Consider the following 144,179-nt stretch of genomic DNA (forward strand, 5'->3'; position numbering starts at 1 on the left):
GTTCACTCGGAAGACAGTGTTTAGTCTGGTTTGTCCACACTGGGAGTACAGTGTCCTATTCACTCCGAAGACAGTGTTTAGTCTGGATTGTCCACACTGGGATTACAGTGTCCTATTCACTCGGAACACCGTGTTTAGTCTGGATTGTCCACACTGGGAGTACAGTGTCCTATTCACTCGGAAGACAGTGTTTAGTCTGGATTGTCCACACTGGGAGTACAGTGTCCTATTCACTCGGAAGACAGTGTTTAGTCTGTATTGTCCACACTGGGTGTACAGTGTCCTATTCACTGGGAAGACGGTGTTTACTCTGGTTTGTCCACACTGGGAGTACAGTGTCCTATTCACTCGGAAGACAGTGTTTAGTCTGGATTGTCCACACTGGGAGTACAGTGTCCTATTCACTCGGAAGACAGCGTTTACTCTGGTTTGTCCACACTGGGAGTACAGTGTCCTATTCACTCGGAAGACAGTGTTTAGTCTGGTTTGTCCACACAGGGAGTACAGTGTCCTATTCACTGGGAAGTCAGCGTTTAGTCTGTATTGTCCACACTGGGTGTACAGTGTCCTATTAACTCGGAGGACAGTGTTTAGTCTGGATTGTCCACACTGGGAGTACAGTGTCCTATTCACTCGGAAGACAGCGTTTACTCTGGTTTGTCCACACTGGGAGTACAGTGTCCTATTCACTCGGAAGACGGTGTTTAGTCTGGTTTGTCCACACAGGCAGTACAGTGTCCTATTCACTCGGAAGACGGTGTTTAGTCTGGTTTGTCCACACTGGGAGTACAGTGTCCTATTCACTCGGAAGACAGCGTTTAGTCTGGATTGTCCACACTGGGAGTACAGTGTCCTATTCACTCGGAAGACAGTGTTTAGTCTGGTTTGTCCACACTGGGAGTACAGTGTCCTATTCTCTCGGAAGACAGCGTTTAGTCTGGATTGTCCACACTGGGAGTACAGTGTCCTATTCACTCAGAAGACAGTGTTTAGTCTGCTTTGTCCACTCTTGGAATACAGTGTCCTATTCACTCGGAAGACAGTGTTTAGTCTGGTTTGTCCACACTGGGAGTACAGTGTCCTATTCACTCGGAAGACAGTGTTTAGTCTGGTTTGTCCACACTGGGTGTACAGTGTCCTATTCACTCGGAAGACAGTGTTTAGTCTGGTTTGTCCACACTGGGACTACAGTGCCCTACTCACTCGGAAGACAGTGTTTAGTCTGGTTTGTCCACACTGGGAGTACAGTGTCCTATTCAGTCGGAAGACAGTGTTTAGTCTGCATTGTCCACACTGGGAGTACAGTGTCGTCTTCACTCGGAAGACAGTGTTTAGTCTGGTTTGTCCACACTGGGAGTACAGTGTCCTATTCACTCGGAAGAGAGTGTTTAGTCTGCATTGTCCACACTGGGAGTACAGTGTCCTATTCACTCGGAACACCGTGTTTAATCTGTATTGTCCACACTGGGAGTACAGTCCTATTCACTCGGAAGACAGTGTTTAGTCTGGATTGTCCACACTGGGAGTACAGCGTCCTATTCACTCGGAAGACAGTGTTTAGTCTGGTTTGTCCACACTGGGAGTACAGTGTCCTATTCACTCGGAAGACGGTGTTTAGTCTAGTTTGTCCACAATGGGAGTACAGTGTCCTATTCACTAGGAAGTCAGTGTTTAGTCTGGATTATCCACACTGGGAGTACAGTGTCCTATTCACTCGGAAGACAGTGTTTAGTCTGGTTTGTCCACACTGGGAGTACAGTGTCCTATTCACTCGGAAGACAGTGTTTAGTCTGGTTTGTCCACACTGGGAGTACAGTGTCCTATTCACTCGGAAGACAGTGTTTAGTCTGCATTGTCCACACTGGGAGTACAGTGTCCTATTCACTCGGAAGACAGTGTTTAGTCTGGTTTGTCCACACTGGGAGTACAGTGTCCTATTCACTCGGAAGAGAGTGTTTAGTCTGCATTGTCCACACTGGGAGTACAGTGTCCTATTCACTCGGAACACCGTGTTTAGTCTGGATTGTCCACACTGGGAGTACAGTGTCCTATTCACTAGGAAGTCAGTGTTTAGTCTGGATTATCCACACTGGGAGTACAGTGTCCTATTCACTCGGAAGACAGTGTTTAGTCTGGTTTGTCCACACTGGGAGTACAGTGTCCTATTCACTCGGAAGAGAGTGTTTAGTCTGCATTGTCCACACTGGGAGTACAGTGTCCTATTCACTCGGAACACCGTGTTTAGTCTGGATTGTCCACACTGGGACTACAGTGTCCTATTCACTCGGAAGACAGTGTTTAGTCTGGATTTTCCACACTGGGAGTACAGTGTCCTATTCACTCGGAAGACAGTGTTTAGTCTGGATTGTCCACACTAGGAGTACAGTGTCCTATTCACTCGGAAGACAGTGTTTAGTCTGGATTGTCCACACTGGGACTACAGTGTCCTATTCACTCGGAACACCGTGTTTAGTCTGGATTGTCCACACTGGGACTACAGTGTCCTATTCACTCGGAAGACAGTGTTTAGTCTGGATTTTCCACACTGGGAGTACAGTGTCCTATTCACTCGGAAGACAGTGTTTAGTCTGGATTGTCCACACTAGGAGTACAGTGTCCTATTCACTCGGAAGACAGTGTTTAGTCTGGATTGTCCACACTGGGACTACAGTGTCCTATTCACTCGGAACACCGTGTTTAGTCTGGATTGTCCACACTGGGACTACAGTGTCCTATTCACTCGGAAGACAGTGTTTAGTCTGGATTGTCCACACTGGGACTACAGTGTCCTATTCACTCGGAACACCGTGTTTAGTCTGGATTGTCCACACTGGGACTACAGTGTCCTATTCACTCGGAAGACAGTGTTTAGTCTGGATTTTCCACACTGGGAGTACAGTGTCCTATTCACTCGGAACACCGTGTTTAGTCTGGATTGTCCACACTGGGACTACAGTGTCCTATTCACTCGGAAGACAGTGTTTAGTCTGGATTTTCCACACTGGGAGTACAGTGTCCTATTCACTCGGAAGACAGTGTTTAGTCTGGATTGTCCACACTAGGAGTACAGTGTCCTATTCACATGGATCACCGTGTTTAGTCTGGATTGTCTACACTGGGAGTACAGTGTCCTATTGACTCGGAACACCGTGCTTAGTCTGGATTGTCCACACTGGGAGTACAGTGTCCTATTCACTCGGAAGACAGTGTTTAGTCTGATTTGTGCACACTGGGAGTACAGTGTCCTATTCACTCGGAACACCGTGTTTTGTCTGGTTTGACCACATTGGGAGTACAGTGTCCTATTCACTCGGAAGAGGGTGTTTAGTCTGGTTTGTCCACACTGGGAGTAATGTGTCATACTCACTCGGAAGAGAGTGTTTAGTCTGGTTTGTCCACACTGGGAGTACAGTGTCCTATTCACTCGGAAGACAGTGTTTAGTCTGGTTTGTCCACACTGGGAGTACAGTGTCCTATTCACTCGGAAGACGGTGTTTAGTCTGATTTGTCCACCCTGGGAGTACAGCGTCCTATTCACTCGGAAGACAGTGTTTAGTCTACTTTGTCCACACTGGGAGTACAGTCTCCTATTCACTCGGAAGACAGTGTTTAGTCTGGTTTGTCCACGCTGAGAGTACAGTGTCCTATTCACTGGGAAGACAGCGTTTAGTCTGGATTATCCACACTGGGTGTACAGTGTCCTATTCACTCGGAAGTCAGCGTTTAGTCTGGTTTGTCCACACTGGGAGTACAGTGTCCTATTCACTCGGAAGACGGTGTTTAGTCTGGTTTGTCCACACTGGGTGAATAGTGTCCTATTCACTCGGAAGACAGTGTTTAGTCTGGTTTGTCCACACTGGGAGTACAGTGTCCTATTCACTCGGAAGACAGTGTTTAGTCTGGTTTGTCCACACTGGGAGTGCAGTGTCCTATTGACTCGGAAGTCAGCGTTTAGTATGGATTGTCCACACTGGGAATACAGTGCCCTACTCACTCGGAAGACAGTGTTTAGTCTGGTTTGTCCACACTGGGAGTACAGTTTCCTATTCACTCGGAAGAGAGTGTTTAGTCTGCATTGTCCACACTGGGAGTACAGTGTCCTATTCATTCGGAACACCGTGTTTAGTCTGGATTGTCCACACTGGGAGTACAGTCCTATTCACTCGGAAGACAGTGTTTAGTCTGGATTGTCCACACTGGGAGTACAGCGTCCTATTCACTCGGAAGACAGAGTTTAGTCTGGATTGTCCACACTGGGAGTACAGTGTCCTATTCACTCGGAAGACGGTGTTTAGTCTAGTTTGTCCACAATGGGAGTACAGTGTCCTATTCACTAGGAAGTCAGTGTTTAGTCTGGATTATCCACACTGGGAGTACAGTGTCCTGTTCACTCGGAAGACAGTGTTTAGTCTGGTTTGTCCACACTGGGAGTACAGTGTCCTATTCACTCGGAAGACAGTGTTTAGTCTGGATTGTCCACACTGGGATTACAGTGTCCTATTCACTCGGAACACCGTGTTTAGTCTGGATTGTCCACACTGGGAGTACAGTGTCCTATTCACTCGGAAGACAGTGTTTAGTCTGGATTGTCCACACTGGGAGTACAGTGTCCTATTCACTCGGAAGACAGTGTTTAGTCTGTATTGTCCACACTGGGTGTACAGTGTCCTATTCACTGGGAAGACGGTGTTTACTCTGGTTTGTCCACACTGGGAGTACAGTGTCCTATTCACTCGGAAGACAGTGTTTAGTCTGGATTGTCCACACTGGGAGTACAGTGTCCTATTCACTCGGAAGACAGCGTTTACTCTGGTTTGTCCACACTGGGAGTACAGTGTCCTATTCACTCGGAAGACAGTGTTTAGTCTGGTTTGTCCACACAGGGAGTACAGTGTCCTATTCACTCTGAAGACGGTGTTTAGTCTGGTTTGTCCACACTGGGAGTACTTTGTCCTATTCACTCGGAGGACAGAGTTTAGTCTGGATTGTCCACACTGGGAGTACAGTGTCCTATTCACTCGGAAGACGGTGTTTAGTCTGGTTTGTCCACACTGGGAGTACAGTGTCCTATTCACTCGGAAGACAGCGTTTACTCTGGTTTGTCCACACTGGGAGTACAGTGTCCTATTCACTCGGAAGACAGTGTTTAGTCTGGTTTGTCCACACAGGGAGTACAGTGTCCTATTCACTCGGAAGACGGTGTTTAGTCTGGTTGTCCACACTGGGAGTACAGTGTCCTATTCACTCGGAAGACAGTGTTTAGTCTGGATTGTCCACACTGGGAGTACAGCGTCCTATTCACTCGGAAGACAGAGTTTAGTCTGGTTTGTCCACACTGGGAGTACAGTGTCCTATTCACTCGGAAGACGGTGTTTAGTCTAGTTTGTCCACAATGGGAGTACAGTGTCCTATTCACTAGGAAGTCAGTGTTTAGTCTGGATTATCCACACTGGGAGTACAGTGTCCTGTTCACTCGGAAGACAGTGTTTAGTCTGGTTTGTCCACACTGGGAGTACAGTGTCCTATTCACTCGGAAGACAGTGTTTAGTCTGGATTGTCCACACTGGGATTACAGTGTCCTATTCACTCGGAACACCGTGTTTAGTCTGGATTGTCCACACTGGGAGTACAGTGTCCTATTCACTCGGAAGACAGTGTTTAGTCTGGATTGTCCACACTGGGAGTACAGTGTCCTATTCACTCGGAAGACAGTGTTTAGTCTGTATTGTCCACACTGGGTGTACAGTGTCCTATTCACTGGGAAGACGGTGTTTACTCTGGTTTGTCCACACTGGGAGTACAGTGTCCTATTCACTCGGAAGACAGTGTTTAGTCTGGATTGTCCACACTGGGAGTACAGTGTCCTATTCACTCGGAAGACAGCGTTTACTCTGGTTTGTCCACACTGGGAGTACAGTGTCCTATTCACTCGGAAGACAGTGTTTAGTCTGGTTTGTCCACACAGGGAGTACAGTGTCCTATTCACTCGGAAGACGGTGTTTAGTCTGGTTTGTCCACACTGGGAGTACTTTGTCCTATTCACTCGGAGGACAGTGTTTAGTCTGGATTGTCCACACTGGGAGTACAGTGTCCTATTCACTCGGAAGACAGCGTTTACTCTGGTTTGTCCACACTGGGAGTAAAGTGTCCTATTCACTCGGAAGACAGTGTTTAGTCTGGTTTGTCCACACAGGGAGTACAGTGTCCTATTCACTCGGAAGACAGTGTTTAGTCTGGTTTGTCCACACTGGGAGTACAGTGTCCTATTCTCTCGGAAGACAGCGTTTAGTCTGTATTGTCCACACTGGGAGTACAGTGTCCTATTCACTCAGAAGACAGTGTTTAGTCTGCTTTGTCCACTCTTGGAATACAGTGTCCTATTCACTCGGAAGACAGTGTTTAGTCTGGTTTGTCCACACTGGGAGTACAGTGTCCTATTCACTCGGAAGACAGTGTTTAGTCTGGTTTGTCCACACTGGGTGTACAGTGTCCTATTCACTCGGAAGACAGTGTTTAGTCTGGTTTGTCCACACTGGGACTACAGTGCCCTACTCACTCGGAAGACAGTGTTTAGTCTGGTTTGTCCACACTGGGAGTACAGTGTCCTATTCAGTCGGAAGACAGTGTTTAGTCTGCATTGTCCACACTGGGAGTACAGTGTCGTATTCACTCGGAAGACAGTGTTTAGTCTGGTTTGTCCACACTGGGAGTACAGTGTCCTATTCACTCGGAACACCGTGTTTAATCTGTATTGTCCACACTGGGAGTACAGTCCTATTCACTCGGAAGACAGTGTTTAGTCTGGATTGTCCACACTGGGAGTACAGCGTCCTATTCACTCGGAAGACAGTGTTTAGTCTGGTTTGTCCACACTGGGAGTACAGTGTCCTATTCACTCGGAAGACGGTGTTTAGTCTAGTTTGTCCACAATGGGAGTACAGTGTCCTATTCACTAGGAAGTCAGTGTTTAGTCTGGATTATCCACACTGGGAGTACAGTGTCCTATTCACTCGGAAGACAGTGTTTAGTCTGGTTTGTCCACACTGGGAGTACAGTGTCCTATTCACTCGGAAGACAGTGTTTAGTCTGGTTTGTCCACACTGGGAGTACAGTGTCCTATTCACTCGGAAGACAGTGTTTAGTCTGCATTGTCCACACTGGGAGTACAGTGTCCTATTCACTCGGAAGACAGTGTTTAGTCTGGTTTGTCCACACTGGGAGTACAGTGTCCTATTCACTCGGAAGAGAGTGTTTAGTCTGCATTGTCCACACTGGGAGTACAGTGTCCTATTCACTCGGAACACCGTGTTTAGTCTGGATTGTCCACACTGGGAGTACAGTGTCCTATTCACTAGGAAGTCAGTGTTTAGTCTGGATTGTCCACACTGGGAGTACAGCGTCCTATTCACTCGGAAGACAGTGTTTAGTCTGGATTGTCCACACTGGGAGTACAGCGTCCTATTCACTCGGAAGACAGTGTTTAGTCTGGTTTGTCCACACTGGGAGTACAGTGTCCTATTCACTCGGAAGACAGTGTTTAGTCTGGTTTGTCCACACTGGGAGTACAGTGTCCTATTCACTCGGAAGAGAGTGTTTAGTCTGCATTGTCCACACTGGGAGTACAGTGTCCTATTCACTCGGAACACCGTGTTTAGTCTGGATTGTCCATACTGGGAGTACAGTGTCCTATTCACTCGGAAGACAGTGTTTAGTCTGGATTTTCCACACTGGGAGTACAGTGTCCTATTCACTCGGAAGACAGTGTTTAGTCTGGATTGTCCACACTAGGAGTACAGTGTCCTATTCACATGGATCACCGTGTTTAGTCTGGATTGTCTACACTGGGAGTACAGTGTCCTATTCACTCGGAACACCGTGCTTAGTCTGTATTGTCCACACTGGGAGTACAGTGTCCTATTCACTCGGAAGAGGGTGTTTAGTCTGGTTTGTCCACACTGGGAGTAATGTGTCATACTCACTCGGAAGAGAGTGTTTAGTCTGGTTTGTCCACACTGGGAGTACAGTGTCCTATTCACTCGGAAGACAGTGTTTAGTCTGGTTTGTCCACACTGGGAGTACAGTGTCCTATTCACTCGGAAGACGGTGTTTAGTCTGATTTGTCCACCCTGGGAGTACAGCGTCCTATTCACTCGGAAGACAGTGTTTAGTCTACTTTGTCCACACTGGGAGTACAGTCTCCTATTCACTCGGAAGACAGTGTTTAGTCTGGTTTGTCCACGCTGAGAGTACAGTGTCCTATTCACTGGGAAGACAGCGTTTAGTCTGGATTATCCACACTGGGTGTACAGTGTCCTATTCACTCGGAAGTCAGCGTTTAGTCTGGTTTGTCCACACTGGGAGTACAGTGTCCTATTCACTCGGAAGACGGTGTTTAGTCTGGTTTGTCCACACTGGGTGAATAGTGTCCTATTCACTCGGAAGACAGTGTTTAGTCTGGTTTGTCCACACTGGGAGTACAGTGTCCTATTCACTCGGAAGACGGTGTTTAGTCTGATTTGTCCACCCTGGGAGTACAGCGTCCTATTCACTCGGAAGACAGTGTTTAGTCTGGTTTGTCCACACTGGGAGTACAGTCTCCTATTCACTCGGAAGACAGTGTTTAGTCTGGTTTGTCCACGCTGGGAGTACAGTGTCCTATTCACTGGGAAGACAGCGTTTAGTCTGGATTATCCACTCTGGGTGTACAGTGTCCTATTCACTCGGAAGTCAGCGTTTAGTCTGGTTTGTCCACACTGGGAGTACAGTGTCCTATTCACTCTGAAGACGGTGTTTAGTCTGGTTTGTCCACACTGGGTGTACAGTGTCCTATTCACTCGGAACACCGTGTTTAGTCTTGTTTGTCCACAGTAGGAGTACAGAGTCCTTTTCACTCGGAAGACAGTGTTTAGTCTGGTTTGTCCACACTCGGAGTACAGTGTCCTTTTCACTCGGAAGACAGTGTTTAGTCTGGTTTGTCCACACTCGGAGTACAGTGTCCTATTCACTCGGAAGACAGTGTTTAGTCTGGTTTGTCCACACTGGGAGTACAGTGTCCTATTCACTCGGATCACCGTGTTTAGTCTGGTTTGACCACACTGGGAGTACAGTGTCCCATTCACTCGGAAGACGGTGTTTAGTCTGGTTTGTCCACACTGGGATTAAAGTGTCCTATTCACTCGGAAGACAGTGTTTAGTCTGGTTTGTCCACACTGGGAGTACAGTGTCCTATTCACTCGGAAGACAGTGTTTAGTCTAGTTTGTCCACACTGGGAGTACAGTCTCCTATTCACTCGGAAGACAGTGTTTAGTCTGTATTGTCCACACTGGTAGTACAGTGTCCTATTCACTCGGAAGACAGTGTTTAGTCTGGTTTGTCCACACTGGGAGTACAGTGTCCTATTCAGTCGGAAGACAGCGTTTAATCTGGATTGACCACACTGGGTGTACAGTGTCCTATTCACTCAGAAGACAGTGTTTAGTCTGGTTTGTCCACACTGGGAGTACAGTGTCCTATTCAGTCGGAAGACAGTGTTTAGTCTGGTTTGTCCACACTGGGTGTACAGTGTCCTATTCACTCGGAAGACGGTGTTTACTCTGGTTTGTCCACACGGGGGGTACAGTGTCCTATTCACTCGGAAGACAGCGTTTAGTCTGGATTGTCCACACTGGGAGTACAGTGTCCTATTCACTCGGAAGACAGTGTTTAGTCTGGTTTGTCCACACTGGGAGTACAGTGTCCTATTCACTCGGATGACGGTGTTTAGTCTGGTTTGTCCACACAGGGAGTACAGTGTCCTATTCACTCGGAAGACAGCGTTTAGTCTGGATTGTCCACACTGGGAGTACAGTGTCCTATTCACTCGGAAGACAGTGTTTAGTCTGGTTTGTCCACACTGGGAGTACAGTGTCCTATTCTCTCGGAAGACAGCGTTTAGTCTGGATTGTCCACACTGGGAGTACAGTGTCCTATTCACTCAGAAGACAGTGTTTAGTCTGCTTTGTCCACTCTTGGAATACAGTGTCCTATTCACTCGGAAGACAGTGTTTAGTCTGGTTTGTCCACACTGGGAGTACAGTGTCCTATTCACTCGGAAGACAGTGTTTAGTCTGGTTTGTCCACACTGGGTGTACAGTGTCCTATTCACTCGGAAGACAGTGTTTAGTCTGGTTTGTCCACACTGGGACTACAGTGCCCTACTCACTCGGAAGACAGTGTTTAGTCTGGTTTGTCCACACTGGGAGTACAGTGTCCTATTCAGTCGGAAGACAGTGTTTAGTCTGCATTGTCCACACTGGGAGTACAGTGTCGTATTCACTCGGAAGACAGTGTTTAGTCTGGTTTGTCCACACTGGGAGTACAGTGTCCTATTCACTCGGAAGAGAGTGTTTAGTCTGCATTGTCCACACTGGGAGTACAGTGTCCTATTCACTCGGAACACCGTGTTTAATCTGTATTGTCCACACTGGGAGTACAGTCCTATTCACTCGGAAGACAGTGTTTAGTCTGGATTGTCCACACTGGGAGTACAGCGTCCTATTCACTCGGAAGACAGTGTTTAGTCTGGTTTGTCCACACTGGGAGTACAGTGTCCTATTCACTCGGAAGACGGTGTTTAGTCTAGTTTGTCCACAATGGGAGTACAGTGTCCTATTCACTAGGAAGTCAGTGTTTAGTCTGGATTATCCACACTGGGAGTACAGTGTCCTATTCACTCGGAAGACAGTGTTTAGTCTGGTTTGTCCACACTGGGAGTACAGTGTCCTATTCACTCGGAAGACAGTGTTTAGTCTGGTTTGTCCACACTGGGAGTACAGTGTCCTATTCACTCGGAAGACAGTGTTTAGTCTGCATTGTCCACACTGGGAGTACAGTGTCCTATTCACTCGGAAGACAGTGTTTAGTCTGGTTTGTCCACACTGGGAGTACAGTGTCCTATTCACTCGGAAGAGAGTGTTTAGTCTGCATTGTCCACACTGGGAGTACAGTGTCCTATTCACTCGGAACACCGTGTTTAGTCTGGATTGTCCACACTGGGAGTACAGTGTCCTATTCACTAGGAAGTCAGTGTTTAGTCTGGATTATCCACACTGGGAGTACAGTGTCCTATTCACTCGGAAGACAGTGTTTAGTCTGGATTGTCCACACTGGGATTACAGTGTCCTATTCACTCGGAACACCGTGTTTAGTCTGGATTGTCCACACTGGGAGTACAGTGTCCTATTCACTCGGAAGACAGTGTTTAGTCTGGATTTTCCACACTGGGAGTACAGTGTCCTATTCACTCGGAAGACAGTGTTTGGTCTGGATTGTCCACACTAGGAGTACAGTGTCCTATTCACATGGATCACCGTGTTTAGTCTGGATTGTCTACACTGGGAGTACAGTGTCCTATTCACTCGGAAGAGGGTGTTTAGTCTGGTTTGTCCACACTGGGAGTAATGTGTCATACTCACTCGGAAGAGAGTGTTTAGTCTGGTTTGTCCACACTGGGAGTACAGTGTCCTATTCACTCGGAAGACAGTGTTTAGTCTGGTTTGTCCACACTGGGAGTACAGTGTCCTATTCACTCGGAAGACGGTGTTTAGTCTGATTTGTCCACCCTGGGAGTACAGCGTCCTATTCACTCGGATGACAGTGTTTAGTCTACTTTGTCCACACTGGGAGTACAGTCTCCTATTCACTCGGAAGACAGTGTTTAGTCTGGTTTGTCCACGCTGAGAGTACAGTGTCCTATTCACTGGGAAGACAGCGTTTAGTCTGGATTATCCACACTGGGTGTACAGTGTCCTATTCACTCGGAAGTCAGCGTTTAGTCTGGTTTGTCCACACTGGGAGTACAGTGTCCTATTCACTCGGAAGACGGTGTTTAGTCTGGTTTGTCCACACTGGGTGAATAGTGTCCTATTCACTCGGAAGACAGTGTTTAGTCTGGTTTGTCCACACTGGGAGTACAGTGTCCTATTCACTCGGAAGACGGTGTTTAGTCTGGTTTGTCCACACTGGGAGTACAGTGTCCTATTCACTCGGAAGACGGTGTTTAGTCTGATTTGTCCACCCTGGGAGTACAGCGTCCTATTCACTCGGAAGACAGTGTTTAGTCTGGTTTGTCCACACTGGGAGTACAGTCTCCTATTCACTCGGAAGACAGTGTTTAGTCTGGTTTGTCCACGCTGGGAGTACAGTGTCCTATTCACTGGGAAGACAGCGTTTAGTCTGGATTATCCACTCTGGGTGTACAGTGTCCTATTCACTCGGAAGTCAGTGTTTAGTCTGGTTTGTCCACACTGGGAGTACAGTGTCCTATTCACTCGGAAGACGGTGTTTAGTCTGGTTTGTCCACACTGGGATTAAAGTGTCCTATTCACTCGGAAGACAGTGTTTAGTCTGGTTTGTCCACACTGGGAGTACAGTGTCCTATTCACTCGGAAGACAGTGTTTAGTCTAGTTTGTCCACACTGGGAGTACAGTGTCCTATTCACTCGGAAGACAGTGTTTAGTCTGGTTTGTCCACACTGGGAGTACAGTGTCCTATTCAGTCGGATGACAGCGTTTAATCTGGATTGACCACACTGGGTGTACAGTGTCCTATTCACTCAGAAGACAGTGTTTGGTCTGGTTTGTCCACACTGGGAGTACAGTGTCCTATTCAGTCGGAAGACAGTGTTTAGTCTGGTTTGTCCACACTGGGTGTACAGTGTCCTATTCACTCGGAAGACGGTGTTTACTCTGGTTTGTCCACACTGGGGGTACAGTGTCCTATTCACTCGGAAGACAGCGTTTAGTCTGGATTGTCCACACTGGGAGTACAGTGTCCTATTCACTCGGAAGACAGTGTTTAGTCTGGTTTGTCCACACTGGGAGTACAGTGTCCTATTCACTCGGAAGACAGTGTTTAGTCTGGTTTGTCCACACTGGGAGTACAGTGTCCTATTCACTCGGAAGACGGTGTTTAGTCTGGATTGTCCACACTGGGAGTACAGTGTCCTATTCACTCGGAAGACAGTGTTTAGTCTGGTTTGTCCACACTGGGAGTACAGTGTCCTATTCACTCGGATGACGGTGTTTAGTCTGGTTTGTCCACACTGGGAGTACAGTGTCCTATTCACTCGGAAGACTGTGTTTAGTCTGGTTTGTCAACTCTCGGAATACAGTGTCCTATTCACTCGGATGACGGTGTTTAGTCTGGTTTGTCCACACTGGGAGTACAGTGTCCTATTCACTCGGAAGACAGTGTTTAGTCTGGTTTGCCAAACACTGGGAGTACAGTGTCCTATTCACTGGGAAGACTGTGTTTAGTCTAGTTTGTCCACACTGGGAGTACAGTGTCCTATTCACTCGGAGGACAGTGTTTAGTCTGGTTTGTCAACTCTCGGAATACAGTGTCCTATTCACTCGGATGACGGTGTTTAGTCTGGTTTGTCCACACTGGGAATACAGTGTCCTATTCACTCGGAAGACAGTGTTTAGTCTGGTTTGCCAAACACTGGGAGTACAGTGTCCTATTCACTGGGAAGACTGTGTTTAGTCTAGTTTGTCCACACTGGGAGTACAGTGTCCTATTCACTCGGAGGACAGTGTTTAGTCTGGATTGTCCACACTGGGAGTACAGTGTCCTATTCACTCGGAAGACAGTGTTTAGTCTGGTTTGTCCACAATAGGAGTACAGTGTCCTATTCACTCGGAAGACGGTGTTTACTCTGGTTTGTCCACACTGGGAGTACAGTGTCCTATTCACTCGGAAGACGGTGTTTAGTCTGGTTTGTTCACACTGGGTGAATAGTGTCCTATTCACTCAGAAGACAGTGTTTAGTCTGCATTGTCCACACTGGGAGTACAGTGTCCTATTCACTCGGAAGACGGTGTTTAGTCTGGTTTGTCCACAATAGGAGTACAGAGTCCTATTCACTCGGAAGACGGTGTTTAGTCTGATTTGTCCACACTAGGAGTACAGTGTCCTATTCACTCGGAAGACAGTGTTTAGTCTGGTTTGTCCACACTGGGAGTACAGTGTCCTATTCAGTCGGAAGAGAGTGTTTAGTCTGTATTGTCCACACTGGGTGTACAGTGTCCTATTCACTGGGAAGACAGTGTTTAGTCTGGTTTGTCCACACTGGGAGGACAGTGTCCTATTCACTCGGAAGACAGTGTTTAGTCTGTATTGTCCACACTGGGAGTACAGTGTCCTATTCACTCGGAAGACAGTGTTTAGTGTTACGTATTCAGGCAACAATAAATATATGAGTTCGGCAAGGGGTTCTTATAACAAACAACACGTTTATTAAACACAGAAAACAAACCCCCCAAAAGTAAACAAACACTACCGTAACCGGAAACAGCTGCTGAGCGGCTGTTCAAACAGTTCGTAAAGTGATATTCCAAAACAGTTCTTTGAAGTGATATTCCAAAACAGTTCTTAAAGTGATATTGCCAAAAGTTCGATATGCTCACAGTCCATTTAAAAGGAGAGACTTTACAGGACGATTTAAGTTCTCTTTCACGTCGCTTGCTTCGATTCCCGACGTCGAAATTCCCACGAAGAATTTACGAAACAGAACGGCTTAAAGGCACTGACCTTTCCTTCTCCACTACCTTCAATCCTTTCTAGGTAAACCTAGGGATTAACACGAAGATAGTCAACGAAATCCTTCCAAATAAGGATCAAACAAAGGTCGCCCCCGTTTCACCGTAGAAAGCGATTCTCCTCGATCTTTAACTTCCAACCTTGAATCTTCACTCTCCTTTAATTCTCAAACTAACAGAATCATAAAGAACCTGTTGGCATTAACCTTTTAAACTTTAGGCATTAAATAAAAACTTCATCCTTCAACTAAACTGCGTCATCACTTCAAACACGCAGTGGCATGAAGTCAACTTGGCAAATCCAGCCACGAACTGCCCCTCCTCACAAGGTGGGGTCTACCTTTTATAACCTGTAAAAAACCCATCACATGATCTCTACTGGCGGGAAAATGACGTCATTCCACCATCACAAGACCATCACCTCAAGTCCAGTACAGCTTCAACCCCAGTCACATGACAAGGGCACCACTGTCATGTGTCACGAGTACGTAACACCTCCCTCCAAAAAAAACATTTTTGGTCTGACAAGAACAAAAATTTTTAACAATTGCTTACAAGAAAAACAAAGGTATAAATTTTATAACATACACAATACACAACACCATCATATAACAGCTTATAACTCACAATACAGTAGGAGTGTTACAATTGAAAAAAAAACCACTCCATAAAAAAAATTACAGTGTACATTCAACATCGAGATAGACAATCAGCAACCACATTATCTTTACCTTTAATATGAGTTATCACAATATTGTACTCTTGTAACATCAAACTCCAATTTAATAACCTTCTGTTTTTGTTTTTCATCTTACTCAGAAAAACTAACGGATTATGATCAGTGTAAACAATAAGTGGTTTCTGAGTTGTACTAACATATACCTCAAAATATTCTAAAGCTAAAACAAGAGATAACAATTCTTTCTCTATTGTCGAATAATTTCTTTGATGCTTATTAAATTTCTTAGAAAAGTAAGCTACTGGATGATCAAGCTCATTCCCCTCATTCCTTTGCATTAATACTGCTCCTGCAGCCTCATCACTAGCATCCACAGCCAATGAAAAAGGTTTTCCAAAGTCAGGTGCCTTAAGCACAGATTGTTGACATATCATTGTTTTCAATTTTTCAAATGCTTCTTGACAAGGCACCGTCCATACAAACTTCTCATTTTTCCGCAGAAGGTTAGTTAATGGAAGGGCAACATTAGCAAAATTCTTACAAAATTTCCGATAATATCCTACCATTCCCAAAAACCTTCTGAGAGTTTTTTTCCCCGTTGGAGTGGGAATCTCTAAAATTGCCTGAACTTTTGCCTGAACAGGAGCTACCTTACCTTGACCCACAACATAACCAAGGTAAGTCACAGTGGCATGTCCAAATTCACTCTTAGCTAAATTAATAGTTAAGTTAGCTTTTGAAAGCCTTTCAAACAATTTCTCCATCGCAATAATGTGTGCTTCCCAAGTATCATTTCCTGTCACTAAATCATCAATATAAGCATCAGTATCTTTCAATCCCTGAATCACAAAGTTAATCATCCTCTGGAAAGTACCTGGGGCATTCTTCATCCCAAATGGAAGAACATTATACTCATATAACCCAGATGGAGTTACAAATGCAGAAATCTCTCTACCTCTGTCCGTTAATGGAACACACCAATACCCTTTCAATAAATCAATCTTTGTAAGGAACTTTGCCTTTCCAACTTTATCTACACAATCATCTACTCTAGGAATTGGATATGCATCTGTTTTCGTTACAGCATTCACCTTCCTATAATCCGTACAAAACCTAATACTACCATCTGGCTTTGGCACCATAACACATGGCGAACTCCAATTCGAGTTAGAATGTCTAATGATATTATTCTCTAACATGTATTCAATTTCTTTCTCAGCAAGTTCACATTTTTCCATGTTCATCCTATATGGATGTTGTTTAATAGGTTTGGCATCGCCAACATCTACATCATGTGAAGCTATAGTAGTCCTTCTCGGAACATCTGGAAACAACTCCCTATATTTAAAAATCAACTCCTTCATCTGTTGTCTCTGCTCTAACTGTAAATGTGCTAATTTTTCATCAATATTTTCCAGAATGGTTGAATTTGGTAACCTAACAGAAACAATGTTGGATTTAGAATGAAAGTCAGATGAATCATCTATCATGTTCCTAGTTAAATCAAACTCATTCTCACTAACCACAACAGTCACAGTATCAGATTGTTTCTCAAAATATGGTTTCAACATATTTATATGGCAAAGTTGTGTTGACCTTCTACGATCTGGAGTTTTTACCACGTAATCCACATCATTAATTTTAGACACAATTTCATAAGGACCATGAAATCTAGCTTGTAAAGGATTTGTCTGCACTGGGAAAAGAACCAACACCTTATCTCCAGGCTTAAACATCCTCATCCTAGCGTCTTTATTAATTTCACTATCTAGTAAAACCTGCTCTTTTAATTTTATAATCTCAGTGTCTCTATTCTGCTCTGCTATCATCTCCTTCCGAGACAAAGATAAATCTTTATAGTCAGACTTACTCCCAGAATCTTGTTCAAACAACGAAGATAAGAAAGTCTCTGACACATCCTCAAAACTCGAATCCTGAGTTGAACAGTCCTGAATAACAACTTCATTCTGCGCATCAATCTTTTTAGCCATAGCTCTAGTCACAACACAGGAAGAATCTGTGTTAGAATTCAACTCTGGTTCCTCTGACTCCATTGTCAAATGCACTTCAGGAAAAACTTGTCCACCTGCCAAGTCATTACCTAACAATAAAGAAATACCCTTCACAGGTAAGCTATGCTGTAATCCTATTTTAACAAATCCAGTAACTAACCCTGATTTTAAATTTACTTTATGTAAATGTACAGGCATAAAATCACTTCCAACACCTCTTATGTAATTTACCTCACCAGTATCAGACTCTTCATTAAACTTCAACACACTGTCTAACATCAGTGATTGAGAAGCTCCAGTATCCCTAAGGATTTTTATTGGCACTAGAGTAGATCCTTCCTTCAAGGATACAAACCCTTCAGTTACAAAATGATCATATCCCTTTCTAACTTGGTCAGACTCTAACAAAGCCTCATTTGTTTTTATCAAACCCTGTAACTTTACATGTGCTTCAGTATGTTGCACACAAGCATCTGGAACTGCTTCCTTCTCTTTCTTTCTCAATTTGAAACAGTTAGCTATTACATGGCCAGGCTTCTTACAATAGTTACAAGTAAGACCAAACTGTCTTTCCTTCACTGGCTTTCCTTTCTCATCAACTTTCTCATTAACCCCCGATTTAATTTCAAATTTATCTGGAGTCTCCATGTTATTTTTCCTCTTAAAAATTCTGCCCTGAGGAAATTTGTTCTTGTGGATCAAAACATACTCATCAGCTAATCTAGCACAGTCCTGCAATTTATCAGTATCCTTCTCATTTAAGTAGGTCCTTACTTCAACAGGAATGCTTCTTTTAAATTCCTCCATTAAAATCAGCTCTCTCAATGTATCATAGTCCCCATTTACATTTTTAGAAGAAACCCATCTCTCAAAACACATAGCTTTATCATAGGCAAATTCCACATAAGTTTTTTCCACAGACTTTTTCAAACTTCTGAATCTTTCCCTATATGCTTCTGGGACTAACTCATATGCGTTTAAAATATGACTCTTTACAATATCATAATCAAGAGCTTGTGCAGCTGTTAAAGCTGTGTAAACTTGTTGTGCTTTGCCTTTAATTACACTTTGTAACAACACTGACCATTTATCTTTCGGCCACTCTGACATCAGAGCAATAGTTTCAAAATGTTGAAAATACCTTTCCACTTCTGTTTCACTAAATGGAGGGACCAATTTAATTTCTTGACTAGCAACAAACGTTTTTTTAGAACCAGAAGACTGATTTCCAGTCCTTAATTCCTCCATTGCATATGCAAATTCTCTCTTCTTTTGTTCTGCCTCCAATTTACACCTCTCCAAATCAGCTTTACTTTGTTCCAATTTCATTTGTTCGATTTGCAACTGCATCTCCAGATTACTTATTTGAAACGACTCTAAAATCGATTCATCAAAAACACCCGAATCCACATAGTGTGACGCGATTTTCCTCTGTATTACAGCCTTAGAAGTCGTCTGCAAAATACCTTTAAGTTGCAATCTACTAGCTATCTCAAACACCTCAGTTTTTTTCGCCTTCGCCAACACCTCTGCAGCTGGCGAAGCCAGAAACTCATCAATATTCATTGCTGCCGAATACCACCACAAGCCAAACAAAAGAACCGAGTAATCCCCGTTTCCAAAACACCGATTTAAAAGTTAGCAAGCATTTAAACTCAAAAAATTCAATCCCGGACGAGCCCCCATATTTAATGTTACGTATTCAGGCAACAATAAATATATGAGTTCGGCAAGGGGTTCTTATAACAAACAACACGTTTATTAAACACAGAAAACAAACCCCCCAAAAGTAAACAAACACTACCGTAACCGGAAACAGCTGCTGAGCGGCTGTTCAAACAGTTCGTAAAGTGATATTCCAAAACAGTTCTTTGAAGTGATATTCCAAAACAGTTCTTAAAGTGATATTGCCAAAAGTTCGATATGCTCACAGTCCATTTAAAAGGAGAGACTTTACAGGACGATTTAAGTTCTCTTTCACGTCGCTTGCTTCGATTCCCGACGTCGAAATTCCCACGAAGAATTTACGAAACAGAACGGCTTAAAGGCACTGACCTTTCCTTCTCCACTACCTTCAATCCTTTCTAGGTAAACCTAGGGATTAACACGAAGATAGTCAACGAAATCCTTCCAAATAAGGATCAAACAAAGGTCGCCCCCGTTTCACCGTAGAAAGCGATTCTCCTCGATCTTTAACTTCCAACCTTGAATCTTCACTCTCCTTTAATTCTCAAACTAACAGAATCATAAAGAACCTGTTGGCATTAACCTTTTAAACTTTAGGCATTAAATAAAAACTTCATCCTTCAACTAAACTGCGTCATCACTTCAAACACGCAGTGGCATGAAGTCAACTTGGCAAATCCAGCCACGAACTGCCCCTCCTCACAGGGTGGGGTCTACCTTTTATAACCTGTAAAAAACCCATCACATGATCTCTACTGGCGGGAAAATGACGTCATTCCACCATCACAAGACCATCACCTCAAGTCCAGTACAGCTTCAACCCCAGTCACATGACAAGGGCACCACTGTCATGTGTCACGAGTACGTAACATTAGTCTGGTTTGTCCACACTGGGAGTACAGTGTCCTATTCACTCGGAAGACGGTGTTTAGTCTGGTTTGTCCACACTGGGAGTACAGTGTCCTATTCACTCGGAAGACAGCGTTTAGTCTGGATTGTCCACACTGGGAGTACAGTGTCCTATTCACTCGGAAGACAGTGTTTAGTCTGGTTTGTCCACACTGGGAGTACAGTGTCCTATTCTCTCGGAAGACAGCGTTTAGTCTGGATTGTCCACACTGGGAGTACAGTGTCCTATTCACTCAGAAGACAGTGTTTAGTCTGCTTTGTCCACTCTTGGAATACAGTGTCCTATTCACTCGGAAGACAGTGTTTAGTCTGGTTTGTCCACACTGGGAGTACAGTGTCCTATTCACTCGGAAGACAGTGTTTAGTCTGGTTTGTCCACACTGGGTGTACATTGTCCTATTCACTCGGAAGACAGTGTTTAGTCTGGTTTGTCCACAATAGGAGTACAGAGTCCTATTCACTCGGAAGACAGTGTTTAGTCTGGATTGTCCACACTGGGACTACAGTGCCCTACTCACTCGGAAGTCAGTGTTTAGTCTGGTTTGTCCACACTGGGAGTACAGTGTCCTATTCTCTCGGAAGACAGTGTTTAGTCTGGTTTGTCCACACTGGGAGTACAGTGTCCTATTCACTCGGAAGACGGTGTTTAGTCTGGTTTGTCCACACTGGGAGTACAGTGTCCTATTCACTCGGAAGAGAGCGTTTAGTCTGGATTGTCCACACTGGGAGTACAGTGTCCTATTCACTCGGAAGACAGTGTTTAGTCTGGTTTGTCCACACTGGGAGTACAGTGTCCTATTCTCTCGGAAGACAGCGTTTAGTCTGGATTGTCCACACTGGGAGTACAGTGTCCTATTCACTCAGAAGACAGTGTTTAGTCTGCTTTGTCCACTCTTGGAATACAGTGTCCTATTCACTCGGAAGACAGTGTTTAGTCTGGTTTGTCCACACTGGGAGTACAGTGTCCTATTCACTCGGAAGACAGTGTTTAGTCTGGTTTGTCCACACTGGGTGTACATTGTCCTATTCACTCGGAAGACAGTGTTTAGTCTGGTTTGTCCACACTGGGAGTACAGAGTCCTATTCACTCGGAAGACAGTGTTTAGTCTGGATTGTCCACACTGGGACTACAGTGCCCTACTCACTCGGAAGTCAGTGTTTAGTCTGGTTTGTCCACACTGGGAGTACAGTGTCCTATTCTCTCGGAAGACAGTGTTTAGTCTGGTTTGTCCACACTGGGAGTACAGTGTCCTATTCACTCAGAAGACAGTGTTTAGTCTGCTTTGTCCACTGTTGGAATACAGTGTCCTATTCACTCGGAAGACAGTGTTTAGTCTGCTTTGTCCACTCTTGGAATACAGTGTCCTATTCACTCGGAAGACAGTGTTTAGTCTGGTTTGTCCACACTGGGAGTACAGTGTCCTATTCACTCGGAAGACAGTGTTTAGTCTGGTTTGTCCACACTGGGTGTACATTGTCCTATTCACTCGGAAGACAGTGTTTAGTCTGGTTTGTCTACACTGGGTGTACAGTGTCCTATTCACTCGGAACACCGTGTTTAGTCTGGTTTGTCCACAATAGGAGTACAGTGTCCTATTCACTCGGAAGACAGCGTTTAGTCTGGATTGTCCACACTGGGAGTACAGTGTCCTATTCACTGGGATGACGGTGTTTAGTGTGGTTTGTCCAAACTGGGAGTACAGTGTCCTATTCACTCGGAAGACAGTGTTTAGTCTGGTTTGCCAAACACTGGGAGTACAGTGTCCTATTCACTGGGAAGACTGTGTTTAGTCTGGTTTGTCCACACTGGGAGTACAGTGTTGTATTCAATCGGATGACGCTGTTTAGTCTGGTTTGTCCACACTGGGAGTACAGTGCCCTATTGACTCGGAAGACAGGGTTTAGTCTGGATTGTCCACACTGGGAGTACAGTGCCCTATTCACTCGGAAGACAGTGTTTAGTCTGGTTTGTCCACTCTCGGAATGCAGTGTCCTATTCACTCGGAAGACAGTGTTTACTCTGGATTGTCCACAATGGGAGTACAGTGCCCTATTCACTCGGAAGACAGTGTTTAGTCTGGTTTGTCCACTCTCGGAATACAGTGTCTATTCACTCGGAAGACAGTGTTTACTCTGGTTTGTCCACACTGGGTGTACAGTGTCCTATTCACTCGGAAGGCAGTGTTTAGTCTGGTTTGTCCACACTGGGAGTAAAGTGTCCTATTCACTCGGAAGACAGTGTTTAGTCTGGTTTGTCCACACTGGGAGTACAGTGTCCGATTCACTCGGATGACGGTGTTTAGTCTGGTTTGTCCACACTGGGAGTACAGTGTCCTGTTCACTCGGAAAACTGTGTTTAGTCTAGTTTGTCCAGACTGGGAGTACAGTGTCCTATTCACTCAGAAGACAGTGTTTAGTTTGCTTTGTCCACTGTTGGAATACAGTGTCCTATTCACTCGGAAGACAGTGTTTAGTCTGCTTTGTCCACTCTTGGAATACAGTGTCCTATTCACTCGGAAGACAGTGTTTAGTCTGGTTTGTCCACACAGGGAGTACAGTGTCCTATTCACTCGGAAGACAGTGTTTAGTCTGGTTTGTCCACACTGGGTGTACATTGTCCTATTCACTCGGAAGACAGTGTTTAGTCTGGTTTGTCTACACTGGGTGTACAGTGTCCTATTCACTCGGAACACCGTGTTTAGTCTGGTTTGTCCACAATAGGAGTGCAGTGTCCTATTCACTCGGAAGACAGCGTTTAGTCTGGATTGTCCACACTGGGAGTACAGTGTCCTATTCACTCGGAAGACAGTGTTTAGTCTGGTTTGTCCACACTGGGAGTACAGTGTCCTATTCACTCGGAAGACGGTGTTTAGTCTGATTTGTCCACCCTGGGAGTACAGCGTCCTATTCACTCGGAAGACAGTGTTTAGTCTACTTTGTCCACACTGGGAGTACAGTCTCCTATTCACTCGGAAGACAGTGTTTAGTCTGGTTTGTCCACGCTGGGAGTACAGTGTCCTATTCACTGGGAAGACAGCGTTTAGTCTGGATTATCCACACTGGGTGTACAGTGTCCTATTCACTCGGAAGTCAGCGTTTAGTCTGGTTTGTCCACACTGGGAGTACAGTGTCCTATTCACTCGGAAGACGGTGTTTAGTCTGGTTTGTCCACACTGGGTGTACAGTGTCCTATTCACTCGGAACACCGTGTTTAGTCTTGTTTGTCCACAATAGGAGTACAGAGTCCTTTTCACTCGGAAGACAGTGTTTAGTCTGGTTTGTCCACACTCGGAGTACAGTGTCCTATTCACTCGGAAGACAGTGTTTAGTCTGGATTGTCCACACTGGGAGTACAGTGTCCTATTCACTCGGATCACCGTGTTTAGTCTGGTTTGACCACACTGGGAGTACAGTGTCCTATTCACTCGGAAGACGGTGTTTAGTCTGGTTTGTCCACACTGGGATTAAAGTGTCCTATTCACTCGGAAGACAGTGTTTAGTCTGGTTTGTCCACACTGGGAGTACAGTGTCCTATTCACTCGGAAGACGGTGTTTTGTCTGATTTGTCCACACTGGGAGTACAGTGTCCTATTCACTCGGAAGACAGTGTTTAGTCTAGTTTGTCCACACTGGGTGTACAGTGTCCTATTCACTCGGAAGACGGTGTTTACTCTGGTTTGTCCACACTGGGGGTACAGTGTCCTATTCACTCGGAAGACAGTGTTTAGTCTGGTTTGTCCACAATAGGAGTACAGAGTCCTTTTCACTCGGAAGACAGTGTTTAGTCTGGTTTGTCCACACTCGGAGTACAGTGTCCTATTCACTCGGAAGACAGTGTTTAGTCTGGATTGTCCACACTGGGAGTACAGTGTCCTATTCACTCGGATCACCGTGTTTAGTCTGGTTTGACCACACTGGGAGTACAGTGTCCTATTCACTCGGAAGACGGTGTTTAGTCTGGTTTGTCCACACTGGGATTAAAGTGTCCTATTCACTCGGAAGACAGTGTTTAGTCTGGTTTGTCCACACTGGGAGTACAGTGTCCTATTCACTCGGAAGACGGTGTTTTGTCTGATTTGTCCACACTGGGAGTACAGTGTCCTATTCACTCGGAAGACAGTGTTTAGTCTAGTTTGTCCACACTGGGTGTACAGTGTCCTATTCACTCGGAAGACGGTGTTTACTCTGGTTTGTCCACACTGGGGGTACAGTGTCCTATTCACTCGGAAGACAGCGTTTAGTCTGGATTGTCCACACTGGGAGTACAGTGTCCTATTCACTCGGAAGAGAGTGTTTAGTCTGGTTTGTCCACACTGGGAGTACAGTGTCCTATTCACTCGGATGACGGTGTTTAGTCTGGTTTGTCCACACAGGGAGTACAGTGTCCTATTCACTCGGAAGACTGTGTTTAGTCTGGTTTGTCAACTCTCGGAATACAGTGTCCTATTCACTCGGATGACGGTGTTTAGTGTGGTTTGTCCACACTGGGAGTACAGTGTCCTATTCACTCGGAAGACAGTGTTTAGTCTGGTTTGCCAAACACTGGGAGTACAGTGTCCTATTCACTGGGAAGACTGTGTTTAGTCTAGTTTGTCCACACTGGGAGTACAGTGTCCTATTCACTCGGAGGACAGTGTTTAGTCTGGATTGTCCACACTGGGAGTACAGTGTCCTATTCACTCGGAAGACAGTGTTTAGTCTGGTTTGTCCACAATAGGAGTACAGTGTCCTATTCACTCGGAAGACGGTGTTTACTCTGGTTTGTCCACACTGGGAGTACAGTGTCCTATTCACTCGGAAGACGGTGTTTAGTCTGGTTTGTCCACACTGGGTGAATAGTGTCCTATTCACTCAGAAGACGGTGTTTAGTCTGGTTTGTCCACACTGGGAGTACAGTGTCCTATTCACTCGGAAGACGGTGTTTAGTCTGGTTTGTCCACAATAGGAGTACAGAGTCCTATTCACTCGGAAGACGGTGTTTAGTCTGGTTTGTCCACACTGGGTGTAAAGTGTCCTATTCACTCGGAAGACGGTGTTTAGTCTGATTTGTCCACACTAGGAGTACAGTGTCCTATTCACTCGGAAGACAGCGTTTAGTCTGGTTTGTCCACATTGGGAGTACAGTGTCCTATTCAGTCGGAAGACAGTGTTTAGTCTGGTTTGTCCACACTAGGAGTACAGTGTCCTATTCACTCGGAAGACAGCGTTTAGTCTGATTTGTCCACACTAGGAGTACAGTGTCCTATTCACTCGGAAGACAGTGTTTAGTCTGGTTTGTCCACACTGGGAGTACAGTGTCCTATTCAGTCGGAAGACAGTGTTTAGTCTGTATTGTCCACACTGGGAGTACAGTGTCCTATTCACTCGGAAGACAGTGTTTAGTCTGGTTTGTCCACACTGGGAGTACAGTGTCCTATTCACTCGGAGGACAGTGTTTAGTCTGGATTGTCCACACTGGGAGTACAGTGTCCTATTCACTCGGAAGACAGTGTTTAGTCTGGTTTGTCCACACTGGGAGTACAGTGTCCTATTCACTCGGAAGACGGTGTTTAGTCTGGTTTGTCCACACTGGGAGTACAGTGTCCTATTCACTCTGAAGACAGCGTTTAGTCTAGATTGTCCACACTGGGAGTACAGTGTCCTATTCACTCGGAAGACAGTGTTTAGTCTGGTTTGTCCACACTGGGAGTACAGTGTCCTATTCTCTCGGAAGACAGCGTTTAGTCTGGATTGTCCACACTGGGAGTACAGTGTCCTATTCACTCAGAAGACAGTGTTTAGTCTGCTTTGTCCACTCTTGGAATACAGTGTCCTATTCACTCGGAAGACAGTGTTTAGTCTGGTTTGTCCACACTGGGAGTACAGTGTCCTATTCACTCGGAAGACAGTGTTTAGTCTGGTTTGTCCACACTGGGAGGACAGTGTCCTATTCACTGGGAAGACAGTGTTTAGTCTGGTTTGTCCACAATAGGAGTACAGAGTCCTATTCACTCGGAAGACAGTGTTTAGTCTGGATTGTCCACACTGGGACTACAGTGCCCTACTCACTCGGAAGTCAGTGTTTAGTCTGGTTTGTCCACACTGGGAGTACAGTGTCCTATTCTCTCGGAAGACAGTGTTTAGTCTGGTTTGTGAACACTGGGAGTACAGTGTCATATTCACGCAGAAGACAGTGTTTAGTCTGCTTTGTCCACTGTTGGAATACAGTGTCCTATTCACTCGGAAGACAGTGTTTAGTCTGCTTTGTCCACTCTTGGAATACAGTGTCAGATTCACTCGGAAGACAGTGTTTAGTCTGGTTTGTCCACACTGGGAGTACAGTGTCCTATTCACTCGGAAGACAGTGTTTAGTCTGGTTTGTCCACACTGGGTGTACATTGTCCTATTCACTCGGAAGACAGTGTTTAGTCTGGTTTGTCCACACTGGGAGTACAGTGTCCTATTCACTCGGAACACCGTGTTTAGTCTGGTTTGTCCACAATAGGAGTACAGTGTCCTATTCACTCGGAAGACAGCGTTTAGTCTGGATTGTCCACACTGGGAGTACAGTGTCCTATTCACTCGGAAGACAGTGTTTAGTCTGGTTTGTCCACACTGGGAGTAGAGTGTCCTATTCACTCGGATGACGGTGTTTAGTCTGGTTTGTCCACACTGGGAGTACAGTGTCCTATTCACTCGGATGACGGTGTTTAGTGTGGTTTGTCCACACTGGGAGTACAGTGTCCTATTCACTCGGAAGACAGTGTTTAGTCTGGTTTGCCAAACACTGGGAGTACAGTGTCCTATTCACTGGGAAGACTGTGTTTAGTCTGGTTTGTCCACACTGGGAGTACAGTGTTGCATTCACTCGGATAACGCTGTTTAGTCTGGTTTGTCCACACTGGGAGTACAGTGCCCTATTGACTCGGAAGACAGCGTTTAGTCTGGATTGTCCACACTGGGAGTACAGTGTCCTATTCACTCGGAAGACAGTGTTTAGTCTGGTTTGTCCACTGTCGGAATACAGTGTCCTATTCACTCGGAAGACAGTGTTTACTCTGGATTGTCCACACTGGGAGTACAGTGCCCTATTCACTCGGAAGACAGTGTTTAGTCTGGTTTGTCCACTCTCGGAATACAGTGTTTATTCACTCGGAAGACAGTGTTTACTCTGGTTTGTCCACACTGGGTGTACAGTGTCCTATTCACTCGGAAGGCAGTGTTTAGTCTGGTTTGTCCACACTGGGAGTAAAGTGTCCTATTCACTCGGAAGACAGTGTTTAGTCTGGTTTGTCCACACTGGGAGTACAGTGTCCTAATCACTCGGAAGACGGTGTTTAGTCTGGTTTGTCCACATTGGGAGTACAGTGTCCTATTCACTCGGAAGACAGTGTTTAGTCTGGTTGGTCCACACTGGGAGTACAGTGTCCTATTCACTCGGAAGACAGTGTTTAGTTTGGTTTGTCCACACTGGGAGTACAGTGTCCTATTCACTCGGAAGACTGTGTTTAGTCTGGTTTGTCAACTCTCGGAATACAGTGTCCTATTCACTCGGATGACGGTGTTTAGTGTGGTTTGTCCACACTGGGAGTACAGTGTCCTATTCACTCGGAAGACAGTGTTTAGTCTGGTTTGCCAAACACTGGGAGTACAGTGTCCTATTCACTGGGAAGACTGTGTTTAGTCTAGTTTGTCCACACTGGGAGTACAGTGTCCTATTCACTCGGAGGACAGTGTTTAGTCTGGATTGTCCACACTGGGAGTACAGTGTCCTATTCACTCGGAAGACAGTGTTTAGTCTGGTTTGTCCACAATAGGAGTACAGTGTCCTATTCACTCGGAAGACGGTGTTTACTCTGGTTTGTCCACACTGGGAGTACAGTGTCCTATTCACTCGGAAGACGGTGTTTAGTCTGGTTTGTCCACACTGGGTGAATAGTGTCCTATTCACTCAGAAGACGGTGTTTAGTCTGGTTTGTCCACACTGGGAGTACAGTGTCCTATTCACTCGGAAGACGGTGTTTAGTCTGGTTTGTCCACAATAGGAGTACAGAGTCCTATTCACTCGGAAGACGGTGTTTAGTCTGGTTTGTCCACACTGGGTGTAAAGTGTCCTATTCACTCGGAAGACGGTGTTTAGTCTGATTTGTCCACACTAGGAGTACAGTGTCCTATTCACTCGGAAGACAGCGTTTAGTCTGGTTTGTCCACACTGGGAGTACAGTGTCCTATTCAGTCGGAAGACAGTGTTTAGTCTGGTTTGTCCACACTAGGAGTACAGTGTCCTATTCACTCGGAAGACAGCGTTTAGTCTGATTTGTCCACACTAGGAGTACAGTGTCCTATTCACTCGGAAGACAGTGTTTAGTCTGGTTTGTCCACACTGGGAGTACAGTGTCCTATTCAGTCGGAAGACAGTGTTTCGTCTGTATTGTCCACACTGGCAGTACAGTGTCCTATTCACTCGGAAGACAGTGTTTAGTCTGGTTTGTCCACACTGGGAGTACAGTGTCCTATTCACTCGGAGGACAGTGTTTAGTCTGGATTGTCCACACTGGGAGTACAGTGTCCTATTCACTCTGAAGACAGCGTTTAGTCTAGATTGTCCACACTGGGAGTACAGTGTCCTATTCACTCGGAAGACAGTGTTTAGTCTGGTTTGTCCACACTGGGAGTTCAGTGTCCTATTCTCTCGGAAGACAGCGTTTAGTCTGGATTGTCCACACTGGGAGTACAGTGTCCTATTCACTCAGAAGACAGTGTTTAGTCTGCTTTGCCCACTCTTGGAATACAGTGTCCTATTCACTCGGAAGACAGTGTTTAGTCTGGTTTGTCCACACTGGGAGTACAGTGTCCTATTCACTCGGAAGACAGTGTTTAGTCTGGTTTGTCCACACTGGGAGGACAGTGTCCTATTCACTGGGAAGACAGTGTTTAGTCTGGTTTGTCCACAATAGGAGTACAGAGTCCTATTCACTCGGAAGACAGTGTTTAGTCTGGATTGTCCACACTGGGACTACAGTGCCCTACTCACTCGGAAGTCAGTGTTTAGTCTGGTTTGTCCACACTGGGAGTACAGTGTCCTATTCTCTCGGAAGACAGTGTTTAGTCTGGTTTGTGAACACTGGGAGTACAGTGTCATATTTACGCAGAAGACAGTGTTTAGTCTGCTTTGTCCACTGTTGGAATACAGTGTCCTATTCACTCGGAAGACAGTGTTTAGTCTGCTTTGTCCACTCTTGGAATACAGTGTCCTATTCACTCGGAAGACAGTGTTTAGTCTGGTTTGTCCACACTGGGAGTACAGTGTCCTATTCACTCGGAAGACGGTGTTTAGTCTGGATTGTCCACACTGGGAGTACAGTGTCCTATTCACTCGGAAGACAGTGTTTAGTCTGGTTTGTCTACACTGGGTGTACAGTGTCCTATTCACTCGGAACACCGTGTTTAGTCTGGTTTGTCCACAATAGGAGTACAGTGTCCTATTCACTCGGAAGACAGCGTTTAGTCTGGATTGTCCACACTGGGAGTACAGTGTCCTATTCACTCGGAAGACAGTGTTTAGTCTGGTTTGTCCACACTGGGAGTAGAGTGTCCTATTCACTCGGATGACGGTGTTTAGTCTGGTTTGTCCACACTGGGAGTACAGTGTCCTATTCACTCGGATGACGGTGTTTAGTGTGGTTTCTCCACACTGGGAGTACAGTGTCCTATTCACTCGGAAGACAGTGTTTAGTCTGGTTTGCCAAACACTGGGAGTACAGTGTCCTATTCACTGGGAAGACTGTGTTTAGTCTGGTTTGTCCAGACTGGGAGTACAGTGTTGCATTCACTCGGATAACGCTGTTTAGTCTGGTTTGTCCACACTGGGAGTACAGTGCCCTATTGACTCGGAAGACAGCGTTTAGTCTGGATTGTCCACACTGGGAGTACAGTGCCCTATTCACTCGGAAGACAGTGTTTAGTCTGGTTTGTCCACTGTCGGAATACAGTGTCCTATTCACTCGGAAGACAGTGTTTACTCTGGATTGTCCACACTGGGAGTACAGTGCCCTATTCACTCGGAAGACAGTGTTTAGTCTGGTTTGTCCACTCTCGGAATACAGTGTTTATTCACTCGGAAGACAGTGTTTACTCTGGTTTGTCCACACTGGGTGTACAGTGTCCTATTCACTCGGAAGGCAGTGTTTAGTCTGGTTTGTCCACACTGGGAGTAAAGTGTCCTATTCACTCGGAAGACAGTGTTTAGTCTGGTTTGTCCACACTGGGAGTACAGTGTCCTAATCACTCGGAAGACGGTGTTTAGTCTGGTTTGTCCACATTGGGAGTACAGTGTCCTATTCACTCGGAAGACAGTGTTTAGTCTGGTTGGTCCACACTGGGAGTACAGTGTCCTATTCACTCGGAAGACAGTGTTTAGTTTGGTTTGTCCACACTGGGAGTACAGTGTCCTATTCACTCGGAAGACAGTGTTTAGTCTGGTTTGTCCACACTGGGAGTACAGTGTCCTATTCACTCGGAAGACGGTGTTTAGTCTGGTTTGTCCACACTGGGAGTACAGAGTCCTATTCACTCGGAAGACAGTGTTTAGTCTGTATTGTCCACACTGGGAGTACAGTGTCCTATTCACTCGGAAGACAGTGTTTAGTCTGGTTTGTCCACACTGGGAGTATAGTGTCCTATTCACTGGGAAGACAGTGTTTAGTCTGGATTGTCCACACTGGGAGTACAGTGTCCTATTTACTCAGAAGACAGTGTTTAGTCTGGTTTGTCCACACTGGGAGTACAGTGTCCTATTCACTCGGAAGACTGTGTTTAGTCTAGTTTGTCCAGACTGGGAGTACAGTGTCCTATTCTCTCGGAAGACAGTGTTTAGTCTGGATTGTCCACACTGGGAGTACAGTGTCCTATTCACTCGGAAGACAGTGTTTAATCTGGTTTGTCCACACTGGGAGTACAGTAACCTATTCACTCGGAAGACAGTGTTTAGTCTGGGTTGTCCACACTGGGAGTACAGTGTCCTATTCACTCGGAAGACTGTGTTTAGTCTGGTTTGTCCACATTGGGAGTAAAGTGTCCTATTCACTCAGAAGACGGTGTTTAGTCTGGTTTGTCCACACTGGGAGTACAGTGTCCTATTCACTCGGAAGACGGTGTTTAGTCTGGTTTGTCCACATTGGGAGTACTGTGTCCTATTCACTCGGAAGACGGTGTTTAGTCTAGTTTGTCCACACTGGGAGTACAGTGTCCTATTCACTCGGAAGACGGTGTTTAGTCTGGTTTGTCCACATTGGGAGTACTGTGTCCTATTCACTCGGAAGACGGTGTTTAGTCTGGTTTGTCCACACTGGGTGGACAGTGTCCTATTCACTCGGAACACCGTGTTTAGTCTGGTTGGTCCACACTGGGAGTACGGTGTCCTATTCACTCGGAAGACAGTGTTTAGTCTAGTTTGTCCACACTGGCAGTACAGTGTCCTATTCACTCGGAAGACAGTGTTTAGTCTGGATTGTCCACACTGGGAGTACGGTGTCCTATTCACGCGGAAGACAGTGTTTAGTCTGGTTTGTCCACACTGGGAGTACAGGGTCCTATTCACTCGGAAGACAGTGTTTAGTCTGGTTTGTCAACACTGGGAGTACAGTGTCCTATTCACTCGGAAGACGGAGTTTACTCTGGTTTGTCCACACTGGGAGTACAGTGTCCTATTCACTCGGAAGACAGTGTTTAGTCTGGATTGTCCACACTGGGAGTACAGTGTCCTATTCACTCGGAACACCGTGTTGAGTCTGGATTGTCCACACTGGGAGTACTGTGTCCTATTCACTCGGAAGACAGCGTTTATTCTGGTTTGTCCACACTGGGAGTACAGTGTCCTATTCACTCGGAAGACAGCGTTTACACTGGTTTGTCAACACTGGGAGTACAGTGTCCTATTCACTCGGAAGACGGCGTTTAGTCTGGTTTGTCCACAATAGGAGTACAGAGTCCTATTCACTCGGAAGACAGTGTTTACTCTGGTTTGTCCACACTGGGAGTACAGTGTCCTATTCACTCGGAAGACGGTGTTTAGTCTGGTTTGTCCACACTGGGAGTACAGTGTGCTATTCACTCGGAAGACAGTGTTTAGTCTGGATTGTCCACACTGGGAGTACAGTGTCCTATTCACTCGGAAGACAGCGTTTACTCTGGTTTGTCCACACTGGGAGTACAGTCTCCTATTCACTCGGAAGACAGTGTTTAGTCTGGTTTGTCCACACTAGGAGTACAGTGTCCTATTCACTCGGGAGACAGCGTTTACTCTGGTTTGCCCACACTGGGAGTACAGTGTCCTATTCACTGGGAAGACGGCGTTTAGTCTGGTTTGTCCACAATAGGCGTACAGAGTCCTATTCAATCGGAAGACAGTGTGTAGTCTGGTTTGTCCACACTGGGAGTACAGTGTCCTATTCACTCGGAAGACGGTTTTTACTCTGGTTTGTCCAGACTGGGAGTACAGTGTCCTATTCACTCGGAAGACAGTGTTTAGTCTGGTTTGTCCACAATAGGAGTACAGAGTCCTATTCACTCGGAAGACAGTGTTTAGTCTGGTTTGTCCACACTGGGAGTACAGTGTCCTATGCACTCGGAAGACAGTGTTTAGTCTGGATTGTCCACACTGGGAGTACAGTGTCCTATTCACTCGGAAGACGGTGTTTAGTCTAGTTTGCCCACACTGGGAGTACAGTGTCCTATTCACTCGGAAGTCAGTGTTTAGTCTGGATTGTCCACACTGGGAGTACAGTGTCCTGTACACACGGAAGACAGTGTTCAGTCTGATTTGTACATACTGGGAGTACAGTGTCCTATTCACTCGGAACACCGTGTTTTGTCTGGTTTGACCACACTGGGAGTACAGTGTCCTATTCACTCGGAAGAGGGTGTTTAGTCTGGTTTGTCCACACTGGGAGTACAGTGTCCTATTCACTCGGAAGACGGTTTTTACTCTGGTTTGTCCACACTGGGAGTACAGTGTCCTATTCACTCGTATGACAGCGTTTACACTGGTTTGTCAACACTGGGAGTACAGTGTCCTATTCACTCGGAAGACGGCGTTTAGTCTGGTTTGTCCACAATAGGAGTACAGAGTCCTATTCACTCGGAAGACAGTGTTTAGTCTCGTTTGTCCACACTGGGAGTACAGTGTCCTATTCACTCGGAAGACGGTGTTTAGTCTGGTTTGTCCACACTGGGAGTACAGTGTCCTATTCACTCGGAAGACAGTGTTTAGTCTGGATTGTCCACACTGGGAGTACAGTGTCCTATTCACTCGGAAGACAGCGTTTACTCTGGTTTGTCCACACTGGGAGTACAGTCTCCTATTCACTCGGAAGACAGTGTTTAGTCTGGTTTGTCCACACTAGGAGTACAGTGTCCTATTCACTCGGGAGACAGCGTTTACTCTGGTTTGTCCACACTGGGAGTACAGTGCCCTATTCACTGGGAAGACGGCGTTTAGTCCGGTTTGTCCACAATAGGCGTACAGAGTCCTATTCAATCGGAAGACAGTGTTTAGTCTGGTTTGTCCACACTGGGAGTACAGTGTCCTATTCACTCGGAAGACGGTTTTTACTCTGGTTTGTCCACACTGGGAGTACAGTGTCCTATTCACTCGGAAGACAGTGTTTAGTCTGGTTTGTCCACACTGGGAGTACAGTGTCCTATTCACTCGGATGACGGTGTTTAGTCTGGATTGTCCACACTGGGAGTACAGTGCCCTATTCACTGGGAAGACGGCGTTTAGTCCGGTTTGTCCACAATAGGCGTACAGAGTCCTATTCAATCGGAAGACAGTGTTTAGTCTGGTTTGTCCACACTGGGAGTACAGTGTCCTATTCACTCGGAAGACGGTTTTTACTCTGGTTTGTCCACACTGGGAGTACAGTGTCCTATTCACTCGGAAGACAGTGTTTAGTCTGGTTTGTCCACACTGGGAGTACAGTGTCCTATTCACTCGGATGACGGTGTTTAGTCTGGATTGTCCACACTGGGAGTACAGTGTCCTATTCACTCGGAAGACTGTGTTTAGTCTAGTTTGTCCAGACTGGGTGTACAGTGTCCTATTCTCTAGGAAGACAGTGTTTAGTCTGGATTGTCCACACTGGGAGTACAGTGTCCTATGCACTCGGAAGACAGTGTTTAGTCTGGATTGTCCACACTGGGAGTACAGTGTCCTATTCACTCGGAAGACGGTGTTTAGTCTAGTTTGTCCACACTGGGAGTACAGTGTCCTATTCACTCGGAAGTCAGTGTTTAGTCTGGATTGTCCACACTGGGAGTACAGTGTCCTGTACACTCGGAAGACAGTGTTCAGTCTGATTTGTGCACACTGGGAGTACAGTGTCCTATTCACTCGGAACACCGTGTTTTGTCTGGTTTGACCACACTGGGAGTACAGTGTCCTATTCACTCGGAAGAGGGTGTTTAGTTTGGTTTGTCCACATAGGGAGTAAAGTGTCCTATTCACTCGGAAGAGAGTGTTTAGTCTGGTTTGTCCACACTGGGAGTACAGTGTCCTATTCACTCGGAAGACAGTGTTTAGTCTGGTTTGTCCACACTTGGAGTACAGTGTCCTATTCACTCGGAAGACGGTGTTTAGTCTGGATTGTCCACACTGGGAGTACAGTCCTATTCACTCGGAAGACAGGGTTTAGTCTGGTTTGTCCAGACTGGGAGTACAGTGTCCTATTCACTAGGAAGTCAGTGTTTAGTCTGGATTGTCCACACTGGGAGTACAGTCCTATTCACTCGGAAGACAGGGTTTAGTCTGGTTTGTCCAGACTGGGAGTACAGTGTCCTATTCACTAGGAAGTCAGTGTTTAGTCTGGATTATCCACACTGGGAGTACAGTGTCCTATTCACTCGGAAGACAGTGTTTAGTCTGGATTGTCCACACTGGGATTACAGTGTCCTGTTCACTCGGAACACAGTGTTTAGTCTGGATAGTCCACACTGGGAGTACAGTGTCCTATTCACTCGGAATACAGTGTTTAGTCTGGATTGTCCACACTGGGAGTACAGTGTCCTATTCACTCGGAAGACAGTGTTTAGTCTGGATTGTCCACACTAGGAGTACAGTGTCCTATTCACTTGGAACACCGTGTTTAGTCTGGATTGTCTACACTGGGAGTACAGTGTCCTATTCACTCGGAAGACAGTGTTTAGTCTGAATTGTGCTCAGTGGGAGTACAGTGTCCTATTCCCTCGGAACACCGTGTTTTGTCTGGTTTGACCACATTGGGAGTACAGTGTCCTATTCACTCGGAAGAGGGTGTTTAGTCTGGTTTGTCCACACTGGGAGTAATGTGTCATACTCACTCGGAAGAGAGTGTTTAGTCTGGTTTGTCCACACTGGGAGTACAGTGTCCTATTCACTCGGAAGACAGTGTTTAGTCTGGTTTGTCCACACTGGGAGTACAGTGTCCTATTCACTCGGAAGACGGTGTTTAGTCTGATTTGTCCACACTGGGAGTACAGCGTCCTATTCACTCGGAAGACAGTGTTTAGTCTACTTTGTCCACACTGGGAGTACAGTGTCCTATTCACTCGGAAGACAGTGTTTAGTCTGGTTTGTCCACGCTGGGAGTACAGTGTCCTATTCACTGGGAAGACAGCGTTTAGTCTGGATTGTCCACACTGGGTGTACAGTGTCCTATTCACTCGGAAGTCAGCGTTTAGTCTGGTTTGTCCACACTGGGAGTACAGTGTCCTATTCCCTCGGAAGACGGTGTTTAGTCTGGTTTGTCCACACTGGGTGTACAGTGTCCTATTCACTCGGAACACCGTGTTTAGTCTGGTTTGTCCACAATAGGAGTACAGAGTCCTATTCACTCGGAAGACAGTGTTTAGTCTGGTTTGTCCACACTCGGAGTACAGTGTCCTATTCACTCGGAAGACAGTGTTTAGTCTGGATTGTCCACACTGGGAGTACAGTGTCCTATTCACTCGGATCACCGTGTTTAGTCTGGTTTGACCACACTGGGAATACAGTGTCCTATTCACTCGGAAGACGGTGTTTAGTCTGGTTTGTCCACACTGGGATTAAAGTGTCCTATTCACTCGGAAGACGGTGTTTAGTCTGATTTGTCCACACTGGGAGTACAGTGTCCTATTCACTCGGAAGACAGTGTTTAGTCTAGTTTGTCCACACTGGGAGTACAGTGTCCTATTCACTCGGAAGACAGTGTTTAGTCTGTATTGTCCACACTGATAGTACAGTGTCCTATTCACTCGGAAGACAGTGTTTAGTCTGGTTTGTCCACACTGGGAGTATAGTGTCCTATTCACTGGGAAGACAGCGTTTAGTCTGGATTGACCACACTGGGTGTACAGTCTCCTATTCACTCAGAAGACAGTGTTTAGTCTGGTTTGTCCACACTGGGAGTACAGTGTCCTATTCAGTCGGAAGACAGTGTTTAATCTGGTTTGTCCACACTGGGAGTACAGTGTCCTATTCACTCGGAAGACAGCGTTTAGTCTGGATTGTCCACACTGGGAGTACAGTGTCCTATTCACTCGGATGACGGTGTTTAGTCTGGTTTGTCCACACTGGGAGTACAGTGTCCTATTCACTCGGAAGACTGTGTTTAGTCTGTTTTGTCCAATCTCGGAATACAGTGTCCTATTCACTCGGAAGACAGTGTTTAGTCTGGTTTGCCAAACACTGGGAGTACAGTGTCCTATTCACTGGGAAGACTGTGTTTAGTCTGGTTTGTCCACACTGGGAGTACAGTGTTGTATTCACTCGGATGACGGTGTTTAGTCTGGTTTGTCCACACTGGGAGTACAGTGCCCTATTGACTCGGAAGACAGCGTTTAGTCTGGATTGTCCACACTGGGAGTACAGTGTCCTATTCACTCGGAAGACAGTGTTTAGTCTGGTTTGTCCACTCTCGGAATACAGTGTCCCATTCACTCTTAAGACAATGTTTACTCTGGATTGTCCGCACTGGGAGTACAGTGCCCTATTCACTCGGAAGACAGTGTTTAGTCTGGTTTGTCCACTCTCGGAATACAGTGTCCTATTCACTCGGAAGACAGTGTTTACTCTGGTTTGTCCACACTGGGTGTACAGTGTCCTATTCACTCGGAAGGCAGTGTTTAGTCTGGTTTGTCCACACTGGGAGTACAGTGTCCTATTCACTCGGATGACGGTGTTTAGTCTGGATTGTCCACACTGGGAGTACAGTGTCCTATTCACTCGGAAGACTGTGTTTAGTCTAGTTGGTCCAGACTGGGAGTACAGTGTCCTATTCTCTAGGAAGACAGTGTTTAGTCTGGATTGTCCACACTGGGAGTACAGTGTCCTATTCACTCGGACGACGGTGTTTAGTCTGGTTTGTCCACACTGGGAGTACAGTGCCCTATTCACTCGGAAGACAGTGTTTAGTCTGGTTTGTCCACTCTCGGAATACAGTGTCCCATTCACTCTTAAGACAATGTTTACTCTGGATTGTCCGCACTGGGAGTACAGTGCCCTATTCACTCGGAAGACAGTGTTTAGTCTGGTTTGTCCACTCTCGGAATACAGTGTCCTATTCACTCGGAAGACAGTGTTTACTCTGGTTTGTCCACACTGGGTGTACAGTGTCCTATTCACTCGGAAGGCAGTGTTTAGTCTGGTTTGTCCACACTGGGAGTACAGTGTCCTATTCACTCGGATGACGGTGTTTAGTCTGGATTGTCCACACTGGGAGTACAGTGTCCTATTCACTCGGAAGACTGTGTTTAGTCTAGTTGGTCCAGACTGGGAGTACAGTGTCCTATTCTCTAGGAAGACAGTGTTTAGTCTGGATTGTCCACACTGGGAGTACAGTGTCCTATTCACTCGGAAGACAGTGTTTAGTCTGGTTGGTCCACACTGGGAGTACAGTGTCCTATTCACTCGGAAGACTGTGTTTAGTTTGGTTTGTCCACACTGGGAGTACAGTGTCCTATTCACTCGGAAGACAGTGTTTAGTCTGGTTTGTCCACACTGGGAGTACAGTGTCCTATTCAGTCGGAAGACAGTGTTTAATCTGGTTTGTCCACACTGGGAGTACAGTGTCCTATTCACTCGGAAGACAGCGTTTACTCTGGTTTGTCCACACTGGGAGTACAGTCTCCTATTCACTCGGAAGACAGTGTTTAGTCTGGTTTGTCCACACTAGGAGTACAGTGTCCTATTCACTCGGGAGACAGCGTTTACTCTGGTTTGTCCACACTGGGAGTACAGTGCCCTATTCACTGGGAAGACGGCGTTTAGTCTGGTTTGTCCACAATAGGCGTACAGAGTCCTATTCAATCGGAAGACAGTGTTTAGTCTGGTTTGTCCACACTGGGAGTACAGAGTCCTATTCACTCGGAAGACAGTGTTTAGTCTGTATTGTCCACACTGGGAGTACAGTGTCCTATTCACTCGGAACACCGTGTTTTGTCTGGTTTGACCACACTGGGAGTACAGTGTCCTATTCACTCGGAAGACAGTGTTTAGTCTGGTTTGTCCACACTTGGAGTACAGTGTCCTATTCACTCGGAAGACGGTGTTTAGTCTGGATTGTCCACACTGGGAGTACAGTCCTATTCACTCGGAAGACAGTGTTTAGTCTGGTTTGTCCAGACTGGGAGTACAGTGTCCTATTCACTCGGAAGACGGTGTTTAGTCTGGATTGTCCACACTGGGAGTACAGTCCTATTCACTCGGAAGACAGTGTTTAGTCTGGCTTGTCCAGACTGGGAGTACAGTGTCCTATTCACTAGGAAGTCAGTGTTTAGTCTGGATTATCCACACTGGGAGTACAGTGTCCTATTCACTCGGAAGACAGTGTTTAGTCTGGTTTGTCCACACTGGGAGTACAGTGTCCTATTCACTCGGAAGACAGTGTTTAGTCTGGATTGTCCACACTAGGAGTACAGTGTCCTATTCACTTGGAACACCGTGTTTAGTCTGGATTGTCTACACTGGGAGTACAGTGTCCTATTCACTCGGAAGACAGTGTTTAGTCTGAATTGTGCACAGTGGGAGTACAGTGTCCTATTCCCTCGGAACACCGTGTTTTGTCTGGTTTGACCACATTGGGAGTACAGTGTCCTATTCACTCGGAAGAGGGTGTTTAGTCTGGTTTGTCCACACTGGGAGTAATGTGTCATACTCACTCGGAAGAGAGTGTTTAGTCTGGTTTGTCCACACTGGGAGTACAGTGTCCTATTCACTCGGAAGACAGTGTTTAGTCTGGTTTGTCCACACTGGGAGTACAGTGTCCTATTCACTCGGAAGACGGTGTTTAGTCTGATTTGTCCACACTGGGAGTACAGCGTCCTATTCACTCGGAAGAGAGTGTTTAGTCTACTTTGTCCACACTGGGAGTACAGTGTCCTATTCACTCGGAAGACAGTGTTTAGTCTGGTTTGTCCACGCTGGGAGTACAGTGTCCTATTCACTGGGAAGACAGCGTTTAGTCTGGATTGTCCACACTGGGTGTACAGTGTCCTATTCACTCGGAAGTCAGCGTTTAGTCTGGTTTGTCCACACTGGGAGTACAGTGTCCTATTCCCTCGGAAGACGGTGTTTAGTCTGGTTTGTCCACACTGGGTGTACAGTGTCCTATTCACTCGGAACACCGTGTTTAGTCTGGTTTGTCCACAATAGGAGTACAGAGTCCTATTCACTCGGAAGACAGTGTTTAGTCTGGTTTGTCCACACTCGGAGTACAGTGTCCTATTCACTCGGAAGACAGTGTTTAGTCTGGATTGTCCACACTGGGAGTACAGTGTCCTATTCACTCGGATCACCGTGTTTAGTCTGGTTTGACCACACTGGGAGTACAGTGTCCTATTCACTCGGAAGACGGTGTTTAGTCTGGTTTGTCCACAATGGGAGTACAGTGTCCTATTCACTCAGAAGACGGTGTTTAGTCTGATTTGTCCACACTGGGAGTACAGTGTCCTATTCACTCGGAAGACAGTGTTTAGTCTAGTTTGTCCACACTGGGAGTACAGTGTCCTATTCACTCGGAAGACAGTGTTTAGTCTGTATTGTCCACACTGGTAGTACAGTGTCCTATTCACTCGGAAGACAGTGTTTAGTCTGGTTTGTCCACACTGGGAGTATAGTGTCCTATTCACTGGGAAGACAGCGTTTAGTCTGGATTGACCACACTGGGTGTACAGTCTCCTATTCACTCAGAAGACAGTGTTTAGTCTGGTTTGTCCACACTGGGAGTACTGTGTCCTATTCAGTCGGAAGACAGTGTTTAATCTGGTTTGTCCACACTGGGAGTACAGTGTCCTATTCACTCGGAAGACAGCGTTTAGTCTGGATTGTCCACACTGGGAGTACAGTGTCCTATTCACTCGGATGACGGTGTTTAGTCTGGTTTGTCCACACTGGGAGTACAGTGTCCTATTCACTCGGAAGACTGTGTTTAGTCTGTTTTGTCCAATCTCGGAATACAGTGTCCTATTCACTCGGAAGACAGTGTTTAGTCTGGTTTGCCAAACACTGGGAGTACAGTGTCCTATTCACTGGGAAGACTGTGTTTAGTCTGGTTTGTCCACACTGGGAGTACAGTGTTGTATTCACTCGGATGACGGTGTTTAGTCTGGTTTGTCCACACTGGGAGTACAGTGCCCTATTGACTCGGAAGACAGCGTTTAGTCTGGATTGTCCACACTGGGAGTACAGTGTCCTATTCACTCGGACGACGGTGTTTAGTCTGGTTTGTCCACACTGGGAGTACAGTGCCCTATTCACTCGGAAGACAGTGTTTAGTCTGGTTTGTCCACTCTCGGAATACAGTGTCCCATTCACTCTTAAGACAATGTTTACTCTGGATTGTCCGCACTGGGAGTACAGTGCCCTATTCACTCGGAAGACAGTGTTTAGTCTGGTTTGTCCACTCTCGGAATACAGTGTCCTATTCACTCGGAAGACAGTGTTTACTCTGGTTTGTCCACTCTGGGTGTACAGTTTCCTATTCACTCGGAAGGCAGTGTTTAGTCTGGTTTGTCCACACTGGGAGTACAGTGTCCTATTCACTCGGATGACGGTGTTTAGTCTGGATTGTCCACACTGGGAGTACAGTGTCCTATTCACTCGGAAGACTGTGTTTAGTCTAGTTGGTCCAGACTGGGAGTACAGTGTCCTATTCTCTAGGAAGACAGTGTTTAGTCTGGATTGTCCACACTGGGAGTACAGTGTCCTATTCACTCGGACGACGGTGTTTAGTCTGGTTTGTCCACACTGGGAGTACAGTGCCCTATTCACTCGGAAGACAGTGTTTAGTCTGGTTTGTCCACTCTCGGAATACAGTGTCCCATTCACTCTTAAGACAATGTTTACTCTGGATTGTCCGCACTGGGAGTACAGTGCCCTATTCACTCGGAAGACAGTGTTTAGTCTGGTTTGTCCACTCTCGGAATACAGTGTCCTATTCACTCGGAAGACAGTGTTTACTCTGGTTTGTCCACACTGGGTGTACAGTGTCCTATTCACTCGGAAGGCAGTGTTTAGTCTGGTTTGTCCACACTGGGAGTACAGTGTCCTATTCACTCGGATGACGGTGTTTAGTCTGGATTGTCCACACTGGGAGTACAGTGTCCTATTCACTCGGAAGACTGTGTTTAGTCTAGTTGGTCCAGACTGGGAGTACAGTGTCCTATTCTCTAGGAAGACAGTGTTTAGTCTGGATTGTCCACACTGGGAGTACAGTGTCCTATTCACTCGGAAGACAGTGTTTAGTCTGGTTGGTCCACACTGGGAGTACAGTGTCCTATTCACTCGGAAGACTGTGTTTAGTTTGGTTTGTCCACACTGGGAGTACAGTGTCCTATTCACTCGGAAGACAGTGTTTAGTCTGGTTTGTCCACACTGGGAGTACAGTGTCCTATTCAGTCGGAAGACAGTGTTTAATCTGGTTTGTCCACACTGGGAGTACAGTGTCCTATTCACTCGGAAGACAGCGTTTACTCTGGTTTGTCCACACTGGGAGTACAGTCTCCTATTCACTCGGAAGACAGTGTTTAGTCTGGTTTGTCCACACTAGGAGTACAGTGTCCTATTCACTCGGGAGACAGCGTTTACTCTGGTTTGTCCACACTGGGAGTACAGTGCCCTATTCACTGGGAAGACGGCGTTTAGTCTGGTTTGTCCACAATAGGCGTACAGAGTCCTATTCAATCGGAAGACAGTGTTTAGTCTGGTTTGTCCACACTGGGAGTACAGAGTCCTATTCACTCGGAAGACAGTGTTTAGTCTGTATTGTCCACACTGGGAGTACAGTGTCCTATTCACTCGGAACACCGTGTTTTGTCTGGTTTGACCACACTGGGAGTACAGTGTCCTATTCACTCGGAAGACAGTGTTTAGTCTGGTTTGTCCACACTTGGAGTACAGTGTCCTATTCACTCGGAAGACGGTGTTTAGTCTGGATTGTCCACACTGGGAGTACAGTCCTATTCACTCGGAAGACAGTGTTTAGTCTGGTTTGTCCAGACTGGGAGTACAGTGTCCTATTCACTCGGAAGACGGTGTTTAGTCTGGATTGTCCACACTGGGAGTACAGTCCTATTCACTCGGAAGACAGTGTTTAGTCTGGTTTGTCCAGACTGGGAGTACAGTGTCCTATTCACTAGGAAGTCAGTGTTTAGTCTGGATTATCCACACTGGGAGTACAGTGTCCTATTCACTCGGAAGACAGTGTTTAGTCTGGTTTGTCCACACTGGGAGTACAGTGTCCTATTCACTCGGAAGACGGTTTTTACTCTGGTTTGTCCACACTGGGATTACAGTGTCCTATTCACTCGGAAGACAGTGTTTAGTCTGATTTGTGCACACTGGGAGTACAGTGTCCTATTCACTCGGAACACCGTGTTTAGTCTGGTTTGACCACACTGGGAGTACAGTGTCCTATTCACTCGGAAGACGGTGTTTAGTCTGGTTTGTCCACACTGGGATTAAAGTGTCCTATTCACTCGGAAGACGGTGTTTAGTCTGATTTGTCCACACTGGGAGTACAGTGTCCTATTCACTCGGAAGACAGCGTTTACTCTGGTTTGTCCACACTGGGAGTACAGTCTCCTATTCACTCGGAAGACAGTGTTTAGTCTGGTTTGTCCACACTAGGAGTACAGTGTCCTATTCACTCGGGAGACAGCGTTTACTCTGGTTTGTCCACACTGGGAGTACAGTGCCCTATTCACTGGGAAGACGGCGTTTAGTCTGGTTTGTCCACAATAGGCGTACAGAGTCCTATTCAATCGGAAGACAGTGTTTAGTCTGGTTTGTCCACACTGGGAGTACAGAGTCCTATTCACTCGGAAGACAGTGTTTAGTCTGTATTGTCCACACTGGGAGTACAGTGTCCTATTCACTCGGAACACCGTGTTTTGTCTGGTTTGACCACACTGGGAGTACAGTGTCCTATTCACTCGGAAGACAGTGTTTAGTCTGGTTTGTCCACACTTGGAGTACAGTGTCCTATTCACTCGGAAGACGGTGTTTAGTCTGGATTGTCCACACTGGGAGTACAGTCCTATTCACTCGGAAGACAGTGTTTAGTCTGGTTTGTCCAGACTGGGAGTACAGTGTCCTATTCACTAGGAAGTCAGTGTTTAGTCTGGATTATCCACACTGGGAGTACAGTGTCCTATTCACTCGGAAGACAGTGTTTAGTCTGGTTTGTCCACACTGGGAGTACAGTGTCCTATTCACTCGGAAGACGGTTTTTACTCTGGTTTGTCCACACTGGGATTACAGTGTCCTATTCACTCGGAACACAGTGTTTAGTCTGGATTGTCCACACTGGGAGTACAGTGTCCTATTCACTCGGAAGACAGTGTTTAGTCTGGATTGTCCACACTGGGAGTACAGTGTCCTATTCACTCGGAAGACAGTGTTTAGTCTGGATTGTCCACACTAGGAGTACAGTGTCCTATTCACTTGGAACACCGTGTTTAGTCTGGATTGTCTACACTGGGAGTACAGTGTCCTATTCACTCGGAAGACAGTGTTTAGTCTGATTTGTGCACACTGGGAGTACAGTGTCCTATTCACTCGGAACACCGTGTTTAGTCTGGTTTGACCACACTGGGAGTACAGTGTCCTATTCACTCGGAAGACGGTGTTTAGTCTGGTTTGTCCACACTGGGATTAAAGTGTCCTATTCACTCGGAAGACGGTGTTTAGTCTGATTTGTCCACACTGGGAGTACAGTGTCCTATTCACTCGGAAGACAGTGTTTAGTCTAGTTTGTCCACACTGGGAGTACAGTGTCCTATTCACTCGGAAGACAGTGTTTAGTCTGTATTGTCCACACTGGTAGTACAGTGTCCTATTCACTCGGAAGACAGTGTTTAGTCTGGTTTGTCCACACTGGGAGTATAGTGTCCTATTCACTGGGAAGACAGTGTTTAGTCTGGTTGGTCCACACTGGGAGTACAGTGTCCTATTCACTCAGAAGACAGTGTTTAGTCTGGTTTGTCCACACTGGGAGTACAGTGTCCTATTCAGTCGGAAGACAGTGTTTAATCTGGTTTGTCCACACTGGGAGTACAGTGTCCTATTCACTCGGAAGACAGCGTTTAGTCTGGATTGTCCACACTGGGAGTACAGTGTCCTATTCACTCGGATGACGGTGTTTAGTCTGGTTTGTCCACACTGGGAGTACAGTCTCCTATTCACTCGGAAGACAGTGTTTAGTCTGGTTTGTCCACACTAGGAGTACAGTGTCCTATTCACTCGGGAGACAGCGTTTACTCTGGTTTGTCCACACTGGGAGTACAGTGCCCTATTCACTGGGAAGACGGCGTTTAGTCTGGTTTGTCCACAATAGGCGTACAGAGTCCTATTCAATCGGAAGACAGTGTTTAGTCTGGTTTGTCCACACTGGGAGTACAGAGTCCTATTCACTCGGAAGACAGTGTTTAGTCTGTATTGTCCACACTGGGAGTACAGTGTCCTATTCACTCGGAACACCGTGTTTTGTCTGGTTTGACCACACTGGGAGTACAGTGTCCTATTCACTCGGAAGACAGTGTTTAGTCTGGTTTGTCCACACTTGGAGTACAGTGTCCTATTCACTCGGAAGACGGTGTTTAGTCTGGATTGTCCACACTGGGAGTACAGTCCTATTCACTCGGAAGACAGTGTTTAGTCTGGTTTGTCCAGACTGGGAGTACAGTGTCCTATTCACTCGGAAGACGGTGTTTAGTCTGGATTGTCCACACTGGGAGTACAGTCCTATTCACTCGGAAGACAGTGTTTAGTCTGGTTTGTCCAGACTGGGAGTACAGTTTCCTATTCACTAGGAAGTCAGTGTTTAGTCTGGATTATCCACACTGGGAGTACAGTGTCCTATTCACTCGGAAGACAGTGTTTAGTCTGGTTTGTCCACACTGGGAGTACAGTGTCCTATTCACTCGGAAGACGGTTTTTACTCTGGTTTGTCCACACTGGGATTACAGTGTCCTATTCACTCGGAACACAGTGTTTAGTCTGGATTGTCCACACTGGGAGTACAGTGTCCTATTCACTCGGAAGACAGTGTTTAGTCTGGATTGTCCACACTGGGAGTACAGTGTCCTATTCACTCGGAAGACAGTGTTTAGTCTGGATTGTCCACACTAGGAGTACAGTGTCCTATTCACTTGGAACACCGTGTTTAGTCTGGATTGTCTACACTGGGAGTACAGTGTCCTATTCACTCGGAAGACAGTGTTTAGTCTGATTTGTGCACACTGGGAGTACAGTGTCCTATTCACTCGGAACACCGTGTTTAGTCTGGTTTGACCACACTGGGAGTACAGTGTCCTATTCACTCGGAAGACGGTGTTTAGTCTGGTTTGTCCACACTGGGATTAAAGTGTCCTATTCACTCGGAAGACGGTGTTTAGTCTGATTTGTCCACACTGGGAGTACAGTGTCCTATTCACTCGGACGACGGTGTTTAGTCTGGTTTGTCCACACTGGGAGTACAGTGCCCTATTCACTCGGAAGACAGTGTTTAGTCTGGTTTGTCCACTCTCGGAATACAGTGTCCCATTCACTCTTAAGACAATGTTTACTCTGGATTGTCCGCACTGGGAGTACAGTGCCCTATTCACTCGGAAGACAGTGTTTAGTCTGGTTTGTCCACTCTCGGAATACAGTGTCCCATTCACTCTTAAGACAATGTTTACTCTGGATTGTCCGCACTGGGAGTACAGTGCCCTATTCACTCGGAAGACAGTGTTTAGTCTGGTTTGTCCACTCTCGGAATACAGTGTCCTATTCACTCGGAAGACAGTGTTTACTCTGGTTTGTCCACACTGGGTGTACAGTGTCCTATTCACTCGGAAGGCAGTGTTTAGTCTGGTTTGTCCACACTGGGAGTACAGTGTCCTATTCACTCGGATGACGGTGTTTAGTCTGGATTGTCCACACTGGGAGTACAGTGTCCTATTCACTCGGAAGACTGTGTTTAGTCTAGTTGGTCCAGACTGGGAGTACAGTGTCCTATTCTCTAGGAAGACAGTGTTTAGTCTGGATTGTCCACACTGGGAGTACAGTGTCCTATTCACTCGGAAGACAGTGTTTAGTCTGGTTGGTCCACACTGGGAGTACAGTGTCCTATTCACTCGGAAGACTGTGTTTAGTTTGGTTTGTCCACACTGGGAGTACAGTGTCCTATTCACTCGGAAGACAGTGTTTAGTCTGGTTTGTCCACACTGGGAGTACAGTGTCCTATTCAGTCGGAAGACAGTGTTTAATCTGGTTTGTCCACACTGGGAGTACAGTGTCCTATTCACTCGGAAGACAGCGTTTACTCTGGTTTGTCCACACTGGGAGTACAGTCTCCTATTCACTCGGAAGACAGTGTTTAGTCTGGTTTGTCCACACTAGGAGTACAGTGTCCTATTCACTCGGGAGACAGCGTTTACTCTGGTTTGTCCACACTGGGAGTACAGTGCCCTATTCACTGGGAAGACGGCGTTTAGTCTGGTTTGTCCACAATAGGCGTACAGAGTCCTATTCAATCGGAAGACAGTGTTTAGTCTGGTTTGTCCACACTGGGAGTACAGAGTCCTATTCACTCGGAAGACGGTGTTTAGTCTGTATTGTCCACACTGGGAGTACAGTGTCCTATTCACTCGGAACACCGTGTTTTGTCTGGATTGTCCACACTGGGAGTACAGTCCTATTCACTCGGAAGACAGTGTTTAGTCTGGTTTGTCCAGACTGGGAGTACAGTGTCCTATTCACTCGGAAGACGGTGTTTAGTCTGGATTGTCCACACTGGGAGTACAGTCCTATTCACTCGGAAGACAGTGTTTAGTCTGGTTTGTCCAGACTGGGAGTACAGTGTCCTATTCACTAGGAAGTCAGTGTTTAGTCTGGATTATCCACACTGGGAGTACAGTGTCCTATTCACTCGGAAGACAGTGTTTAGTCTGGTTTGTCCACACTGGGAGTACAGTGTCCTATTCACTCGGAAGACGGTTTTTACTCTGGTTTGTCCACACTGGGATTACAGTGTCCTATTCACTCGGAACACAGTGTTTAGTCTGGATTGTCCACACTGGGAGTACAGTGTCCTATTCACTCGGAAGACAGTGTTTAGTCTGGATTGTCCACACTGGGAGTACAGTGTCCTATTCACTCGGAAGACAGTGTTTAGTCTGGATTGTCCACACTAGGAGTACAGTGTCCTATTCACTTGGAACACCGTGTTTAGTCTGGATTGTCTACACTGGGAGTACAGTGTCCTATTCACTCGGAAGACAGTGTTTAGTCTGATTTGTGCACACTGGGAGTACAGTGTCCTATTCACTCGGAACACCGTGTTTTGTCTGGTTTGACCACATTGGGAGTACAGTGTCCTATTCACTCGGAAGAGGGTGTTTAGTCTGGTTTGTCCACACTGGGAGTAATGTGTCATACTCACTCGGAAGAGAGTGTTTAGTCTGGTTTGTCCACACTGGGAGTACAGTGTCCTATTCACTCGGAAGAGAGTGTTTAGTCTGGTTTGTCCACACTGGGAGTACAGTGTACTATTCACTCGGAAGACGGTGTTTAGTCTGATTTGTCCACACTGGGAGTACAGCGTCCTATTCACTCGGAAGACAGTGTTTAGTCTACTTTGTCCACACTGGGAGTACAGTGTCCTATTCACTCGGAAGACAGTGTTTAGTCTGGTTTGTCCACGCTGGGAGTACAGTGTCCTATTCACTGGGAAGACAGCGTTTAGTCTGGATTGTCCACACTGGGTGTACAGTGTCCTATTCACTCGGAAGTCAGCGTTTAGTCTGGTTTGTCCACACTGGGAGTACAGTGTCCTATTCACTCGGAAGACGGTGTTTAGTCTGGTTTGTCCACACTGGGTGTACAGTGTCCTATTCACTCGGAACACCGTGTTTAGTCTGGTTTGTCCACAATAGGAGTACAGAGTCCTATTCACTCGGAAGACAGTGTTTAGTCTGGTTTGTCCACACTGGGAGTACAGTGCCCTATTGACTCGGAAGACAGCGTTTAGTCTGGATTGTCCACACTGGGAGTACAGTGTCCTATTTACTCGGAAGACGGTGTTTAGTCTGGATTGTCCACACTGGGAGTACAGTGCCCTATTCACTCGGAAGACAGTGTTTAGTCTGGTTTGTCCACTTTCGGAATACAGTGTCCCATTCACTCTTAAGACAATGTTTACTCTGGATTGTCCGCACTGGGAGTACAGTGCACTATTCACTCGGAAGACAGTGTTTAGTCTGGTTTGTCCACTCTCGGAATACAGTGTCCTATTCACTCGGAAGACAGTGTTTACTCTGGTTTGTCCACACTGGGTGTACAGTGTCCTATTCACTCGGAAGGCAGTGTTTAGTCTGGTTTGTCCACACTGGGAGTAAAGTGTCCTATTCACTCGGAAGACAGTGTTTAGTCTGGTTTGTCCACACTGGGAGTACAGTGTCCTATTCACTCGGATGACGGTGTTTAGTCTGGATTGTCCACACTGGGAGTACAGTGTCCTATTCACTCGGAAGACTGTGTTTAGTCTAGTTTGTCCAGACTGGGAGTACAGTGTCCTATTCTCTAGGAAGACTGTGTTTAGTCTGGATTGTCCACACTGGGAGTACAGTGTCCTATTCACTCGGAAGACAGTGTTTAGTCTGGTTGGTCCACACTGGGAGTACAGTGTCCTATTCACTCGGAAGACAGTGTTTACTCTGGTTTGTCCACACTGGGAGTACAGTGTCCTATTCACTCGGAAGACAGTGTTTAGTCTGGTTTGTCCACACTGGGAGTACAGTGTCCTATTCTCTCGGAAGACGGTGTTTAGTCTGGTTTGTCCACACTGGGAGTACAGTGTCCTATTCACTCGGAAGACAGTGTTTAGTCTGTATTGTCCACACTGGGAGTACAGTGTCCTATTCACTCGGAAGACAGTGTTTAGTCTGGTTTGTCCACACTGGGAGTATAGTGTCCTATTCACTGGGAAGACAGTGTTTAGTCTGGATTGTCCACACTGGGAGTACAGTGTCCTATTTACTCAGAAGACAGTGTTTAGTCTGGTTTGTCCACACTGGGAGTACAGTGTCCTATTCACTCGGAAGTCAGCGTTTAGTCTGGTTTGTCCACACTGGGAGTACAGTGTCCTATTCACTCGGAAGACGGTGTTTAGTCTGGTTTGTCCACGCTTGGAGTACAGTGTCCTATTCACTCGGAAGACGGTGTTTAGTCTGGTTTGTCCACACTGGGAGTACAGTGTCCTATTCACTCGGAAGACGGTGTTTAGTCTGGTTTGTCCACACTGGGAGGACAGTGTCCTATTCACTCGGAAGACGGTGTTTAGTCTAGTTTGTCCACACTGGGAGTACAGTGTCCTATTCACTCGGAAGACCATGTTTAGTCTGGATTGTCCACACTGGGAGTACAGTGTCCTATTCACTCGGAAGACAGTGTTTAGTCTGGATTGTCCACACTGGGAGTACGGTGTCCTATTCACTCGGAAGACTGTGTTTAGTCTGGTTTGTCCACACTGGGAGTACTGTGTCCTATTCACTCGGAAGACAGTGTTTAGTCTGGTTTGTCCACACTGGGAGTACAGTGTCCTATTCACTCGGATGACGGAGTTTACTCTGGTTTGTCCACACTGGGAGTACAGTGTCCTATTCACTCAGAAGACAGTGTTTAGTCTGGATTGTCCACACTGGGAGTACAGTGTCCTATTCACTCGGAAGACGGTGTTTAGTCTGGATTGTCCACACTGGGAGTACAGTGTCCTATTCACTCGGAAGACGGTGTTTAGTCTGGATTGTCCACACTGGGAGTACAGTGTCCTATTCACTCGGAACACCGTGTTGAGTCTGGATTGTCCACACTGGGAGTACAGTGTCCTATTCACTCGGAACACAGCGGTTACTCTGGTTTGTCCACACTGGGAGTACAGTGTCCTATTCCCTCGGAAGACAGCGGTTACTCTGGTTTGTCAACACTGGGAGTACAGTGTCCTATTCACTCGGAAGACGGCGTTTAGTCTGGTTTGTCCACAATAGGAGTACAGAGTCCTATTCACTCGGAAGTCAGTGTTTAGTCTGGTTTGTCCACACTGGGAGTACAGTGTCCTATTCACTCGGAAGACGGTGTTTAGTCTGGTTTGTCCACACTGGGAGTACAGTGTCCTATTCACTCGGAAGACAGTGTTTAGTCTGGATTGTCCACACTGGGAGTACAGTGTCCTATTCACTCGGAAGACAGCGTTTACTCTGGTTTGTCCACACTGGGAGTACAGTCTCCTATTCACTGGGAAGACAGTGTTTCGTCTGGTTTGTCCACACTAGGGGTACAGTGTCCTATTCACTCGGGAGACAGCGTTTACTCTGGTTTGTCCACACTGGGAGTACAGTGTCCTATTCACTGGGAAGACGGCGTTTAGTCTGGTTTGTCCACAATAGGCGTACAGAGTCCTATTCAATCGGAAGACAGTGTTTAGTCTGGATTGTCCACACTGGGAGTACAGTGTCCTATTCACTCGGAAGTCAGTGTTTAGTCTGGATTGTCCACACTGGGAGTACAGTGTCCTGTACACTCGGAAGACAGTGTTCAGTCTGATTTGTACAGACTGGGAGTACAGTGTCCTATTCACTCGGAACACCGTGTTTTGTCTGGTTTGACCACACTGGGAGTACAGTGTCCTATTCACTCGGAAGAGGGTGTTTAGTCTGGTTTGTCCACATAGGGAGTAAAGTGTCCTATTCACTCGGAAGAGAGTGTTTAGTCTGGTTTGTCCACACTGGGAGTACAGTGTCCTATTCACTCGGAAGACAGTGTTTAGTCTGGTTTGTCCACTCTTGGAGTACAGTGTCCTATTCACTCGGAAGACGGGGTTTAGTCTGATTTGTCCACACTGGGAGTACAGCGTCCTATTCACTAGGAAGACAGTGTTTAATCTAGTTTGTCCACACTGGGAGTACAGTGTCCTATTCACTCGGAAGAGAGTGTTTAGTCTGGTTTGTCCACACTGGGAGTATAGTGTCCTATTCACTGGGAAGACGGCGTTTAGTCTGGATTGTCCACACTGGGTGTACAGTGTCCTATTCACTCGGAAGTCAGCGTTTAGTCTGGTTTGTCCACACTGGGAGTAATGTGTCCTATTCACTCGGAAGACGGTGTTTATTCTGGTTTGTCCACACTGGGAGTACAGTGTCCTATTCACTGGGAAGACGGTGTTTACTCTGGTTTGTCCACACTGGGAGTACAGTGTCTTATTCACTCGGAAGACAGCGTTTACTCTGGTTTGTCCACACTGGGAGTACAGTGTCTTATTCACTCGGAAGACAGTGTTTAGTCTGGTTTGTCCACACTAGGGGTACAGTGTCTTATTCACTCTAAAGACAGTGTTTAGTCTGGTTTGTCCACACTAGGGGTACAGTGTCCTATTCACTTGGAAGACGGTGTTTAGTCTGGTTTGTCCACATTGGGAGTACAGTGTCCTATTCACTCGGAAGACAGCGTTTAGTCTGGATTGTCCACACTGGGAGTACAGTGTCCTATTCACTCAGAAGACAGTGTTTAGTCTGCTTTGTCCACTCATGGAATACAGTGTCCTATTCACTCGGAAGACAGAGTTTAGTCTGGTTTGTCCACACTGGGAGTACAGTGTCCTATTCACTGGGAAGACAGTGTTTAGTCTGGTTTGTCCACACTGGGAGTACAGTGTCCTATTCACTCGGGACACCGTGTTTAGTCTGGATTGTCCACACTGGGAGTACAGTGTCCTATGCACTCTGAAGACAGTGTTTAGTCTGGATTGTCCACACTGGGAGTACAGTGTCCTATTCACTCGGAAGACAGTGTTTAGCCTGGATTGTCCACAATAGGAGTACAGTGTCCTATTCACTCGGAAGACAGTGTTTAGTCTGGTTTTTCCACACTGGGAGTACCGTGTCCTATTCACTCGGAAGACGGTGTTTAGTCTGATTTGTCCACACTGGGAGTACAGTGTCCTATTCACTCGGAAGACAGTGTTTAGTCTAGTTTGTCCACACTGGGAGTACAGTGTTCTATTCACTCGGAAGACTGTGTTTAGTCTGTATTGTCCACACTGGTAGTACAGTGTCCTATTCACTCGGAAGACAGTGTTTAGTCTGGTTTGTCCACACTGGGAGTATAGTGTCCTATTCACTGGGAAGACGGTATTTACTCTGGTTTGTCCACACTGGGAGTACAGTGTCCTATTCACTCGGAAGACAGTGTTTAGTCTGGATTGTCCACACTGGGAGAACAGTGTCCTATTCACTCGGAAGACCGTGTTTAGTCTGGATTGTCCACACTGGGAGTACAGTGTCCTATGCACTCTGAAGACAGTGTTTAGTCTGGATTGTCCACACTGGGAGTACAGTGTCCTATTCACTTGGAACACCGTGTTTAGTCTGGTTGGTCAACACTGGGAGTACAGTGTCCTATTCAGTCGGAAGACAGTGTTTAGGTTGATTTGTGCACACTGGGAGTACAGTGTCCTATTCACTTGGAACACCGTGTTTAGTCTGGTTGGTCAACACTGGGAGTACAGTGTCCTATTCAGTCGGAAGACAGTGTTTAGGTTGATTTGTCCACACTGGGAGTACAGTGTCCTATTCACTCGGAAGAGGGTGTTTAGTCTGGTTTGTTCACACTGGGAGTAATGTGTCCTATTCACTCGGAAGAGAGTGTTTAGTCTGGTTTGTCCACACTGGGAGTACAGTGTCCTATTCACTCGGAAGACAGTGTTTAGTCTGGTTTGTCCACTCTTGGAGTACAGTGTCCTATTCACTCGGAAGACGGGGTTTAGTCTGATTTGTCCACACTGGGAGTACAGCGTCCTATTCACTAGGAAGACAGTGTTTAATCTAGTTTGTCCACACTGGGAGTACAGTGTCCTATTCACTCGGAAGAGAGTGTTTAGTTTGGTTTGTCCACACTGGGAGTATAGTGTCCTATTCACTGGGAAGACGGCGTTTAGTCTGGATTGTCCACACTGGGTGTACAGTGTCCTATTCACTCGGAAGTCAGCGTTTAGTCTGGTTTGTCCACACTGGGAGTAATGTGTCCTATTCACTCGGAAGACGGTGTTTAGTCTGGTTTGTCCACACTGGGAGTACAGTGTCCTATTCACTGGGAAGACGGTGTTTACTCTGGTTTGTCCACACTGGGAGTACAGTGTCTTATTCACTCGGAAGACAGCGTTTACTCTGGTTTGTCCACACTGGGAGTACAGTGTCTTATTCACTCGGAAGACAGTGTTTAGTCTGGTTTGTCCACACTAGGGGTACAGTGTCTTATTCACTCTAAAGACAGTGTTTAGTCTGGTTTGTCCACACTAGGGGTACAGTGTCCTATTCACTGGGAAGACGGTGTTTAGTCTGGTTTGTCCACATTGGGAGTACAGTGTCCTATTAACTCGGAAGACAGCGTTTAGTCTGGATTGTCCACACTGGGAGTACAGTGTCCTATTCACTCAGAAGACAGTGTTTAGTCTGCTTTGTCCACTCATGGAATACAGTGTCCTATTCACTCGGAAGACAGAGTTTAGTCTGGTTTGTCCACACTGGGAGTACAGTGTCCTATTCACTGGGAAGACAGTGTTTAGTCTGGTTTGTCCACACTGGGAGTACAGTGTCCTATTCACTCGGGACACCGTGTTTAGTCTGGATTGTCCACACTGGGAGTACAGTGTCCTATGCACTCTGAAGACAGTGTTTAGTCTGGATTGTCCACACTGGGAGTACAGTGTCCTATTCACTCGGAAGACAGTGTTTAGCCTGGATTGTCCACAATAGGAGTACAGTGTCCTATTCACTCGGAAGACAGTGTTTAGTCTGGTTTTTCCACACTGGGAGTACCGTGTCCTATTCACTCGGAAGACGGTGTTTAGTCTGATTTGTCCACACTGGGAGTACAGTGTCCTATTCACTCGGAAGACAGTGTTTAGTCTGGTTTGACCACACTGGGAGTACAGTGTCCTATTCACTCGGAAGACAGTGTTTAGTCTAGTTTGTCCACACTGGGAGTACAGTGTTCTATTCACTCGGAAGACTGTGTTTAGTCTGTATTGTCCACACTGGTAGTACAGTGTCCTATTCACTCGGAAGACAGTGTTTAGTCTGGTTTGTCCACACTGGGAGTATAGTGTCCTATTCACTGGGAAGACGGTATTTACTCTGGTTTGTCCACACTGGGAGTACAGTGTCCTATTCACTCGGAAGACAGTGTTTAGTCTGGATTGTCCACACTGGGAGTACAGTGTCCAATTCACTCGGAAGACCGTGTTTAGTCTGGATTGTCCACACTGGGAGTACAGTGTCCTATGCACTCTGAAGACAGTGTTTAGTCTGGATTGTCCACACTGGGAGTACAGTGTCCTATTCACTTGGAACACCGTGTTTAGTCTGTATTGTCCACACTGGCAGTACAGTGTCCTATTCACTCGGAAGACAGTGTTTAGTTTGATTTGTGCACACTGGGAGTACAGTGTCCTATTCACTCGGAACACCGTGTTTTGTCTGGTTAGACCACACTGTGAGTACAGTGTCCTATTCACTCGGAAGAGGGTGTTTAGTCTGGTTTGTTCACACTGGGAGTAATGTGTCCTATTCACTCGGAAGAGAGTGTTTAGTCTGGTTTGTCCACACTGGGAGTACAGTGTCCTATTCACTCGGAAGACAGCGTTTACTCTGGTTTGTCCACACTGGGAGTACAGTGTCCTATTCACTCGGAAGAGAGTGTTTAGTCTGGATTGTCCACATTGGGAGTACAGTGTCCTATTCACTCGGAAGACAGCGTTTACTCTGGTTTGTCCACACTGGGAGTACAGTGTCCTATTCACTGGGAAGACAGCGTTTAGTCTGGATTGTCCACACTGGGTGTACAGTGTCCTATTCACTCGGAAGTCAGCGTTTAGTCTGGTTTGTCCACACTGGCAGTACTGTGTCCTATTCAATCGGATTACGGTGTTTAGTCTGGTTTGTCCACACTGGGAGTACAGTGTCCTATTCACTGGGAAGACGGTGTTTATTCTGGTTTGTCCACACTGGGAGTACAGTGTCCTATTCACTCAGAAGACAGCGTTTACTCTGGTTTGTCCAGACTGGGAGTACAGTGTCTTATTCACTCGGAAGACAGTGGTTAGTGTGGTTTGTCCACACTAGGGGTACAGTGTCCTATTCACTCGGAAGACAGCGTTTACTCTGGTTTGTCCACACTGGGAGTACAGTGTCTTATTCACTCGGAAGACAGTGTTTAGTCTGGTTTGTCCACACTAGGGGTAAAGTGTCCTATTCACTGGGAAGACGGCGTTTACTCTGGTTTGTCCACACTGGGAGTACAGTGTCCTATTCACTCGGAAGACGGCGTTTAGTCTGGTTTGTCCACAATAGGAGTACAGTGTCCTATTCACTCGGAAGACGGTGATTACTCTGGTTTGTCCACACTGGGAGTACAGTGTCCTATTCACTCGGAAGACGGTGTTTAGTCTGGTTTGTCCACACTGGGAGTACAGTGTCCTATTCACTCGGAAGACGGTGTTTAGTCTGGTTTGTCCACACTGGGAGTACAGTGTCCTATTCACTCGGAAGACGGTGTTTAGTCTGGTTTGTCCACACTGGGACTACAGTGTCCTATTCACTCAGAAGACAGTGTTTAGTCTGGTTTGTCCACACTGGGAGTACAGTGTCCTATTCACTCGGAAGACAGTGTTTAGTCTGGTTTGTCCACACTAGGGGTAAAGTGTCCTATTCACTGGGAAGACGGCGTTTACTCTGGATTGTCCACACTGGGAGTACAGTGTCTTATTCACTCGGAAGACAGTGTTTAGTCTGGTTTGTCCACACTAGGGGTAAAGTGTCCTATTCACTGGGAAGACGGCGTTTACTCTGGTTTGTCCACACTGGGAGTACAGTGTCCTATTCACTCGGAAGACGGCGTTTAGTCTGGTTTGTCCACAATAGGAGTACAGTGTCCTATTCACTCGGAAGACGGTGTTTACTCTGGTTTGTCCACACTGGGAGTACAGTGTCCTATTCACTCGGAAGACGGTGTTTAGTCTGGTTTGTCCACACTGGGAGTACAGTGTCCTATTCACTCGGAAGACGGTGTTTAGTCTGGATTGTCCACACTGGGAGTACAGTGTCCTATTCACTCGGAAGACGGTGTTTAGTCTGGTTTGTCCACACTGGGACTACAGTGTCCTATTCACTCAGAAGACAGTGTTTAGTCTGGTTTGTCCACACTGGGAGTACAGTGTCCTATTCACTCGGAACACCGTGTTTTGTCTGGTTAGACCACACTGTGAGTACAGTGTCCTATTCACTCGGAAGAGGGTGTTTAGTCTGGTTTGTTCACACTGGGAGTAATGTGTCCTATTCACTCGGAAGAGAGTGTTTAGTCTGGTTTGTCCACACTGGGAGTACAGTGTCCTATTCACTCGGAAGACAGCGTTTACTCTGGTTTGTCCACACTGGGAGTACAGTGTCCTATTCACTCGGAAGAGAGTGTTTTGTCTGGATTGTCCACATTGGGAGTACAGTGTCCTATTCACTCGGAAGACAGCGTTTACTCTGGTTTGTCCACACTGGGAGTACAGTGTCCTATTCACTGGGAAGACAGCGTTTAGTCTGGATTGTCCACACTGGGTGTACAGTGTCCTATTCACTCGGAAGTCAGCGTTTAGTCTGGTTTGTCCACACTGGCAGTACTGTGTCCTATTCACTCGGATTACGGTGTTTAGTCTGGTTTGTCCACACTGGGAGTACAGTGTCCTATTCACTGGGAAGACGGTGTTTATTCTGGTTTGTCCACACTGGGAGTACAGTGTCCTATTCACTCAGAAGACAGCGTTTACTCTGGTTTGTCCAGACTGGGAGTACAGTGTCTTATTCACTCGGAAGACAGTGGTTAGTGTGGTTTGTCCACACTAGGGGTACAGTGTCCTATTCACTCGGAAGACAGCGTTTACTCTGGTTTGTCCACACTGGGAGTACAGTGTCTTATTCACTCGGAAGACAGAGTTTAGTCTGGTTTGTCCACACTAGGGGTAAAGTGTCCTATTCACTGGGAAGACGGCGTTTACTCTGGTTTGTCCACACTGGGAGTACAGTGTCCTATTCACTCGGAAGACGGCGTTTAGTCTGGTTTGTCCACAATAGGAGTACAGTGTCCTATTCACTCGGAAGACGGTGTTTACTCTGGTTTGTCCACACTGGGAGTACAGTGTCCTATTCACTCGGAAGACGGTGTTTAGTCTGGTTTGTCCACACTGGGAGTACAGTGTCCTATTCACTCGGAAGACGGTGTTTAGTCTGGTTTGTCCACACTGGGAGTACAGTGTCCTATTCACTCGGAAGACGGTGTTTAGTCTGGTTTGTCCACACTGGGACTACAGTGTCCTATTCACTCAGAAGACAGTGTTTAGTCTGGTTTGTCCACACTGGGAGTACAGTGTCCTATTCACTCGGAAGACAGTGTTTAGTCTGGTTTGTCCACACAAGGGGTAAAGTGTCCTATTCACTGGGAAGACGGCGTTTACTCTGGTTTGTCCACACTGGGAGTACAGTGTCTTATTCACTCGGAAGACAGTGTTTAGTCTGGTTTGTCCACACTAGGGGTAAAGTGTCCTATTCACTGGGAAGACGGTGTTTACTCTGGTTTGTCCACACTGGGAGTACAGTGTCCTATTCACTCGGAAGACGGCGTTTAGTCTGGTTTGTCCACAATAGGAGTACAGTGTCCTATTCACTCGGAAGACGGTGTTTACTCTGGTTTGTCCACACTGGGAGTACAGTGTCCTATTCACTCGGAAGACGGTGTTTAGTCTGGTTTGTCCACACTGGGAGTACAGTGTCCTATTCACTCGGAAGACGGTGTTTAGTCTGGTTTGTCCACACTGGGAGTACAGTGTCCTATTCACTCGGAAGACGGTGTTTAGTCTGGTTTGTCCACACTGGGACTACAGTGTCCTATTCACTCAGAAGACAGTGTTTAGTCTGGTTTGTCAACACTGGGAGTACAGTGTCCTATTCACTCGGAAGACAGTGTTTAGTTTGGTTTGTCCACACTGGGAGTACAGTGTCCTATTCACTCGGAAGACGGTGTTTAGTCTGGTTTGTCCACACTGGGAGTACAGAGTCCTATTAACTCGGAAGACCCTGTTTAGTCTGTATTGTCCACACTGGGAGTACAGTGTCCTATTTACTCGGAAGACAGTGTTTAGTCTGGTTTGTCCACACTGGGAGTATAGTGTCCTATTCACTGGGAGACAGTGTTTAGTCTGGATTGTCCACACTGGAAGTACAGTGTCCTATTTACTCAGAAGGCAGTGTTTAGTCTGATTTGTCCACACTGGGAGTACAGTGTCCTATTCACTCGGAAGTCAGCGTTTAGTCTGGTTTGTCCACACTGGGAGTACAGTGTCCTATTCACTCAGAAGACAGTGTTTAGTCTGGTTTGTCCACACTGGGAGTACAGTGTCCTATTCACTCGGAAGACTGTGCTTAGTTTAGTTTGTCCAGACTGGGAGTACAGTGTCCTATTCTCTCGGAAGACAGTGTTTAGTCTGGATTGTCCACACAGGGAGTACAGTGTCCTATTCACTCGGAAGACAGTGTTTAATCTGCTTTGTCCACACTGGGAGTACAGTAACCTATTCACTCGGAAGACAGTGTTTAGTCTGGTTTGTCCACACTGGGAGTACAGTGTCCTATTCACTCGGAAGACAGAGTTTAGTCTGGTTTGTCCACACTGGGAGTACAGTGTCCTATTCACTGGGAAGACAGTGTTTAGTCTGGTTTGTCCACACTGGGAGTACAGTGTCCTATTCACTCGGGACACCGTGTTTAGTCTGGATTGTCCACACTGGGAGTACAGTGTCCTATGCACTCTGAAGACAGTGTTTAGTCTGGATTGTCCACACTGGGAGTACAGTGTCCTATTCACTCGGAAGACAGTGTTTAGCCTGGATTGTCCACAACAGGAGTACAGTGTCCTATTCACTCGGAAGACAGTGTTTAGTCTGGTTTTTCCACACTGGGAGTACCGTGTCCTATTCACTCGGAAGACGGTGTTTAGTCTGATTTGTCCACACTGGGAGTACAGTGTCCTATTCACTCGGAAGACAGTGTTTAGTCTAGTTTGTCCACACTGGGAGTACAGTGTTCTATTCACTCGGAAGACTGTGTTTAGTCTGTATTGTCCACACTGGTAGTACAGTGTCCTATTCACTCGGAAGACAGTGTTTAGTCTGGTTTGTCCACACTGGGAGTATAGTGTCCTATTCACTGGGAAGACGGTATTTACTCTGGTTTGTCCACACTGGGAGTACAGTGTCCTATTCACTCGGAAGACAGTGTTTAGTCTGGATTGTCCACACTGGGAGTACAGTGTCCTATTCACTCGGAAGACCGTGTTTAGTCTGGATTGTCCACACTGGGAGTACAGTGTCCTATGCACTCTGAAGACAGTGTTTAGTCTGGATTGTCCACACTGGGAGTACAGTGTCCTATTCACTTGGAACACCGTGTTTAGTCTGTATTGGCCACACTGGGAGTACAGTGTCCTATTCACTCGGAAGACAGTGTTTAGTTTGATTTGTGCACACTGGGAGTACAGTGTCCTATTCACTCGGAACACCGTGTTTTGTCTGGTTAGACCACACTGTGAGTACAGTGTCCTATTCACTCGGAAGTGGGTGTTTAGTCTGGTTTGTTCACACTGGGAGTAATGTGTCCTATTCACTCGGAAGAGAGTGTTTAGTCTGGTTTGTCCACACTGGGAGTACAGTGTCCTATTCACTCGGAAGACAGCGTTTACTCTGGTTTGTCCACACTGGGAGTACAGTGTCCTATTCACTCGGAAGAGAGTGTTTAGTCTGGATTGTCCACACTGGGAGTACAGTGTCCTATTCACTCGGAAGACAGCGTTTACTCTGGTTTGTCCACACTGGGAGTACAGTGTCCTATTCACTGGGAAGACAGCGTTTAGTCTGGATTGTCCACACTGGGTGTACAGTGTCCTATTCACTCGGAAGTCAGCGTTCAGTCTGGTTTGTCCACACTGGCAGTACTGTGTCCTATTCACTCGGAAGACGGTGTTTAGTCTGGTTTGTCCACACTGGGAGTACAGTGTCCTATTCACTGGGAAGACGGAGTTTACTCTGGTTTGTCCACACTGGGAGTACAGTGTCCTATTCACTCAGAAGACAGCGTTTACTCTGGTTTGTCCAGACTGAGAGTACAGTGTCTTATTCACTCGGAAGACAGTGGTTAGTGTGGTTTGCCCACACTAGGGGTACAGTGTCCTATTCACTCGGAAGACAGCGTTTACTCTGGTTTGTCCACACTGGGAGTACAGTGTCTTATTCACTCGGAAGACAGTGTTTAGTCTGGTTTGTCCACACTAGGGGTAAAGTGTCCTATTCACTGGGAAGACGGCGTTAACTCTGGTTTGTCCACACTGGGAGTACAGTGTCCTATTCACTCGGAAGACGGCGTTTAGTCTGGTTTGTCCACAATAGGGGTACAGTGTCCTATTGACTCGGAAGACGGTGTTTACTCTGGTTTGTCCACACTGGGAGTACAGTATCCTATTCACTCGGAAGACGGTGTTTAGTCTGGTTTGTCCACACTGGGAGTACAGTGTCCTATTCACTCGGAAGACGGTGTTTAGTCTGGTTTGTCCACACTGGGAGTACAGTGTCCTATTCACTCGGAAGACGGTGTTTAGTCTGGTTTGTCCACACTGGGACTACAATGTCCTATTCACTCAGAAGACAGTGTTTAGTCTGGTTGGTCCACACTGGGAGTACAGTGTCCTATTCACTCGGAAGACAGTGTTTAGTTTGGTTTGTCCACACTGGGAGTACAGTGTCCTATTCACTCGGAAGACAGTGTTTAGTCTGGTTTGTCCACACTGGGAGTACAGTGTCCTATTCACTCGGAAGACGGTGTTTAGTCTGGTTTGTCCACACTGGGAGTACAGAGTCCTATTAACTCGGAAGACAGTGTTTAGTCTGTATTGTCCACACTGGGAGTACAGTGTCCTATTTACTCGGAAGACAGTGTTTAGTCTGGTTTGTCCACACTGGGAATATAGTGTCCTATTCACTGGGAAGACAGTGTTTAGTCTGGATTGTCCACACTGGGAGTACAGTGTCCTATTTACTCAGAAGGCAGTGTTTAGTCTGATTTGTCCACACTGGGAGTACAGTGTCCTATTCACTCGGAAGTCAGCGTTTAGTCTGGTTTGTCCACACTGGGAGTACAGTGTCCTATTCACTCAGAAGACAGTGTTTAGTCTGGTTTGTCCACACTGGGAGTACAGTGTCCTATTCACTCGGAAGACTGTGTTTAGTCTAGTTTGTCCAGACTGGGAGTACAGTGTCCTATTCTCTCGGAAGACAGTGTTTAGTCTGGATTGTCCACACAGGGAGTACAGTGTCCTATTCACTCGGAAGACAGTGTTTAATCTGGTTTGTCCACACTGGGAGTACAGTGTCCTATTCACTCGGAAGACTGTGTTTAGTCTGGTTTGTCCACACTGGGAGTAAAGTGTCCTATTCACTCGGAAGACGGTGTTTAGTCTGGTTTTTCCACACTGGGAGTACAGTGTCCTATTCACTCGGAAGACGGTGTTTAGTCTGGTTTGTCCACACTGGGAGAACAGTGTTCTATTCACTCGGAAGACGGTGTTTAGTCTGGTTTGTCCACACTGGGAGGACAGTGTCCTATTCACTCGGAAGACGGTGTTTAGTCTGGTTTGTCCACACTGGGAGTACAGAGTCCTATTCACTCGGAAGAGAGTGTTTAGTCTGGATTGTCCACACTGGGAGTACAGTGTCCTATTCACTCGGAAGACAGCGTTTACTCTGGTTTGTCCACACTGGGAGTACAGTGTCCTATTCACTGGGAAGACAGCGTTTAGTCTGGATTGTCCACACTGGTTTTACAGTGTCCTATTCACTCGGAAGTCAGCGTTTAGTCTGGTTTGTCCACACTGGCAGTACTGTGTCCTATTCACTCGGAAGACGGTGTTTAGTCTGGTTTGTCCACACTGGGAGTACAGTGTCCTATTCACTGGGAAGACGGTGTTTACTCTGGTTTGTCCACACTGGGAGTACAGTGTCCTATTCACTCAGAAGACAGCGTTTACTCTGGTTTGTCCAGACTGAGAGTACAGTGTCTTATTCACTCGGAAGACAGTGGTTAGTGTGCTTTGTCCACACTAGGGGTACAGTGTCCTATTCACTCGGAAGACAGCGTTTACTCTGGTTTGTCCACACTGGGAGTACAGTGTCCTATTCTCTCGGAAGACAGTGTTTAGTCTGGTTTGTCCACACTAGGGGTAAAGTGTCCTATTCACTGGGAAGACGGCGTTTACTCTGGTTTGTCCACACTGGGAGTACAGTGTCCTATTCACTCGGAAGACGGCGTTTAGTCTGGTTTGTCCACAATAGGAGTACAGTGTCCTATTCACTCGGAAGACGGTGTTTACTCTGGTTTGTCCACACTGGGAGTACAGTGTCCTATTCACTCGGGAGACGGTGTTTAGTCTGGTTTGTCCACACTGGGAGTACAGTGTCCTATTCACTCGGAAGACGGTGTTTAGTCTGGTTTGTCCACACTGGGACTACAGTGTCCTATTCACTCAGAAGACAGTGTTTAGTCTGGTTGGTCCACACTGGGAGTACAGTGTCCTATTCACTCGGAAGACAGTGTTTAGTTTGGTTTGTCCACACTGGGAGTACAGTGTCCTATTCACTCGGAAGACAGTGTTTAGTCTGGTTTGTCCACACTGGGAGTACAGTGTCCTATTCACTCGGAAGACGGTGTTTAGTCTGGTTTGTCCACACTGGGAGTACAGAGTCCTATTAACTCGGAAGACAGTGTTTAGTCTGTATTGTCCACACTGGGAGTACAGTGTCCTATTTACTCGGAAGACAGTGTTTAGTCTGGTTTGTCCACACTGGGAGTATAGTGTCCTATTCACTGGGAAGACAGTGTTTAGTCTGGATTGTCCACACTGGGAGTACAGTGTCCTATTTACTCAGAAGGCAGTGTTTGTCTGATTTGTCCACACTGGGAGTACAGTGTCCTATTCACTCGGAAGTCAGCGTTTAGTCTGGTTTGTCCACACTGGGAGTACAGTGTCCTATTCACTCAGAAGACAGTGTTTAGTCTGGTTTGTCCACACTGGGAGTACAGTGTCCTATTCAATCGGAAGACTGTGTTTAGTCTAGTTTGTCCAGACTGGGAGTACAGTGTCCTATTCTCTCGGAAGACAGTGTTTAGTCTGGATTGTCCACACAGGGAGTACAGTGTCCTATTCACTCGGAAGACAGTGTTTAATCTGGTTTGTCCACACTGGGAGTACAGTAACCTATTCAGTCGGAAGACAGTGTTTAGTCTGGTTTGTCCACACTGGGAGTGCAGTGTCCTATTCACTCGGAAGACTGTGTTTAGTCTGGTTTGTCCACACTGGGAGTAAAGTGTCCTATTCACTCGGAAGACGGAGTTTAGTCTGGTTTTTCCACACTGGGAGTACAGTGTCCTATTCACTCGGAAGACGGTGTTTAGTCTGGTTTGTCCACACTGGGAGTACAGTGTTCTATTCACTCGGAAGACGGTGTTTAGTCTGGTTTGTCCACACTGGGAGGACAGTGTCCTATTCACTCGGAAGACGGTGTTTAGTCTAGTTTGTCCACACTGGGAGTACAGTGTCCTATTCACTCGGAAGACAGTGTTTAGTCTGGATTGTCCACACTAGGAGTACAGTGTTCTATTCACTCGGAAGACAGTGTTTAGTCTGGTTTGTCCACACTGGGAGTACAATGTCCTATTCACTCGGAAGACGGAGTTTACTCTGGTTTGTCCACACTCGGAGTACAGTGTCCTATTCACGCGGAAGACAGTGTTTAGTCTGGATTGTCCACACTGGGAGTACAGTGTCCGATTCACTCGGAACACCGTGTTGAGTCTGGATTGTCCACACTGGGAGTACAGTGTCCTATTCACTCGGAAGACAGCGTTTAGTCTGGTTTGTCCACACTGGGAGTACAGTGTCCTATTCACTCGGAAGACAGCGTTTACTCTGGTTTGTCAACACTGGGAGTACAGTGTCCTATTCACTCGGAAGACGGCGTTTAGTCTGGATTGTCCACACTGGGAGTACAGTCTCCTATTCACTCGGAAGACAGTGTTTAGTCTGGTTTGTCCACACTAGGGGTACAGTGTCCTATTCACTCGGGAGACAGCGTTTACACTGGTTTGTCCACACTGGGAGTACAGTGTCCTATTCAATGGGAAGACGGCGTTTAGTCTTGTTTGTCCACAATAGGCGTACAGAGTCCTATTCAATCTGAAGACAGTGTTTAGTCTGGTTTGTCCACACTGGGAGTACAGTGTCCTATTCACTCGGAAGACGGTTTTTACTCTGGTTTGTCCACACTGGGAGTACAGTGTCCTATTCACTCGGAAGACAGTGTTTAGTCTGGTTTGTCCACAATAGGAGTACAGAGTCCTATTCACTCGGAAGACAGTGTTTAGTCTGGTTTGTCCACACTGGGAGTACAGTGTCCTATTCACTCGGAAGACGGTGTTTAGTCTGTATTGTCCACACTGGGAGTACAGTGTCCTATTCACTCGGAAGTCAGTGTTTAGTCTGGATTGTCCACACTGGGAGTACAGTGTCCTATACACTCGGAAGACAGTGTTCAGTCTGATTTGTACAGACTGGGAGTACAGTGTCCTATTCACTCGGAAGACGGCGTTTAGTCTGGTTTGCCACAATAGGAGTACAGTGTCCTATTCACTCGGAAGACGGTGTTTAGTCTGTATTGTCCACACTGGGAGTACAGTGTCCTATTCACTCGGAAGACGGCGTTTAGTCTGGTTTGTCCACAATAGGAGTACAGTGTCCTATTCACTCGGAAGACGGTGTTTACTCTGGTTTGTCCACACTGGGAGTACAGTGTCATATTCACTCGGAAGACGGTGTTTAGTCCGGTTTGTCCACACTGGGAGTACAGTGTCCTATTCTCTCGGAAGTCAGCGTTTAGTCTGGTTTGTCCACACGGAGTACAGTGTCCTATTCACTCTGAAGACGGTGTTTAGTCTGGTTTGTCCACACTGGGACTACAGTGTCCTATTCACTCAGAAGACAGTGTTTAGTCTGGTTGGTCCACACTGGGAGTACAGTGTCCTATTCACTCGGAAGACAGTGTTTAGTTTGGTTTGTCCACACTGGGAGTACAGTGTCCTATTCACTCGGAAGACAGTGTTTAGTCTGGTTTGTCCACACTGGGAATACAGTGTCCTATTCACTCGGAAGACAGTGTTTAGTCTGTATTGTCCAGACTGGGAGTACAGTGTCCTATTCACTCGGAAGACAGTGTTTAGTCTGGTTTGTCCACGCTGGGAGTATAGTGTCCTATTCACTGGGAAGACAGTGTTTAGTCTGGATTGTCCACACTGGGAGTACAGTGTCCTATTTACTCAGAAGACAGTGTTTAGTCTGGTTTGTCCACACTGGGAGTACAGTGTCCTATTCACTCGGAAGTCACCGTTTAGTCTGGTTTGTCCACACTGGGAGTACAGTGTCCTATTCACTCAGAAGACAGTGTTTAGTCTGGTTTGTCCACACTGGGAGTACAGTGTCCTATTCACTCGGAAGACTGTGTTTAGTCTAGTTTGTCCAGACTGGGAGTACAGTGTCCTATTCTCTCGGAAGACAGTGTTTAGTCTGGATTGTCCACACTGGGAGTAAAGTGTCCTATTCACTCGGAAGACAGTGTTTAATCTGGTTTGTCCACACTGGGAGTACAGTAACCTATTCACTCGGAAGACAGTGTTTAGTCTGGTTTGTCCACACTGGGAGTAAAGTGTCCTATTCACTCGGAAGACTGTGTTTAGTCTGGTTTGTCCACACTGGGAGTAAAGTGTCCTATTCACTCGGAAGACGGTGTTTAGTCTGGTTTGTCCACACTGGGAGTACAGTGTCCTATTCACTCGGAAGACGGTGTTTAGTCTGGTTTGTCCACACTGGGAGTACAGTGTCCTATTCACTCGGAAGACGGTGTTTAGTCTGGTTTGTCCCCACTGGGAGGACAGTGTCCTATTCACTCGGAAGACGTTGTTCAGTCTGGATTGTCCACACTGGGAGTACGGTGTCCTATTCACTCGGAAGACAGTGTTTAGTCTGGATTGTCCACACTAGGAGTACAGTGTCCTATTCACTCGGAAGACAGAGTTTAGTCTGGATTGTCCACACTGGGTGTACAGTGTCCTATTCACTCGGAACACCGTGTTTAGTCTGGTTGGTCAACACTGGGAGTACAGTGTCCTATTCACTCGGAAGACAGTGTTTAATCTAGTTTGTCCAGACTGGGAGTACAGTGTCCTATTCACTCGGAAGACGGTGTTTAGTCTGGTTTGTCCACACTGGGACTACAGTGTCCTATTCACTCAGAAGACAGTGTTTAGTCTGGTTGGTCCACACTGGGAGTACAGTGTCCTATTCACTCGGAAGACAGTGTTTAGTTTGGTTTGTCCACACTGGGAGTACAGTGTCCTATTCACTCGGAAGACAGTGTTTAGTCTGGTTTGTCCACACTGGGAGTACAGTGTCCTATTCACTCGGAAGACGGTGTTTAGTCTGGTTTGTCCACATTGGGAGTACAGAGTCCTATTCACTCGGAAGACAGTGTTTAGTCTGTATTGTCCACACTGGGAGTACAGTGTCCTATTCACTCGGAAGACAGTGTTTAGTCTGGTTTGTCCACGCTGGGAGTATAGTGTCCTATTCACTGGGAAGACAGTGTTTAGTCTGGATTGTCCACACTGGGAGTACAGTGTCCTATTTACTCAGAAGACAGTGTTTAGTCTGGTTTGTCCACACTGGGAGTACAGTGTCCTATTCACTCGGAAGTCAGCGTTTAGTCTGGTTTGTCCACACTGGGAGTACAGTGTCCTATTCACTCAGAAGACAGTGTTTAGTCTGGTTTGTCCACACTGGGAGTACAGTGTCCTATTCACTCGGAAGTCAGCGTTTAGTCTGGTTTGTCCACACTGGGAGTACAGTGTCCTATTGACTCGGAAGACAGTGTTTAGTCTGGTTTGTCCACACTGGGAGTACAGTGTCCTATTCACTCGGAAGACTGTGTTTAGTCTAGTTTGTCCAGACTGGGAGTACAGTGTCCTATTCTCTCGGAAGACAGAGTTTAGTCTGGATTGTCCACACTGGGAGTAATGTGTCCTATTCACTCGGATGACGGTGGTTAGTCTGGTTTGTCCACACTGGGAGTACAGTGTCCTATTCACTCGGAAGACGGTGTTTAGTCTGGTTTGTCCACACTGGGAGTACAGTGTCCTATTCACTCGGAAGACAGTGTTTAATCTGGTTTGTCCACACTGGGAGTACAGTAACCTATTCACTCGGAAGACAGTGTTTAGTCTGGTTTGTCCACACTGGGAGTACAGTGTCCTATTCACTCGGAAGACAGTGTTTAATCTGGTTTGTCCACACTGGGAGTACAGTGTCCTATTCACTCGGAAGACTGTGTTTAGTCTGGTTTGTCCACACTGGGAGTAAAGTGTCCTATTCACTCGGAAGACGGTGTTTAGTCTGGTTTGTCCACACTGGGAGCACAGTGTCCTATTCACTCGGAAGACGGTGTTTAGTCTGGTTTGTCCACACTGGCAGTACAGTGTCCTATTCACTCGGAAGACGGTGTTTAGTCTGGATTGTCCACACTGGGAGTACGGTGTCCTATTCACTCGGAGGACAGTGTTTAGTCTGGATTGTCCACACTGGGAGTACAGTGTCCTATTCACTCGGAAGACAGTGTTTAGCCTGGATTGTCCACAATAGGAGTACAGTGTCCTATTCACTCGGAAGACAGAGTTTAGTCTGGTTTGTACACACTGGGAGTACCGTGTCCTATTCACTCGGAAGACGGTGTTTAGTCTGATTTGTCCACACTGGGTGTACAGTGTCCTATTCACTCGGAAGACAGTGTTTAGTCTAGTTTGTCCACACTGGGAGTACAGTGTACTATTCACTCGGAAGACAGTGTTTAGTCTGTATTGTCCACACTGGTAGTACAGTGTCCTATTCACTCGGAAGACAGTGTTTAGTCTGGTTTGTCCACACTAGGGGTACAGTGTCCTATTCACTGGGAAGTCGGTGTTTAGTCTGGTTTGTCCACACTGGGAGTACAGTGTCCTATTCACGCGGATGACAGTGTTTAGTCTGATTTGTCCACACTGGGAGTACAGTGTCCTATTCTCTCGGAAGACGGTGTTTAGTCTGGATTGTCCACACTGGGAGTACAGTGTCCTATTCACTCGGGAGACAGCGTTTACTCTGGTTTGTCCACACTGGGAGTACAGTGTCCTATTCACTCGGATGACAGTGTTTAGTCTGATTTGTCCACACTGGGAGTACAGTGTCCTATTCACTCGGAAGACGGTGTTTAGTCTGGATTGTCCACACTGGGAGTACGGTGTCCTATTCACTCGGAGGACAGTGTTTAGTCTGGATTGTCCACACTGGGAGTACAGTGTCCTATTCACTCGGAAGATTGTGTTTAGTCTGGTTTGTCCACACTGGGAGTACAGTGTCCTATTCACTCGGAAGACGGTGTTTAGTCTGGTTTGTCCACACTGGGAGTACAGTGTCCTATTCACTCGGAAGACAGCGTTTAGTCTGGATTGTCCACACTGGGAGTACAGTGTCCTATTCACTCGGAAGACAGTGTTTAGTCTGGTTTGTCCACACTGGGAGTACAGTGTCCTATTCTCTCGGAAGACAGCGTTTAGTCTGGATTGTCCACACTGGGAGTACAGTGTCCTATTCACTCAGAAGACAGTGTTTAGTCTGCTTTGTCCACACATGGAATACAGTGTCCTATTCACTCGGAAGACAGAGTTTAGTCTGGTTTGTCCACACTGGGAGTACAGTGTCCTATTCACTGGGAAGACAGCGTTTAGTCTGGTTTGTCCACACTGGGAGTACAGTGTCCTATTCACTCGGGACACCGTGTTTAGTCTGGATTGTCCACACTGGGAGTACAGTGTCCTATTCACTCGGAAGACAGTGTTTAGTCTGGATTGTCCACACTGGGAGTACAGTGTCCTATTCACTCGGAACACCGTGTTGAGTCTGGATTGTCCACACTGGGAGTACAGTGTCCTATTCACTCGGAAGACAGCGTTTAGTCTGGTTTGTCCACACTGGGAGTACAGTGTCCTATTCACTCGGAAGACAGCGTTTACTCTGGTTTGTCGACACTCGGAGTACAGTGTCCTATTCACTGGGAAGACGGCGTTTAGTCTGATTTGTCCACAATAGGCGTACAGAGTCCTATTCAATCGGAAGACAGTGTTTAGTCTGGTTTGTCCACACTGGGAGTACAGTGTCCTATTCACTCGGGAGACAGCGTTTACTCTGGTTTGTCCACACTGGGAGTACAGTGTCCTATTCACTCGGATGACAGTGTTTAGTCTGATTTGTCCACACTGGGAGTACAGTGTCCTATTCACTCGGAAGACGGTGTTTAGTCTGGATTGTCCACACTGGGAGTACGGTGTCCTATTCACTCGGAGGACAGTGTTTAGTCTGGATTGTCCACACTGGGAGTACAGTGCCCTATTCACTCGGAAGACGGTGTTTAGTCTGGTTTGTGCACACTGGGAGTACAGTGTCCTATTCACTCGGAAGACAGCGTTTAGTCTGGATTGTCCACACTGGGAGTACAGTGTCCTATTCACTCGGAAGACAGTGTTCAGTCTGGTTTGTCCACACTGGGAGTACAGTGTCCTATTCTCTCGGAAGACAGCGTTTAGTCTGGATTGTCCACACTGGGAGTACAGTGTCCTATTCACTCAGAAGACAGTGTTTAGTCTGCTTTGTCCACTCATGGAATACAGTGTCCTAATCACTCGGAAGACAGTGTTTAGTCTGGTTTGTCCACACTGGGAGTACAGTGTACTATTCACTCGGAAGACAGAGTTTAGTCTGGTTTGTCCACACTGGGAGTACAGTGTCCTATTCACTGGGAAGACAGTGTTTAGTCTGGTTTGTCCACACTGGGAGTACAGTGTCCTATTCACTCGGGACACCGTGTTTAGTCTGGATTGTCCACACTGGGAGTACAGTGTCCTATTCACTCGGAAGACAGTGTTTAGTCTGGATTGTCCACACTGGGAGTACAGTGTCCTATTCACTCGGAACACCGTGTTGAGTCTGGATTGTCCACACTGGGAGTACAGTGTCCTATTCACTCGGAAGACAGCGTTTAGTCTGGTTTGTCCACACTGGGAGTACAGTGTCCTATTCACTCGGAAGACAGCGTTTACTCTGGTTTGTCGACACTCGGAGTACAGTGTCCTATTCACTCGGAAGACGGCGTTTAGTCTGGTTTGTCCACAATAGGAGTACAGAGTCCTATTCACTCGGAAGACAGTGTTTAGTCTGGTTTGTCCACACTGGGAGTACAGTCTCCTATTCACTCGGAAGACAGTGTTTAGTCTGGTTTGTCCACACTAGGGGTACAGTGTCCTATTCACTCGGGAGACAGCGTTTACTCTGGTTTGTCCACACTGGGAGTACAGTGTCCTATTCACTCGGAAGACAGTGTTTAGTCTGGTTTGACCACAATAGGAGTACAGAGTCCTATTCACTCGGAAGACAGGGTTTAGTCTGGTTTGTCCACACTGGGAGTACAGTGTCCTATGCACTCGGAAGACAGTGTTTAGTCTGGATTGTCCACACTGGGAGTACAGTGTCCTATTCACTCGGAAGACGGTGTTTAGTCTAGTTTGTCCACACTGGGAGTACAGTGTCCTATTCACTCGGAAGTCAGTGTTTAGTCTGGATTGTCCACACTGGGAGTACAGTGTCCTATACACTCGGAAGACAGTGTTCAGTCTGATTTGTACAGACTGGGAGTACAGTGTCCTATTCACTCGGAACACCGTGTTTTGTCTGGTTTGACCACACTGGGGGTACAGTGTCCTATTCACTCGGAAGAGGGTGTTTAGTCTGGTTTGTCCACATAGGGAGTAAAGTGTCCTATTCACTCGGAAGACAGTGTTTAGTCTGGTTTGTCCACACTTGGAGTACAGTGTCCTATTCACTCGGAAGACGGTGTTTAGTCTGATTTGTCCACACTGGGAGTACAGTGTCCTATTCACTCGGAAGACGGTGTTTAGTCTGGATTGTCCACACTGGGAGTACGGTGTCCTATTCACTCGGAGGACAGTGTTTAGTCTGGATTGTCCACACTGGGAGTACAGTGTCCTATTCACTCGGAAGACAGTGTTTAGCCTGGATTGTCCACAATAGGAGTACAGTGTCCTATTCACTCGGAAGACAGAGTTTAGTCTGGTTTGTACACACTGGGAGTACCGTGTCCTATTCACTCGGAAGACGGTGTTTAGTCTGATTTGTCCACACTGGGTGTACAGTGTCCTATTCACTCGGAAGACAGTGTTTAGTCTAGTTTGTCCACACTGGGAGTACAGTGTACTATTCACTCGGAAGACAGTGTTTAGTCTGTATTGTCCACACTGGTAGTACAGTGTCCTATTCTCTCGGAAGACGGTGTTTAGTCTGGATTGTCCACACTGGGAGTACAGTGTCCTATTCACTCGGGAGACAGCGTTTACTCTGGTTTGTCCACACTGGGAGTACAGTGTCCTATTCACTCGGATGACAGTGTTTAGTCTGATTTGTCTACACTGGGAGTACAGTGTCCTATTCACTCGGAAGACGGTGTTTAGTCTGGATTGTCCACACTGGGAGTACGGTGTCCTATTCACTCGGAGGACAGTGTTTAGTCTGGATTGTCCACACTGGGAGTACAGTGTCCTATTCACTCGGAAGATAGTGTTTAGTCTGGTTTGTCCACACTGGGAGTACAGTGTCCTATTCACTCGGAAGACGGTGTTTAGTCTGGTTTGTCCACACTGGGAGTACAGTGTCCTATTCACTCGGAAGACAGCGTTTAGTCTGGATTGTCCACACTGGGAGTACAGTGTCCTATTCACTCGGAGGACAGTGTTTAGTCTGGATTGTCCACACTGGGAGTACAGTGTCCTATTCACTCGGAAGACAGTGTTTAGCCTGGATTGTCCACAATAGGAGTACAGTGTCCTATTCACTCGGAAGACAGAGTTTAGTCTGGTTTGTACACACTGGGAGTACCGTGTCCTATTCACTCGGAAGACGGTGTTTAGTCTGATTTGTCCACACTGGGTGTACAGTGTCCTATTCACTCGGAAGACAGTGTTTAGTCTAGTTTGTCCACACTGGGAGTACAGTGTACTATTCACTCGGAAGACAGTGTTTAGTCTGTATTGTCCACACTGGTAGTACAGTGTCCTATTCACTCGGAAGACAGTGTTTAGTCTGGTTTGTCCACACTAGGGGTACAGTGTCCTATTCACTGGGAAGTCGGTGTTTAGTCTGGTTTGTCCACACTGGGAGTACAGTGTCCTATTCACGCGGATGACAGTGTTTTGTCTGATTTGTCCACACTGGGAGTACAGTGTCCTATTCTCTCGGAAGACGGTGTTTAGTCTGGATTGTCCACACTGGGAGTACAGTGTCCTATTCACTCGGGAGACAGCGTTTACTCTGGTTTGTCCACACTGGGAGTACAGTGTCCTATTCACTCGGATGACAGTGTTTAGTCTGATTTGTCCACACTGGGAGTACAGTGTCCTATTCACTCGGAAGACGGTGTTTAGTCTGGATTGTCCACACTGGGAGTACGGTGTCCTATTCACTCGGAGGACAGTGTTTAGTCTGGATTGTCCACACTGGGAGTACAGTGTCCTATTCACTCGGAAGATTGTGTTTAGTCTGGTTTGTCCACACTGGGAGTACAGTGTCCTATTCACTCGGAAGACGGTGTTTAGTCTGGTTTGTCCACACTGGGAGTACAGTGTCCTATTCACTCGGAAGACAGCGTTTAGTCTGGATTGTCCACACTGGGAGTACAGTGTCCTATTCACTCGGAAGACAGTGTTTAGTCTGGTTTGTCCACACTGGGAGTACAGTGTCCTATTCTCTCGGAAGACAGCGTTTAGTCTGGATTGTCCACACTGGGAGTACAGTGTCCTATTCACTCAGAAGACAGTGTTTAGTCTGCTTTGTCCACACATGGAATACAGTGTCCTATTCACTCGGAAGACAGAGTTTAGTCTGGTTTGTCCACACTGGGAGTACAGTGTCCTATTCACTGGGAAGACAGCGTTTAGTCTGGTTTGTCCACACTGGGAGTACAGTGTCCTATTCACTCGGGACACCGTGTTTAGTCTGGATTGTCCACACTGGGAGTACAGTGTCCTATTCACTCGGAAGACAGTGTTTAGTCTGGATTGTCCACACTGGGAGTACAGTGTCCTATTCACTCGGAACACCGTGTTGAGTCTGGATTGTCCACACTGGGAGTACAGTGTCCTATTCACTCGGAAGACAGCGTTTAGTCTGGTTTGTCCACACTGGGAGTACAGTGTCCTATTCACTCGGAAGACAGCGTTTACTCTGGTTTGTCGACACTCGGAGTACAGTGTCCTATTCACTGGGAAGACGGCGTTTAGTCTGATTTGTCCACAATAGGCGTACAGAGTCCTATTCAATCGGAAGACAGTGTTTAGTCTGGTTTGTCCACACTGGGAGTACAGTGTCCTATTCACTCGGGAGACAGCGTTTACTCTGGTTTGTCCACACTGGGAGTACAGTGTCCTATTCACTCGGATGACAGTGTTTAGTCTGATTTGTCCACACTGGGAGTACAGTGTCCTATTCACTCGGAAGACGGTGTTTAGTCTGGATTGTCCACACTGGGAGTACGGTGTCCTATTCACTCGGAGGACAGTGTTTAGTCTGGATTGTCCACACTGGGAGTACAGTGCCCTATTCACTCGGAAGACGGTGTTTAGTCTGGTTTGTGCACACTGGGAGTACAGTGTCCTATTCACTCGGAAGACAGCGTTTAGTCTGGATTGTCCACACTGGGAGTAAAGTGTCCTATTCACTCGGAAGACAGTGTTCAGTCTGGTTTGTCCACACTGGGAGTACAGTGTCCTATTCTCTCGGAAGACAGCGTTTAGTCTGGATTGTCCACACTGGGAGTACAGTGTCCTATTCACTCAGAAGACAGTGTTTAGTCTGCTTTGTCCACTCATGGAATACAGTGTCCTAATCACTCGGAAGACAGTGTTTAGTCTGGTTTGTCCACACTGGGAGTACAGTGTACTATTCACTCGGAAGACAGAGTTTAGTCTGGTTTGTCCACACTGGGAGTACAGTGTCCTATTCACTGGGAAGACAGTGTTTAGTCTGGTTTGTCCACACTGGGAGTACAGTGTCCTATTCACTCGGGACACCGTGTTTAGTCTGGATTGTCCACACTGGGAGTACAGTGTCCTATTCACTCGGAAGACAGTGTTTAGTCTGGATTGTCCACACTGGGAGTACAGTGTCCTATTCACTCGGAACACCGTGTTGAGTCTGGATTGTCCACACTGGGAGTACAGTGTCCTATTCACTCGGAAGACAGCGTTTAGTCTGGTTTGTCCACACTGGGAGTACAGTGTCCTATTCACTCGGAAGACAGCGTTTACTCTGGTTTGTCGACACTCGGAGTACAGTGTCCTATTCACTCGGAAGACGGCGTTTAGTCTGGTTTGTCCACAATAGGAGTACAGAGTCCTATTCACTCGGAAGACAGTGTTTAGTCTGGTTTGTCCACACTGGGAGTACAGTCTCCTATTCACTCGGAAGACAGTGTTTAGTCTGGTTTGTCCACACTAGGGGTACAGTGTCCTATTCACTCGGGAGACAGCGTTTACTCTGGTTTGTCCACACTGGGAGTACAGTGTCCTATTCACTCGGAAGACAGTGTTTAGTCTGGTTTGACCACAATAGGAGTACAGAGTCCTATTCACTCGGAAGACAGGGTTTAGTCTGGTTTGTCCACACTGGGAGTACAGTGTCCTATGCACTCGGAAGACAGTGTTTAGTCTGGATTGTCCACACTGGGAGTACAGTGTCCTATTCACTCGGAAGACGGTGTTTAGTCTGGTTTGTCCACATAGGGAGTAAAGTGTCCTATTCACTCGGAAGACGGTGTGTAGTCTGGTTTTTCCACACTGGGAGTACAGTGTCCTATTCACTCGGAAGACAGTGTTCAGTCTGATTTGTACAGACTGGGAGTACAGTGTCCTATTCACTCGGAACACCGTGTTTTGTCTGGTTTGACCACACTGGGAGTACAGTGTCCTATTCACTCGGAAGAGGGTGTTTAGTCTGGTTTGTCCACATAGGGAGTAAAGTGTCCTATTCACTCGGAAGACGGTGTGTAGTCTGGTTTTTCCACACTGGGAGTACAGTGTCCTATTCACTCGGAAGACGGTGTTTAGTCTGATTTGTCCACACTGGCAGTACAGTGTCCTATTCACTCGGAAGACGGTGTTTAGTCTGGATTGTCCACACTGGGAGTACGGTGTCCTATTCACTCGGAGGACAGTGTTTAGTCTGGATTGTCCACACTGGGAGTACAGTGTCCTATTCACTCGGAAGACAGTGTTTAGCCTGGATTGTCCACAATAGGAGTACAGTGTCCTATTCACTCGGAAGACAGAGTTTAGTCTGGTTTGTACACACTGGGAGTACCGTGTCCTATTCACTCGGAAGACGGTGTTTAGTCTGATTTGTCCACACTGGGTGTACAGTGTCCTATTCACTCGGAAGACAGTGTTTAGTCTAGTTTGTCCACACTGGGAGTACAGTGTACTATTCACTCGGAAGACAGTGTTTAGTCTGTATTGTCCACACTGGTAGTACAGTGTCCTATTCTCTCGGAAGACGGTGTTTAGTCTGGATTGTCCACACTGGGAGTACAGTGTCCTATTCACTCGGGAGACAGCGTTTACTCTGGTTTGTCCACACTGGGAGTACAGTGTCCTATTCACTCGGATGACAGTGTTTAGTCTGATTTGTCTACACTGGGAGTACAGTGTCCTATTCACTCGGAAGACTGTGTTTAGTCTGATTTGTGCACACTGGGAGTACTGTGTCCTATTCACTCGGAACACCGTGTTTTGTCTGGTTTGACCACACTGGGGGGTACAGTGTCCTATTCACTCGGAAGAGGGTGTTTAGTCTGGTTTGTCCACATAGGGAGTAAAGTGTCCTATTCACTCGGAAGACAGTGTTTAGTCTGGTTTGTCCACACTTGGAGTACAGTGTCCTATTCACTCGGAAGACGGTGTTTAGTCTGATTTGTCCACACTGGCAGTACAGTGTCCTATTCACTCGGAAGACGGTGTTTAGTCTGGATTGTCCACACTGGGAGTACGGTGTCCTATTCACTCGGAGGACAGTGTTTAGTCTGGATTGTCCACACTGGGAGTACAGTGTCCTATTCACTCGGAAGACAGTGTTTAGCCTGGATTGTCCACAATAGGAGTACAGTGTCCTATTCACTCGGAAGACAGAGTTTAGTCTGGTTTGTACACACTGGGAGTACCGTGTCCTATTCACTCGGAAGACGGTGTTTAGTCTGATTTGTCCACACTGGGTGTACAGTGTCCTATTCACTCGGAAGACAGTGTTTAGTCTAGTTTGTCCACACTGGGAGTACAGTGTACTATTCACTCGGAAGACAGTGTTTAGTCTGTATTGTCCACACTGGTAGTACAGTGTCCTATTCTCTCGGAAGACGGTGTTTAGTCTGGATTGTCCACACTGGGAGTACAGTGTCCTATTCACTCGGGAGACAGCGTTTACTCTGGTTTGTCCACACTGGGAGTACAGTGTCCTATTCACTCGGATGACAGTGTTTAGTCTGATTTGTCTACACTGGGAGTACAGTGTCCTATTCACTCGGAAGACGGTGTTTAGTCTGGATTGTCCACACTGGGAGTACGGTGTCCTATTCACTCGGAGGACAGTGTTTAGTCTGGATTGTCCACACTGGGAGTACAGTGTCCTATTCACTCGGAAGATAGTGTTTAGTCTGGTTTGTCCACACTGGGAGTACAGTGTCCTATTCACTCGGAAGACGGTGTTTAGTCTGGTTTGTCCACACTGGGAGTACAGTGTCCTATTCACTCGGAAGACAGCGTTTAGTCTGGATTGTCCACACTGGGAGTACAGTGTCCTATTCACTCGGAAGACAGTGTTTAGTCTGGTTTGTCCACACTGGGAGTACAGTGTCCTATTCTCTCGGAAGACAGCGTTTAGTCTGGATTGTCCACACTGGGAGTACAGTGTCCTATTCACTCAGAAGACAGTGTTTAGTCTGCTTTGTCCACACATGGAATACAGTGTCCTATTCACTCGGAAGACAGAGTTTAGTCTGGTTTGTCCACACTGGGAGTACAGTGTCCTATTCACTGGGAAGACAGCGTTTAGTCTGGTTTGTCCACACTGGGAGTACAGTGTCCTATTCACTCGGGACACCGTGTTTAGTCTGGATTGTCCACACTGGGAGTACAGTGTCCTATTCACTCGGAAGACAGTGTTTAGTCTGGATTGTCCACACTGGGAGTACAGTGTCCTATTCACTCGGAACACCGTGTTGAGTCTGGATTGTCCACACTGGGAGTACAGTGTCCTATTCACTCGGAAGACAGCGTTTAGTCTGGTTTGTCCACACTGGGAGTACAGTGTCCTATTCACTCGGAAGACAGCGTTTACTCTGGTTTGTCGACACTCGGAGTACAGTGTCCTATTCACTGGGAAGACGGCGTTTAGTCTGATTTGTCCACAATAGGCGTACAGAGTCCTATTCAATCGGAAGACAGTGTTTAGTCTGGTTTGTCCACACTGGGAGTACAGTGTCCTATTCACTCGGGAGACAGCGTTTACTCTGGTTTGTCCACACTGGGAGTACAGTGTCCTATTCACTCGGATGACAGTGTTTAGTCTGATTTGTCCACACTGGGAGTACAGTGTCCTATTCACTCGGAAGACGGTGTTTAGTCTGGATTGTCCACACTGGGAGTACGGTGTCCTATTCACTCGGAGGACAGTGTTTAGTCTGGATTGTCCACACTGGGAGTACAGTGCCCTATTCACTCGGAAGACGGTGTTTAGTCTGGTTTGTGCACACTGGGAGTACAGTGTCCTATTCACTCGGAAGACAGCGTTTAGTCTGGATTGTCCACACTGGGAGTACAGTGTCCTATTCACTCGGAAGACAGTGTTCAGTCTGGTTTGTCCACACTGGGAGTACAGTGTCCTATTCTCTCGGAAGACAGCGTTTAGTCTGGATTGTCCACACTGGGAGTACAGTGTCCTATTCACTCAGAAGACAGTGTTTAGTCTGCTTTGTCCACTCATGGAATACAGTGTCCTATTCACTCGGAAGACAGTGTTTAGTCTGGTTTGTCCACACTGGGAGTACAGTGTCCTATTCACGCGGATGACAGTGTTTAGTCTGATTTGTCCACACTGGGAGTACAGTGTCCTATTCTCTCGGAAGACGGTGTTTAGTCTGGATTGTCCACACTGGGAGTACAGTGTCCTATTCACTCGGATGACAGTGTTTAGTCTGATTTGTCCACACTGGGAGTACAGTGTCCTATTCACTCGGAAGACGGTGTTTAGTCTGGATTGTCCACACTGGAAGTACGGTGTCCTATTCACTCGGAGGACAGTGTTTAGTCTGGATTGTCCACACTGGGAGTACAGTGTCCTATTCACTCGGAAGATAGTGTTTAGTCTGGTTTGTCCACACTGGGAGTACAGTGTCCTATTCACTCGGAAGACGGTGTTTAGTCTGGTTTGTCCACACTGGGAGTACAGTGTCCTATTCACTCGGAAGACAGCGTTTAGTCTGGATTGTCCACACTGGGAGTACAGTGTCCTATTCACTCGGAAGACAGTGTTTAGTCTGGTTTGTCCACACTGGGAGTACAGTGTCCTATTCTCTCGGAAGGCAGCGTTTAGTCTGGATTGTCCACACTGGGAGTACAGTGTCCTATTCACTCAGAAGACAGTGTTTAGTCTGCTTTGTCCACACATGGAATACAGTGTCCTATTCACTCGGAAGACAGAGTTTAGTCTGGTTTGTCCACACTGGGAGTACAGTGTCCTATTCACTGGGAAGACTGCGTTTAGTCTGGTTTGTCCACACTGGGAGTACAGTGTCCTATTCACTCGGGACACCGTGTTTAGTCTGGATTGTCCACACTGGGAGTACAGTGTCCTATTCACTCGGAAGACAGTGTTTAGTCTGGATTGTCCACACTGGGAGTACAGTGTCCTATTCACTCGGAAGACAGCGTTTAGTCTGGATTGTCCACACTGGGAGTACAGTGTCCTATTCACTCGGAAGACAGTGTTCAGTCTGGTTTGTCCACACTGGGAGTACAGTGTCCTATTCTCTCGGAAGACAGCGTTTAGTCTGGATTGTCCACACTGGGAGTACAGTGTCCTATTCACTCAGAAGACAGTGTTTAGTCTGCTTTGTCCACTCATGGAATACAGTGTCCTATTCACTCGGGACACCGTGTTTAGTCTGGATTGTCCACACTGGGAGTACAGTGTCCTATTCACTCGGAAGACAGTGTTTAGTCTGGATTGTCCACACTGGGAGTACAGTGTCCTATTCACTCGGAACACCTTGTTGAGTCTGGATTGTCCACACTGGGTGTACAGTGTCCTATTCACTCGGAAGACAGCGTTTAGTCTGGTTTGTCCACACTGGGAGTACAGTGTCCTATTCACTCGGAAGACAGCGTTTACTCTGGTTTGTCGACACTCGGAGTACAGTGTCCTATTCACTGGGAAGACGGCGTTTAGTCTGATTTGTCCACAATAGGCGTACAGAGTCCTATTCAATCGGAAGACAGTATTTAGTCTGGTTTGTCCACACTGGGAGTACAGTGTCCTATTCACTCGGGAGACAGCGTTTACTCTGGTTTGTCCACACTGGGAGTACAGTGTCCTATTCACTCGGATGACAGTGTTTAGTCTGATTTGTCCACACTGGGAGTACAGTGTCCTATTCACTCGGAAGACGGTGTTTAGTCTGGATTGTCCACACTGGGAGTACGGTGTCCTATTCACTCGGAGGACAGTGTTTAGTCTGGATTGTCCACACTGGGAGTACAGTGCCCTATTCACTCGGAAGACGGTGTTTAGTCTGGTTTGTGCACACTGGGAGTACAGTGTCCTATTCACTCGGAAGACAGCGTTTAGTCTGGATTGTCCACACTGGGAGTACAGTGTCCTATTCACTCGGAAGACAGTGTTCAGTCTGGTTTGTCCACACTGGGAGTACAGTGTCCTATTCTCTCGGAAGACAGCGTTTAGTCTGGATTGTCCACACTGGGAGTACAGTGTCCTATTCACTCAGAAGACAGTGTTTAGTCTGCTTTGTCCACTCATGGAATACAGTGTCCTATTCACTCGGAAGACAGTGTTTAGTCTGGTTTGTCCACACTGGGAGTACAGTGTCCTATTCACTCGGAAGTCAGTGTTTAGTCTGGATTGTCCACACTGGGAGTACAGTGTCCTATACACTCGGAAGACAGTGTTCAGTCTGATTTGTACAGACTGGGAGTACAGTGTCCTATTCACTCGGAACACCGTGTTTTGTCTGGTTTGTCCACACTGGGTGTACAGTGTCCTATTCACTCGGAAGACAGTGTTTAGTCTGGATTGTCCACACTGGGGGTACAGTGTCCTATTCACTCGGAAGAGGGTGTTTAGTCTGGTTTGTCCACATAGGGAGTAAAGTGTCCTATTCACTCGGAAGAGAGTGTTTAGTCTGGTTTGTCCACACTGGGAGTACAGTGTCCTATTCACTCGGAAGACGGTGTTTACTCTGATTTGTCCACACTGGGAGTACCGTGTCCTATTCACTCGGAAGACAGTGTTTAGTCTAGTTTGTCCACACTGGGAGTACAGTGTACTATTCACTCGGAAGACAGTGTTTAGTCTGTATTGTCCACACTGGTAGTACAGTGTCCTATTCACTCGGAAGACAGTGTTTAGTCTGGTTTGTCCACACTAGGGGTACAGTGTCCTATTCACTGGGAAGTCGGTGTTTAGTCTGGTTTGTCCACTCTGGGAGTACAGTGTCCTATTCACGCGGATGACAGTGTTTAGTCTGATTTGTCCACACTGGGAGTACAGTGTCCTATTCTCTCGGAAGACGGTGTTTAGTCTGGATTGTCCACACAGGGAGTACAGTGTCCTATTCACTCGGGAGACAGCGTTTACTCTGGTTTGTCCACACCGGGAGTACAGTGTCCTTTTCACTCGGATGACAGTGTTTAGTCTGATTTGTCCACACTGGGAGTACAGTGTCCTATTCACTCGGAAGACGGTGTTTAGTCTGGATTGTCCACACTGGGAGTACGGTGTCCTATTCACTCGGAGGACAGTGTTTAGTCTGGATTGTCCACACTGGGAGTACAGTGTCCTATTCACTCGGAAGATAGTGTTTAGTCTGGTTTGTCCACACCAGGAGTACAGTGTCCTATTCACTCGGAAGACGGTGTTTAGTCTGGTTTGTCCACACTGGGAGTACAGTGTCCTATTCTCTCGGAAGACAGCGTTTAGTCTGGATTGTCCACACTGGGAGTACAGTGTCCTATTCACTCGGAAGACAGTGTTTAGTCTGGTTTGTCCACACTGGGAGTACAGTGTCCTATTCTCTCGGAAGACAGCGTTTAGTCTGGATTGTCCACACTGGGAGTACAGTGTCCTATTCACTCAGAAGACAGTGTTTAGTCTGCTTTGTCCACACATGGAATACAGTGTCCTATTCACTCGGAAGACAGAGTTTAGTCTGGTTTGTCCACACTGGGAGTACAGTGTCCTATTCACTGGGAAGACAGCGTTTAGTCTGGTTTGTCCACACTGGGAGTACAGTGTCCTATTCACTCGGGACACCGTGTTTAGTCTGGATTGTCCACACTGGGAGTACAGTGTCCTATTCACTCGGAAGACAGTGTTTAGTCTGGATTGTCCACACTGGGAGTACAGTGTCCTATTCACTCGGAACACCGTGTTGAGTCTGGATTGTCCACACTGGGAGTACAGTGTCCTATTCACTCGGAAGACAGCGTTTAGTCTGGTTTGTCCACACTGGGAGTACAGTGTCCTATTCACTCGGAAGACAGCGTTTACTCTGGTTTGTCGACACTCGGAGTACAGTGTCCTATTCACTGGGAAGACGGCGTTTAGTCTGATTTGTCCACAATAGGCGTACAGAGTCCTATTCAATCGGAAGACAGTGTTTAGTCTGGTTTGTCCACACTGGGAGTACAGTGTCCTATTCACTCGGGAGACAGCGTTTACTCTGGCTTGTCCACACTGGGAGTACAGTGTCCTATTCACTCGGATGACAGTGTTTAGTCTGCTTTGTCCACTCATGGAATACAGTGTCCTATTCACTCGGAAGACAGTGTTTAGTCTGGTTTGTCCACACTGGGAGTACAGTGTCCTATTCACGCGGATGACAGTGTTTAGTCTGATTTGTCCACACTGGGAGTACAGTGTCCTATTCTCTCGGAAGACGGTGTTTAGTCTGGATTGTCCACACTGGGAGTACAGTGTCCTATTCACTCGGGAGACAGCGTTTACTCTGGTTTGTCCACACTGGGAGTACAGTGTCCTATTCACTCGGATGACAGTGTTTAGTCTGATTTGTCCACACTGGGAGTACAGTGTCCTATTCACTCGGAAGACGGTGTTTAGTCTGGATTGTCCACACTGGGAGTACGGTGTCCTATTCACTCGGAGGACAGTGTTTAGTCTGGATTGTCCACACTGGGAGTACAGTGTCCTATTCACTCGGAAGATAGTGTTTAGTCTGGTTTGTCCACACTGGGAGTACAGTGTCCTATTCACTCGGAAGACGGTGTTTAGTCTGGTTTGTCCACACTGGGAGTACAGTGTCCTATTCACTCGGAAGACAGCGTTTAGTCTGGATTGTCCACACTGGGAGTACAGTGTCCTATTCACTCGGAAGACAGTGTTTAGTCTGGTTTGTCCACACTGGGAGTACAGTGTCCTATTCTCTCGGAAGACAGCGTTTAGTCTGGATTGTCCACACTGGGAGTACAGTGTCCTATTCACTCAGAAGACAGTGTTTAGTCTGCTTTGTCCACACATGGAATACAGTGTCCTATTCACTCGGAAGACAGAGTTTAGTCTGGTTTGTCCACACTGGGAGTACAGTTTCCTATTCACTGGGAAGACAGCGTTTAGTCTGGTTTGTCCACACTGGGAGTACAGTGTCCTATTCACTCGGGACACCGTGTTTAGTCTGGATTGTCGACACTGGGAGTACAGTGTCCTATTCACTCGGAAGACAGTGTTTAGTCTGGATTGTCCACACTGGGAGTACAGTGTCCTATTCACTCGGAAGACAGCGTTTAGTCTGGTTTGTCCACACTGGGAGTACAGTGTCCTATTCACTCGGAAGACAGCGTTTACTCTGGTTTGTCGACACTCGGAGTACAGTGTCCTATTCACTGGGAAGACGGCGTTTAGTCTGATTTGTCCACAATAGGCGTACAGAGTCCTATTCAATCGGAAGACAGTGTTTAGTCTGGTTTGTCCACACTGGGAGTACAGTGTCCTATTCACTCGGGAGACAGCGTTTACTCTGGTTTGTCCACACTGGGAGTACAGTGTCCTATTCACTCGGATGACAGTGTTTAGTCTGATTTGTCCACACTGGGAGTACAGTGTCCTATTCACTCGGAAGACGGTGTTTAGTCTGGATTGTCCACACTGGGAGTACGGTGTCCTATTCACTCGGAGGACAGTGTTTAGTCTGGATTGTCCACACTGGAAGTACAGTGCCCTATTCACTCGGAAGACGGTGTTTAGTCTGGTTTGTGCACACTGGGAGTACAGTGTCCTATTCACTCGGAAGACAGCGTTTAGTCTGGATTGTCCACACTGGGAGTACAGTGTCCTATTCACTCGGAAGACAGTGTTCAGTCTGGTTTGTCCACACTGGGAGTACAGTGTCCTATTCTCTCGGAAGACAGCGTTTAGTCTGGATTGTCCACACTGGGAGTACAGTGTCCTATTCACTCAGAAGACAGTGTTTAGTCTGCTTTGTCCACTCATGGAATACAGTGTCCTATTCACTCGGAAGACAGTGTTTAGTCTGGTTTGTCCACACTGGGAGTACAGTGTACTATTCACTCGGAAGACAGAGTTTAGTCTGGTTTGTCCACACTGGGAGTACAGTGTCCTATTCACTGGGAAGACAGTGTTTAGTCTGGTTTGTCCACACTGGGAGTACAGTGTCCTATTCACTCGGGACACCGTGTTTAGTCTGGATTGTCCACACTGGGAGTACAGTGTCCTATTCACTCGGAAGACAGTGTTTAGTCTGGATTGTCCACACTGGGAGTACAGTGTCCTATTCACTCGGAACACCGTGTTGAGTCTGGATTGTCCACACTGGGAGTACAGTGTCCTATTCACTCGGAAGACAGCGTTTAGTCTGGTTTGTCCACACTGGGAGTACAGTGTCCTATTCACTCGGAAGACAGCGTTTACTCTGGTTTGTCGACACTCGGAGTACAGTGTCCTATTCACTCGGAAGACGGCGTTTAGTCTGGTTTGTCCACAATAGGAGTACAGAGTCCTATTCACTCGGAAGACAGTGTTTAGTCTGGTTTGTCCACACTGGGAGTACAGTGTCCTATTCACTCGGAAGACAGTGTTTAGTCTGGATTGTCCACACTGGGAGTACAGTCCCCTATTCACTCGGAAGACAGTGTTTAGTCTGGTTTGTCCACACTAGGGGTACAGTGTCCTATTCACTCGGGAGACAGCGTTTACTCTGGTTTGTCCACACTGGGAGCACAGTGTCCTATTCACTCGGAAGACAGTGTTTAGTCTGGTTTGACCACAATAGGAGTACAGAGTCCTATTCACTCGGAAGACAGTGTTTAGTCTGGTTTGTCCACACTGGGAGTACAGTGTCCTATGCACTCGGAAGACAGTGTTTAGTCTGGATTGTCCACACTGGGAGTACAGTGTCCTATTCACTCGGAAGACGGTGTTTAGTCTAGTTTGTCCACACTGGGAGTACAGTGTCCTATTCACTCGGAAGTCAGTGTTTAGTCTGGATTGTCCACACTTGGAGTACAGTGTCCTATACACTCGGAAGACAGTGTTCAGTCTGATTTGTACAGACTGGGAGTACAGTGTCCTATTCACTCGGAAGAGGGTGTTTAGTCTGGTTTGTCCACATAGGGAGTAAAGTGTCCTATTCACTCGGAAGAGAGTGTTTAGTCTGGTTTGTCCACACTGGGAGTACAGTGTCCTATTCTCTCGGAAGACAGCGTTTAGTCTGGATTGTCCACACTGGGAGTACAGTGTCCTATTCACTCAGAAGACAGTGTTTAGTCTGCTTTGTTCACACATGGAATACAGTGTCCTATTCACTCGGAAGACAGAGTTTAGTCTGGTTTGTCCACACTGGGAGTACAGTGTCCTATTCACTGGGAAGACAGCGTTTAGTCTGGTTTGTCCACACTGGGAGTACAGTGTCCTATTCACTCGGGACACCGTGTTTAGTCTGGATTGTCCACACTGGGAGTACAGTGTCCTATTCACTCGGAAGACAGTGTTTAGTCTGTATTGTCCACACTGGGAGTACAGTGTCCTATTCACTCGGAACACCGTGTTGAGTCTGGATTGTCCACACTGGGAGTACAGTGTCCTATTCACTCGGAAGACAGCGTTTAGTCTGGTTTGTCCACACTGGGAGTACAGTGTCCTATTGACTCGGAAGACAGCGTTTACTCTGGTTTGTCGACACTCGGAGTACAGTGTCCTATTCACTGGGAAGACGGCGTTTAGTCTGATTTGTCCACAATAGGCGTACAGAGTCCTATTCAATCGGAAGACAGTGTTTAGTCTGGTTTGTCCACACTGGGAGTACAGTGTCCTATTCACTCAGAAGACAGTGTTTAGTCTGCTTTGTTCACACATGGAATACAGTGTCCTATTCACTCGGAAGACAGAGTTTAGTCTGGTTTGTCCACACTGGGAGTACAGTGTCCTATTCACTGGGAAGACAGCGTTTAGTCTGGTTTGTCCACACTGGGAGTACAGTGTCCTATTCACTCGGGACACCGTGTTTAGTCTGGATTGTCCACACTGGGAGTACAGTGTCCTATTCACTCGGAAGACAGTGTTTAGTCTGTATTGTCCACACTGGGAGTACAGTGTCCTATTCACTCGGAACACCGTGTTGAGTCTGGATTGTCCACACTGGGAGTACAGTGTCCTATTCACTCGGAAGACAGCGTTTAGTCTGGTTTGTCCACACTGGGAGTACAGTGTCCTATTGACTCGGAAGACAGCGTTTACTCTGGTTTGTCGACACTCGGAGTACAGTGTCCTATTCACTGGGAAGACGGCGTTTAGTCTGATTTGTCCACAATAGGCGTACAGAGTCCTATTCAATCGGAAGACAGTGTTTAGTCTGGTTTGTCCACACTGGGAGTACAGTGTCCTATTCACTCGGGAGACAGCGTTTACTCTGGTTTGTCCACACTGCGAGTACAGTGTCCTATTCACTCGGATGACAGTGTTTAGTCTGATTTGTCCACACTGGGAGTACAGTGTCCTATTCACTCGGAAGACGGTGTTTAGTCTGGATTGTCCACACTGGGAGTACGGTGTCCTATTCACTAGGAGGACAGTGTTTAGTCTGGATTGTCCACACTGGGAGTACAGTGCCCTATTCACTCGGAAGACGGTGTTTAGTCTGGTTTGTGCACACTGGGAGTACAGTGTCCTATTCACTCGGAAGACAGCGTTTAGTCTGGATTGTCCACACTGGGAGTACAGTGTCCTATTCACTCGGAAGGCAGTGTTCAGTCTGGTTTGTCCACACTGGGAGTACAGTGTCCTATTCTCTCGGAAGACAGCGTTTAGTCTGGATTGTCCACACTGGGAGTACAGTGTCCTATTCACTCAGAAGACAGTGTTTAGTCTGATTTGTCCACTCATGGAATACAGTGTCCTATTCACTCGGAAGACAGTGTTTAGTCTGGTTTGTCCACACTGGGAGTACAGTGTACTATTCACTCGGAAGACAGAGTTTAGTCTGGTTTGTCCACACTGGGAGTACAGTGTCCTATTCACTGGGAAGACAGTGTTTAGTCTGGTTTGTCCACACTGGGAGTACAGTGTCCTATTCACTCGGGACACCGTGTTTAGTCTGGATTGTCCACACTGGGAGTACAGTGTCCTATTCACTCGGAAGACAGTGTTTAGTCTGGATTGTCCACACTGGGAGTACAGTGTCCTATTCACTCGGAACACCGTGTTGAGTCTGGATTGTCCACACTGGGAGTACAGTGTCCTATTCACTCGGAAGACAGCGTTTAGTCTGGTTTGTCCACACTGGGAGTACAGTGTCCTATTCACTCGGAAGACAGCGTTTACTCTGGTTTGTCGACACTCGGAGTACAGTGTCCTATTCACTCGGAAGACGGCGTTTAGTCTGGTTTGTCCGCAATAGGAGTACAGAGTCCTATTCACTCGGAAGACAGTGTTTAATCTGGTTTGTCCACACTGGGAGTACAGTGTCCTATTCACTCGGAAGACAGTGTTTAGTCTGGATTGTCCACACTGGGAGTACAGTCTCCTATTCACTCGGAAGACAGTGTTTAGTCTGGTTTGTCCACACTAGGGGTACAGTGTCCTATTCACTCGGGAAACAGCGTTTACTCTGGTTTGTCCACACTGGGAGTACAGTGTCCTATTCACTCGGAAGACAGTGTTTAGTCTGGTTTGACCACAATAGGAGTACAGAGTCCTATTCACTCGGAAGACAGTGTTTAGTCTGGTTTGTCCACACTGGGAGTACAGTGTCCTATGCACTCGGAAGACAGTGTTTAGTCTGGATTGTCCACACTGGGAGTACAGTGTCCTATTCACTCGGAAGACGGTGTTTAGTCTAGTTTGTCCACACTCGGAGTACAGTGTCCTATTCACTCGGAAGACAGTGTTTAGTCTGGATTGTCCACACTGGGAGTACAGTGTCCTATACACTCGGAAGACAGTGTTTAGTCTGGTTTGTCCACACTTGGAGTACAGTGTCCTATTCACTCGGAAGACGGTGTTTTGTCTGATTTGTCCACACTGGGAGTACAGCGTCCAATTCACTCGGAAGACAGTGTTTAATCTAGTTTTTCCACTCTGGGAGTACAGTGTCCTATTCACTCGGAAGAGAGTGTTTAGTCTGGTTTGTCCACACTGGGAGTATAGTGTCCTATTCACTGGGAAGACAGCGTTTAGTCTGGATTGTCCACACTGGGTGTACAGTGTCCTATTCACTCGGAAGACAGCGTTTAGTCTGGTTTGTCCACACTGGGAGTACTGTGTCCTATTCAATCGGAAGACGGTTTTTAGTCTGGTTTGTCCACACTGGGAGTACAGTGTCCTATTCACTGGGAAGACGGTGTTTACTCTGGTTTGTCCACACTGGGAGTACAGTGTCTTATTCACTCGGAAGACAGTGTTTAGTCTGGTTTGTCCACACTAGGGGTACAGTGTCCTATTCACTGGGAAGACGGTGTTTAGTCTGGTATGTCCACACTGGGAGTACAGTGTCCTATTCACGCGGATGACAGTGTTTAGTCTGATTTGTCCACACTGGGAGTACAGTGTCCTATTCACTCGGAAGACGGTGTTTACTCTGATTTGTCCACACTGGGAGTACAGTGTCCTATTCACTCGGAAGACGGTGTTTAGTCTGGATTGTCCACACTGGGTGTACGGTGTCCTATTCACTCGGAGGACAGCGTTTAGTCTGGATTGTCCACACTGGGAGTACAGTGTCCTATTCACTCAGAAGACAGTGTTTAGTCTGCTTTGTTCACACATGGAATACAGTGTCCTATTCACTCGGAAGACAGAGTTTAGTCTGGTTTGTCCACACTGGGAGTACAGTGTCCTATTCACTGGGAAGACAGCGTTTAGTCTGGTTTGTCCACACTGGGAGTACAGTGTCCTATTCACTCGGGACAACGTGTTTAGTCTGGATTGTCCACACTGGGAGTACAGTGTCCTATTCACTCGGAAGACAGTGTTTAGTCTGTATTGTCCACACTGGGAGTACAGTGTCCTATTCACTCGGAACACCGTGTTGAGTCTGGATTGTCCACACTGGGAGTACAGTGTCCTATTCACTCGGAAGACAGCGTTTAGTCTGGTTTGTCCACACTGGGAGTACAGTGTCCTATTGACTCGGAAGACAGCGTTTACTCTGGTTTGTCGACACTCGGAGTACAGTGTCCTATTCACTGGGAAGACGGCGTTTAGTCTGATTTGTCCACAATAGGCGTACAGAGTCCTATTCAATCGGAAGACAGTGTTTAGTCTGGTTTGTCCACACTGGGAGTACAGTGTCCTATTCACTCAGAAGACAGTGTTTAGTCTGCTTTGTTCACACATGGAATACAGTGTCCTATTCACTCGGAAGACAGAGTTTAGTCTGGTTTGTCCACACTGGGAGTACAGTGTCCTATTCACTGGGAAGACAGCGTTTAGTCTGGTTTGTCCACACTGGGAGTACAGTGTCCTATTCACTCGGGACACCGTGTTTAGTCTGGATTGTCCACACTGGGAGTACAGTGTCCTATTCACTCGGAAGACAGTGTTTAGTCTGGTTTGTGCACACTGGGAGTACAGTGTCCTATTCACTGGGAAGACAGCGTTTAGTCTGGTTTGTCCACACTGGGAGTACAGTGTCCTATTCACTCGGGACACCGTGTTTAGTCTGGATTGTCCACACTGGGAGTACAGTGTCCTATTCACTCGGAAGACAGTGTTTAGTCTGGATTGTCCACACTGGGAATACAGTGTCCTATTCACTCGGAACACCGTGTTGAGTCTGGATTGTCCACACTGGGAGTACAGTGTCCTATTCACTCGGAAGACAGCGTTTAGTCTGGTTTGTCCACACTGGGAGTACAGTGTCCTATTGACTCGGAAGACAGCGTTTACTCTGGTTTGTCGACACTCGGAGTACAGTGTCCTATTCACTGGGAAGACGGCGTTTAGTCTGATTTATCCACAATAGGCGTACAGAGTCCTATTCAATCGGAAGACAGTGTTTAGTCTGGTTTGTCCACACTGGGAGTACAGTGTCCTATTCACTCGGGAGACAGCGTTTACTCTGGTTTGTCCACACTGCGAGTACAGTGTCCTATTCACTCGGATGACAGTGTTTAGTCTGATTTGTCCACACTGGGAGTACAGTGTCCTATTCACTCGGAAGACGGTGTTTAGTCTGGATTGTCCACACTGGGAGTACGGTGTCCTATTCACTAGGAGGACAGTGTTTAGTCTGGATTGTCCACACTGGGAGTACAGTGCCCTATTCACTCGGAAGACGGTGTTTAGTCTGGTTTGTGCACACTGGGAGTACAGTGTCCTATTCACTCGGAAGACAGCGTTTAGTCTGGATTGTCCACACTGGGAGTACAGTGTCCTATTCACTCGGAAGGCAGTGTTCAGTCGGGTTTGTCCACACTGGGAGTACAGTGTCCTATTCTCTCGGAAGACAGCGTTTAGTCTGGATTGTCCACACTGGGAGTACAGTGTCCTATTGACTCGGAAGACAGCGTTTACTCTGGTTTGTCGACACTCGGAGTACAGTGTCCTATTCACTGGGAAGACGGCGTTTAGTCTGATTTGTCCACAATAGGCGTACAGAGTCCTATTCAATCGGAAGACAGTGTTTAGTCTGGTTTGTCCACACTGGGAGTACAGTGTCCTATTCACTCAGAAGACAGTGTTTAGTCTGCTTTGTTCACACATGGAATACAGTGTCCTATTCACTCGGAAGACAGAGTTTAGTCTGGTTTGTCCACACTGGGAGTACAGTGTCCTATTCACTGGGAAGACAGCGTTTAGTCTGGTTTGTCCACACTGGGAGTACAGTGTCCTATTCACTCGGGACACCGTGTTTAGTCTGGATTGTCCACACTGGGAGTACAGTGTCCTATTCACTCGGAAGACAGTGTTTAGTCTGTATTGTCCACACTGGGAGTACAGTGTCCTATTCACTCGGAACACCGTGTTGAGTCTGGATTGTCCACACTGGGAGTACAGTGTCCTATTCACTCGGAAGACAGCGTTTAGTCTGGTTTGTCCACACTGGGAGTACAGTGTCCTATTGACTCGGAAGACAGCGTTTACTCTGGTTTGTCGACACTCGGAGTACAGTGTCCTATTCACTGGGAAGACGGCGTTTAGTCTGATTTATCCACAATAGGCGTACAGAGTCCTATTCAATCGGAAGACAGTGTTTAGTCTGGTTTGTCCACACTGGGAGTACAGTGTCCTATTCACTCGGGAGACAGCGTTTACTCTGGTTTGTCCACACTGCGAGTACAGTGTCCTATTCACTCGGATGACAGTGTTTAGTCTGATTTGTCCACACTGGGAGTACAGTGTCCTATTCACTCGGAAGACGGTGTTTAGTCTGGATTGTCCACACTGGGAGTACGGTGTCCTATTCACTAGGAGGACAGTGTTTAGTCTGGATTGTCCACACTGGGAGTACAGTGCCCTATTCACTCGGAAGACGGTGTTTAGTCTGGTTTGTGCACACTGGGAGTACAGTGTCCTATTCACTCGGAAGACAGCGTTTAGTCTGGATTGTCCACACTGGGAGTACAGTGTCCTATTCACTCGGAAGGCAGTGTTCAGTCTGGTTTGTCCACACTGGGAGTACAGTGTCCTATTCTCTCGGAAGACAGCGTTTAGTCTGGATTGTCCACACTGGGAGTACAGTGTCCTATTCACTCAGAAGACAGTGTTTAGTCTGCTTTGTCCACTCATGGAATACAGTGTCCTATTCACTCGGAAGACAGTGTTTAGTCTGGTTTGTCCACACTGGGAGTACAGTGTACTATTCACTCGGAAGACAGAGTTTAGTCTGGTTTGTCCACACTGGGAGTACAGTGTCCTATTCACTGGGAAGACAGTGTTTAGTCTGGTTTGTCCACACTGGGAGTACAGTGTCCTATTCACTCGGGACACCGTGTTTAGTCTGGATTGTCCACACTGGGAGTACAGTGTCCTATTCACTCGGAAGACAGTGTTTAGTCTGGATTGTCCACACTGGGAGTACAGTGTCCTATTCACTCGGAACACCGTGTTGAGTCTGGATTGTCCACACTGGGAGTACAGTGTCCTATTCACTCGGAAGACAGCGTTTAGTCTGGTTTGTCCACACTGGGAGTACAGTGTCCTATTCACTCGGAAGACAGCGTTTACTCTGGTTTGTCGACACTCGGAGTACAGTGTCCTATTCACTCGGAAGACGGCGTTTAGTCTGGTTTGTCCACAATAGGAGTACAGAGTCCTATTCACTCGGAAGACAGTGTTTAATCTGGTTTGTCCACACTGGGAGTACAGTGTCCTATTCACTCGGAAGACAGTGTTTAGTCTGGATTGTCCACACTGGGAGTACAGTCTCCTATTCACTCGGAAGACAGTGTTTAGTCTGTTTTGTCCACACTAGGGGTACAGTGTCCTATTCACTCGGGAAACAGAGTTTACTCTGGTTTGTCCACACTGGGAGTACAGTGTCCTATTCACTCGGAAGACAGTGTTTAGTCTGGTTTGACCACAATAGGAGTACAGATTCCTATTCACTCGGAAGACAGTGTTTAGTCTGGTTTGTCCACACTGGGAGTACAGTGTCCTATGCACTCGGAAGACAGTGTTTAGTCTGGATTGTCCACACTGGGAGTACAGTGTCCTATTCACTCGGAAGACGGTGTTTAGTCTAGTTTGTCCACACTGGGAGTGCAGTGTCCTATTCACTCGGAAGTCAGTGTTTAGTCTGGATTGTCCACACTGGGAGTACAGTGTCCTATTCACTCGGAAGAGGGTGTTTAGTTTGGTTTGTCCACATAGGGAGTAAAGTGTCCTATTCACTCGGAAGAGAGTGTTTAGTCTGGTTTGTCCACACTGGGAGTACAGTGTCCTATACACTCGGAAGACAGTGTTTAGTCTGGTTTGTCCACACTTGGAGTACAGTGTCCTATTCACTCGGAAGACGGTGTTTAGTCTGATTTGTCCACACTGGGAGTACAGCGTCCAATTCACTCGGAAGACAGTGTTTAATCTAGTTTTTCCACACTGGGAGTACAGTGTCCTATTCACTCGGAAGAGAGTGTTTAGTCTGGTTTGTCCACACTGGGAGTATTGTGTCCTATTCACTGGGAAGACAGCGTTTAGTCTGGATTGTCCACACTGGGTGTACAGTGTCCTATTCACTCGGAAGACAGCGTTTAGTCTGGTTTGTCCACACTGGGAGTACTGTGTCCTATTCAATCGGAAGACGGTTTTTAGTCTGGTTTGTCCACACTGGGAGTACAGTGTCCTATTCACTGGGAAGACGGTGTTTACTCTGGTTTGTCCACACTGGGAGTACAGTGTCTTATTCACTCGGAAGACAGTGTTTAGTCTGGTTTGTCCACACTAGGGGTACAGTGTCCTATTCACTGGGAAGACGGTGTTTAGTCTGGTATGTCCACACTGGGAGTACAGTGTCCTATTCACGCGGATGACAGTGTTTAGTCTGATTTGTCCACACTGGGAGTACAGTGTCCTATTCACTCGGAAGACGGTGTTTACTCTGATTTGTCCACACTGGGAGTACAGTCTCCTATTCACTCGGAAGACGGTGTTTAGTCTGGATTGTCCACACTGGGTGTACGGTGTCCTATTCACTCGGAGGACAGTGTTTAGTCTGGATTGTCCACACTGGGAGTACAGTGTCCTATTCACTCGGAAGACAGTGTTTAGCCTGGATTGTCCACAATAGGAGTACAGTGTCCTATTCACTCGGAAGACAGAGTTTAGTCTGGTTTGTCCACACTGGGAGTACCGTGTCCTATTCACTCGGAAGACGGTGTTTAGTCTGATTTGTCCACACTGGGAGTACAGTGTCCTATTCACTCGGAAGACAGTGTTTAGTCTAGTTTGTCCACACTGGGAGTACAGTGTTCTATTCACTCGGAAGACAGTGTTTAGTCTGTATTGTCCACACTGGTAGTACAGTGTCCTATTCACTCGGAAGACAGTGTTTAGTCTGGTTTGTCCACACTAGGGGTACAGTGTCTTATTCACTGGGAAGACGGTGTTTAGTCTGGTTTGTCCACACTGGGAGTACAGTGTCCTATTCACGCGGATGACAGTGTTTAGTCTGATTTGTCCACACTGGGAGTACATTGTCCTATTCACTCGGGAGACAGCGTTTACTCTGGTTTGTCCACACTGGGAGTACAGTGTCCTATTCACTCGAATGGCAGTGTTTAGTCTGATTTGTCCACACTGGGAGTACAGTGTCCTATTCACTCGGAAGACGGTGTTTAGTCTGGATTGTCCACACTGGGAGTACGGTGTCCTATTCACTCGGAGGACAGTGTTTAGTCTGGATTGTCCACACTGGGAGTACAGTGTTCTATTCACTCGGAAGACAGTGTTTAGTCTGGTTTGTCCACACTGGGAGTACAGTGTCCTATTCACTCGGAAGACGGTGTTTAGTCTGGTTTGTCCACACTGGGAGTACAGTGTCCTATTCACTCGGAAGACAGTGTTTAGTCTGGTTTGTCCACACTGGGAGTACAGTGTCCTATTCTCTCGGAAGACAGCGTTTAGTCTGGATTGTCCACACTGGGAGTACAGTGTCCTATTCACTCAGAAGACAGTGTTTAGTCTGCTTTGTCCACTCATGGAATACAGTGTCCTATTCACTCGGAAGACAGAGTTTAGTCTGGTTTGTCCACACTGGGAGTACAGTGTCCTATTCACTGGGAAGACAGTGTTTAGTCTGGTTTGTCCACACTGGGAGTACAGTGTCCTATTCACTCGGGACACCCTGTTTAGTCTGGATTGTCCACACTGGGAGTACAGTGTACTATGCACTCTGAAGACAGTGTTTAGTCTGGATTGTCCACACTGGAAGTATAGTGTCCTATTCACTCGGAAGACAGTGTTTAGCCTGGATTGTCCACAATAGGAGTACAGTGTCCTATTCACTCGGAAGACAGAGTTTAGTCTGGTTTGTCCACACTGGGAGTACCGTGTCCTATTCACTCGGAAGACAGTGTTTAATCTGTATTGTCCACACTGGTAGTACAGTGTCCTATTCAATCGGAAGACAGTATTTAGTCTGGTTTGTCCACACTAGGGGTACAGTGTCCTATTCACTGGGAAGACGGTGTTTAGTCTGGTTTGTCCACACTGGGAGTACAGTGTCCTATTCACGCGGATGACAGTGTTTAGTCTGATTTGTCCACACTGGGAGTACAGTGTCCTATTCACTCGGAAGACGGTGTTTAGTCTGGATTATCCACACTGGGAGTACAGTGTCCTATTCACTCGGGAGACAGCGTTTACTCTGGTTTGTCCACACTGGGAGTACAGTGTCCTATTCACTCGAATGGCAGTGTTTAGTCTGATTTGTCCACACTGGGAGTACAGTGTCCTATTCACTCGGAAGACGGTGTTTAGTCTGGATTGTCCACACTGGGAGTACGGTGTCCTATTCACTCGGAGGACAGTGTTTAGTCTGGATTGTCCACACTGGGAGTACAGTGTTCTATTCACTCGGAAGACAGTGTTTAGTCTTGTTTGTCCACACTGGGAGTACAGTGTCCTATTAACTCGGAAGACGGTGTTTAGTCTGGTTTGTCCACACTGGGAGTACAGTGTCCTATTCACTCGGAAGACAGCGTTTAGTCTGGATTGTCCACACTGGGAGTACAGTGTCCTATTCACTCGGAAGACAGTGTTTAGTCTGGTTTGTCCACACTGGGAGTACAGTGTCCTATTCTCTCGGAAGACAGCGTTTAGTCTGGATTGTCCACACTGGGAGTACAGTGTCCTATTCACTCAGAAGACAGTGTTTAGTCTGCTTTGTCCACTCATGGAATACAGTGTCCTATTCACTCGGAAGACAAGAGTTTAGTCTGGTTTGTCCACACTGGGAGTACAGTGTCCTATTCACTGGGAAGACAGTGTTTAGTATGGTTTGTCCACACTGGGAGTACAGTGTCCTATTCACTCGGGACACCGTGTTTAGTCTGGATTGTCCACACTGGGAGTACAGTGTCCTATGCACTCTGAAGACAGTGTTTAGTCTGGATTGTCCACACTGGAAGTATAGTGTCCTATTCACTCGGAAGACGGTGTTTAGTCTGGATTGTCCACACTGGGAGTACGGTGTCCTATTCACTCGGAGGACAGTGTTTAGTCTGGATTGTCCACACTGGGAGTACAGTGTCCTATTCACTCGGAAGACAGCGTTTAGTCTGGATTGTCCACACTGGGAGTAAAGTGTCCTATTCACTCGGAAGACAGTGTTCAGTCTGGTTTGTCCACACTGGGAGTACAGTGTCCTATTCTCTCGGAAGACAGCGTTTAGTCTGGATTGTCCACACTGGGAGTACAGTGTCCTATTCACTCAGAAGACAGTGTTTAGTCTGCTTTGTCCACTCATGGAATACAGTGTCCTAATCACTCGGAAGACAGTGTTTAGTCTGGTTTGTCCACACTGGGAGTACAGTGTACTATTCACTCGGAAGACAGAGTTTAGTCTGGTTTGTCCACACTGGGAGTACAGTGTCCTATTCACTGGGAAGACAGTGTTTAGTCTGGTTTGTCCACACTGGGAGTACAGTGTCCTATTCACTCGGGACACCGTGTTTAGTCTGGATTGTCCACACTGGGAGTACAGTGTCCTATTCACTCGGAAGACAGTGTTTAGTCTGGATTGTCCACACTGGGAGTACAGTGTCCTATTCACTCGGAACACCGTGTTGAGTCTGGATTGTCCACACTGGGAGTACAGTGTCCTATTCACTCGGAAGACAGCGTTTAGTCTGGTTTGTCCACACTGGGAGTACAGTGTCCTATTCACTCGGAAGACAGCGTTTACTCTGGTTTGTCGACACTCGGAGTACAGTGTCCTATTCACTCGGAAGACGGCGTTTAGTCTGGTTTGTCCACAATAGGAGTACAGAGTCCTATTCACTCGGAAGACAGTGTTTAGTCTGGTTTGTCCACACTGGGAGTACAGTCTCCTATTCACTCGGAAGACAGTGTTTAGTCTGGTTTGTCCACACTAGGGGTACAGTGTCCTATTCACTCGGGAGACAGCGTTTACTCTGGTTTGTCCACACTGGGAGTACAGTGTCCTATTCACTCGGAAGACAGTGTTTAGTCTGGTTTGACCACAATAGGAGTACAGAGTCCTATTCACTCGGAAGACAGGGTTTAGTCTGGTTTGTCCACACTGGGAGTACAGTGTCCTATGCACTCGGAAGACAGTGTTTAGTCTGGATTGTCCACACTGGGAGTACAGTGTCCTATTCACTCGGAAGACGGTGTTTAGTCTAGTTTGTCCACACTGGGAGTACAGTGTCCTATTCACTCGGAAGTCAGTGTTTAGTCTGGATTGTCCACACTGGGAGTACAGTGTCCTATACACTCGGAAGACAGTGTTCAGTCTGATTTGTACAGACTGGGAGTACAGTGTCCTATTCACTCGGAACACCGTGTTTTGTCTGGTTTGACCACACTGGGAGTACAGTGTCCTATTCACTCGGAAGAGGGTGTTTAGTCTGGTTTGACCACACTGGGAGTACAGTGTCCTATTCACTCGGAAGACAGTGTTTAGTCTAGTTTGTCCACACTGGGAGTACAGTGTCCTATTCACTCGGAAGACAGTGTTTAGTCTGGATTGTCCACACTGGGAGTAAAGTGTCCTATTCACTCGGAAGACGGTGTTTAGTCTGATTTGTCCACACTGGCAGTACAGTGTCCTATTCACTCGGAAGACGGTGTTTAGTCTGGATTGTCCACACTGGGAGTACGGTGTCCTATTCACTCGGAGGACAGTGTTTAGTCTGGATTGTCCACACTGGGAGTACAGTGTCCTATTCACTCGGAAGACAGTGTTTAGCCTGGATTGTCCACAATAGGAGTACAGTGTCCTATTCACTCGGAAGACAGAGTTTAGTCTGGTTTGTACACACTGGGAGTACCGTGTCCTATTCACTCGGAAGACGGTGTTTAGTCTGATTTGTCCACACTGGGTGTACAGTGTCCTATTCACTCGGAAGACAGTGTTTAGTCTAGTTTGTCCACACTGGGAGTACAGTGTACTATTCACTCGGAAGACAGTGTTTAGTCTGTATTGTCCACACTGGTAGTACAGTGTCCTATTCTCTCGGAAGACGGTGTTTAGTCTGGATTGTCCACACTGGGAGTACAGTGTCCTATTCACTCGGGAGACAGCGTTTACTCTGGTTTGTCCACACTGGGAGTACAGTGTCCTATTCACTCGGATGACAGTGTTTAGTCTGATTTGTCTACACTGGGAGTACAGTGTCCTATTCACTCGGAAGACTGTGTTTAGTCTGATTTGTGCACACTGGGAGTACTGTGTCCTATTCACTCGGAACACCGTGTTTTGTCTGGTTTGACCACACTGGGGGTACAGTGTCCTATTCACTCGGAAGAGGGTGTTTAGTCTGGTTTGTCCACATAGGGAGTAAAGTGTCCTATTCACTCGGAAGACAGTGTTTAGTCTGGTTTGTCCACACTTGGAGTACAGTGTCCTATTCACTCGGAAGACGGTGTTTAGTCTGATTTGTCCACACTGGCAGTACAGTGTCCTATTCACTCGGAAGACGGTGTTTAGTCTGGATTGTCCACACTGGGAGTACGGTGTCCTATTCACTCGGAGGACAGTGTTTAGTCTGGATTGTCCACACTGGGAGTACAGTGTCCTATTCACTCGGAAGACAGTGTTTAGCCTGGATTGTCCACAATAGGAGTACAGTGTCCTATTCACTCGGAAGACAGAGTTTAGTCTGGTTTGTACACACTGGGAGTACCGTGTCCTATTCACTCGGAAGACGGTGTTTAGTCTGATTTGTCCACACTGGGTGTACAGTGTCCTATTCACTCGGAAGACAGTGTTTAGTCTAGTTTGTCCACACTGGGAGTACAGTGTACTATTCACTCGGAAGACAGTGTTTAGTCTGTATTGTCCACACTGGTAGTACAGTGTCCTATTCTCTCGGAAGACGGTGTTTAGTCTGGATTGTCCACACTGGGAGTACAGTGTCCTATTCACTCGGGAGACAGCGTTTACTCTGGTTTGTCCACACTGGGAGTACAGTGTCCTATTCACTCGGATGACAGTGTTTAGTCTGATTTGTCTACACTGGGAGTACAGTGTCCTATTCACTCGGAAGACGGTGTTTAGTCTGGATTGTCCACACTGGGAGTACGGTGTCCTATTCACTCGGAGGACAGTGTTTAGTCTGGATTGTCCACACTGGGAGTACAGTGTCCTATTCACTCGGAAGATAGTGTTTAGTCTGGTTTGTCCACACTGGGAGTACAGTGTCCTATTCACTCGGAAGACGGTGTTTAGTCTGGTTTGTCCACACTGGGAGTACAGTGTCCTATTCACTCGGAAGACAGCGTTTAGTCTGGATTGTCCACACTGGGAGTACAGTGTCCTATTCACTCGGAAGACAGTGTTTAGTCTGGTTTGTCCACACTGGGAGTACAGTGTCCTATTCTCTCGGAAGACAGCGTTTAGTCTGGATTGTCCACACTGGGAGTACAGTGTCCTATTCACTCAGAAGACAGTGTTTAGTCTGCTTTGTCCACACATGGAATACAGTGTCCTATTCACTCGGAAGACAGAGTTTAGTCTGGTTTGTCCACACTGGGAGTACAGTGTCCTATTCACTGGGAAGACAGCGTTTAGTCTGGTTTGTCCACACTGGGAGTACAGTGTCCTATTCACTCGGGACACCGTGTTTAGTCTGGATTGTCCACACTGGGAGTACAGTGTCCTATTCACTCGGAAGACAGTGTTTAGTCTGGATTGTCCACACTGGGAGTACAGTGTCCTATTCACTCGGAACACCGTGTTGAGTCTGGATTGTCCACACTGGGAGTACAGTGTCCTATTCACTCGGAAGACAGCGTTTAGTCTGGTTTGTCCACACTGGGAGTACAGTGTCCTATTCACTCGGAAGACAGCGTTTACTCTGGTTTGTCGACACTCGGAGTACAGTGTCCTATTCACTGGGAAGACGGCGTTTAGTCTGATTTGTCCACAATAGGCGTACAGAGTCCTATTCAATCGGAAGACAGTGTTTAGTCTGGTTTGTCCACACTGGGAGTACAGTGTCCTATTCACTCGGGAGACAGCGTTTACTCTGGTTTGTCCACACTGGGAGTACAGTGTCCTATTCACTCGGATGACAGTGTTTAGTCTGATTTGTCCACACTGGGAGTACAGTGTCCTATTCACTCGGAAGACGGTGTTTAGTCTGGATTGTCCACACTGGGAGTACGGTGTCCTATTCACTCGGAGGACAGTGTTTAGTCTGGATTGTCCACACTGGGAGTACAGTGCCCTATTCACTCGGAAGACGGTGTTTAGTCTGGTTTGTGCACACTGGGAGTACAGTGTCCTATTCACTCGGAAGACAGCGTTTAGTCTGGATTGTCCACACTGGGAGTACAGTGTCCTATTCACTCGGAAGACAGTGTTCAGTCTGGTTTGTCCACACTGGGAGTACAGTGTCCTATTCTCTCGGAAGACAGCGTTTAGTCTGGATTGTCCACACTGGGAGTACAGTGTCCTATTCACTCAGAAGACAGTGTTTAGTCTGCTTTGTCCACTCATGGAATACAGTGTCCTATTCACTCGGAAGACAGTGTTTAGTCTGGTTTGTCCACACTGGGAGTACAGTGTCCTATTCACGCGGATGACAGTGTTTAGTCTGATTTGTCCACACTGGGAGTACAGTGTCCTATTCTCTCGGAAGACGGTGTTTAGTCTGGATTGTCCACACTGGGAGTACAGTGTCCTATTCACTCGGGAGACAGCGTTTACTCTGGTTTGTCCACACTGGGAGTACAGTGTCCTATTCACTCGGATGACAGTGTTTAGTCTGATTTGTCCACACTGGGAGTACAGTGTCCTATTCACTCGGAAGACGGTGTTTAGTCTGGATTGTCCACACTGGAAGTACGGTGTCCTATTCACTCGGAGGACAGTGTTTAGTCTGGATTGTCCACACTGGGAGTACAGTGTCCTATTCACTCGGAAGATAGTGTTTAGTCTGGTTTGTCCACACTGGGAGTACAGTGTCCTATTCACTCGGAAGACGGTGTTTAGTCTGGTTTGTCCACACTGGGAGTACAGTGTCCTATTCACTCGGAAGACAGCGTTTAGTCTGGATTGTCCACACTGGGAGTACAGTGTCCTATTCACTCGGAAGACAGTGTTTAGTCTGTTTTGTCCACACTGGGAGTACAGTGTCCTATTCTCTCGGAAGGCAGCGTTTAGTCTGGATTGTCCACACTGGGAGTACAGTGTCCTATTCACTCAGAAGACAGTGTTTAGTCTGCTTTGTCCACACATGGAATACAGTGTCCTATTCACTCGGAAGACAGAGTTTAGTCTGGTTTGTCCACACTGGGAGTACAGTGTCCTATTCACTGGGAAGACTGCGTTTAGTCTGGTTTGTCCACACTGGGAGTACAGTGTCCTATTCACTCGGGACACCGTGTTTAGTCTGGATTGTCCACACTGGGAGTACAGTGTCCTATTCACTCGGAAGACAGTGTTTAGTCTGGATTGTCCACACTGGGAGTACAGTGTCCTATTCACTCGGAAGACAGCGTTTAGTCTGGATTGTCCACACTGGGAGTACAGTGTCCTATTCACTCGGAAGACAGTGTTCAGTCTGGTTTGTCCACACTGGGAGTACAGTGTCCTATTCTCTCGGAAGACAGCGTTTAGTCTGGATTGTCCACACTGGGAGTACAGTGTCCTATTCACTCAGAAGACAGTGTTTAGTCTGCTTTGTCCACTCATGGAATACAGTGTCCTATTCACTCGGGACACCGTGTTTAGTCTGGATTGTCCACACTGGGAGTACAGTGTCCTATTCACTCGGAAGACAGTGTTTAGTCTGGATTGTCCACACTGGGAGTACAGTGTCCTATTCACTCGGAACACCTTGTTGAGTCTGGATTGTCCACACTGGGTGTACAGTGTCCTATTCACTCGGAAGACAGCGTTTAGTCTGGTTTGTCCACACTGGGAGTACAGTGTCCTATTCACTCGGAAGACAGCGTTTACTCTGGTTTGTCGACACTCGGAGTACAGTGTCCTATTCACTGGGAAGACGGCGTTTAGTCTGATTTGTCCACAATAGGCGTACAGAGTCCTATTCAATCGGAAGACAGTATTTAGTCTGGTTTGTCCACACTGGGAGTACAGTGTCCTATTCACTCGGGAGACAGCGTTTACTCTGGTTTGTCCACACTGGGAGTACAGTGTCCTATTCACTCGGATGACAGTGTTTAGTCTGATTTGTCCACACTGGGAGTACAGTGTCCTATTCACTCGGAAGACGGTGTTTAGTCTGGATTGTCCACACTGGGAGTACGGTGTCCTATTCACTCGGAGGACAGTGTTTAGTCTGGATTGTCCACACTGGGAGTACAGTGCCCTATTCACTCGGAAGACGGTGTTTAGTCTGGTTTGTGCACAATAGGAGTACAGTGTCCTATTCACTCGGAAGACAGCGTTTAGTCTGGATTGTCCACACTGGGAGTACAGTGTCCTATTCACTCGGAAGACAGTGTTCAGTCTGGTTTGTCCACACTGGGAGTACAGTGTCCTATTCTCTCGGAAGACAGCGTTTAGTCTGGATTGTCCACACTGGGAGTACAGTGTCCTATTCACTCAGAAGACAGTGTTTAGTCTGCTTTGTCCACTCATGGAATACAGTGTCCTATTCACTCGGAAGACAGTGTTTAGTCTGGTTTGTCCACACTGGGAGTACAGTGTCCTATTCACTCGGAAGTCAGTGTTTAGTCTGGATTGTCCACACTGGGAGTACAGTGTCCTATACACTCGGAAGACAGTGTTCAGTCTGATTTGTACAGACTGGGAGTACAGTGTCCTATTCACTCGGAACACCGTGTTTTGTCTGGTTTGACCACACTGGGGGTACAGTGTCCTATTCACTCGGAAGAGGGTGTTTAGTCTGGTTTGTCCACACTGGGAGTACAGTGTCCTATTCACTCGGAAGACGGTGTTTACTCTGATTTGTCCACACTGGGAGTACCGTGTCCTATTCACTCGGAAGACAGTGTTTAGTCTAGTTTGTCCACACTGGGAGTACAGTGTACTATTCACTCGGAAGACAGTGTTTAGTCTGTATTGTCCACACTGGTAGTACAGTGTCCTATTCACTCGGAAGACAGTGTTTAGTCTGGTTTGTCCACACTAGGGGTACAGTGTCCTATTCACTGGGAAGTCGGTGTTTAGTCTGGTTTGTCCACTCTGGGAGTACAGTGTCCTATTCACGCGGATGACAGTGTTTAGTCTGATTTGTCCACACTGGGAGTACAGTGTCCTATTCTCTCGGAAGACGGTGTTTAGTCTGGATTGTCCACACAGGGAGTACAGTGTCCTATTCACTCGGGAGACAGCGTTTACTCTGGTTTGTCCACACCGGGAGTACAGTGTCCTTTTCACTCGGATGACAGTGTTTAGTCTGATTTGTCCACACTGGGAGTACAGTGTCCTATTCACTCGGAAGACGGTGTTTAGTCTGGATTGTCCACACTGGGAGTACGGTGTCCTATTCACTCGGAGGACAGTGTTTAGTCTGGATTGTCCACACTGGGAGTACAGTGTCCTATTCACTCGGAAGATAGTGTTTAGTCTGGTTTGTCCACACCAGGAGTACAGTGTCCTATTCACTCGGAAGACGGTGTTTAGTCTGGTTTGTCCACACTGGGAGTACAGTGTCCTATTCTCTCGGAAGACAGCGTTTAGTCTGGATTGTCCACACTGGGAGTACAGTGTCCTATTCACTCGGAAGACAGTGTTTAGTCTGGTTTGTCCACACTGGGAGTACAGTGTCCTATTCTCTCGGAAGACAGCGTTTAGTCTGGATTGTCCACACTGGGAGTACAGTGTCCTATTCACTCAGAAGACAGTGTTTAGTCTGCTTTGTCCACACATGGAATACAGTGTCCTATTCACTCGGAAGACAGAGTTTAGTCTGGTTTGTCCACACTGGGAGTACAGTGTCCTATTCACTGGGAAGACAGCGTTTAGTCTGGTTTGTCCACACTGCGAGTACAGTGTCCTATTCACTCGGGACACCGTGTTTAGTCTGGATTGTCCACACTGGGAGTACAGTGTCCTATTCACTCGGAAGACAGTGTTTAGTCTGGATTGTCCACACTGGGAGTACAGTGTCCTATTCACTCGGAACACCGTGTTGAGTCTGGATTGTCCACACTGGGAGTACAGTGTCCTATTCACTCGGAAGACAGCGTTTAGTCTGGTTTGTCCACACTGGGAGTACAGTGTCCTATTCACTCGGAAGACAGCGTTTACTCTGGTTTGTCGACACTCGGAGTACAGTGTCCTATTCACTGGGAAGACGGCGTTTAGTCTGATTTGTCCACAATAGGCGTACAGAGTCCTATTCAATCGGAAGACAGTGTTTAGTCTGGTTTGTCCACACTGGGAGTACAGTGTCCTATTCACTCGGGAGACAGCGTTTACTCTGGCTTGTCCACACTGGGAGTACAGTGTCCTATTCACTCGGATGACAGTGTTTAGTCTGCTTTGTCCACTCATGGAATACAGTGTCCTATTCACTCGGAAGACAGTGTTTAGTCTGGTTTGTCCACACTGGGAGTACAGTGTCCTATTCACGCGGAGGACAGTGTTTAGTCTGGATTGTCCACACTGGGAGTACAGTGTCCTATTCACTCGGAAGATAGTGTTTAGTCTGGTTTGTCCACACTGGGAGTACAGTGTCCTATTCACTCGGAAGACGGTGTTTAGTCTGGTTTGTCCACACTGGGAGTACAGTGTCCTATTCACTCGGAAGACAGCGTTTAGTCTGGATTGTCCACACTGGGAGTACAGTGTCCTATTCACTCGGAAGACAGTGTTTAGTCTGGTTTGTCCACACTGGGAGTACAGTGTCCTATTCTCTCGGAAGACAGCGTTTAGTCTGGATTGTCCACACTGGGAGTACAGTGTCCTATTCACTCAGAAGACAGTGTTTAGTCTGCTTTGTCCACACATGGAATACAGTGTCCTATTCACTCGGAAGACAGAGTTTAGTCTGGTTTGTCCACACTGGGAGTACAGTTTCCTATTCACTGGGAAGACAGCGTTTAGTCTGGTTTGTCCACACTGGGAGTACAGTGTCCTATTCACTCGGGACACCGTGTTTAGTCTGGATTGTCGACACTGGGAGTACAGTGTCCTATTCACTCGGAAGACAGTGTTTAGTCTGGATTGTCCACACTGGGAGTACAGTGTCCTATTCACTCGGAAGACAGCGTTTAGTCTGGTTTGTCCACACTGGGAGTACAGTGTCCTATTCACTCGGAAGACAGCGTTTACTCTGGTTTGTCGACACTCGGAGTACAGTGTCCTATTCACTGGGAAGACGGCGTTTAGTCTGATTTGTCCACAATAGGCGTACAGAGTCCTATTCAATCGGAAGACAGTGTTTAGTCTGGTTTGTCCACACTGGGAGTACAGTGTCCTATTCACTCGGGAGACAGCGTTTACTCTGGTTTGTCCACACTGGGAGTACAGTGTCCTATTCACTCGGATGACAGTGTTTAGTCTGATTTGTCCACACTGGGAGTACAGTGTCCTATTCACTCGGAAGACGGTGTTTAGTCTGGATTGTCCACACTGGGAGTACGGTGTCCTATTCACTCGGAGGACAGTGTTTAGTCTGGATTGTCCACACTGGAAGTACAGTGCCCTATTCACTCGGAAGACGGTGTTTAGTCTGGTTTGTGCACACTGGGAGTACAGTGTCCTATTCACTCGGAAGACAGCGTTTAGTCTGGATTGTCCACACTGGGAGTACAGTGTCCTATTCACTCGGAAGACAGTGTTCAGTCTGGTTTGTCCACACTGGGAGTACAGTGTCCTATTCTCTCGGAAGACAGCGTTTAGTCTGGATTGTCCACACTGGGAGTACAGTGTCCTATTCACTCAGAAGACAGTGTTTAGTCTGCTTTGTCCACTCATGGAATACAGTGTCCTATTCACTCGGAAGACAGTGTTTAGTCTGGTTTGTCCACACTGGGAGTACAGTGTACTATTCACTCGGAAGACAGAGTTTAGTCTGGTTTGTCCACACTGGGAGTACAGTGTCCTATTCACTGGGAAGACAGTGTTTAGTCTGGTTTGTCCACACTGGGAGTACAGTGTCCTATTCACTCGGGACACCGTGTTTAGTCTGGATTGTCCACACTGGGAGTACAGTGTCCTATTCACTCGGAAGACAGTGTTTAGTCTGGATTGTCCACACTGGGAGTACAGTGTCCTATTCACTCGGAACACCGTGTTGAGTCTGGATTGTCCACACTGGGAGTACAGTGTCCTATTCACTCGGAAGACAGCGTTTAGTCTGGTTTGTCCACACTGGGAGTACAGTGTCCTATTCACTCGGAAGACAGCGTTTACTCTGGTTTGTCGACACTCGGAGTACAGTGTCCTATTCACTCGGAAGACGGCGTTTAGTCTGGTTTGTCCACAATAGGAGTACAGAGTCCTATTCACTCGGAAGACAGTGTTTAGTCTGGTTTGTCCACACTGGGAGTACAGTGTCCTATTCACTCGGAAGACAGTGTTTAGTCTGGATTGTCCACACTGGGAGTACAGTCCCCTATTCACTCGGAAGACAGTGTTTAGTCTGGTTTGTCCACACTAGGGGTACAGTGTCCTATTCACTCGGGAGACAGCGTTTACTCTGGTTTGTCCACACTGGGAGCACAGTGTCCTATTCACTCGGAAGACAGTGTTTAGTCTGGTTTGACCACAATAGGAGTACAGAGTCCTATTCACTCGGAAGACAGTGTTTAGTCTGGTTTGTCCACACTGGGAGTACAGTGTCCTATGCACTCGGAAGACAGTGTTTAGTCTGGATTGTCCACACTGGGAGTACAGTGTCCTATTCACTCGGAAGACGGTGTTTAGTCTAGTTTGTCCACACTGGGAGTACAGTGTCCTATTCACTCGGAAGTCAGTGTTTAGTCTGGATTGTCCACACTTGGAGTACAGTGTCCTATACACTCGGAAGACAGTGTTCAGTCTGATTTGTACAGACTGGGAGTACAGTGTCCTATTCACTCGGAAGAGGGTGTTTAGTCTGGTTTGTCCACACTGGGAGTACAGTGTCCTATTCACTCGGAAGAGAGTGTTTAGTCTGGTTTGTCCACACTGGGAGTACAGTGTCCTATTCTCTCGGAAGACAGCGTTTAGTCTGGATTGTCCACACTGGGAGTACAGTGTCCTATTCACTCAGAAGACAGTGTTTAGTCTGCTTTGTTCACACATGGAATACAGTGTCCTATTCACTCGGAAGACAGAGTTTAGTCTGGTTTGTCCACACTGGGAGTACAGTGTCCTATTCACTGGGAAGACAGCGTTTAGTCTGGTTTGTCCACACTGGGAGTACAGTGTCCTATTCACTCGGGACACCGTGTTTAGTCTGGATTGTCCACACTGGGAGTACAGTGTCCTATTCACTCGGAAGACAGTGTTTAGTCTGTATTGTCCACACTGGGAGTACAGTGTCCTATTCACTCGGAACACCGTGTTGAGTCTGGATTGTCCACACTGGGAGTACAGTGTCCTATTCACTCGGAAGACAGCGTTTAGTCTGGTTTGTCCACACTGGGAGTACAGTGTCCTATTGACTCGGAAGACAGCGTTTACTCTGGTTTGTCGACACTCGGAGTACAGTGTCCTATTCACTGGGAAGACGGCGTTTAGTCTGATTTGTCCACAATAGGCGTACAGAGTCCTATTCAATCGGAAGACAGTGTTTAGTCTGGTTTGTCCACACTGGGAGTACAGTGTCCTATTCACTCAGAAGACAGTGTTTAGTCTGCTTTGTTCACACATGGAATACAGTGTCCTATTCACTCGGAAGACAGAGTTTAGTCTGGTTTGTCCACACTGGGAGTACAGTGTCCTATTCACTGGGAAGACAGCGTTTAGTCTGGTTTGTCCACACTGGGAGTACAGTGTCCTATTCACTCGGGACACCGTGTTTAGTCTGGATTGTCCACACTGGGAGTACAGTGTCCTATTCACTCGGAAGACAGTGTTTAGTCTGTATTGTCCACACTGGGAGTACAGTGTCCTATTCACTCGGAAGACGGTGTTTAGTCTGGATTGTCCACACTGGGAGTACAGTGTCCTATTCACTCGGAAGACAGTGTTTAGTCTGGTTTGTCCACACTTGGAGTACAGTGTCCTATTCACTCGGAAGACGGTGTTTAGTCTGGATTGTCCACACTGGGAGTACAGTGTCCTATTCACTCCGAAGACGGTGTTTAGTCTGGTTTGTCCACACTGGGAGTACAGTGTCCTATTCACTCGGAAGACGGTGTTTAGTCTGGTTTGTCCACACTGGGAGTACAGTGTCCTATTCACTCGGAACACCGTGTTGAGTCTGGATTGTCCACACTGGGAGTACAGTGTCCTATTCACTCGGAAGACAGCGTTTAGTCTGGTTTGTCCACACTGGGAGTACAGTGTCCTATTGACTCGGAAGACAGCGTTTACTCTGGTTTGTCGACACTCGGAGTACAGTGTCCTATTCACTGGGAAGACGGCGTTTAGTCTGATTTGTCCACAATAGGCGTACAGAGTCCTATTCAATCGGAAGACAGTGTTTAGTCTGGTTTGTCCACACTGGGAGTACAGTGTCCTATTCACTCGGGAGACAGCGTTTACTCTGGTTTGTCCACACTGCGAGTACAGTGTCCTATTCACTCGGATGACAGTGTTTAGTCTGATTTGTCCACACTGGGAGTACAGTGTCCTATTCACTCGGAAGACGGTGTTTAGTCTGGATTGTCCACACTGGGAGTACGGTGTCCTATTCACTAGGAGGACAGTGTTTAGTCTGGATTGTCCACACTGGGAGTACAGTGCCCTATTCACTCGGAAGACGGTGTTTAGTCTGGTTTGTGCACACTGGGAGTACAGTGTCCTATTCACTCGGAAGACAGCGTTTAGTCTGGATTGTCCACACTGGGAGTACAGTGTCCTATTCACTCGGAAGGCAGTGTTCAGTCTGGTTTGTCCACACTGGGAGTACAGTGTCCTATTCTCTCGGAAGACAGCGTTTAGTCTGGATTGTCCACACTGGGAGTACAGTGTCCTATTCACTCAGAAGACAGTGTTTAGTCTGATTTGTCCACTCATGGAATACAGTGTCCTATTCACTCGGAAGACAGTGTTTAGTCTGGTTTGTCCACACTGGGAGTACAGTGTACTATTCACTCGGAAGACAGAGTTTAGTCTGGTTTGTCCACACTGGGAGTACAGTGTCCTATTCACTGGGAAGACAGTGTTTAGTCTGGTTTGTCCACACTGGGAGTACAGTGTCCTATTCACTCGGGACACCGTGTTTAGTCTGGATTGTCCACACTGGGAGTACAGTGTCCTATTCACTCGGAAGACAGTGTTTAGTCTGGATTGTCCACACTGGGAGTACAGTGTCCTATTCACTCGGAACACCGTGTTGAGTCTGGATTGTCCACACTGGGAGTACAGTGTCCTATTCACTCGGAAGACAGCGTTTAGTCTGGTTTGTCCACACTGGGAGTACAGTGTCCTATTCACTCGGAAGACAGCGTTTACTCTGGTTTGTCGACACTCGGAGTACAGTGTCCTATTCACTCGGAAGACGGCGTTTAGTCTGGTTTGTCCGCAATAGGAGTACAGAGTCCTATTCACTCGGAAGACAGTGTTTAATCTGGTTTGTCCACACTGGGAGTACAGTGTCCTATTCACTCGGAAGACAGTGTTTAGTCTGGATTGTCCACACTGGGAGTACAGTCTCCTATTCACTCGGAAGACAGTGTTTAGTCTGGTTTGTCCACACTAGGGGTACAGTGTCCTATTCACTCGGGAAACAGCGTTTACTCTGGTTTGTCCACACTGGGAGTACAGTGTCCTATTCACTCGGAAGACAGTGTTTAGTCTGGTTTGACCACAATAGGAGTACAGAGTCCTATTCACTCGGAAGACAGTGTTTAGTCTGGTTTGTCCACACTGGGAGTACAGTGTCCTATGCACTCGGAAGACAGTGTTTAGTCTGGATTGTCCACACTGGGAGTACAGTGTCCTATTCACTCGGAAGACGGTGTTTAGTCTAGTTTGTCCACACTCGGAGTACAGTGTCCTATACACTCGGAAGACAGTGTTTAGTCTGATTTGTGCAGACTGGGAGTACAGTGTCCTATTCACTCGGAACACCGTGTTTTGTCTGGTTTGACCACATAGGGAGTAAAGTGTCCTATTCACTCGGAAGAGAGTGTTTAGTCTGGTTTGTCCACACTGGGAGTACAGTGTCCTATACACTCGGAAGACAGTGTTTAGTCTGGTTTGTCCACACTTGGAGTACAGTGTCCTATTCACTCGGAAGACGGTGTTTTGTCTGATTTGTCCACACTGGGAGTACAGCGTCCAATTCACTCGGAAGACAGTGTTTAATCTAGTTTTTCCACTCTGGGAGTACAGTGTCCTATTCACTCGGAAGAGAGTGTTTAGTCTGGTTTGTCCACACTGGGAGTATAGTGTCCTATTCACTGGGAAGACAGCGTTTAGTCTGGATTGTCCACACTGGGTGTACAGTGTCCTATTCACTCGGAAGACAGCGTTTAGTCTGGTTTGTCCACACTGGGAGTACTGTGTCCTATTCAATCGGAAGACGGTTTTTAGTCTGGTTTGTCCACACTGGGAGTACAGTGTCCTATTCACTGGGAAGACGGTGTTTACTCTGGTTTGTCCACACTGGGAGTACAGTGTCTTATTCACTCGGAAGACAGTGTTTAGTCTGGTTTGTCCACACTAGGGGTACAGTGTCCTATTCACTGGGAAGACGGTGTTTAGTCTGGTATGTCCACACTGGGAGTACAGTGTCCTATTCACGCGGATGACAGTGTTTAGTCTGATTTGTCCACACTGGGAGTACAGTGTCCTATTCACTCGGAAGACGGTGTTTACTCTGATTTGTCCACACTGGGAGTACAGTGTCCTATTCACTCGGAAGACGGTGTTTAGTCTGGATTGTCCACACTGGGTGTACGGTGTCCTATTCACTCGGAGGACAGCGTTTAGTCTGGATTGTCCACACTGGGAGTACAGTGTCCTATTCACTCAGAAGACAGTGTTTAGTCTGCTTTGTTCACACATGGAATACAGTGTCCTATTCACTCGGAAGACAGAGTTTAGTCTGGTTTGTCCACACTGGGAGTACAGTGTCCTATTCACTGGGAAGACAGCGTTTAGTCTGGTTTGTCCACACTGGGAGTACAGTGTCCTATTCACTCGGGACAACGTGTTTAGTCTGGATTGTCCACACTGGGAGTACAGTGTCCTATTCACTCGGAAGACAGTGTTTAGTCTGTATTGTCCACACTGGGAGTACAGTGTCCTATTCACTCGGAACACCGTGTTGAGTCTGGATTGTCCACACTGGGAGTACAGTGTCCTATTCACTCGGAAGACAGCGTTTAGTCTGGTTTGTCCACACTGGGAGTACAGTGTCCTATTGACTCGGAAGACAGCGTTTACTCTGGTTTGTCGACACTCGGAGTACAGTGTCCTATTCACTGGGAAGACGGCGTTTAGTCTGATTTGTCCACAATAGGCGTACAGAGTCCTATTCAATCGGAAGACAGTGTTTAGTCTGGTTTGTCCACACTGGGAGTACAGTGTCCTATTCACTCAGAAGACAGTGTTTAGTCTGCTTTGTTCACACATGGAATACAGTGTCCTATTCACTCGGAAGACAGAGTTTAGTCTGGTTTGTCCACACTGGGAGTACAGTGTCCTATTCACTGGGAAGACAGCGTTTAGTCTGGTTTGTCCACACTGGGAGTACAGTGTCCTATTCACTCGGGACACCGTGTTTAGTCTGGATTGTCCACACTGGGAGTACAGTGTCCTATTCACTCGGAAGACAGTGTTTAGTCTGGTTTGTGCACACTGGGAGTACAGTGTCCTATTCACTGGGAAGACAGCGTTTAGTCTGGTTTGTCCACACTGGGAGTACAGTGTCCTATTCACTCGGGACACCGTGTTTAGTCTGGATTGTCCACACTGGGAGTACAGTGTCCTATTCACTCGGAAGACAGTGTTTAGTCTGGATTGTCCACACTGGGAATACAGTGTCCTATTCACTCGGAACACCGTGTTGAGTCTGGATTGTCCACACTGGGAGTACAGTGTCCTATTCACTCGGAAGACAGCGTTTAGTCTGGTTTGTCCACACTGGGAGTACAGTGTCCTATTGACTCGGAAGACAGCGTTTACTCTGGTTTGTCGACACTCGGAGTACAGTGTCCTATTCACTGGGAAGACGGCGTTTAGTCTGATTTATCCACAATAGGCGTACAGAGTCCTATTCAATCGGAAGACAGTGTTTAGTCTGGTTTGTCCACACTGGGAGTACAGTGTCCTATTCACTCGGGAGACAGCGTTTACTCTGGTTTGTCCACACTGCGAGTACAGTGTCCTATTCACTCGGATGACAGTGTTTAGTCTGATTTGTCCACACTGGGAGTACAGTGTCCTATTCACTCGGAAGACGGTGTTTAGTCTGGATTGTCCACACTGGGAGTACGGTGTCCTATTCACTAGGAGGACAGTGTTTAGTCTGGATTGTCCACACTGGGAGTACAGTGCCCTATTCACTCGGAAGACGGTGTTTAGTCTGGTTTGTGCACACTGGGAGTACAGTGTCCTATTCACTCGGAAGACAGCGTTTAGTCTGGATTGTCCACACTGGGAGTACAGTGTCCTATTCACTCGGAAGGCAGTGTTCAGTCTGGTTTGTCCACACTGGGAGTACAGTGTCCTATTCTCTCGGAAGACAGCGTTTAGTCTGGATTGTCCACACTGGGAGTACAGTGTCCTATTGACTCGGAAGACAGCGTTTACTCTGGTTTGTCGACACTCGGAGTACAGTGTCCTATTCACTGGGAAGACGGCGTTTAGTCTGATTTGTCCACAATAGGCGTACAGAGTCCTATTCAATCGGAAGACAGTGTTTAGTCTGGTTTGTCCACACTGGGAGTACAGTGTCCTATTCACTCAGAAGACAGTGTTTAGTCTGCTTTGTTCACACATGGAATACAGTGTCCTATTCACTCGGAAGACAGAGTTTAGTCTGGTTTGTCCACACTGGGAGTACAGTGTCCTATTCACTGGGAAGACAGCGTTTAGTCTGGTTTGTCCACACTGGGAGTACAGTGTCCTATTCACTCGGGACACCGTGTTTAGTCTGGATTGTCCACACTGGGAGTACAGTGTCCTATTCACTCGGAAGACAGTGTTTAGTCTGTATTGTCCACACTGGGAGTACAGTGTCCTATTCACTCGGAACACCGTGTTGAGTCTGGATTGTCCACACTGGGAGTACAGTGTCCTATTCACTCGGAAGACAGCGTTTAGTCTGGTTTGTCCACACTGGGAGTACAGTGTCCTATTGACTCGGAAGACAGCGTTTACTCTGGTTTGTCGACACTCGGAGTACAGTGTCCTATTCACTGGGAAGACGGCGTTTAGTCTGATTTATCCACAATAGGCGTACAGAGTCCTATTCAATCGGAAGACAGTGTTTAGTCTGGTTTGTCCACACTGGGAGTACAGTGTCCTATTCACTCGGGAGACAGCGTTTACTCTGGTTTGTCCACACTGCGAGTACAGTGTCCTATTCACTCGGATGACAGTGTTTAGTCTGATTTGTCCACACTGGGAGTACAGTGTCCTATTCACTCGGAAGACGGTGTTTAGTCTGGATTGTCCACACTGGGAGTACGGTGTCCTATTCACTAGGAGGACAGTGTTTAGTCTGGATTGTCCACACTGGGAGTACAGTGCCCTATTCACTCGGAAGACGGTGTTTAGTCTGGTTTGTGCACACTGGGAGTACAGTGTCCTATTCACTCGGAAGACAGCGTTTAGTCTGGATTGTCCACACTGGGAGTACAGTGTCCTATTCACTCGGAAGGCAGTGTTCAGTCTGGTTTGTCCACACTGGGAGTACAGTGTCCTATTCTCTCGGAAGACAGCGTTTAGTCTGGATTGTCCACACTGGGAGTACAGTGTCCTATTCACTCAGAAGACAGTGTTTAGTCTGCTTTGTCCACTCATGGAATACAGTGTCCTATTCACTCGGAAGACAGTGTTTAGTCTGGTTTGTCCACACTGGGAGTACAGTGTACTATTCACTCGGAAGACAGAGTTTAGTCTGGTTTGTCCACACTGGGAGTACAGTGTCCTATTCACTGGGAAGACAGTGTTTAGTCTGGTTTGTCCACACTGGGAGTACAGTGTCCTATTCACTCGGGACACCGTGTTTAGTCTGGATTGTCCACACTGGGAGTACAGTGTCCTATTCACTCGGAAGACAGTGTTTAGTCTGGATTGTCCACACTGGGAGTACAGTGTCCTATTCACTCGGAACACCGTGTTGAGTCTGGATTGTCCACACTGGGAGTACAGTGTCCTATTCACTCGGAAGACAGCGTTTAGTCTGGTTTGTCCACACTGGGAGTACAGTGTCCTATTCACTCGGAAGACAGCGTTTACTCTGGTTTGTCGACACTCGGAGTACAGTGTCCTATTCACTCGGAAGACGGCGTTTAGTCTGGTTTGTCCACAATAGGAGTACAGAGTCCTATTCACTCGGAAGACAGTGTTTAATCTGGTTTGTCCACACTGGGAGTACAGTGTCCTATTCACTCGGAAGACAGTGTTTAGTCTGGATTGTCCACACTGGGAGTACAGTCTCCTATTCACTCGGAAGACAGTGTTTAGTCTGTTTTGTCCACACTAGGGGTACAGTGTCCTATTCACTCGGGAAACAGAGTTTACTCTGGTTTGTCCACACTGGGAGTACAGTGTCCTATTCACTCGGAAGACAGTGTTTAGTCTGGTTTGACCACAATAGGAGTACAGATTCCTATTCACTCGGAAGACAGTGTTTAGTCTGGTTTGTCCACACTGGGAGTACAGTGTCCTATGCACTCGGAAGACAGTGTTTAGTCTGGATTGTCCACACTGGGAGTACAGTGTCCTATTCACTCGGAAGACGGTGTTTAGTCTAGTTTGTCCACACTGGGAGTGCAGTGTCCTATTCACTCGGAAGTCAGTGTTTAGTCTGGATTGTCCACACTGGGAGTACAGTGTCCTATTCACTCGGAAGAGGGTGTTTAGTTTGGTTTGTCCACACTGGGAGTACAGTGTCCTATACACTCGGAAGACAGTGTTTAGTCTGGATTGTCCACATAGGGAGTAAAGTGTCCTATTCACTCGGAAGAGAGTGTTTAGTCTGGTTTGTCCACACTGGGAGTACAGTGTCCTATACACTCGGAAGACAGTGTTTAGTCTGGTTTGTCCACACTTGGAGTACAGTGTCCTATTCACTCGGAAGACGGTGTTTAGTCTGATTTGTCCACACTGGGAGTACAGCGTCCAATTCACTCGGAAGACAGTGTTTAATCTAGTTTTTCCACACTGGGAGTACAGTGTCCTATTCACTCGGAAGAGAGTGTTTAGTCTGGTTTGTCCACACTGGGAGTATTGTGTCCTATTCACTGGGAAGACAGCGTTTAGTCTGGATTGTCCACACTGGGTGTACAGTGTCCTATTCACTCGGAAGACAGCGTTTAGTCTGGTTTGTCCACACTGGGAGTACTGTGTCCTATTCAATCGGAAGACGGTTTTTAGTCTGGTTTGTCCACACTGGGAGTACAGTGTCCTATTCACTGGGAAGACGGTGTTTACTCTGGTTTGTCCACACTGGGAGTACAGTGTCTTATTCACTCGGAAGACAGTGTTTAGTCTGGTTTGTCCACACTAGGGGTACAGTGTCCTATTCACTGGGAAGACGGTGTTTAGTCTGGTATGTCCACACTGGGAGTACAGTGTCCTATTCACGCGGATGACAGTGTTTAGTCTGATTTGTCCACACTGGGAGTACAGTGTCCTATTCACTCGGAAGACGGTGTTTACTCTGATTTGTCCACACTGGGAGTACAGTCTCCTATTCACTCGGAAGACGGTGTTTAGTCTGGATTGTCCACACTGGGTGTACGGTGTCCTATTCACTCGGAGGACAGTGTTTAGTCTGGATTGTCCACACTGGGAGTACAGTGTCCTATTCACTCGGAAGACAGTGTTTAGCCTGGATTGTCCACAATAGGAGTACAGTGTCCTATTCACTCGGAAGACAGAGTTTAGTCTGGTTTGTCCACACTGGGAGTACCGTGTCCTATTCACTCGGAAGACGGTGTTTAGTCTGATTTGTCCACACTGGGAGTACAGTGTCCTATTCACTCGGAAGACAGTGTTTAGTCTAGTTTGTCCACACTGGGAGTACAGTGTTCTATTCACTCGGAAGACAGTGTTTAGTCTGTATTGTCCACACTGGTAGTACAGTGTCCTATTCACTCGGAAGACAGTGTTTAGTCTGGTTTGTCCACACTAGGGGTACAGTGTCTTATTCACTGGGAAGACGGTGTTTAGTCTGGTTTGTCAACACTGGGAGTACAGTGTCCTATTCACGCGGATGACAGTGTTTAGTCTGATTTGTCCACACTGGGAGTACATTGTCCTATTCACTCGGGAGACAGCGTTTACTCTGGTTTGTCCACACTGGGAGTACAGTGTCCTATTCACTCGAATGGCAGTGTTTAGTCTGATTTGTCCACACTGGGAGTACAGTGTCCTATTCACTCGGAAGACGGTGTTTAGTCTGGATTGTCCACACTGGGAGTACGGTGTCCTATTCACTCGGAGGACAGTGTTTAGTCTGGATTGTCCACACTGGGAGTACAGTGTTCTATTCACTCGGAAGACAGTGTTTAGTCTGGTTTGTCCACACTGGGAGTACAGTGTCCTATTCACTCGGAAGACGGTGTTTAGTCTGGTTTGTCCACACTGGGAGTACAGTGTCCTATTCACTCGGAAGACAGTGTTTAGTCTGGTTTGTCCACACTGGGAGTACAGTGTCCTATTCTCTCGGAAGACAGCGTTTAGTCTGGATTGTCCACACTGGGAGTACAGTGTCCTATTCACTCAGAAGACAGTGTTTAGTCTGCTTTGTCCACTCATGGAATACAGTGTCCTATTCACTCGGAAGACAGAGTTTAGTCTGGTTTGTCCACACTGGGAGTACAGTGTCCTATTCACTGGGAAGACAGTGTTTAGTCTGGTTTGTCCACACTGGGAGTACAGTGTCCTATTCACTCGGGACACCCTGTTTAGTCTGGATTGTCCACACTGGGAGTACAGTGTACTATGCACTCTGAAGACAGTGTTTAGTCTGGATTGTCCACACTGGAAGTATAGTGTCCTATTCACTCGGAAGACAGTGTTTAGCCTGGATTGTCCACAATAGGAGTACAGTGTCCTATTCACTCGGAAGACAGAGTTTAGTCTGGTTTGTCCACACTGGGAGTACCGTGTCCTATTCACTCGGAAGACAGTGTTTAATCTGTATTGTCCACACTGGTAGTACAGTGTCCTATTCAATCGGAAGACAGTATTTAGTCTGGTTTGTCCACACTAGGGGTACAGTGTCCTATTCACTGGGAAGACGGTGTTTAGTCTGGTTTGTCCACACTGGGAGTACAGTGTCCTATTCACGCGGATGACAGTGTTTAGTCTGATTTGTCCACACTGGGAGTACAGTGTCCTATTCACTCGGAAGACGGTGTTTAGTCTGGATTATCCACACTGGGAGTACAGTGTCCTATTCACTCGGGAGACAGCGTTTACTCTGGTTTGTCCACACTGGGAGTACAGTGTCCTATTCACTCGAATGGCAGTGTTTAGTCTGATTTGTCCACACTGGGAGTACAGTGTCCTATTCACTCGGAAGACGGTGTTTAGTCTGGATTGTCCACACTGGGAGTACGGTGTCCTATTCACTCGGAGGACAGTGTTTAGTCTGGATTGTCCACACTGGGAGTACAGTGTTCTATTCACTCGGAAGACAGTGTTTAGTCTTGTTTGTCCACACTGGGAGTACAGTGTCCTATTAACTCGGAAGACGGTGTTTAGTCTGGTTTGTCCACACTGGGAGTACAGTGTCCTATTCACTCGGAAGACAGCGTTTAGTCTGGATTGTCCACACTGGGAGTACAGTGTCCTATTCACTCGGAAGACAGTGTTTAGTCTGGTTTGTCCACACTGGGAGTACAGTGTCCTATTCTCTCGGAAGACAGCGTTTAGTCTGGATTGTCCACACTGGGAGTACAGTGTCCTATTCACTCAGAAGACAGTGTTTAGTCTGCTTTGTCCACTCATGGAATACAGTGTCCTATTCACTCGGAAGACAAGAGTTTAGTCTGGTTTGTCCACACTGGGAGTACAGTGTCCTATTCACTGGGAAGACAGTGTTTAGTATGGTTTGTCCACACTGGGAGTACAGTGTCCTATTCACTCGGGACACCGTGTTTAGTCTGGATTGTCCACACTGGGAGTACAGTGTCCTATGCACTCTGAAGACAGTGTTTAGTCTGGATTGTCCACACTGGAAGTATAGTGTCCTATTCACTCGGAAGACGGTGTTTAGTCTGGATTGTCCACACTGGGAGTACGGTGTCCTATTCACTCGGAGGACAGTGTTTAGTCTGGATTGTCCACACTGGGAGTACAGTGTCCTATTCACTCGGAAGATAGTGTTTAGTCTGGTTTGTCCACACTGGGAGTACGGTGTCCTATTCACTCGGAGGACAGTGTTTAGTCTGGATTGTCCACACTGGGAGTACAGTGTCCTATTCACTCGGAAGATAGTGTTTAGTCTGGTTTGTCCACACTGGGAGTACAGTGTCCTATTCACTCGGAAGACGGTGTTTAGTCTGGTTTGTCCACACTGGGAGTACAGTGTCCTATTCTCTCGGAAGACAGCGTTTAGTCTGGATTGTCCACACTGGGAGTACCGTGTCCTATTCACTCGGAAGACGGTGTTTAGTCTGATTTGTCCACACTGGGAGTACAGTGTCCTATTCACTCGGAAGACAGTGTTTAGTCTAGTTTGTCCACACTGGGAGTACAGTGTTCTATTCACTCGGAAGACAGTGTTTAGTCTGTATTGTCCACACTGGTAGTACAGTGTCCTATTCACTCGGAAGACAGTGTTTAGTCTGGTTTGTCCACACTGGGAGTATAGTCTCCTATTCACTGGGAAGACGGTATTTACTCTGGGTTGTCCACACTGGGAGTACAGTGTCCTATTCACTCGGAAGACAGTGCTAGTCTGGATTGTCCACACTGGGAGTACAGTGTCCTATTCACTCAGAAGACCGTGTTTAGTCTGGATTGTCCACACTGGGAGTACAGTGTCCTATGCACTCTGAAGACAGTGTTTAGTCTGGATTGTCCACACAGGGAGTACAGTGTCCTATTCACTCGGAAGTCAGTGTTTAGTCTGGATTGTCCACACTGGGTGTACAGTGTCCTATTCACTCGGAAGACGGAGTTTACTCTGGTTTGTCCACACTGGGAGTACAGTGTCCTATTCACTCGGAAGACAGCGTTTACTCTGGTTTGTCCACACTGGGAGTACAGTGTCCTATTCACTCGGAAGACAGTGTTTAGTCTGGATTGTCCACACTGGGAGTACAGTGTCCTATTCACTCGGAAGACAGCGTTTACTCTGGTTTGTCCACACTGGGAGTATAGTGTCCTATTCACTGGGAAGACAGCGTTTAGTCTGGATTGTCCACACTGGGTGTACAGTGTCCTATTCACTCGGAAGTCAGCGTTTAGTCTGGTTTGTCCACACTGGGAGTACTGTGTCCTATTCATTCGGAAGACGGTTTTTAGTCTGGTTTGACCACGCTGGGAGTACAGTGTCCTATTCACTGGGTAGACGGTGTTTACTCTGGTTTGTCCACACTGGGAGTACAGTGTCTTATTCACTCGGAAGACAGTGTTTAGTGTGGTTTGTCCACACTAGGGGTACAGTGTCCTATTCACTCGGAAGACAGCGTTTACTCTGGTTTGTCCACACTGGGAGTACAGTGTCTTATTCACTCGGAAGACAGTGTTTAGTCTGGTTTGTCCACACTGGGAGTATAGTCTCCTATTCACTGGGAAGACGGTATTTACTCTGGTTTGTCCACACTGGGAGTACAGTGTCCTATTCACTCGGAAGACAGTGTTTAGTCTGGATTGTCCACACTGGGAGTACAGTGTCCTATTCACTCGGAAGACCGTGTTTAGTCTGGATTGTCCACACTGGGAGTACAGTGTCCTATGCACTCTGAAGACAGTGTTTAGTCTGGATTGTCCACACAGGGAGTACAGTGTCCTGTTCACTCGGAAGTCAGTGTTTAGTCTGGATTGTCCACACTGGGAGTATAGTGTCCTATTCACTCGGAAGACAGTGTTTAGTCTGATTTGTGCACACTGGGAGTACAGTGTCCTATTCACTCGGAACACCGTGTTTTGTCTGGTTTGACCACACTGGGAGTACAGTGTCCTATTCACTCGTAAGAGGGTGTATTGTCTGGTTTGTCCACACTGGGAGTAATGTGTCCTATTCACTCCGAAGAGAGTGTTTAGTCTGGTTTGTCCACACTGGGAGTACAGCGTCCTATTCCCTCGGAAGACGGTGTTTAGTCTGGTTTGTCCACACTGGGTTTACAGTGTCCTATTCACTCGGAAGACGGAGTTTACTCTGGTTTGTCCACACTGGGAGTACAGTGTCCTATTCACTCGGAAGACAGCGTTTACTCTGGTTTGTCCACACTGGGAGTACAGTGTCCTATTCACTCGGAAGACAGTGTTTAGTCTGGATTGTCCACACTGGGAGTACAGTGTCCTATTCACTCGGAAGACAGCGTTTACTCTGGTTTGTCCACACTGGGAGTATAGTGTCCTATTCACTGGGAAGACAGCGTTTAGTCTGGATTGTCCACACTGGGTGTACAGTGTCCTATTCACTCGGAAGTCAGCGTTTAGTCTGGTTTGTCCACACTGGGAGTACTGTGTCCTATTCATTCGGAAGACGGTGTTTAGTCTGGTTTGTCCACGCTGGGAGTACAGTGTCCTATTCACTCAGAAGACAGTGTTTAGTCTGCTTTGTCCACTCATGGAATACAGTGTCCTATTCACTCGGAAGACAGAGTTTAGTCTGGTTTGTCCACACTGGGAGTACAGTGTCCTATTCACTGGGAAGACTGTGTTTAGTATGGTTTGTCCACACTGGGAGTACAGTGTCCTATTCACTCGGGACACCGTGTTTAGTCTGGATTGTCCACACTGGGAGTACAGCGTCCTATTCCCTCGGAAGACAGTGTTTAGTCTGGTTTGTCCACACTGGGAGTACAGCGTCCTATTCCCTCGGAAGACGGTGTTTAGTCTGGTTTGTCCACACTGGGTTTACAGTGTCCTATTCACTCGGCAGACGGAGTTTACTCTGGTTTGTCCACACTGGGAGTACAGTGTCCTATTCACTCGGAAGACAGCGTTTACTCTGGTTTGTCCACACTGGGAGTACAGTGTCCTATTCACTCGGAAGACAGTGTTTAGTCTGGATTGTCCACACTGGGAGTACAGTGTCCTATTCACTCGGAAGACAGCGTTTACTCTGGTTTGTCCACACTGGGAGTATAGTGTCCTATTCACTGGGAAGACAGCGTTTAGTCTGGATTGTCCACACTGGGTGTACAGTGTCCTATTCACTCGGAAGTCAGCGTTTAGTCTGGTTTGTCCACACTGGGAGTACTGTGTCCTATTCATTCGGAAGACGGTGTTTAGTCTGGTTTGTCCACGCTGGGAGTACAGTGTCCTATTCACTCAGAAGACAGTGTTTAGTCTGCTTTGTCCACTCATGGAATACAGTGTCCTATTCACTCGGAAGACAGAGTTTAGTCTGGTTTGTCCACACTGGGAGTACAGTGTCCTATTCACTGGGAAGACTGTGTTTAGTATGGTTTGTACACACTGGGAGTACAGTGTCCTATTCACTCGGGACACCGTGTTTAGTCTGGATTGTCCACACTGGGAGTACAGTGTCCTATGCACTCTGAAGACAGTGTTTAGTCTGGATTGTCCACACTGGAAGTATAGTGTCCTATTCACTCGGAAGACAGTGTTTAGCCTGGATTGTCCACAATAGGAGTACAGTGTCCTATTCACTCGGAAGACAGAGTTTAGTCTGGTTTGTCCACACTGGGAGTACCGTGTCCTATTCACTCGGAAGACGGTGTTTAGTCTGATTTGTCCACACTGGGAGTACAGTGTCCTATTCACTCGGAAGACAGTGTTTAGTCTAGTTTGTCCACACTGGGAGTACAGTGTTCTATTCACTCGGAAGACAGTGTTTAGTCTGTATTGTCCACACTGGTAGTACAGTGTCCTATTCACTCGGAAGACAGTGTTTAGTCTGGTTTGTCCACACTGGGAGTATAGTCTCCTATTCACTGGGAAGACGGTATTTACTCTGGGTTGTCCACACTGGGAGTACAGTGTCCTATTCACTCGGAAGACAGTGCTAGTCTGGATTGTCCACACTGGGAGTACAGTGTCCTATTCACTCAGAAGACCGTGTTTAGTCTGGATTGTCCACACTGGGAGTACAGTGTCCTATGAACTCTGAAGACAGTGTTTAGTCTGGATTGTCCACACAGGGAGTACAGTGTCCTATTCACTCGGAAGTCAGTGTTTAGTCTGGATTGTCCACACTGGGTGTACAGTGTCCTATTCACTCGGAAGACGGAGTTTACTCTGGTTTGTCCACACTGGGAGTACAGTGTCCTATTCACTCGGAAGACAGCGTTTACTCTGGTTTGTCCACACTGGGAGTACAGTGTCCTATTCACTCGGAAGACAGTGTTTAGTCTGGATTGTCCACACTGGGAGTACAGTGTCCTATTCACTCGGAAGACAGCGTTTACTCTGGTTTGTCCACACTGGGAGTATAGTGTCCTATTCACTGGGAAGACAGCGTTTAGTCTGGATTGTCCACACTGGGTGTACAGTGTCCTATTCACTCGGAAGTCAGCGTTTAGTCTGGTTTGTCCACACTGGGAGTACTGTGTCCTATTCATTCGGAAGACGGTTTTTAGTCTGGTTTGACCACGCTGGGAGTACAGTGTCCTATTCACTGGGTAGACGGTGTTTACTCTGGTTTGTCCACACTGGGAGTACAATGTCTTATTCACTCGGAAGACAGTGTTTAGTGTGGTTTGTCCACACTAGGGGTACAGTGTCCTATTCACTCGGAAGACAGCGTTTACTCTGGTTTGTCCACACTGGGAGTACAGTGTCTTATTCACTGGGAAGACAGTGTTTAGTATGGTTTGTCCACACTGGGAGTACAGTGTCCTATTCACTCAGAAGACAGTGTTTAGTCTGCTTTGTCCACTCATGGAATGCAGTGTCCTATTCACTCGGAAGACAGAGTTTAGTCTGGTTTGTCCACACTGGGAGTACAGTGTCCTATTCACTGGGAAGACAGTGTTTAGTATGGTTTGTCCACACTGGGAGTACAGTGTCCTATTCACTCGGGACACCGTGTTTAGTCTGGATTGTCCACACTGGGAGTACAGTGTCCTATGCACTCTGAAGACAGTGTTTAGTCTGGATTGTCCACACTGGAAGTATAGTGTCCTATTCACTCGGAAGACAGTGTTTAGCCTGGATTGTCCACAATAGGAGTACAGTGTCCTATTCACTCGGAAGACAGTGTTTAGTCTGGATTGTCCACACTGGGAGTACAGTGTCCTATTCACTCGGAAGACAGCGTTTACTCTGGTTTGTCCACACTGGGAGTACAGTGTCCTATTCACTCGGAACACCGTGTTTTGTCTGGTTTGACCACACTGGGAGTACAGCGTCCTATTCACTCGTAAGAGGGTGTTTTGTCTGGTTTGTCCACACTGGGAGTAATGTGTCCTATTCACTCCGAAGAGAGTGTTTAGTCTGTTTTGTCCACACTGGGAGTACAGTGTCCTATTCACTCGGAAGACAGTGTTTAGTCTGGTTTGTCCACACTGGGAGTACAGCGTCCTATTCCCTCGGAAGTCGGTGTTTAGTCTGGTTTATCCACACTGGGTTTACAGTGTCCTATTCACTCGGAAGACGGATTTTACTCTGGTTTGTCCACACTGGGAGTACAGTGTCCTATTCACTCGGAAGACAGCGTTTACTCTGGTTTGTCCACACTGGGAGTACAGTGTCCTATTCACTCGGAAGACAGTGTTTAGTCTGGATTGTCCACACTGGGAGTACAGTGTCCTATTCACTCGGAAGACAGCGTTTACTCTGGTTTGTCCACACTGGGAGTATAGTGTCCTATTCACTGGGAAGACAGCGTTTAGTCTGGATTGTCCACACTGGGTGTACAGTGTCCTATTCACTCGGAAGTCAGCGTTTAGTCTGGTTTGTCCACACTGGGAGTACTGTGTCCTATTCATTCGGAAGACGGTGTTTAGTCTGGTTTGTCCACGCTGGGAGTACAGTGTCCTATTCACTGGGTAGACGGTGTTTACTCTGGTTTGTCCACACTGGGAGTACAGTGTCTTATTCACTCGGAAGACAGTGTTTAGTGTGGTTTGTGCACACTAGGGGTACAGTGTCCTATTCACTCGGAAGACAGCGTTTACTCTGGTTTGTCCACACTGGGAGTACAGTGTCTTATTCACTCGGAAGACAGTGTTTAGTCTGGTTTGTCCACACTGGGAGTATAGTGTCCTATTCACTGGGAAGACGATATTTACTCTGGTTTGTCCACACTGGGAGTACAGTGTCCTATTCACTCGGAAGACAGTGTTTAGTCTGGATTGTCCACACTGGGAGTACAGTGTCCTATTCACTCGGAAGACCGTGTTTAGTCTGGATTGTCCACACTGGGAGTACAGTGTCCTATGCACTCTGAAGACAGAGTTTAGTCTGGATTGTCCACACTGGGAGTACAGTGTCCTATTCACTTGGAACACCGTGTTTAGTCTGTATTGTCCACACTGGGAGTACAGTGTCCTATTCACTCGGAAGACAGTGTTTAGTCTGATTTGTGCACACTGGGAGTACAGTATCCTATTCACTCGGAACACCGTGTTTTGTCTGGTTTGACCACACTGGGAGTAATGTGTCCTATTCACTCGGAAGAGAGTGTTTAGTCTGGTTTGTCCACACTGGGAGTATAGTCTCCTATTCACTGGGAAGACGGTATTTACTCTGGTTTGTCCACACTGGGAGTACAGTGTCCTATTCACTCGGAAGAGGGTGTTTAGTCTGGTTTGTCCACACTGGGAGTAATGTGTCCTATTCACTCGGAAGAGAGTGTTTAGTCTGGTTTGTCCACACTGGGAGTATAGTCTCCTATTCACTGGGAAGACGGTATTTACTCTGGTTTGTCCACACTGGGAGTACAGTGTCCTATTCACTCGGAAGACAGTGTTTAGTCTGGATTGTCCACACTGGGAGTACAGTGTCCTATTCACTCGGAAGACCGTGTTTAGTCTGGATTGTCCACACTGGGAGTACAGTGTCCTATGCACTCTGAAGACAGTGTTTAGTCTGGATTGTCCACACAGGGAGTACAGTGTCCTATTCACTCGGAAGTCAGTGTTTAGTCTGGATTGTCCACACTGGGAGTATAGTGTCCTATTCACTCGGAAGACAGTGTTTAGTCTGATTTGTGCACACTGGGAGTACAGTGTCCTATTCACTCGGAACACCGTGTTTTGTCTGGTTTGACCACACTGGGAGTACAGTGTCCTATTCACTCGTAAGAGGGTGTTTTGTCTGGTTTGTCCACACTGGGAGTAATGTGTCCTATTCACTCCGAAGAGAGTGTTTAGTCTGTTTTGTCCACACTGGGAGTACAGTGTCCTATTCACTCGGAAGACAGTGTTTAGTCTGGTTTGTCCACACTGGGAGTACAGCGTCCTATTCCCTCGGAAGACGGTGTTTAGTCTGGTTTGTCCACACTGGGTTTACAGTGTCCTATTCACTCGGAAGACGGATTTTACTCTGGTTTGTCCACACTGGGAGTACAGTGTCCTATTCACTCGGAAGACAGCGTTTACTCTGGTTTGTCCACACTGGGAGTACAGTGTCCTATTCACTCGGAAGACAGTGTTTAGTCTGGATTGTCCACACTGGGAGTACAGTGTCCTATTCACTCGGAAGACAGCGTTTACTCTTGTTTGTCCACACTGGGAGTATAGTGTCCTATTCACTGGGAAGACAGCGTTTAGTCTGGATTGTCCACACTGGGTGTACAGTGTCCTATTCACTCGGAAGTCAGCGTTTAGTCTGGTTTGTCCACACAGGGAGTACTGTGTCCTATTCATTCGGAAGACGGTGTTTAGTCTGGTTTGTCCACGCTGGGAGTACAGTGTCCTATTCACTGGGTAGACGGTGTTTACTCTGGTTTGTCCACACTGGGAGTACAGTGTCTTATTCACTCGGAAGACAGTGTTTAGTGTGGTTTGTGCACACTAGGGGTACAGTGTCCTATTCACTCGGAAGACCGTGTTTAGTCTGGATTGTCCACACTGGGAGTACAGTGTCCTATGCACTCTGAAGACAGAGTTTAGTCTGGATTGTCCACACTGGGAGTACAGTATCCTATTCACTCGGAACACCGTGTTTTGTCTGGTTTGACCACACTGGGAGTACAGTGTCCTATTCACTCGGAAGAGGGTGTTTAGTCTGATTTGTCCACACTGGGAGTACAGTGTCCTATTCACTCGGAAGACAGTGTTTAGTCTAGTTTGTCCACACTGGGAGTACAGTGTTCTATTCACTCGGAAGACAGTGTTTAGTCTGTATTTTCCACACTTTTAGTACAGTGTCCTATTCACTCGGAAGACAGTGTTTAGTCTGGTTTGTCCACACTGGGAGTATAGTCTCCTATTCACTGAGAAGACGGTATTTACTCTGGGTTGTCCACACTGGGAGTACAGTGTCCTATTCACTCGGAAGACAGTGCTAGTCTGGATTGTCCACACTGGGAGTACAGTGTCCTATTCACTCAGAAGACAGTGTTTAGTCTGGATTGTCCACACTGGGAGTACAGTGTCCTATGCACTCTGAAGACAGTGTTTAGTCTGGATTGTCCACACAGGGAGTACAGTGTCCTATTCACTCGGAAGTCAGTGTTTAGTCTGGATTGTCCACACTGGGTGTACAGTGTCCTATTCACTCGGAAGACGGAGTTTACTCTGGTTTGTCCACACTGGGAGTACAGTGTCCTATTCACTCGGAAGACAGCGTTTACTCTGGTTTGTCCACACTGGGAGTACAGTGTCCTATTCACTCGGAAGACAGTGTTTAGTCTGGATTGTCCACACTGGGAGTACAGTGTCCTATTCACTCGGAAGACAGCGTTTACTCTGGTTTGTCCACACTGGGAGTATAGTGTCCTATTCACTGGGAAGACAGCGTTTAGTCTGGATTGTCCACACTGGGTGTACAGTGTCCTATTCACTCGGAAGTCAGCGTTTAGTCTGGTTTGTCCACACTGGGCGTACTGTGTCCTATTCATTCGGAAGACGGTTTTTAGTCTGGTTTGACCACGCTGGGAGTACAGTGTCCTATTCACTCGGAAGACCGTGTTTAGTCTGGATTGTCCACACTGGGAGTATAGTGTCCTATTCACTCGGAAGACAGTGTTTAGTCTGATTTGTGCACACTGGGAGTACAGTGTCCTATTCACTCGGAACACCGTGTTTTGTCTGGTTTGACCACACTGGGAGTACAGTGTCCTATTCACTCGTAAGAGGGTGTTTTGTCTGGTTTGTCCACACTGGGAGTAATGTGTCCTATTCACTCCGAAGAGAGTGTTTAGTCTGTTTTGTCCACACTGGGAGTACAGTGTCCTATTCACTCGGAAGACAGTGTTTAGTCTGGTTTGTCCACACTGGGAGTACAGCGTCCTATTCCCTCGGAAGTCGGTGTTTAGTCTGGTTTATCCACACTGGGTTTACAGTGTCCTATTCACTCGGAAGACGGATTTTACTCTGGTTTGTCCACACTGGGAGTACAGTGTCCTATTCACTCGGAAGACAGCGTTTACTCTGGTTTGTCCACACTGGGAGTACAGTGTCCTATTCACTCGGAAGACAGTGTTTAGTCTGGATTGTCCACACTGGGAGTACAGTGTCCTATTCACTCGGAAGACAGCGTTTACTCTGGTTTGTCCACACTGGGAGTATAGTGTCCTATTCACTGGGAAGACAGCGTTTAGTCTGGATTGTCCACACTGGGTGTACAGTGTCCTATTCACTCGGAAGTCAGCGTTTAGTCTGGTTTGTCCACACTGGGAGTACTGTGTCCTATTCATTCGGAAGACGGTGTTTAGTCTGGTTTGTCCACGCTGGGAGTACAGTGTCCTATTCACTGGGTAGACGGTGTTTACTCTGGTTTGTCCACACTGGGAGTACAGTGTCTTATTCACTCGGAAGACAGTGTTTAGTGTGGTTTGTGCACACTAGGGGTACAGTGTCCTATTCACTCGGAAGACAGCGTTTACTCTGGTTTGTCCACACTGGGAGTACAGTGTCTTATTCACTCGGAAGACAGTGTTTAGTCTGGTTTGTCCACACTGGGAGTATAGTGTCCTATTCACTGGGAAGACGATATTTACTCTGGTTTGTCCACACTGGGAGTACAGTGTCCTATTCACTCGGAAGACAGTGTTTAGTCTGGATTGTCCACACTGGGAGTACAGTGTCCTATTCACTCGGAAGACCGTGTTTAGTCTGGATTGTCCACACTGGGAGTACAGTGTCCTATGCACTCTGAAGACAGAGTTTAGTCTGGATTGTCCACACTGGGAGTACAGTGTCCTATTCACTTGGAACACCGTGTTTAGTCTGTATTGTCCACACTGGGAGTAAAGTGTCCTATTCACTCGGAAGACAGTGTTTAGTCTGATTTGTGCACACTGGGAGTACAGTGTCCTATTCACTCGGAACACCGTGTTTTGTCTGGTTTGACCACACTGGGAGTACAGTGTCCTATTCACTCGGAAGAGGGTGTTTAGTCTGGTTTGTCCACACTGGGAGTAATGTGTCCTATTCACTCGGAAGAGAGTGTTTAGTCTGGTTTGTCCACACTGGGAGTATAGTCTCCTATTCACTGGGAAGACGGTATTTACTCTGGTTTGTCCACACTGGGAGTACAGTGTCCTATTCACTCGGAAGACAGCGTTTACTCTGGTTTGTCCACACTGGGAGTACAGTGTCCTATTCACTCGGAAGACAGTGTTTAGTCTGGATTGTCCACACTGGGAGTACAGTGTCCTATTCACTCGGAAGACAGCGTTTACTCTGGTTTGTCCACACTGGGAGTATAGTGTCCTATTCACTGGGAAGACAGCGTTTAGTCTGGATTGTCCACACTGGGTGTACAGTGTCCTATTCACTCGGAAGTCAGCGTTTAGTCTGGTTTGTCCACACTGGGCGTACTGTGTCCTATTCATTCGGAAGACGGTTTTTAGTCTGGTTTGACCACGCTGGGAGTACAGTGTCCTATTCACTCGGAAGACCGTGTTTAGTCTGGATTGTCCACACTGGGAGTATAGTGTCCTATTCACTCGGAAGACAGTGTTTAGTCTGATTTGTGCACACTGGGAGTACAGTGTCCTATTCACTCGGAACACCGTGTTTTGTCTGGTTTGACCACACTGGGAGTACAGTGTCCTATTCACTCGTAAGAGGGTGTTTTGTCTGGTTTGTCCACACTGGGAGTAATGTGTCCTATTCACTCCGAAGAGAGTGTTTAGTCTGTTTTGTCCACACTGGGAGTACAGTGTCCTATTCACTCGGAAGACAGTGTTTAGTCTGGTTTGTCCACACTGGGAGTACAGCGTCCTATTCCCTCGGAAGTCGGTGTTTAGTCTGGTTTATCCACACTGGGTTTACAGTGTCCTATTCACTCGGAAGACGGATTTTACTCTGGTTTGTCCACACTGGGAGTACAGTGTCCTATTCACTCGGAAGACAGCGTTTACTCTGGTTTGTCCACACTGGGAGTACAGTGTCCTATTCACTCGGAAGACAGTGTTTAGTCTGGATTGTCCACACTGGGAGTACAGTGTCCTATTCACTCGGAAGACAGCGTTTACTCTGGTTTGTCCACACTGGGAGTATAGTGTCCTATTCACTGGGAAGACAGCGTTTAGTCTGGATTGTCCACACTGGGTGTACAGTGTCCTATTCACTCGGAAGTCAGCGTTTAGTCTGGTTTGTCCACACTGGGAGTACTGTGTCCTATTCATTCGGAAGACGGTGTTTAGTCTGGTTTGTCCACGCTGGGAGTACAGTGTCCTATTCACTGGGTAGACGGTGTTTACTCTGGTTTGTCCACACTGGGAGTACAGTGTCTTATTCACTCGGAAGACAGTGTTTAGTGTGGTTTGTGCACACTAGGGGTACAGTGTCCTATTCACTCGGAAGACAGCGTTTACTCTGGTTTGTCCACACTGGGAGTACAGTGTCTTATTCACTCGGAAGACAGTGTTTAGTCTGGTTTGTCCACACTGGGAGTATAGTGTCCTATTCACTGGGAAGACGATATTTACTCTGGTTTGTCCACACTGGGAGTACAGTGTCCTATTCACTCGGAAGACAGTGTTTAGTCTGGATTGTCCACACTGGGAGTACAGTGTCCTATTCACTCGGAAGACCGTGTTTAGTCTGGATTGTCCACACTGGGAGTACAGTGTCCTATACACTTGGAACACCGTGTTTAGTCTGTATTGTCCACACTGGGAGTAAAGTGTCCTATTCACTCGGAAGACAGTGTTTAGTCTGATTTGTGCACACTGGGAGTACAGTATCCTATTCACTCGGAACACCGTGTTTTGTCTGGTTTGACCACACTGGGAGTACAGTGTCCTATTCACTCGGAAGAGGGTGTTTAGTCTGGTTTGTCCACACTGGGAGTAATGTGTCCTATTCACTCGGAAGAGAGTGTTTAGTCTGGTTTGTCCACACTGGGAGTATAGTCTCCTATTCACTGGGAAGACGGTATTTACTCTGGTTTGTCCACACTGGGAGTACAGTGTCCTATTCACTCGGAAGACAGTGTTTAGTCTGGATTGTCCACACTGGGAGTACAGTGTCCTATTCACTCGGAAGACCGTGTTTAGTCTGGATTGTCCACACTGGGAGTACAGTGTCCTATGCACTCTGAAGACAGTGTTTAGTCTGGATTGTCCACACAGGGAGTACAGTGTCCTATTCACTCGGAAGTCAGTGTTTAGTCTGGATTGTCTACACTGGGAGTATAGTGTCCTATTCACTCGTAAGAGGGTGTTTTGTCTGGTTTGTCCACACTGGGAGTACAGTGTCCTATTCACTCGGAAGACAGTGTTTAGTCTGATTTGTGCACACTGGGAGTACAGTGTCCTATTCACTCGGAACACCGTGTTTTGTCTGGTTTGACCACACTGGGAGTACAGTGTCCTATTCACTCGTAAGAGGGTGTTTTGTCTGGTTTGTCCACACTGGGAGTAATGTGTCCTATTCACTCCGAAGAGAGTGTTTAGTCTGTTTTGTCCACACTGGGAGTACAGTGTCCTATTCACTCGGAAGACAGTGTTTAGTCTGGTTTGTCCACACTGGGAGTACAGCGTCCTATTCCCTCGGAAGACGGTGTTTAGTCTGGTTTGTCCACACTGGGTTTACAGTGTCCTATTCACTCGGAAGACGGATTTTACTCTGGTTTGTCCACACTGGGAGTACAGTGTCCTATTCACTCGGAAGACAGCGTTTACTCTGGTTTGTCCACACTGGGAGTACAGTGTCCTATTCACTCGGAAGACAGTGTTTAGTCTGGATTGTCCACACTGGGAGTACAGTGTCCTATTCACTCGGAAGACAGCGTTTACTCTTGTTTGTCCACACTGGGAGTATAGTGTCCTATTCACTGGGAAGACAGCGTTTAGTCTGGATTGTCCACACTGGGTGTACAGTGTCCTATTCACTCGGAAGTCAGCGTTTAGTCTGGTTTGTCCACACTGGGAGTACTGTGTCCTATTCATTCGGAAGACGGTGTTTAGTCTGGTTTGTCCACGCTGGGAGTACAGTGTCCTATTCACTGGGTAGACGGTGTTTACTCTGGTTTGTCCACACTGGGAGTACAGTGTCTTATTCACTCGGAAGACAGTGTTTAGTGTGGTTTGTGCACACTAGGGGTACAGTGTCCTATTCACTCGGAAGACAGCGTTTACTCTGGTTTGTCCACACTGGGAGTACAGTGTCTTATTCACTCGGAAGACAGTGTTTAGTCTGGTTTGTCCACACTGGGAGTATAGTGTCCTATTCACTGGGAAGACGATATTTACTCTGGTTTGTCCACACTGGGAGTACAGTGTCCTATTCACTCGGAAGACAGTGTTTAGTCTGGATTGTCCACACTGGGAGTACAGTGTCCTATTCACTCGGAAGACCGTGTTTAGTCTGGATTGTCCACACTGGGAGTACAGTGTCCTATGCACTCTGAAGACAGAGTTTAGTCTGGATTGTCCACACTGGGAGTACAGTATCCTATTCACTCGGAACACCGTGTTTTGTCTGGTTTGACCACACTGGGAGTACAGTGTCCTATTCACTCGGAAGAGGGTGTTTAGTCTGGTTTGTCCACACTGGGAGTATAGTCTCCTATTCACTGGGAAGACGGTATTTACTCTGGTTTGTCCACACTGGGAGTACAGTGTCCTATTCACTCGGAAGACAGTGTTTAGTCTGGATTGTCCACACTGGGAGTACAGTGTCCTATTCACTCGGAAGACCGTGTTTAGTCTGGATTGTCCACACTGGGAGTACAGTGTCCTATTCACTCGGAAGACAGTGTTTAGTCTGGATTGTCCACACTGGGAGTACAGTGTCCTATTCACTCGGAAGACCGTGTTTAGTCTGGATTGTCCACACTGGGAGTACAGTGTCCTATTCACTCGGAAGACCGTGTTTAGTCTGGATTGTCCACACTGGGAGTACAGTGTCCTATGCACTCTGAAGACAGTGTTTAGTCTGGATTGTCCACACAGGGAGTACAGTGTCCTATTCACTCGGAAGTCAGTGTTTAGTCTGGATTGTCCACACTGGGAGTATAGTGTCCTATTCACTCGGAAGACAGTGTTTAGTCTGATTTGTGCACACTGGGAGTACAGTGTCCTATTCACTCGGAACACCGTGTTTTGTCTGGTTTGACCACACTGGGAGTACAGTGTCCTATTCACTCGTAAGAGGGTGTTTTGTCTGGTTTGTCCACACTGGGAGTAATGTGTCCTATTCACTCCGAAGAGAGTGTTTAGTCTGTTTTGTCCACACTGGGAGTACAGTGTCCTATTCACTCGGAAGACAGTGTTTAGTCTGGTTTGTCCACACTGGGAGTACAGCGTCCTATTCCCTCGGAAGACGGTGTTTAGTCTGGTTTGTCCACACTGGGTTTACAGTGTCCTATTCACTCGGAAGACGGATTTTACTCTGGTTTGTCCACACTGGGAGTACAGTGTCCTATTCACTCGGAAGACAGCGTTTACTCTGGTTTGTCCACACTGGGAGTACAGTGTCCTATTCACTCGGAAGACAGTGTTTAGTCTGGATTGTCCACACTGGGAGTACAGTGTCCTATTCACTCGGAAGACAGCGTTTACTCTTGTTTGTCCACACTGGGAGTATAGTGTCCTATTCACTGGGAAGACAGCGTTTAGTCTGGATTGTCCACACTGGGTGTACAGTGTCCTATTCACTCGGAAGTCAGCGTTTAGTCTGGTTTGTCCACACTGGGAGTACTGTGTCCTATTCATTCGGAAGACGGTGTTTAGTCTGGTTTGTCCACGCTGGGAGTACAGTGTCCTATTCACTGGGTAGACGGTGTTTACTCTGGTTTGTCCACACTGGGAGTACAGTGTCTTATTCACTCGGAAGACAGTGTTTAGTGTGGTTTGTGCACACTAGGGGTACAGTGTCCTATTCACTCGGACGACAGCGTTTACTCTGGTTTGTCCACACTGGGAGTACAGTGTCTTATTCACTCGGAAGACAGTGTTTAGTCTGGTTTGTCCACACTGGGAGTATAGTGTCCTATTCACTGGGAAGACGATATTTACTCTGGTTTGTCCACACTGGGAGTACAGTGTCCTATTCACTCGGAAGACAGTGTTTAGTCTGGATTGTCCACACTGGGAGTATAGTGTCCTATTCACTGGGAAGACAGCGTTTAGTCTGGATTGTCCACACTGGGTGTACAGTGTCCTATTCACTCGGAAGTCAGCGTTTAGTCTGGTTTGTCCACACTGGGAGTACTGTGTCCTATTCATTCGGAAGACGGTGTTTAGTCTGGTTTGTCCACGCTGGGAGTACAGTGTCCTATTCACTGGGTAGACGGTGTTTACTCTGGTTTGTCCACACTGGGAGTACAGTGTCTTATTCACTCGGAAGACAGTGTTTAGTGTGGTTTGTGCACACTAGGGGTACAGTGTCCTATTCACTCGGAAGACAGCGTTTACTCTGGTTTGTCCACACTGGGAGTACAGTGTCTTATTCACTCGGAAGACAGTGTTTAGTCTGGTTTGTCCACACTGGGAGTATAGTGTCCTATTCACTGGGAAGACGATATTTACTCTGGTTTGTCCACACTGGGAGTACAGTGTCCTATTCAGTCGGAAGACAGTGTTTAGTCTGGATTGTCCACACTGGGAGTACAGTGTCCTATTCACTCGGAAGACCGTGTTTAGTCTGGATTGTCCACACTGGGAGTACAGTGTCCTATGCACTCTGTAGACAGAGTTTAGTCTGGATTGTCCACACTGGGAGTACAGTATCCTATTCACTCGGAACACCGTGTTTTGTCTGGTTTGACCACACTGGGAGTACAGTGTCCTATTCACTCGGAAGAGGGTGTTTAGTCTGGTTTGTCCACACTGGGAGTAATGTGTCCTATTCACTCGGAAGAGAGTGTTTAGTCTGGTTTGTCCACACTGGGAGTATAGTCTCCTATTCACTGGGAAGACGGTATTTACTCTGGTTTGTCCACACTGGGAGTACAGTGTCCTATTCACTCGGAAGACAGTGTTTAGTCTGGATTGTCCACACTGGGAGTACAGTGTCCTATTCACTCGGAAGACCGTGTTTAGTCTGGATTGTCCACACTGGGAGTACAGTGTCCTATGCACTCTGAAGACAGTGTTTAGTCTGGATTGTCCACACAGGGAGTACAGTGTCCTATTCACTCGGAAGTCAGTGTTTAGTCTGGATTGTCCACACTGGGAGTATAGTGTCCTATTCACTCGGAAGACAGTGTTTAGTCTGATTTGTGCACACTGGGAGTACAGTGTCCTATTCACTCGGAACACCGTGTTTTGTCTGGTTTGACCACACTGGGAGTACAGTGTCCTATTCACTCGTAAGAGGGTGTTTTGTCTGGTTTGTCCACACTGGGAGTACAGTGTCCTATTCACTCGGAAGACAGTGTTTAGTCTGGTTTGTCCACACTGGGAGTACAGCGTCCTATTCCCTCGGAAGACGGTGTTTAGTCTGGTTTGTCCACACTGGGTTTACAGTGTCCTATTCACTCGGAAGACGGATTTTACTCTGGTTTGTCCACACTGGGAGAACAGTGTCCTATTCACTCGGAAGACAGCGTTTACTCTGGTTTGTCCACACTGGGAGTACAGTGTCCTATTCACTCGGAAGACAGTGTTTAGTCTGGATTGTCCACACTGGGAGTACAGTGTCCTATTCACTCGGAAGACAGCGTTTACTCTGGTTTGTCCACACTGGGAGTATAGTGTCCTATTCACTGGGAAGACAGCGTTTAGTCTGGATTGTCCACACTGGGTGTACAGTGTCCTATTCACTCGGAAGTCAGCGTTTAGTCTGGTTTGTCCACACTGGGAGTACTGTGTCCTATTCATTCGGAAGACGGTGTTTAGTCTGGTTTGTCCACGCTGGGAGTACAGTGTCCTATTCACTGGGTAGACGGTGTTTACTCTGGTTTGTCCACACTGGGAGTACAGTGTCTTATTCACTCGGAAGACAGTGTTTAGTGTGGTTTGTGCACACTAGGGGTACAGTGTCCTATTCACTCGGAAGACAGCGTTTACTCTGGTTTGTCCACACTGGGAGTACAGTGTCTTATTCACTCGGAAGACAGTGTTTAGTCTGGTTTGTCCACACTGGGAGTATAGTGTCCTATTCACTGGGAAGACGATATTTACTCTGGTTTGTCCACACTGGGAGTACAGTGTCCTATTCACTCGGAAGACAGTGTTTAGTCTGGATTGTCCACACTGGGAGTACAGTGTCCTATTCACTCGGAAGACCGTGTTTAGTCTGGATTGTCCACACTGGGAGTACAGTGTCCTATGCACTCTGAAGACAGAGTTTAGTCTGGATTGTCCACACTGGGAGTACAGTGTCCTATTCACTTGGAACACCGTGTTTAGTCTGTATTGTCCACACTGGGAGTAAAGTGTCCTATTCACTCGGAAGACAGTGTTTAGTCTGATTTGTGCACACTGGGAGTACAGTATCCTATTCACTCGGAACACCGTGTTTTGTCTGGTTTGACCACACTGGGAGTACAGTGTCCTATTCACTCGGAAGACAGTGTTTAGTCTGGTTTGTCCTCACTGGGAGTACAGTGTCCTATTCACTCGGTAGACAGTGTTTAGTCTGGTTTGTCCACACTGGGAGTACAGTGTCCTATTCACTCGGAAGACAGTGTTTAGTCTGGTTTGTCCACACTGGGAGTACAGTGTCCTATTCACTCGGAAGACAGTGTTTAGTCTGGTTTGTCCACACTGGGAGTACAGTGTCCTATTCACTCGGAAGACAGTGTTTAGTCTGGTTTGTCCACACTGGGAGTACAGTGTCCTATTCACTCGGAAGACAGTGTTTAGTCTGGTTTGTCCACACTGGGAGTACAGCGTCCTATTCACTCGGAAGACAGTGTTTAGTCTAGTTTGTCCTCACTGGGAGTACAGTGTCCTATTCACTCGGAAGGCAGTGTTTAGTCTGGTTTGTCCACACTGGGAGTACAGTGTCCTAATCACTCGGAACACCGTGTTTTGTCTGGTTTGACCACACTGGGAGTACAGTGTCCTATTCACTCGTAAGAGGGTGTTTTGTCTGGTTTGTCCACACTGGGAGTAATGTGTCCTATTCACTCCGAAGAGAGTGTTTAGTCTGTTTTGTCCACACTGGGAATACAGTGTCCTATTCACTCGGAAGACAGTGTTTAGTCTGGTTTGTCCACACTGGGAGTACAGCGTCCTATTCCCTCGGAAGACGGTGTTTAGTCTGGTTTGTCCACACTGGGTGTACAGTGTCCTATTCACTCGGAAGACGGAGTTTACTGTGGTTTGTCCACACTGGGAGTACAGTGTCCTATTCACTCGGAAGACAGCGTTTACTCTGGTTTGTCCACACTGGGAGTACAGTGTCCTATTCACTCGGAAGACAGTGTTTAGTCTGGATTGTCTACACTGGGAGTACAGTGTCCTATTCACTCGGAAGACAGCGTTTACTCTGGTTTGTCCACACTGGGAGTATAGTGTCCTATTCACTGGGAAGACAGCGTTTAGTCTGGATTGTCCACACTGGGTGTACAGTGTCCTATTCACTCGGAAGTCAGCGTTTAGTCTGGTTTGTCCACACTGGGAGTACTGTGTCCTATTCATTCGGAAGACGGTGTTTAGTCTGGTTTGTCCACGCTGGGAGTACAGTGTCCTATTCACTGGGTAGACGGTGTTTACTCTGGTTTGTCCACACTGGGAGTACAGTGTCGTATTCACTCGGAAGACAGTGTTTAGTGTGGTTTGTCCACACTAGGGGTACAGTGTCCTATTCACTCGGAAGACAGCGTTTACTCTGGTTTGTCCACACTGGGAGTAGAGTGTCTTATTCACTCGGAAGGCAGTGTTTAGTCTGGTTTGTCCACACTGGGAGTATAGTGTCCTATTCACTGGGAAGACGATATTTACTCTGGTTTGTCCACACTGGGAGTACAGTGTCCTATTCACTCGGAAGACAGTGTTTAGTCTGGATTGTCCACACTGGGAGTACAGTGTCCTATTCACTCGGAAGACAGTGTTTAGTCTGGATTGTCCACACTGGGAGTACAGTGTCCTATGCACTCTGAAGACAGAGTTTAGTCTAGTTTGTCCACACTGGGAGTACAGTGTCCTATTCACTCGGAAGACAGTGTTTAGTCTGGATTGTCCACACTGGGAGTACGGCGTCCTATTCACTCGGAAGACAGTGTTTAGTCTGGTTTGTCTACACTGGGAGTACAGTGTCCTATTCACTCGGAAGACGGAATTTACTCTTGTTTGTCCACACTGGGAGTACAGTGTCCTATTCACTCGGAAGACAGTGTTTAGTCTGGATTGTCCACACTGGGAGTACAGTGTCCTATTCACTCGGAATACAGCGTTTAGTCTGGATTGTCCACACTGGGAGTACAGTGTCCTATTCACTCGGAAGACAGTGTTTAGTCTGGTTTGTCCACACTGGGAGTACAGTGTCCTATTCTCTCGGAAGACAGCGTATAGTCTGGATTGTCCACACTGGGAGTACAGTGTCCTATTCACTCAGAAGACAGTGTTTAGTCTGCTTTGTCCACTCATGGAATACAGTGTCCTATTCACTCGGAAGACAGAGTTTAGTCTGGTTTGTCCACACTGGGAGTACAGTGTCCTATTCACTCGGAAGACAGCGTTTACTCTGGTTTGTCCACACTGGGAGTAGAGTGTCTTATTCACTCGGAAGGCAGTGTTTAGTCTGGTTTGTCCACACTGGGAGTATAGTGTCCTATTCACTGGGAAGACGATATTTACTCTGGTTTGTCCACACTGGGAGTACAGTGTCCTATTCACTCGGAAGACAGTGTTTAGTCTGGATTGTCCACACTGGGAGTACAGTGTCCTATTCACTCGGAAGACAGTGTTTAGTCTGGATTGTCCACACTGGGAGTACAGTGTCCTATGCACTCTGAAGACAGAGTTTAGTCTAGTTTGTCCACACTGGGAGTACAGTGTCCTATTCACTCGGAAGACAGTGTTTAGTCTGGATTGTCCACACTGGGAGTACGGCGTCCTATTCACTCGGAAGACAGTGTTTAGTCTGGTTTGTCCACACTGGGAGTACAGTGTCCTATTCACTCGGAAGACGGAATTTACTCTTGTTTGTCCACACTGGGAGTACAGTGTCCTATTCACTCGGAAGACAGTGTTTAGTCTGGATTGTCCACACTGGGAGTACAGTGTCCTATTCACTCGGAATACAGCGTTTAGTCTGGATTGTCCACACTGGGAGTACAGTGTCCTATTCACTCGGAAGACAGTGTTTAGTCTGGTTTGTCCACACTGGGAGTACAGTGTCCTATTCTCTCGGAAGACAGCGTATAGTCTGGATTGTCCACACTGGGAGTACAGTGTCCTATTCACTCAGAAGACAGTGTTTAGTCTGCTTTGTCCACTCATGGAATACAGTGTCCTATTCACTCGGAAGACAGAGTTTAGTCTGGTTTGTCCACACTGGGAGTACAGTGTCCTATTCACTGGGAAGACAGTGTTTAGTCTGGTTTGTCCACACAGGGAGTACAGTGTCTTATTCACTCGGGACACCGTGTTTAGTCTGGATTGTCCACACTGGGAGTACAGTGTCCTATGCACTCTGAAGACAGTGTTTAGTCTGGATTGTCCACACTGGAAGTATAGTGTCCTATTCACTCGGAAGACAGTGTTTAGCCTGGATTGTCCACAATAGGAGTACAGTGTCCTATTCACTCGGAAGACAGAGTTTAGTCTGGTTTGTCCACACTGGGAGTACCGTGTCCTATTCACTCGGAAGACGGTGTTTAGTCTGATTTGTCCACACTGGGAGTACAGTGTCCTATTCACTCGGAAGACAGTGTTTAGTCTAGTTTGTCCACACTGGGAGTACAGTGTTCTATTCACTCGGAAGACAGTGTTTAGTCTGTATTGTCCACACTGGTAGTACAGTGTCCTATTCACTCGGAAGACAGTGTTAGTCTGGTTTGTCCACACTGGGAGTATAGTCTCCTATTCACTGGGAAGACGGTATTTACTCTGGGTTGTCCACACTGGGAGTACAGTGTCCTATTCACTCGGAAGACCGTGTTTAGTCTGGATTGTCCACACTGGGAGTACAGTGTCCTATGCACTCTGAAGACAGTGTTTAGTCTGGATTGTCCACACAGGGAGTACAGTGTCCTATTCACTCGGAAGTCAGTGTTTAGTCTGGTTTGTCCACACTGGGTGTACATTGTCCTATTAACTCGGAAGACAGTGTTTAGTCTGGTTTGTCTACACTGCGTGTACAGTGTCCTATTCACTCGGAACACCGTGTTTAGTCTGGTTTGTCCACAATAGGAGTACAGTGTCCTATTCACTCGGAAGACAGCGTTTAGTCTGGATTGTCCACACTGGGAGTACAGTGTCCTATTCACTCGGAAGACAGTGTTTAGTCTGGTTTGTCCACACTGGGAGTACAGTGTCCTATTCACTCGGAAGACGGTGTTTAGTCTGATTTGTCCACCCTGGGAGTACAGCGTCCTATTCACTCGGAAGACAGTGTTTAGTCTACTTTGTCCACACTGGGAGTACAGTCTCCTATTCACTCGGAAGACAGTGTTTAGTCTGGTTTGTCCACGCTGGGAGTACAGTGTCCTATTCACTGGGAAGACAGCGTTTAGTCTGGATTATCCACACTAGGTGTACAGTGTCCTATTCACTCGGAAGTCAGCGTTTAGTCTGGTTTGTCCACACTGGGAGTACAGTGTCCTATTCACTCGGAAGACAGTGTTTACTCTGGATTGTCCACACTGGGAGTACAGTGCCCTATTCACTCGGAAGACAGTGTTTAGTCTGTTTTGTCCACTCTCGGAATACAGTGTCTATTCACTCGGAAGACAGTGTTTAGTGTGGTTTATCCACACTGGGAGTACAGTGTCCTATTCACTCGGAAGACAGTGTTTAGTCTAGTTTGCCAAACACTGGGAGCACAGTGTCCTATTCACTGGGAAGACTGTGTTTAGTATGGTTTGTCCACACTGGGAGTACAGTGTTGTATTCACTCGGATGACGCTGTTTAGTCTGGTTTGTCCACACTGGGAGTACAGTGCCCTATTGACTCGGAAGACAGCGTTTAGTCTGGATTGTCCACACTGGGAGTACAGTGCCCTATTCACTCGGAAGACAGTGTTTAGTCTGGTTTGTCCACTCTCGGAATACAGTGTCCTATTCACTCGGAAGACAGTGTTTACTCTGGATTGTCCACACTGGGAGTACAGTGCCCTATTCACTCGGAAGACAGTGTTTAGTCTGGTTTGTCCACTCTCGGAATACAGTGTCTATTCACTCGGAAGACAGTGTTTACTCTGGTTTGTCCATACTGGGTGTACAGTGTCCTATTCACTCGGAAGGCAGTGTTTAGTCTGCTTTGTCCACTCTTGGAATACAGTGTCCTATTCACTCGGAAGACAGTGTTTAGTCTGGTTTGTCCACACTGGGAGTACAGTGTCCTATTCACTCGGAAGACAGTGTTTAGTCTGGTTTGTCCACACTGGGTGTACATTGTCCTATTCACTCGTAAGACAGTGTTTAGTCTGGTTTGTCTACACTGGGAGTACAGTGTCCTATTCACTCGGAAGACGGTGTTTAGTCTGATTTGTCCACACTGGGAGTACAGTGTCCTGTTCACTCGGAAAACTGTGTTTAGTCTAGTTTGTCCAGACTGGGAGTACAGTGTCCTATTCACTCAGAAGACAGTGTTTAGTCTGCTTTGTCCACTGTTGGAATACAGTGTCCTATTCACTCGGAAGACAGTGTTTAGTCTGCTTTGTCCACTCTTGGAATACAGTGTCCTATTCACTCGGAAGACAGTGTTTAGTCTGGTTTGTCCACACTGGGAGTACAGTGTCCTATTCACTCGGAAGACAGTGTTTAGTCTGGTTTGTCCACACTGGGTGTACATTGTCCTATTCACTCGTAAGACAGTGTTTAGTCTGGTTTGTCTACACTGGGAGTACAGTGTCCTATTCACTCGGAAGACGGTGTTTAGTCTGATTTGTCCACCCTGGGAGTACAGCGTCCTATTCACTCGGAAGACAGTGTTTAGTCTACTTTGTCCACACTGGGAGTACAGTCTCCTATTCACTCGGAAGACAGTGTTTAGTCTGGTTTGTCCACGCTGGGAGTAGTGTCCTATTCACTGGGAAGACAGCGTTTAGTCTGGATTATCCACACTGGGTGTACAGTGTCCTATTCACTCGGAAGTCAGCGTTTAGTCTGGTTTGTCCACACTGGGAGTACAGTGTCCTATTCACTCGGAAGACGGTGTTTAGTCTGGTTTGTCCACACTGGGAGTACAGTGTCCTATTCACTCGGAAGACGGTGTTTAGTCTGGTTTGTCCACACTGGGAGTACAGTGTCCTATTCACTCGGAAGACGGTGTTTAGTCTGGTTTGTCCACACTGGGAGTACAGTGTCCTATTCACTCGGAACACCGTGTTTAGTCTTGTTTGTCCACAATAGGAGTACAGAGTCCTTTTCACTCGGAAGACAGTGTTTAGTCTGGTTTGTCCACACTCGGAGTACAGTGTCCTATTCACTCGGAAGACAGTGTTTAGTCTGGATTGTCCACACTGGGAGTACAGTGTCCTATTCACTCGGATCACCGTGTTTAGTCTGGTTTGACCACACTGGGAGTACAGTGTCCTATTCACTCGGAAGACAGTGTTTAGTCTAGTTTGTCCACACTGGGAGTACAGTGTCCTATTCACTCGGAAGACAGTGTTTAGTCTGTATTGTCCACACTGGTAGTACAGTGTCCTATTCACTCGGAAGACAGTGCTTAGTCTGGTTTGTCCACACTGGGAGTACAGTGTCCTATTCAGTCGGAAGACAGCGTTTAATCTGGATTGACCACACTGGGTGTACAGTGTCCTATTCACTCAGAAGACAGTGTTTAGTCTGGTTTGTCCACACTGGGAGTACAGTGTCCTATTCAGTCGGAAGACTGTGTTTAGTCTGGTTTGTCCACACTGGGTGTACAGTGTCCTATTCACTGGGAAGACGGTGTTTACTCTGGTTTGTCCACACTGGGGGTACAGTGTCCTATTCACTCGGAAGACAGCGTTTAGTCTGGATTGTCCACACTGGGAGTACAGTGTCCTATTCACTCGGAAGACAGTGTTTAGTCTGGTTTGTCCACGCTGGGAGTACAGTGTCCTATTCACTGGGAAGACAGCGTTTAGTCTGGATTATCCACACTAGGTGTACAGTGTCCTATTCACTCGGAAGTCAGCGTTTAGTCTGGTTTGTCCACACTGGGAGTACAGTGTCCTATTCACTCGGAAGACAGTGTTTACTCTGGATTGTCCACACTGGGAGTACAGTGCCCTATTCACTCGGAAGACAGTGTTTAGTCTGTTTTGTCCACTCTCGGAATACAGTGTCTATTCACTCGGAAGACAGTGTTTAGTGTGGTTTATCCACACTGGGAGTACAGTGTCCTATTCACTCGGAAGACAGTGTTTAGTCTAGTTTGCCAAACACTGGGAGCACAGTGTCCTATTCACTCGGAAGACAGTGTTTAGTCTAGTTTGTCCACACTGGGAGTACAGTGTTCTATTCACTCGGAAGACAGTGTTTA

Source organism: Hypanus sabinus, assembly GCF_030144855.1.
Source record: "Hypanus sabinus isolate sHypSab1 chromosome 1 unlocalized genomic scaffold, sHypSab1.hap1 SUPER_1_unloc_5, whole genome shotgun sequence".
Lineage (NCBI taxonomy): Eukaryota > Metazoa > Chordata > Chondrichthyes > Myliobatiformes > Dasyatidae > Hypanus > Hypanus sabinus.